The 121,072-nt window shown below is 43.0% G+C and overlaps 5 protein-coding genes and 2 long non-coding RNA genes across 12 annotated transcripts; 2 read left to right on the top strand and 5 right to left on the bottom strand.

The window, feature by feature from the left end:
• Window positions 1–13,544: 13,544 nt before the first annotated feature.
• On the top strand, window positions 13,545–21,008 carry LOC131591204 (shugoshin 2-like). 2 transcript variants are annotated; one of them, XM_058861681.1, is made up of 8 exons: window positions 13,545–13,852; window positions 15,028–15,203; window positions 15,459–15,521; window positions 16,124–16,218; window positions 16,768–17,057; window positions 17,658–18,392; window positions 19,545–19,671; window positions 20,729–21,008. In XM_058861681.1, the coding sequence occupies exons 1-8, from the start codon at window positions 13,705–13,707 to the stop codon at window positions 20,892–20,894; spliced, it is 1,800 nt and encodes a 599-aa protein (XP_058717664.1). In that variant the 5' UTR covers window positions 13,545–13,704; the 3' UTR covers window positions 20,895–21,008. The 2 variants fall into 2 exon arrangements, with proteins under 2 accessions (XP_058717664.1, XP_058717665.1); XM_058861682.1 differs by lacking the exon at window positions 17,658–18,392.
• A 3,701-nt stretch (window positions 21,009–24,709) lies between these two features.
• On the bottom strand, window positions 24,710–34,222 carry LOC131591205 (AFG3-like protein 2). Its single transcript, XM_058861683.1, has 8 exons — window positions 33,919–34,222; window positions 33,239–33,376; window positions 31,296–31,449; window positions 30,588–30,695; window positions 30,312–30,437; window positions 28,449–28,564; window positions 27,265–27,465; window positions 24,710–25,629 (listed from the first exon to the last, which is right to left on the bottom strand). The coding sequence occupies exons 1-8, from the start codon at window positions 34,090–34,092 to the stop codon at window positions 25,432–25,434; spliced, it is 1,215 nt and encodes a 404-aa protein (XP_058717666.1). The 5' UTR covers window positions 34,093–34,222; the 3' UTR covers window positions 24,710–25,431.
• A 1,769-nt stretch (window positions 34,223–35,991) lies between these two features.
• On the top strand, window positions 35,992–37,205 carry LOC131591209 (uncharacterized). The gene is made up of 3 exons (XR_009280294.1): window positions 35,992–36,023; window positions 36,561–36,647; window positions 36,980–37,205. It is a non-coding gene; the product is annotated as an uncharacterized LOC131591209 (long non-coding RNA).
• Window positions 37,206–59,020: 21,815 nt separating this feature from the next.
• Window positions 59,021–64,218, bottom strand: LOC131591186 (coronin-2A-like; the record flags this gene model as incomplete). The annotated part of the gene is made up of 2 exons (XM_058861657.1): window positions 59,021–59,100; window positions 62,106–64,218. A coding segment is annotated over one exon (747 nt), but the record flags the coding sequence as incomplete, so codon positions are not given.
• Window positions 64,219–64,417: 199 nt separating this feature from the next.
• Window positions 64,418–69,438, bottom strand: LOC131591207 (E3 ubiquitin-protein ligase FANCL-like). 2 transcript variants are annotated; one of them, XM_058861688.1, is made up of 5 exons: window positions 69,340–69,438; window positions 67,460–67,518; window positions 66,379–66,439; window positions 65,548–65,604; window positions 64,418–65,118 (listed from the first exon to the last, which is right to left on the bottom strand). In XM_058861688.1, the coding sequence occupies exons 1-5, from the start codon at window positions 69,436–69,438 to the stop codon at window positions 65,092–65,094; spliced, it is 303 nt and encodes a 100-aa protein (XP_058717671.1). In that variant the 3' UTR covers window positions 64,418–65,091. The 2 variants fall into 2 exon arrangements, with proteins under 2 accessions (XP_058717671.1, XP_058717670.1); XM_058861687.1 differs by having other exon boundaries at window positions 64,418–65,604.
• A 3,601-nt stretch (window positions 69,439–73,039) lies between these two features.
• Window positions 73,040–88,602, bottom strand: LOC131591202 (kinetochore protein NDC80 homolog). Of its 3 annotated transcripts, none has more exons than XM_058861678.1 (17): window positions 88,427–88,599; window positions 85,732–85,949; window positions 85,203–85,289; window positions 84,318–84,441; window positions 84,025–84,197; window positions 82,755–82,857; window positions 81,927–82,016; window positions 80,584–80,677; window positions 79,341–79,447; window positions 78,389–78,533; window positions 77,986–78,191; window positions 76,758–76,910; window positions 76,401–76,490; window positions 75,803–75,895; window positions 74,224–74,354; window positions 73,603–73,705; window positions 73,040–73,337 (listed from the first exon to the last, which is right to left on the bottom strand). In XM_058861678.1, the coding sequence occupies exons 2-17, from the start codon at window positions 85,830–85,832 to the stop codon at window positions 73,215–73,217; spliced, it is 1,923 nt and encodes a 640-aa protein (XP_058717661.1). In that variant the 5' UTR covers window positions 85,833–85,949; window positions 88,427–88,599; the 3' UTR covers window positions 73,040–73,214. The 3 variants fall into 3 exon arrangements, with proteins under 3 accessions (XP_058717661.1, XP_058717662.1, XP_058717663.1); XM_058861679.1 differs by lacking the exon at window positions 88,427–88,599 and adding an exon at window positions 87,007–87,121; XM_058861680.1 differs by lacking the exon at window positions 74,224–74,354 and having other exon boundaries at window positions 73,247–73,337; window positions 88,427–88,602.
• A 24,128-nt stretch (window positions 88,603–112,730) lies between these two features.
• LOC131591193 (uncharacterized) lies at window positions 112,731–115,178 on the bottom strand. 2 transcript variants are annotated; one of them, XR_009280289.1, is made up of 3 exons: window positions 114,712–115,178; window positions 113,612–113,906; window positions 112,731–112,796 (listed from the first exon to the last, which is right to left on the bottom strand). It is a non-coding gene; the product is annotated as an uncharacterized LOC131591193 (long non-coding RNA). The 2 variants fall into 2 exon arrangements; XR_009280288.1 differs by lacking the exon at window positions 112,731–112,796 and having other exon boundaries at window positions 113,425–113,906.
• Window positions 115,179–121,072: the final 5,894 nt, after the last annotated feature.

Here is a 121,072-nt window from a genome sequence, read left to right as displayed (position 1 = left end):
CGAGAAGATGGTTTACCCCGCCGTATGCTTATATACGGGCGAAGGGCAAGGCAGAGAGATGAAGTGGTGGGGAATCCTGATGTTCCTGAGCCTAGTCACGTGCTCGACCAAGGGGTTAGACCCCGAAGTGCCCCCGGGGATGAACCCCACGGGGAAGTGTGAGCAGTGTCAAACTGCCACAAGAACCGAGACACTAGCCGTTTGTCCTCCAGAACTGCACGGAGAAATATGCTGGCTAAATGACACCCGATTAAAATTGTACAAATTAGAAGAAAAAATTTAGTGTTCCAATCCGGGAGCAAGTATTACAGAAAATCAAATTCGGAACTGGGAGGAACAAAAAGTTAAATTTATCACCTCCGACCAAAAAGAGAACTAAAAGGGGTTCCCTCAATCTCAGTCTGCGGGCAGTGTAATAAGGCTGTCTAGATTGGGAGAAGGAGACAATCCATTTTTGTAGCATATCATCGAGTTAACCCTATTTGTTACAATAAAGCAACTGTAAAGCCGTGTTCCGTGAGAGAGAAAATGTACTGGGAGGGAAGAAACTTAAAACATGAAACTAAAGTGCCATTGAATAATAATCCTATAATCCTAATTTGAGACCAAGCACATGTTAACACAAGAAAATGAAGAAAGTACGGAGGAATACTAGTATTCCTCTCCAAATAATAATAAAACACGAATTTTTAATGAGATAAATTATCAAGTGGGGGACTGTAATAAATTATGTGTAAATAAAAATTCGTAAAGATATATAAATAAGATGTATATGTTAAAATAATAAAAACCAAAGATGTGTATGTAAAAAGAAAGAAACCTTCCTCCCAAACCTGGCTGGGAGCTCTTCTCGGAAAGAAAAAGGATTGTAGCCAACACCCAGATAAGAAACATTAACTCGGAAAATAGGCAGGATGGGAGCCATCAAAGACAACAAAAGGACTAGCTCGGGGGAGGAACCCAACTCCGGACCTGACCAACGTCTCTGCAGACCTCGGTTGTGAAACAATCAAAGTCGACAAAGACAAGCCTCAGAAAAAAAAAGTATCCGCTGCTAGTCCTGAATCACCCACCTGTCAGACCAGTGTTGGAGATACAATCACTGGAAACAAAGGGGGAGACTCCGCCGAGATTTCCATCGGCACCAACCCCGGATCACACCACTTCTGCCTTGATAACCCAAAATTAAAATACATACAGAGTCTCTTTACATATGAGGAGACTCTGTCCGGACACAAGTTAAGTCTATTCTTCCAATCCAGGAAATCTATTCACCAAACAATCAAGAACACTTGGTGAATAGAGCCTGCTTGGAATTTTAGCCTGAGGACTTAAAAATCCTATAAAACCCCAAGCCTGAGAGCGCTCAGACGTGGACTTGGGAAACCTACACCTTGGGTGTAGGTCCTGTCCACCCAGCGCTGCGCTGATCATTTTTATTGTGGTTTTTCTCTCTGTTTTTTTCTATGTTGTTTATTAATAAATTTCTCTTTGATTTTATCCCAAAATTGCCTTTGCATTTATAACAAGTCCACAAACGTTTCTTCTCAATTTCATAGTAGTTGAGGATTTTGCAAAGGTGTTTTTGAATTTCTCACCTGTCACTTGAGACGGACACACAACACACACTTGTGCAGAGACTACAATGGCTTCTTCTTCTTCATTACAAATTATTGTCAACTTTTATTCACTTAACAAAGCATTATCTTAAGTCATTAGTTACATCAAAACAGCTCATTATATTCATTGGGCAAAGCAATGGCTAAATGTATTTTATTGGTACAAAGGAACTAACATCAACAATAAATTGGCAAGAGTTTACAAGAGATTATTAAGGCACGTATGCTGCCTCTAAGGCAGCTATTAGTTAACGGCAAATACCCCTTATGTCCCTTTTTATTGGTTTCCATGCGAACAGCCTTGCTTTCTTCCTTGCTATGGATAAATTTTTATTTCCTCAATTTCTTCTTTTGCTACCTCAATTGTTTGGCCAGCAGCCCACTTGCTAAGCCCATCCACATTCACCTCTTAGTATTCAGAGGGAAACTGAGCACAGTGAGAATCTCCCAGTGTGCAAGAGGGTCCACGTGTGCCAGCTGCAGCTGGCGCCTCAGCCATCTCCTCTCTCCACAGGTTCCCCTCTGCAGCTTCACAAGTCCAGCCAAACACCTCCCTCAGGGACACCTGCACCACACATTTCACATCTCCATGCCCATACGTGATGCCCCTGTCACAGCTGCATTACCAGCTTGCTGCTGTGCAGATGCTGCCACCACCCAGAGCAAGGCCCTGTGTCCCTGAAGGGACCCGCCCTGCTCTGTGTCCTGGACTGAAGGTGGGTCCCTCCTGCAAGGGCTAACACACTAAAAATACTGTTTCCCATTAAACAGACAGAGGAGGCTTAGGTTTTTGGTTTATTTCTTGCCCAGCAGTTAGTACAATGCTAGAAAGAAAAAAAAACCCATTTGCTAGATAAACCCACTGTACTGGTCCCCAGTATGCAATACTGTGACTGAACACTACCAAGCAATCATCAAGATTCCCATGGAGTGTTAACACCTGCAATATGGATGTATAAAGTCTAGCATGGCTGTTCTTAGACAAGCTCCCAATTCACCACCTTCATCACTGCATCATGCTGAGGCAAAGCCGATAGCCAGTGAGGATCTGCCTTTCAGACAGACATGACCCTCTCTAAGAAAATTAAGTGAATAGAAACTGTAATAAATTATTTGTAAATAAAAAATCGTAAAGGTATAAATAAAATGTATATGTGTTGAAATAATATAAAATCCGAAAATGTACATAAACCCTTTCTCCAAGCCTGGCCGGGAGTTTCCTCCAAAGGCAACGGATTGCAGCCAACACCCAGATAACGAACATTAGCTCAGAAAATAGACAGGACGAGAGCCATCAGGAAAACAAAGGAACTAGCTCGGAGGAGAAACCCATCTCCGGACCTGACCAACGTCCCTGCAGGTCCCTGTTGGGAAACAATCAAGGTCGACAAAGACAAGCCTCAGAAAAAGTCTCCGTCGCTAGACCTGAACGCCCCACCTGTCAAACCAGTGTTGGAGATGCAATCACTGAAAACGAAAGGGAAGACTCTGCCAAGATATCCATCGGCACCAATCCCGGATCACACCACTTCTGCCTTGATAACCCAAATTGAAATACATACAGAGTCTCTTTACATATGAGGAGATTCTGTCCGGACACTGGTTAGGTCTATTTTTCCAAGCCAGGAAATCCATTCACCGGACAATCAAGAACACTTGGTGAATGGAGCCTGCTTGGAATTTTAGCCTGAGGACTTAAAATCCCTATAAAACCCCAAGCCTGAGAACACTCAGACGTGGATTTGCTGACCATTTTTATTGTGGTTTTTTTCTCTCGTTGTTGTTCTTTGCTGTTTATTAATAAATTTCTCTTCTTGATTTTATCCCAAAATTGCCTTTGCATTTATAACAGAAACTACAGCCAAAATTTACACTAGCTTGGGACAGATTCTTTCTAGCCTTTGATACACTAAATTGTCTGGAAATTACAAGAACCTCTTCTAGTCCCTAGGAAAACTGATTAAATGAATGACGAAAATGTTCTAATACACTCTCATTTTTCAGTCTGCCTATGCAAGAAGGTCACAAGAAATGTTTGAACCAATATAACATTTTTTTAGATCCATTAAGAAGCCAGGTAGTAGTAGTAGTCTTACAGCTAGCTCTCAGTTAAATGAAAACATTTTACATGAAACTGGCACTGAAGTCCTCCCAACTGAAAGTCATCAGCCCTGTGCCAGTGGAATATAGGCACATTTCAAGTGCCTAGGTTTCAAACCGACACTATTTATGTATTTATATAAAGGGTTTCTTTTTGATTTAGTAGTAACTTCCATCTCTACTAAGGCTTAAGGAAAAAAATTGGAAGGGCAAAGCTCAGTAGAATTGTATAGATATGTTCAGGAAGTATTAGTTGCTAAAAACAAAAGCTGGATCCACCTGAGGCTCTTTGCAGTGTCACATTCCATGCTCTAAAGGCAAAAATTCCCTGCAGGGCAGTTCAGAGTCCAACTATCAGACAAGCCTGACTTGTTTGACAAGCCAGTTGTCTGAAGTCATTAAATTTAACATGCAGCCATCAAACAGTCAGCCGGGTCTGACTCCTGTGCTAGCTCTCAGTCAACCTTCAAAGTGGATTGTGCTTAGAAGCACAACCATAAAATCTCACTGGCACTGGCATTATCATAACTAATCCCCTATCCCCAAGCATTTCATTTAAAATAAGAACAATCCTTGGGTGTCAAGGTTGAATCAGACTTACAAAATGTAACATTAGGAAACTAAACATGAAACACTGCCTTTAGATCACTGGTGAGTTTACTCATCTTTAAATTAATTTAAGTAGTCTGCATAATGCAGAATTTCAGAACATTTCTCAACAGCGTTTGAAATAAACTATTCATTTGGGAACTAGAAGATTTGTGTTAAGGGAGATCTTCCCTCTCCATGTTTTCAGATATAAAAGGCTGCATTTCCAGAATGAGAACTCCTAGCAGCCTTTACTCTGAAATATGACACAGTGCTTATGCTTTTTGTGAACCTTTCATATAAAATGCCAAAATAAAATATGAAAAGCTTTGTTATAGCAGCAACGTGGCAGTTAGAATTAGTAAAAGACTTCATGATAAACCATTCTAAACTCGTCTAACTGCCTTGATAAATTCAATCAATCAATTCTAATTGATTGGGGAATCACCTTTGGGCACAGCTTTCCATTATAATCAAAATACTGATTTTTTTTGAATCAGTGGATCCAAAAGAAGAAAAGCTCCTGGCAAGGAACAATAAATCTCCATTTTCAACATCCACACAAGCATTCTGTTCCATTTCCAGAATTAAAAGCAAAAAGGGATGGAGTGGTGATGATTTGTTTTATAAATGGAAGTTGCAGTGAATCATGATGGAAACAACTATTTTTGGGACAAGTTAAAAATTCTCCTTAGCATAGGGATCTATACCAAAAGAAGCCTATAGCTGTCAATCATGATAAAATTTAGCTCATGAACTTTAAAGTCAAGTTTAATATTTTTCTTCTCTTTTCAAAACAAACAAAAAAATATTTTTAATCTTCTAGTATTGCCTTAAGTTAAAGATAATCCAAACACTTCTATTCATTTTCCTTTTTACTTGAGATCGCCAACAAAACTGGAAAATCAAAATGAAAGAATTTTCTTACTAAAATAGAAATAAAGCCTCTACTTTTCTTTCTCTTGCCTTTTTTATCATTGCTGTTGTTTTTGAATGATGATACAATTACAGCCTTGTAGCTTAAAACTGGCATGCTGCTGATACCACCCATGGGATGAATCTAATTAATGGGAACTCAGATTTTAATGTCTTCACATTTGACAGAAAGTACCCTTAGGCAAGCCCCATGTACAAGTTGGTATACTCTGTTTCAGCCTTCTGGAGTCCACTGCATGGAGCACTTATCAGGAATTTACCATACTGTAATAAATTACATTCTATTAACATTCAATTTTCCCATCAAAGCTGGCACAGTGAGCCAACTGGAAGTTGTGTTTTAAGGGGAAGCCTCCAAAATAATTCAAAGGCAACTAAAATAACATGATGTCAAAAGGCTGCAGTGTCAAGATTAGCCTAAATTTGATGAAAATTCAAACTGTACCTTAGGAAAGCTTCAGATTTTAACTCTTAATTGCTTTAAAATCCCAAATTATGCCATTGTTTTACATGAGAAAAAGGCTAAATTTTAGCAGCAACACACACAAAGTCAGCTTTTGCCCCACTGAGTTTCTAACTTTCAGTGTAGTGCAAGAGACAGTACAAGTTTATCATAGACAGAAAGGAAGCAGGATGGTGCTACAACAGCAAAACATCAGCCTATTTCACCGTATCAACAGCTAAACATTGCCTAGCCATGTCTTTCAGTAGATCAAGGCTGAGAACTCGAGTACAGTTTAGCAAAATAAGTCTGTATTTGTTTCAAAGTGTCATGTGGTTACACCAAATTAAACTAAAAGTTCTGTATCTTTAGCTATGGATTTAACTATTTGGTTTTGCCTCCTCAGTCTTACCTGGCCTTATGTAATGTACTGAAGGTGTAATTAATGAATACACTGAAGGTGTATCATTAAAAAACCCCAAATCCACTTTTCAAAAGCACACTTTAAAAAAACCCTCAAAAACTAGGGCATAGCAGAATATGGCTTACTTGTCCAAATGCTGTTTGGCATCCATAGCACTTCTGCTGGTTCAGTTGTTAAATGATGAGCACAATTAACTAGAGACAGATTCCTGTAAATAACACATTTGTTTTCTATACCCTGCTTTACTCCCAAGAACTTTACCCACCCACTATATATTTAATATCATTTATTCCCATTGCTTACTAAAGGCAAATATAAACCTCAATCATAAATTAGATTATCAAAACTGCTTTAAATATCAGAGAATGCATCAACAAACACAAACATCTTACCAGCACAGAAAACTCACAGCTAATGTTTAGATTTGCAGACACTTGGAGAAGCCTGAGATACCAAACTTAAGACAGGATTTATGATGAGAATAATCAAATACAGTTTTCATTTCTTGGTGTTCCCTGTTGTATGTCACATTGTCCTCCACTGCAGCCTCCCATGTAGTCAAAGATAAACTGGAAAAGTTAGACTTGAAAAATCTGGTGTTTTTTTAAAGAAAAAAAGGCACTTATCTGTACTGTTGAGACGTGCATGTTTTGATGTTTGTTTCCCTATTCACATATAATTCTTTCAGCAAGAAAAGCTCAGTAATTAGAGCAGCTCTTCTCAGTTCTACAGCAGCTGTTTAACCTTTCTGAAGGCTGTAAATATTTTAACAGTATCTATTGACAACATTTGGATTCAGGTCTTAAGCTCCAATGCTGTTCAATGGACAGCTAGCAAGCCTTTCTCTCATTTCTCTAATCAGCACAAACATACTGCATATTTGAGTGGTTTTGGCAATACTCTTATCAGGACACACGTTATCCCCAGATCTGCCCAGCTTACCAAGTTCAAAGAGCCGTAACTCAGACACACACAACGATCCAGGGTTTGTTACATTCACTCTATATTAGAGCACCAACAACCTGAAGCCTGCGTTTGTAGTTTGTGATATATCATTACATTTAAGAGACACTCAGTTCTTTCATGTCAATAAAAGCTTGATCTGAATGATATTTGTTGGCCTGTTCAGAACTGGATGTTTCTCACTGACTCTGTAAAGTGCTGATCCACAAACCCATAGACATGTGGGAATTCTAACCTCATGCTGGACACCACTAAAGCCCTGAATCTTACATCAAAGAAATGGACAAACCTCAGACTCTACTGTATCCAGCAGTAGCAGCTACATATATGTACTGCCAAATATATTACAGAAGAAGCAACAATAATTTCTTCACAGCTTGTAAAATGTTACCTTTTTGTTACAAATTTGCCTGTTTAGATTTATCTGCTGCCTCACTGCAACATAAAGTCTGCCTTCTCTGTGTCAGTCTCTGAACAACTAGGAGCACAAGGTCACCCTGGCCCATAATTAAGGAAGGAAACAGCCACTCAAGAGACTGATGTCTCATATACTCATGTCAGTTATTTATATGAAAAGTTCTATATTTGTAAGTATCAGAATTATGTTCTTGGACTAGGAGACATCTCTTTAAATAGCAGTTAATTCAGAACTGAAGACCAACTGTTGTTTTCTATACCCATTCTTAGTTCAGCTTGAATAGAGACAAAGATATTTTTACCACAACATGGACACAAGTGACTTGTGACATGATCTTCTACAAGTAACACTCCCTAGGAATGCAGAGATTTACTTAAAACAGTCTACAGAAAAGATATCTTACACAGTAATTCCTTCTAAGACTTCACTCACTAGTTTCAGCAGAGGTATAAATTTACATGACAGTGAATTATAAAAACTACTTTTACTGAGCATTTGGTTTGCTCAAACATTCATCTAACTGTAAACTGAATACTTCTTTATCAAATCTAACAATGGCAATATGTAGCAGCGTGATGTGCATGACTGACAAGTCAGCAACTGCACAAGAAAGAAGACAAGGGCAAGCCAAGTCAGGATGAGATCACATTTGGGATGCAAAGGTCAGTTTCTCACATGGGGCTTACAATTCAACGTCGAAGATTTTTATATTCTTATTGAATTACATGCTTCTCACCACAACAAAGCATAATTTTGGCTAAACCCACATTTCTTTGGGAAACAATATTGCAATATTACATGAGAATACATGGATAATATACAGATATACCTTTCTGTGCCAGAGAGAAAACCACAACATCTTTATCCCAATACAATTAGATTTTGTAAAAACAAATGAGCACAAGGTAAGAAAGCACATTTGAGATAACAGCTTATGCACAGGTCTGCTACTCTTAACACAGCAAGGGAGGTGGAGTGTCTCAGCTCTCTGCATTAATAAAGACCAGATCATTATGATCAGCTAACACACAGTCCCGACTGCATCAATGACACTAACGTTGAATGTTCCCTCTAAAATGGGAAGAACAGGCTCTAAACTGCGTGAAGAACATTCACAGCTTTCCCTTCAAATCATTGTGTCCTCTCACAGGAAAAGGCAGTGTTTAAATAAAATCAAGGTTATATTGAAGACAAGAGTGTGAGAAGCAGCTCAGAACCATTGTAGTATTATGAAAACTGAAAATTTTCTGCTGTGCATATGGCAGTGAAGCACTTGCATTAATGCCTTTGAAACCCCTTATGAAGGCAACTAGGACTCCTTTTATTTTCATAGACTAGAAAAATCTCGATATAAAAGACTATCTGAACACTTTCTGAAAAAAATCTAAAATATCAGAAATCCTGGCATGCTTTATGTCTAACAGGCTGAAATACCTACCAGAACAACTGGAGATGAACTACATATAGTCAAAATCTTACAGATAAGGCAAAGGTTGAATCTCTAATTTGAATCTGCGACAAAAGTTACTTCAGAGGATTATGAAACAGAAACAAATTTTCTATACTGATATATAATTAATATCTAATGAAAGGTTAATCAGCCAATATTACAATAGCAATATTACCATAGTAACATTGCAGCCATGACAGTCTACCGTTACAAGAGAAAACTGATAGATCACCTCAGCCACATAAACCCAAAGTCACAAACACACACAAAAGCATGTCCTTTTCTTCTACCTAATAGAGCTCTTCTCCTGCTGTACACCTACATTAGTAAAGCATTTTCAGATAGCTGCTCTATATGCACTTACACAAGAAGTGTTCCACGCTCCTCTGTAGGTTATTGAAGGTTTTGAACTGGCAATCTAATGGAAAAAAAAATCTGTCATCTATTCTACACAATTCAATTATCTTATAACACTCACATTCCAACATTTGCATGAGAAGACAGCACTTTACATCCATATCAATATTGGAGTAAAGGCATTGTACATTAACAGTTCACTGAACAGAAAAAAATCCCCCAACCACTAAAACCACTTGAAACTGAAGAACATTCTTAACAAGGCACTCTTTGCAGAGTCAATCAATCAACAAACTGAAAAAAAGAAAGCAAAAAACCCAAAAAACCAATAGAAGACTCCAAACAAAAACACTTAGACTGTGAATAATACAACATGGTAACAACCCAGTGACTCTAAATTTTACTACATCTAATGAAGTTTTAAACTGCTCCCATACAACATCAGAAGCACTGTAATTCAAATGTGGCTATTACTTTCATCTGTAACAGCAGACTGTAATCTGCAGCTTTTAGAGAAACAGAAGAAGAAAAAGAAATCCCAAACCAAATCCCAGCCTTAGATTAGAAACTGCCAGATGAAAAACAACTGAGTATCAACTAAAACCAAACTCTTGCAGACACTCAAACATCATCTTAAAAAAAAATGGAAACAGAAAAATTAAACCACCTCATACATGGTGTGTTCCAAAGACTGCTCCTACAGAGGCCCTGATTGATGTTGCTGTCTGCTCAAATCTCCAATTCCTCAAGTGCTCAAGAGGCAACGAAAATGGAGAAAGGACTTCCTAACGTTACTTTGCACAAAACTAAGTGTTGCAACTGACACCTGATGCTGCCAGAGATGTCAAGAGATCAGAAAGAACAAGAGTCATGACCCAGAATAGGTGGTAAGATTGTAACGCAGCATTATGTAGCACTTGAAAGCTGTGAAAAGCCTTGCTGCTTTAGCATCGGGTGGTGTATTTAAAAGATTATCATGAAGGACCCGATTATCAAAAGACAAGACTATTAGCAACAATCTGAAGTATCACAAAGGAGTAGCTTGGATTTCTCTGCTTCTGTAGCTAACAAGGTGCCAAAGCTAAAGCCAAATATTTGGGATTTGTGGCACAATAAATTCCTTCTTTGCTAAACTGTAACTCTCCAGCCGTTTTTCTAGTTGGAAGAAATTGCCTAGCTTTCTTTCCCAGGATGTCATTCCGGGACCAAGTCATTGCAGTGCAACATACTACACTTCACTGGGCAGTCCCAGGTATAAACAACTTTTCTCTAAACCACTATATCCTGTCTCGCTGGTAATTACTGCTACACCTTGCCATTCTGTGCAATGCTCTGAGCAAAGCACAAGATGTTTCCAAGTGGACTGAACAAACTAATTTACATCAAGGCTTCCCACATTTCACATCCCAAGATGGAGATATAGCTTCTTGCTCTTAACTTCACCAAGCTTAATCCAAGACTCTAATTCTGGCTACCTGCCTCAAGCAGAATAAGATATCATATGAACCTGAACCAGTTGAGAGATAAGGAAAAAAATTGTTTTGTGCCTAACACTTCTTGAAAAAGTGAAGACTCCCTTTTTCTAAATCACTCCGGTTGCCCTCATACTTTGAAGACATTATTTTATTTTTTAAATATATGTTTTGTTACTTAGGAACAAGCCCTTCTCAACAAACAAATGCATTTAATCATGCCCTTCATATATGGGTCTGAAAGAAAAAAAGGCCAAAAAAAGTCATAGATAGCTAATGAGGAGACCGAAGAAATGAAAATATTTTTTTATTTTGTTTTAAATAGCCCATCCTCTACCACCTGAAATCTGAGTAGACTATGGACACATCATTCCCATAAAGAAACTGAACATCCCCTAAGTGATCTAAACTACAAATTTTTAATATCATTCCTTCATGCAAACTTCCTGCTATGTGAACAGCATGGAGGGGGATACCACACAATCTGAATGAAAGGTTCCAGCGAGAGGGGGAGTAGGTCCAAGACAGACAAAAGAATATTTTAAACAAGGGAAGAAAGAGCCAAAAAACAGCCGAGCAAAGAAATTCAGAACTTGGCTCATATCTTAGTGTCTCCCAAAGCTGAGTCAAGTCTGGATTCTTTGAGTGTATTCCAAATGCATTTGTTCCTCTCACACCGATGAACTCACAGGCAAAACATCCATCTTCTCCAGTGCTACTCCACTTCCTACTGCCCTGATCACTGGTTTAAAAGGCAAAGGCTCAACCCAGCAGATCACCCACACCGGGAACAGTAAGAACTAATACCACGCAGTTATGCTTGCACTAGTTTTAACAACATGTAGAGGACTAAGGCTGCACAAAAGTTAGGAAACGATACAATTAAAACAAGTACTTTGTACATACTTAAGACCTCACGTTCTATGCTCTTGAGATGAGCATTCTCTAGAAATGAGGTGGGAAGAACAAGGGGAGGACTGTTCTACCCTTAACATCCTACTGGATTGGAGACTTAAAGAAACTGAAATACAAACGAAGCGTGAGACTGCAAAAAGGCAAAGCAAAACCAGAGAATAAGGCCATCAGAAACTACCCTTGCCACAGAGCTCCTGCATGACAGTAGATCAGTCCTTTCCTCCACCTCTACAGCTATTTGTTATATTCTACTCATTTTACCTATGCAGATACTCTGCAATCCAATTTCTCTACATACTCAGCTCACCTGGCAGCAATTAGGACATGTTCTTTAAGCACATTAATTGCTTTACACTATAAAATGGGAATGAAGGCAGGACAGCATTTTTGTATTATTTCTGTCAGGTGAAGGAAAGTCATTACTAATGAAGTATGTAGATGTTATGGCAATAGCCAGCAAAGGCAGGCTCTGGAGTAACTTAATAAATCTGCTCTTTGGGAAGGGTTTTGCTAATAAAGATAAATAAAACTGAAGCTGTTCAGAAATCAGTAAGTACAAAGCTAAATACTAGGCAGCACTGAACTAAATCAATACAGTACAGTTTAATGTGCTACAAAACAAAGAATTATATAAACGTATGCATTCACATAGTTAAAATATATGGCCACGATGACTGCTTAAACTGACCCACGAACACTGCAATTCTCATCTCAAACATAAAAAAGACCAATCTGAAGAGCAAACCATGGGATGAGGCTGTAAATAGTCTAAGAAGTGCAATTACACCCTTACCGAAGCTAATCATGTCTATGCAATTGCCAAGAAAAAAGATACTACAATCGTAATACCTGACTACCAAACAAGAGAGGATAAAAGCAAACACACACAAATATTTACCTTATTGCAGTAAAACATCCAAAGCTCATACAGCCTCTCTCGGGATGCCATTCCTCCCCTTCCTTCTCCGGTCGATCCCAGCTACTTTTCTCTTTAAGATCCTACCATGCTCAGTTCCCAGGTGCTCTTTCCACAGTTTTGTTTTATTCTTAGTTATATCATAACCCGAGAAGAAGCCAACTAACAGGGTCTCAGTCTCTCCTTTTCGAGTAAACAACGAAGTGCAACACAAGCAACTGCAGACAAGTGTCAAGCATGTCAGTTCTTCGCCAGCGCCGCTTCGGATTTAATCTCTGAAAGCGAAAACATATCCTTCAGGCCTTTGGTGGAGGGAGGAAGAAACGAATCCGCACTCAAAGCCCACACACAACCTGGAGAATCGGGCGGCGGCAGGTCACACCTCGTTGCTCTCTGACACTATTCCCCAGTGACGGAGAGGTCTGGCCTGCAGCTTTCATGGCGCTTTCTCGCTTTCGCAGGGGACGAAGCCGCAGGGCTGCCGAGCGGGGCCGCCGGAGCCCCGGGTACCGCCGCTGCCGGCCCGGCAGCGACAGCCGCTGCCACCGCCCTTCTGCCCCGGACCCCGGGCTCCGCGGCCGCCCCGGACCCCGGCGGGCCCCGCAGGCCAGCGGCTGCCGGGCAGAGCCGCGGGGCGCGGGAGGAACCCCGCGCTGCGCCGCCGCCCGCTCCCGGCCGGGACCGACCGGCCGCCCCCCGCCGCCACCTACCGCGCCGCGGCCCCCCCCCGGCTCCCGCCGCGCTACCGCGGCCTCTTCCGCAGCCTACCCGGGCCGCGGCGAGTGGCGGCCGGGCAGGAGGGGCCGAGCCTCGCCACATCGCCCGCCCCGCCCGCGCTCCCGCACACGCCCCGGGCCGGCGCCGAGGGGCGGGGAAGCCGCGGGCGCCATGTTGGCTGCGGGCACGGGCAGGGGCAGGGGCAGGGCCCGCCCGGGGCGGGCGCGGCGGGGGCAGAGCCCAGGCGCCGCTTCTCGGGGCAGGTGCGAGCCTTGTCCAGTAACGGCCGCGGTGCCGCTTCTCGGGGCAAGGGCGAGCCTTGTCCGTTAACGGCTTGCCGAGGGGAAAAGCGAGTGCAGAGCCTGCTCGGTGTCGCTCTCTTCAGCGATGGCAGAGGGGGAGTCCGCCGAAATGTCCTCCTCCAGTCTGAGCGGCGTGAGAGAGCGGATGCAGGAGAAGAAAAAGGGTGCCTTGAGGACTGCGAGGCTGAACACCTCGCTTGCATCAAAAATTAAAACGAAGATCGTCAGCAAGTGTACGTATGGTACTGCTATGTCAGCTTCTCACTGGGCTCCATCGCTAGGGGGCAGCAGCCCTTCGTGTGCTGCTTCTCAACTGCTTCTCTGCCCGGGGGCTTTGAGTGAATTCATGTGTTTTTATGGGGGAAGTAATGCAAAGATGAAACGGGAGATAATTTGGACTGCCTTGAAAAACTCAGGTATTTCCATTACTTTTATTTAATTCTTTTGAAATTGGGAACCTGGGGTCCAAATCTACTCAAGAGCAATTATAGAGGAAAATAGGTATTTCTCCCATTTTTTGGATGTGATGAGGACTTACCTGTAGGCGACTTGTTCGAAGCAAGGAGAATATATTTTTAAGCTCAGCATTTGAACCATGATGTCATTCATTACAAATTGGAGCAGTAGCTTGCTGCCTGAGCATGACCCACTGAGGGTGGAGAGGGTATCTGAAGTGTTGCATGTTATTATAGAAGTTTTTTTCCTCCTGTTTTCTCTGGAGGCTAGGAAGGAAGGAAGGAAGGAAGGAGAATGTAACCCCATCCCTCCAAATTATTATAATTTTGAAATGAAGGGGCTCTCAGGCAAAGATATGGGAATAGGAATAACAGTTCTTTACTAGGAAAGTTAAAATACAAATGCAGTAGTAAAAAAAAACCCATTGACAGAGTCACAATACAACCTGATACCCTGTTGGTCAGGATGTTGGTTGCAGTCTGATTAAATGGTGGCTGACTGCAGTCCTCCTGGAGTGACTGCTGTGGTTCTGTTGAAGCAATGATCTTGTAGAAGGGTGTAGTTTTCCTCTGAAGGTCCAGTGGTGGTGTAGTTGGGTCTGGTCCTTTGGGAATCCAGTGGAGAAAGGCTGCCTGTGATGTTCCAAAGCTCAGATTATATCCAGGTAGGAATGCTTGGCTCCTCCCCCTGGGTGGAGCATTTCCCAATGGGATGATGGAATTTTATCAGTCCTGCAGTGAGATTCAATGGCCTACACTAACAGAAGATATCCCCCTGGAGTTACGAGGGATAGGACATGGAAGAGATAAAGAACACTGCCCCACCTGGTTTTAACAGAAGGTGATAGAATAGATATTTTGGTTACATCTTGCACTGTAACCTAAGACAAGGGGAGAGATATGCATGAGACCTTGGATGCTGATGGTATGTGATACTGCTCTGTCTCTCACAGACAACTCCTCCATTATGAAAGTCTCCCTAAAGCAGAACAATAAAGCATTGGCTCTGGCCCTCAATGCAGAAAAAGCCAATGTACAGCGGCTCACCCGGGAGAAGACCATCTTACAGAAGGAGGTGAAGCAGTGCCACTTCCAGAATGCTGTGCTGAGGCACAGGCTCTCCTTCCTGGTATGGCACTAACTGTGTGGCTGGCATGGGGAGGGGTGGTAGGCAAGGTGTGCTGCACTGGCATCTCAACCGTGGGGTGATTGAGCTGTTGTTGTTGAATGTCTGGATTTTTGACATATAGAAAAGGTCACCATTCATTTGCTTATTTTTGTTTCCAAGCTCCCCAGAACATGCCTCTGGCTACTAGCATCCTTGTTGGAATAGATGTTTTTATTTAATGACTGTGGCTTCTCTCTCTTTATTACCTCAACACAGAATAATACTTTGAAAAAAATGGACAATCTTATGGCTGCAGTTAGGATGGCTGAGCTGTCTGAGGTAAACCATGGGAAATGTGAGCACACTGCTCTGGGAAGGGGGCTGTCTTTTTCTCTGTCTTTTGCTTTGTGCTGCCTGCTCACTTTAGTGCTGGATGTTTCACCTGTTTTTCTTTGCTTGCATGAGTTGTGCTGGCTACATCCTTGTTTTCAGCTTGGTGTTAAGAAAGTCCAGGATAACACCTTCTGTAGGAAGAGCTACAGCTTTAAACTGTTTTTCTCTGGATTATTTGCTATATTGACCAGTAGGCTCTTCTGCTCTGATAGGTTGTGACTTCTTTTCAATTTCTTTTTTAAAGTATTGCCATGGCAACTTGGGATAGGGAATAGGACACTTCCCCTATGTCCTGTCTTATGGGTGGATGGGAAAATATTTCTGCTTCCTAGTTCAGATTATTTGAACTAGTTTGACCTTCACTCTTAGGTTGTGGAGACACACTCTGAATCTGCTGCAATTTATTCCATAACATGAGAGGGTTGCTGACTCTTTTAAAGTACTTTACAAACTTCCCAGAGAAACTGAGCTTCTGCTGTTTCTGTGCAGGAGGCTGCACAAGGGATTTCAAGAACTTTAAATCACTCTTCTATTTCTCTTCTTTCCAGTTCCATACAAATTCTGCATCCTTGTCCAGTGGCCAGAAGAGCAGCATGACTGAAGATAGCTGGGCTGATGATGTTGCAGATGGTCAGCTTCTGAGGTGGGCTTTAAAATGATACTACCAAGCTTGTCCTGAATTTCTCTATGCTGTACTTCTTGTGTTTTATATGTGTGCCCAGTTGTCAGTTTCACATGAGATAGCTTCTCTGAACCACCACTGCTTGATGCTTTCCTTTATTCCGTCCTTTTATTAACACTCCTTGTCTTGTTTGTCCTAATGCTGAGTCCGTGCAAAAACTGGTCTTTTTATCTCCTTTCTTTGAGACTGTATTATTTTTAGGCAGTTTTCTCTTTGTAGCTGGTGAGTACGGCAAGATCTGTTTGAGCTGGGTGAGTGGCATAGCTAGCTACTTTGATTTTGTTACATAAAAATGCTGAATAGTCACCTGCTTGTATGTTGTAAGCTTGCATTCTGATGGCCAGAGCAGGATCTCTTAAAGTACATTTGAAGTCCTGCTTCTCCTCTGTCTGGTCTCCCCTTTGAAGACAGGGCCTGTACTTTGTAGACGTGGCCTGTATTTAGTATGCGGGATTCTGGGGCATGTGTATCTTTGAAACATGATCTATTGCTGCTCTTCCTTCTCACCAGGATAGGCATGAGAGTGCCCATTTCCAAGCTACACGATGCAGAGCAGCAAGCTGGCAGCTCCACAGCAGTACAAACATCCTCAGGAGAACTTCAGACACCTGCTTCTGATGCAGGAGAACTTCAGAGACTTGCTTCTAATGAGCCCCTAAAAATTGTGCCTATTGCCTCCAAAGATACTCTGCTACCACAGCACGATGGGAAGCTTCAGTTCCACCAGGAAGAGAATAGCAATAAGGTGACTGATACATTGGCAACAGAGGAGGCTTTTCATGACTCACACATCTTTGGAGGTAAATTTGCATCTCTTGCTGTTCTTCTGGTATGACTTTGTATCTGTGCTCAGAAATGCATGAGTGCCATAGCTCTCAACCACAACTTCAGTAGCTCCTAATGACGGGTAGGAACTACATGCACCACGGGGGCTGTTATTGCTGGAGTTATGTATATCCCAGAATCAGAGTCTTCAGAGGGATATGTAGGACCTTTGCAGTAAATCAAGCTTGCAAATCAGGCTTTTTGAGTAATAGGCACTGAACTTGCATAAGATTTTTGGAGATGTCTGAAAGTGCAGGATCTGCCTAGGATCAGCACCACCATTACTTGTGGATTTTCCATATAAATAGTAACTCCTATACAGATCATAAGTGTTCTTAATATTAGAGCTAGTTAGGAGATCTTGCTTTGGGCTTCCCTTTTGTTCAGAGGGAAGCCAGCTAAGTAAATCTGGTGCACAGTAAATTTGGGGAGTCCTGATAGAGACAAAATCATGCTTTTTTCTATGCTCTGGATTTGTGGCAGTGTATGGAGCAAGGTTTTTAGTGGTATGGGGAAAGATGGCATTTGCCTGCTGCATTTCTCAGCCTTAGACATTACTTTTTTCTTTCCAACAGAGGTCTTGCACACCACTGAAGAAAATCCCAACAATTTGCCAGCACTTGCCTGTGAAAGTCATCCTCTTTCACATGAGGCTGATGAGATGGCAAAACATTTCTTTCATCTCTCACAAAGGCACATTACTCAGAGGCAAAAGCGTCCCACCTCAGTTGCTAGAAGCACACCATATTTTGCTCTGGAAATACTCGCATGTGTCAGTCCCACTCAGGCAGCTTGGGGTACTACTGCACAGGACAACAGCAGCTCCAGCAAGAACAACACAAAGCAACAGCTGAGATCTCCCAGCCCCCTGGCTTCACCTACTCAAACTGCTGTTATTTCTCAGAGAAACTCTGTGGGTAAAGAGACCTTTTGTGAGCAGCCACAGACAAAAGAAATGGGCAATCAAAAGAGCAATATAAAACAGATAGGGGGCCTTCAAGAAAAGGGGCAAGGTGAAGTTCATAACAACATGAATGCTTTGAAAAAAGAAGTCTCTTGCAAAAGAAGTCTCTTTTCACACAGTCTTGAGTCCTCCCATGTCAGCAGTTCTGGAGTTTTGCCTGTCAGCTCTAGACATACAGAAGTATCAGTTTCCAAGAGCTTAGGGACTGAGGGCAAGAGAATGTCAGCAAAATCCCCTGTTCACTTGAAAAACTCCCAGACAGTAAAAAAAAAGACTGCAGAGAAAATACCTGGGGCAAGGAACCAAGTCCAGTCAAGTTCTCGGAGCATACCTTCAAAGGAACCTGGTAGGTGGTAAGCTGGGGAAGGTACCTGTGTTTGGAGATGAAGGCAAAAAATCCATGCAGCAAGTGCTTATATTTTCCTTCCTCTCCTCTCTTTTTTCAGAGTTAAAGATCAGTGTCCAGTATACCATTTATGCTTGTGCTGGCCAGTCATTTCTGTGACTGCATTTGCTTCTAGTTTATCAGCATTTCTGCAAGAATGTCTGTCCACTTGTCCATGTGCAGATCTTGGGACAAGACTAGCAGCTGACTCTTGCTTTACCACTCTTGTTATCTACAGGGAATGTCTATTAATTTAGAAAATCAAGTACTCAAGCAGTTCAAAAGTCTAATTTGATGCTGACCCTGCCAACTAGGGTCAGTCAGTACATTTTGGGGCACAAAATATCAAGATCACAAATTTTTCGTCCAGAATGGTTAGTGCTGCAGGGTGTCAGACTTTATAACTCTAGGTGATGTCTTCACTGGAAATTAATCAGGAGCCAACCAAAATGATTTTGGTTGTGGGGTTTTTTTTGTTTGCTTTTTCAAAGGATTTGGAGGGTGTATCCCTGGGCTGGTAATACAATAGTTCAGCTGATACTTTTGGGGAGTTTGGTGATAATGGGTGCTCTGTAAAGAGAGTAGTTTTGTGGGGTTTTCCTTTCTGTAGCTTTTGACAAACAGGCCTGTTACAACTGGAGTGGGCTGTACTTTGTAGAGAGGAAGTTCTCCTGCTCTCCTCCTTTTGGCTGACACCGCTTGGAAAAGTGCAGTGACCACTGGTCCTGTGTCTTGCTGAAGTCAGTAGGTTGTCTGTGTGCCATGAGCTTGCTGCCTCCTCCAGGTGTAAGCTCCTGGGCATTACAGCTATCAAATAGAGGTTTTATATCATTTTTCTACTACACCAGGGCCCATGATACTATCAGTACTAGTGATCTATATTTTTTCACTGAGGGACCTATTTTGATTTATGAGCTGATTTTTGAGGAGCTGGTCTGATATTTTTGGATTAAAGTGGTCACCTGAGTTTAGAGGGAATATGATTGAATTCTGGATTGTGCATGTTCAGAGAAACCTGGTAATGCAGCTCTTTCTATTTGATAGCTGTTATTGCTAAGGATATCTGGAAATCATTTGGAATCACTTTGATCACGTGAATGTACCCCTTTGCAGATATCAGGCCACTACAGGACTTGAAAAATGCCCGGGCTCTGTCTCGCTCTGGCTTGGAGGAATCATCAGGACGTCCATCAGGGCAGAAATGGAAGCCAACCTGCTACAAAGGGCCACTGATCAATAGGTTGGGCTTTAAACTATTCCTTCCAAAGACTGTTCCCATGCTGCAGCCCCTACTCTGTCCTTATCCTCTCCAGGGATCCTCTGTTGCTTTGTTTAAACTTCTTCTTACCCTTTATGTTCTGTGACCCCTCTTTTCTACCACTTTGTGGTTATGCCAAAATTCTGCATCAGCACACATAGATGTTTAGGCTTCTGGTAACAAGCTACCAAAGATGTTATTTTACTTGTTGGAATGAGCACATCTCTTGGCAGACTGCATCTGTGGTACTCCAGTGCTAATGAGGCAATAGCATGGGGATAAAATACAGGCTAAAGACAGCTCAGCAAAAGCCCTGATTTCTTTTACATTCTGTGATGACTACAATTTTACACACTTGAATAATACTTTCCTCCTGAGAGCAGGTTGTATCTATATTCACTAGCAGATACGAGATCTAAACAAATAGCTGCATCTTTTCCCTAGGAAACTGTAGATTCAGTACATCCTGTTGCTGTTGGACACGAAATTATTCACACAGACACAGTTTAATGTGTGATAGGAAGAAGAGTATGATTTATTCTGTGGTTTCAGTATTTACAGATTCTCAACAATGACCCAGGGATTGGATAGTTAGGTTACTACTTTCCCAACCACACTGGTCGTGAGAAACATCTATCAAAAGACATTTCTTTAACTGCATGATATATATATATAAACACCTATGTTTATAGGTACTTTCCTGGGAAAATTGCTAGAAACTATGAAAACAAGATCAAAAAGCTTAATTCTCAAGGTAGCAACATCCAATGGCTATTGCACAGTTACGTACTCCTAAAATTTGTTGTTATGTAAAATTACTGGGTGTGTTTTTCCCTGCAAAGTGTCCCAGTTTGAACTTTCCATGAATGGCTGGTTACATTGCACCAGAAAGTACTCTGTACTGGACAAGAAACAGACTGTACCACTTAATCATCTTATGGGGAAGAACTGCACTGAAATCAGAAACTTTAGGGACTAAAATCATACATGTAATTCAAGGAATACTTGATGTTTCAATGTAACCCTTTTGGTTCTGCAGGAAACTGAGACAGGGTGACCCATTTACAGACCGGAGTTCCTCCACTCTCCTATCTACAAAAGAAAATAAAAAGCCTGTCAAAGCCAAGGCAATGACCAAGAAGATGAAAGAGAACCAAGAAGGAACACCTGAAGAATGTCTCGGTGCCAAGGCAATGAACGCATAACAACAGAAAGGATAGTGGTTGAAAGGCAGAAAAAAATTTTAGATATTCTGTACTGTAATTGTTAACAGTGATATTTGATTCCCTAAAAAATAAATAATAAATAAAATAAAATAAAAATTAATAGTATCCTCTCAAGCAAAAGTGTTCTGGGCAGTCAATGCTACATAAATACCCAGTGAGCTGCAGGGTAGAGGCTGGATTGATGTGATATGACTTCATCACTTGCTGCTGCTGAATAATCACAGATGATATGTATGAAATCTCTCCATTTGTGATGTGTTCATCCTGAATCCCTGGAGTTTAAAGTGGCACCCTAATATCTGACTGGTCTTCCTGGCTATCACCAGCTGCTGATGCTATTCCTAACTCTCTTTCACCTAGCCCCTGTAGCTGAAATCCAGATATTCCATAGATCACGGTGGGACAGGGGACATAGGCTATGTGCCAACAGATCTTTCTACCCGGGTTTGTAAATTCACCACACCTACAGATGTTGTGCATGTCTTGCTACCAAGATAGGTGAAAACAACTGAACAGGTAAAGGTTAAAGTACAAGAGCATTTATACTCAAAACAGCTGGCAAAATGAAAGATGAACAGCAGGTTTATCTGCCCCCTCTAAAGCAAAGGGAAAGGTCTCTGCCTAAGCCAGCTGACAAAGTGACTTCTGGGCATTTGCTCTATGTGCATGCTTTATGTTTCTGCTCCTATCAATGACACAGCCCTTCTCCATTAGAGAGCTTCTACCAGAGAACACTCTGTCTACTTGGAGTCTCTTATTTAGGCCAGTTCCTAGGCAACAAAGCAAGCAAACAAAGGAGAAAACCTCTGGAAATCCCAACTTTGAATGTTTCAAGAACTCTTGCTTTTTCTTGTTGCTTTCAGAAGCACTTTCCAAGCAAAAGTGTTGCTCAATATTTAAAAAGGCACTTTACAAACATAGTGAAATTTCCAAAGGTCTGCTGCCCCTGACAAGATGATGCTTTGCTAGTTTGGGATTCAAGGGAACAGGACAGTACTTCAGGAAGTACATAAACCAGGCAACTATTAATCACATAACCTGAAGCTGTCTGCCCAATCCTACTCTACACAGAAATGGAACTAAATTAGTTTTAATCAAGTACAAGTATTTTGCAGAAAGTGACTTCAGAGGTTGAGACACTTGCTGGAACATGCCAGCTAGACTGGCTTTGGCACAGAGGCAGAGCTTGGACGGGCCTGGCTGATTGTCTTTAGAAGGATCACAGAGGAGTCAGCAAATTCACAGAGGCCACATTCTTTCCTATGTGTTGGGGTCAAAGCAAGGCTGGTACCCTGGCTGGAACCAGCACGGGCGGCTGTCCTCAGCCGCGCGGTCCATATCCCACTGCATCAATGTGATGGATGGCAAATATGGCGATTTATTGCAGGGAAACTTAACATTTTATAGTCTGGGGTCACTGTGTTACTCCCATCTGCTTACATCACAGTTAGGTGCTATTGGCTAATTGCAGGGGGGCCCTGCTATCCTAACAGAGAGGGGTGGGTTTCTAGCTTTCCCGTTCCATCCCGAGTTCTTCCGCAGCGCAAGGCCTTAACTACAACACCTATGTCTAGTGATCCCTAAAGGATTTATGAATAGCCGTAGAGTACCCCTGAATACACATTTTATAAGTGTGAGATGTGGCTGCGTATTAATTACAGCATTAGATAAAGTTATAACACAATATACATTGAAGAGAAATTACTGTGCAGGACCATACAAAGCACAATCCATTGGGAGTAAAGCCATTAAACTTCAAAGTGAAGTTGATTCTTTGTAAATGGTTAACTATTTTCTTTGAAGGGGAGGAGGATGTCTTACAGGCTCAGAGCCTGCCATCACACGCCGCTGTGGCACAGGCTTTCCAGTTAAAGCACTAGCATAGTTTCTGCTGAATGAAATAGAATCAACCATCTAATTGTGTGTGAAACTGCATTTTGTTGTAGCACAGACTTCGTAACTAGGTCCAAGTCATAAATTCTGGTATTACTGTGAAAAAGAGGAAAAAAAAAACCAAGTTAATATTTTAAAAATGCCTTGCACTTGTATTCCTTAGGAAAATGTGGTCACCCCTTGGGAACAGTCAGACTGGGAGAGGGTCTAGACCTGCTCCTTCTCCCTGCCTTGGGAGGAGCAGGGAACTCCACAGCTCTCTTAGTGCTGCTCAAGCCCCTGGTAGCTGAAGCAGCGCTGCTCAGTGTGCTTGCAACAAAAATTAATCTGGCATTATTGGCAGCCATGGCACAGTCACCACTTGATTTTCTTGATTTATGTTCAACCACCTGACATCCTAAATCTGGGAGCTGAAGGAGGCTAGCAATCCTCTTCAAAGAAGCAGATTAGGTAAGTAGCTTTTTTTTGGTTGCTTTTCCATATTTTGATTCCAAAATCCATCAAATTCTGCCATTTTTGGCACAAAATATTAAGGCCTGGTAACATAAGGCTAAGAAAGCAAGTTAATTTCCTCTAAAACAGAGGCAAAAGTAAAGGAGAGGTAAGGCCATTTTCATATACTTACTAATTGCATGCTGCAACTGAACAAGAATGGAAGTTATTAGTAAACACAAACAGGGAGTAAGAGAAATCATCTGGAGATGATTCTTTCAGAGTCTGGTAGTGCCATTGTGAAGAGTCAGGTTGAGGATTTTGGGGGTTGGGTGGTTGATTCCTGAGTTTTCTGCTGGTTTTATTTAGCAAGGAATGAAGAAATGCAGAACTCTGATCTTTATAAGCACAGCTAGTCCTCAGCTCTGGCTACAAACTGAATACCTTGGACAAGAAGTGTTCAGCTAAATTGGAGGATGAGAAAAGAACAAACAAGGCATTAATGCAGAATACATGTAAGATATAACACTAGAGCATAAGCACAGATATCAGTCGCTGCTTTATCATGTGTGCACCATTTGAGTTTTATAGAAGAATTTTGTTATTGCAATTCTAAACTTTGCATTCTAAACTTCGACTCACAGTAATTAAGGAAATGAAATATATTTTTTTCAAGCTGCTTTCCTGTTTTTATCATTCATTCTTCACAAACACAATAGGGATAAAATAGAAGTGCTTAACAACTAAAAAGGCCCAGTAAATACACCCAAAATAGCTGTATTTGCTCTATTTCCCTTATTCCTCTTCACTGTAAAGCCAGGTAAGGTCACAGATGGATAAAGTTCTACCATGAAGAACAATAAAATTCAAAAGAATCATTTCCATAAATAATGTAACTCAAATACCTTTAAGAACCACGGGTCTAAACATTCAGATTAACTTTTCCCTTTTTGTCATCCTATTGGTTTTCCAGTATGTTGCAATATACAGATGGAATCAGTCACTAGTTATCCTTTTAACCTGCCCTCTGACTCATCACCCGTAAAGGATTTTTGGTCCAGCAGAGAAGATTGGTTCATTTTCCTTCCCCCCCATAACCACCACTCCACCCTCCAAACCAAGCTTCCCTTTTCTCTGTTGGGATGAGGAGACAGGCCATTAATTTTTGAACAGCTGAATTCTCCAACTAATGAATCCTTAGCATGTAGCAAACAACGAGAAGCAGATTACTAAGACAACTGTATTCAACTAAGCAGGGGAAAAGCCCCATAGCTTTAGGTTAAGCAAATGAGTAAGAAACTCTGACAAATCTGATTTATCACCTTTGGTTCTGGTTGCTGCTTTTTGTATTTGTGAGCACAACCCTGTTACCCTATTTTAACAGACAGTTTTGTATTGTTCTGAATTCCATACCCAGAAACCAGCAATTAAAAAAAAAAAAAAAAAGAAAATTTCAGGCAAGCTTTGTTCAGAAAAGTACTGTTTTTATTGACTCAAACTGCATTTACACGACACATTCATATGTTCAATATTTTACAGAACTCTGTAAAAAACTGACTGGTAGAACTGCAAGAGCCAGACAGTTTCAGACTTAATTTAAGACACTGAACCATGAGTATATTTTAAGATATTTAAGCAAGTGTCCAGTTTCACTGTCAACTTACATGGCAGTTCTCTGTAGACAAACTCTAAAATGAAAATGAGGTGAAGGGGAAAGGGCCAGATGAAAGAGTTGATCGTTTTGCAAAGCTAGTACTTTGTACAACCAGACTTTCACATTTGACAATGCATTTTGTATGATTCTTCTTCTTTTTGGAAACAGGTCACATACAGGCATAGTTTAGATAAATAATCGAAAAACCCTTTGATTTTTGTAAGCTTACAGACATTTGGAAAAAAGGAAAATGTGGCAGCGGCCTCAGGGAGACAAAGAGTTAACATTGTTCCACCCCAAACCCCTTGTGAAGGGCGGCCCAGGAGTTCTGATTGGGTTTGAGTCCCTGGGGGGTTCTCCCTTGGTGTGTTTCTAATGGTCCCTGACCCTGAACTCCACCCTCAAAGGTGTAAACCCTCGGTTGGGTCCCTCAAAAACCCCTGCTGTGCCTCTGTTCGGGGCTCTCTGTTCTGGACCTGACTTTGTTCCCATGCTGAATAAATGGTTTCATGAACGGGAGCCCGTCTCGTTGGTGTTTCATGCTGGTCCCTGGAACCCTGCAGCTTCCCTGGACGAAATCCTGAGGTTGCAGACTGCAACAATTAGCGACCGCACTTCTTCGTCTATCAACCTGGCAGTGGCCTCACTGTAAGGTTTCTCTAAGACCATGTCTCCTTGACGAGGGAGATCAAAGGAGATCTGCCCCACTTTTTCATTCATACCAAACTGAACAATCTGAAGAAAGAAAAAAAAAAATCAAATAAACAAAGGAGGAGCAGCGAGATTTTAGGGTATGTTGATGTAAAATATGGCCAACAAAAAGGAAAGGAAGAAATAATTTTGCTGTAATCTAATATTTTCCTGTAACATGAACTCTTCCCTGAAAACTCAAAGTCTACTGAACTTAGCACACGTGTATTGACTTTCACTTCTTCCTTTTTTACTGATTAAAGTGAAGGACACAAATAACACCATTTTAAAGTGGTCACTAATGGTACGCATAGTGCTTTGCTGTTTAAATTTTAAGATACTACACAAAAAACACTTCAGCCTTCCTTAAACAGTAAAACCCTTCCTCCTTTACCAGAAATAGAAGTATTCTGCCAATTCAAAATATTTCTAAAGTTTAATGTATTCTACTCACCCCAAAAGATAAGCTGACTTAAGTACTAAAGTAGAGGGTCTTGAAGTTTTTTTTCTACCAAGTCCAAAAATCATATGCTATTCCTGATCCCAAGACACTCCTCTGCAAATGTGAAAACAATTCTTATCCTGCTGGACTCAGTACTGACTACTGACTTGTCCGGTTGCCAAATGTGGACGTTTTAAGTTGCATTTTGCTCCAGCAGAGGCAGAAGCAAGTTCAAACAGCTATTTATTTATTCACTCCATGCCTACTATCAATTTGATGGTTACTAAAGCAGCACTTCTCAGTCTAGCAAGATCCACAAAGGTATGACAATGAGTGTTCAGAATTCAAAGAGATCTCACGATTAGAACCAAGCATCTTAATCTGTTTTCTTAAGAAAAGTTTGATGCTTTTTTTTTTTTGGTTAAGTCAATAAGTAAATTTATTTTTTAAATTTAAAGCTCAACAAGAGTCACCGAAGATTTCCTAGAATTAACAGAATATTATTACGCATTTACTTCCAGAACTGAGGCAACAAGAAGCATGCCCGAGACCAGGAAGTAGGTGGGGTTTGGGGATAAGTTGCAGGGGAAGGTAAGTGTACTCCAAAATGTCTCTTGCTCCTTGTGAGCACCTTATGAGATGGCACGTTTTGTGCTGATGCAGGAAATATAGTAACACACCCGTATGTAGTCCACAGTCACACTTAGGTGAGTCACTGCATTGATAAGATTTTAAATTACTCATCTACATTAGTTAATATGATACAAACACAAACGGATGCCTTCATTCCCACAGCCTTAACGGACATCAAAGAGTGCTCTCATAAAAGGTTGTCTGGATTTCAAGTGTCAATCCAGATTGAATCTTGACACTGGGCAATTGCAAATGTAGGATGATATGATCAAATCTGAGGACTAAATTCCATTTTAAAATAAGTATAACAATTTCCACATGTAATTGAATCCAACTGGATCAAACCGCAACGTGTATGCCCAGCTGTGGGCAGACGCAGGGCAGTAATCGAAGCCTAATGCACAGAGAGCTGTTGTGAGACTGAAATAAAATATCTGAGTCACCAGCATCTCTAAACTACATCACGATGTTTATTCGTGCAGTGTTATCTGAAACAAGGCTTTTGAGGGACACATCTGATGAAACTGCATGATATCAAAATATTAGTTAGGTCAGAGATATAGAAAAGAGTAAAGTAAACAAAGAAGTGTCGCTGAAGCCCATACCTGAGCATATGCACTCTGAGTAACGTTCTTCAAGTCATCTTGGGCACCAGTTGTAATTCTTCCAAAGAATATTTGTTCAGACACACGTCCTCCCAGAGTCATGCACATTCTGTCCAGTAGCTGCTCTTTGGTATAAAGATACTGTTCTTTGGGCAAATACTGAGCGTAACCCAGTCCTTTACCACGTGGAATAATAGATACCTACAAACAAAATTAACAGTGCTACAACTAAACAGTATTAAAAACCATAAAGAATTCTTCAGGTTGACCTACTTTTTAATACCACAATCTACACCATACTCACCCTTGAGGTTTATTTCCGTTTACAGTTTTGCCCCCATTGTGTTTTATCCTTAAAAGCCCTGGCTAGCTCTAAACTGGGATAACAACTACTAGAATATCGGGAAAAGAAAGGTAAGACCACTGTCATATCTTCTCTAAAAACTGTATGATATTTTAAAAATACCATTTTAATTAAAATCCACAATTCCTTGAATGTGATGTATTGGGCATTATGTACTCTGTAACAGACATAGCATTTTTCCATCTTTAGCATTCTGAACAATTTAAGGAATCTCCACATTCACTAATGACCTTTCTTCCAGCAGTAAACTGTACATTATTTTTAAGCCTGAGATGCGATTAAAAACACAGCTATGTAAAAGTACGAATGTTAAAGCAACTTGGGGAGATTGGGGTGCTTTTTCCACTGTGTTCAACTTGTCACACTGTGAACCGAACAGAAAGCAAACAAACTAAAATGTAGCCTTACATATTCCTGAAGTATACCTGTGTAACCTGGTAAGAGTAACTTAAACCACTGATGAATACCGAAAGCCTCAGAGAAAAAGCAGCCATCAAGGCAGGAAGACTCATGGGAAGAGAAGGTCTCTCACTTTCAAAGGACATTTATACTACAAACAATGTAATAGCTAAGTCAGGAAACAGTAAGAAAGTTACAAGAAATAAACCAAAATATACTCTAAAATTGACACATGCTCCTTTTTAAACTATACTATAGACATTATACATATTTTTATATATATTAGATATATTTATATATATATCTTATATATATATCTATATATCTATATCTATCTATATCTTCTTAACATTAAGGGGAAAAACACCAGAAAGAAAAAGATGTCCATGCTACCGTTACAAATTCAAATTAGCCTTCTTACCTTTAACAGTGGGTCAGCATGTTCCAAAAACCATCCTGCAACTGCATGCCCTGCCTCGTGATATGCTACTGTCTTTTTCTCCTCTGGCTGGAGTACTTGAGTTTTCTTCTCCAAACCTGTGTAAAATAAATTTAATTAGTAGTTTCAGACATCTTTCTCCTCTGAAATCCTTTATCTCATTTGGTAAGATGATGAGAAATACTTCGAGGCCATGCATATGGTCTACTGAAAAAGTTTAAACACCCTCCATAACCTGCAAGTTTTAGAAATTTGCATCTTCTAGGTTTCACTGTAACCTTGCTCATCCTTAGACTTTCTAGTTTCAAAGTTCGTGAGAATATTTCATTGTTTAAATAAAACATTTGCACTTTAAAAATATTTTCTAGACTATTTCAGGCTAGCAGCAGTTAAAAGCATCTCTAAATCCAAACAGTTTTTCATTTTGCCATTTTGAAGAAATTAGAGAAGTGTCCTGATGAAATTTCTCTTTGTACCCCTTCCTCTATTACAGAAATTAGCAACACAGAAAAGATACTTCCTTTCTAAATCTCAGGTGTGTTTAGGAGAGGAAAAAAACCCAAAACCTTGAAGAGCAGGACAAAGATTCAAAAGCATGGCTTCCTACACAAATAAAAAAGGAAGTTGCCTATTACAATTTTTGAGAAACAATTGATGCAATTCACCTACCTCCAATAACTCTTTCATTTGTTTGCTCAAAATGCTTTTGGTTTATAGCATCTGAGAGATGCCTCGCAGCAATGAAAGCAGCTTCATTACAAACATTAGCAATATCAGCACCTAAAAGCAGAGAAGGCAAGAATTACAGATCCTTTTCAACATTTTTCTGAGTTTAGCATAAAGATAACCTTATCTATAACTAGTTTGCTATAAACTCTCACTGAGCTTGAAAATTAAAGGTAATGTGCTCCAAAATAGCTTAATTATTTAAGATATATTTAAATACATGTACTACAGTTATAGGCTTTGGGATTTTTCTTATTATAGGTAGACAGCCACAAAATAAAGTTTATTACCACTGAAGTACTTGTTTGATACATCTCGCCTTCCTTTTCTGTCTTTGACAGATTATACTTAAACTAGTATATATTTAGCTGCACACATTTCCTACATGTGAATTCTGTATAGCTCAAATAGCTTTAAAAGGTAACATTTCACGTTACTGATTTCGAGTCATCCATGTTTTGTTAAAACTATTTGCAGTAGTGCTATTGAGATAACTTAGTTTAAACATCATCACTGTAGCTGCCAGAAACATTGACAGTCAAATCTCAGAATACCAGTTCTAGATAGACAAAAAAACAGTGAAGAATTCACAAGCGTTGAATTAGGAATAGATGTGAGAATTCTCACCACTGGCTTATAATCAAATTAATTTAAAATCTGTATCGACCGGTAGTTGAATTCTGCACTGGTTTTTGGTTTTGACATCCAGAAACAAATTCCCCTACAGAATATGTACACAAACTCCACAAAACCCAGGTCTTCTCCAAAAATGTTCAAGAATGCAACAAACAAAGGAAAGCACAAACAAAGGAAGAACACACACACACACACACACACACACGAGTGATAACAATCAAAACCCTTTTAATTGCTTGTACTGAAGACAGAAGAAATTCCCTTTTCATGTCACCCTGACTGAAGCAGACAAAACTTGAAACCCTCAGAAATCTCCTACTTGTTCAAACAGGCATAGAGAATTTCAGGCTGTGCCAGTAAATACAATTAAATCAAATGCCATCCAGAAGATCAGGTGCAAGAAAACCAGAATTAGTAGGGAAATCAAATATCTACAGCTTAAATAGTAAATGGTTAATAACAGTGGTATTAGGAGTCACTTACCAGAAAACCCAGGTGTTAGCGATGCAAGCTTTCTTGCTAGGTTATCTTTATTTAAGACAGTGTCTAATTTCAGAGGTCTAAGGTGAACTTTGAAAATGGATGCTCTTCCTTTTACATCTGGGGGTCCTTTAAAACAGAAGACACATGGTTTTAGTTTTCTCACACATGTATATTCAAATTGAGTGTGAGCAAGGAAGCCACACGTATAAATAGTTGCAGGGACTTTCAGCAGCGTTCTACAAACACAGAATGATTCAGGCACCAGATAAAACTTACCAATGTAAATCTGCCTGTCAAAGCGTCCTGGTCTCATCAGAGCAGGGTCTAAAATATCTGGCCTGTTAGTACCTGCCAAAATGACTACATTTGTGGTTGTATTAAATCCTGTTAAAGAAGAATGATAAAGAGAAAATCTATGTAAATATAGTTTTCCGTGGAAAAAAAACCACCAAAAAACAGAAATAAAAAGACTGTCCACTTTACAGGATCATGTAAGAACTGACAGTTTAAACAAACGATCTTAAAACTGAAAATATTTCTATTTATTGCTGCATTGTCCAGCTTTTCACAACAAGTAGGAAAATGGCCTTGGGCTCTGCTTTGTGAAGTACTTTATCAAATCCTGCTTTATCTTCAAAATACAAGAACAGATTAACTGCTCAGAAAATTGCAGAACCAGCATGGCTACCTGTATTTTTTTACAGAGAGACAGGTCTCATTGTGAAGAATTTTTCTGCCTATTCAACTATGACAAAGAGTTAGGAGATACAGAATAAGGGTTCTTTTCCTCTGAATGAATGAATTTTAGTAAAATATCAGGCTGCAGCAAAGTGAGTCACCATGCTTTATTTTAGGAAACAAGGAAATGGAGACAATTTGAATTTAAGCTAAAATCCAAATCTTGGTTAGCAGGTCTGCACAAGCATATTAGTTCTTTCCAACATCCTTGTTATTGTAACATAATATTAGACATTAAATACTCACCATCCATTTCTACTAAGAGCTGATTGAGTGTGTTCTCTTGCTCACTTTGTCCTCCAAAGTTGCCCCTTCCTCTCTTCCTCCCTACTGCATCTATTTCATCAATGAAGAGAATCCACGGGGCATTTTTACGAGCCAGAGCAAAGAAGTCTCTAACCTTAACAAAAGAAAAGACAACGTATCAGACTCGTTTGTTACTCTTTTGAGTTGGGGGGGTGGAGAGGGAGGAAGAAGAGGCACATCAGAAACAGTATCACTATAACTGGGTATGGCTCTGAAAAAGCATTCCAAAGCATTCAGGCAGCCCTCAAGGCAATGATAAGTTACTCAACTCCCCTCCAAATATTCATTTGGAAGTTAAATTAACTTCAAGAAGTCTGGAAAAAACATGCAGGACATGAGTAGATAGACGAAATTTTTTTTAGACTTTCATATTTTAAGCAAGATACTAACTATTACAGTAGTTGCAGCACAATCTGACTTGAATTTTAGATGCAACATTGCAATGTTGCTCTGCTTCCAAGCATATCAGAAGGACCTCATTAAAACCAGTTCAGTGAGTTAACATATCTACATCTGAGGAATTGAACTGGAGCAAACAGGAAATGAAAAATTAATGGAAGAATTTCGACCTGAGTGAGAATTAGATGCAGCTCAGAGCTTTACTATTCTATACATTACTGATGTAATTACAGAAGGCTTCTCTGATGACAAAAATTGTACAGCAGACATGAATAGATGCAAATTTTGGACAGTAGGCTGCACTCCAGAAAGTCACACAGATTTTTTGAAAAAAGTACAATGAAAGAACAAGATAAACAAGTGTCAGATGCTTAAAGTGAACTGTCTTGTCACTGGAATAAGCAGAAACCCAGAATCATACAACTATTTTTACTGTATATACATTATGGAAACTAAAAGTTTCCATATGCATATACACTAAAAAATCACCAAGGAAACCAAGGCTGTGTAAGCAGTTTTGTTCTAGCACATTCCTATTTACAAATGATAAATTTAGCATCACTAACAACTGCCTTATTTAATAAATTAACAGGAACTGAAAGTAAAATACTCTTTCATGTTGTTTTCTATAGGCATCAGAGATTATCAACTGTGTTGAAACCTTGATTCCCAGCCAAAGTTGTGTCGACAGATTTCACTGGATAGTAAAAGCACTTTCATTGTCCAGTACAGAAAAGTTAAGTCACTTTGCTTTGGGGCATTTCAGGTACCTATTGACAACAGAAGTCTGAGTATCACTATTATTTTAGGATACCTAATATTTTCCCAAATTTTAATTACCATAACAATTAATTACCATCAGTAACTTGTTTATACCACTTCACATGTTTTTAATAAGATTTCTTGATACAGTTAAGGCAGAAAAGCACCAAAAAAAAAAAAAATTAGACATGTGTCTGGTTATTTAAGACACCTGATCTCCAGAAATAAGTCATTTGAGTAATATTTCAGTCAGAAGCTTATCTGTGTGTTCTAGAGAACTCTTTACAGCTAAGAGTTTAAAACTACAAAGAGAAGAAAGTTCTTCAAAGAAACAGGATTTAGAGAAGGAGGAGGCATTCCCATAGCAGTAGTCAAATGAGCTACAGATTTTTGATCCAGCTAGTAAATTTACTTCAGATCAGAGCTTAAACAGTGCTGTTCTGTGTTCTCAAGCACCTGAAAAGAGGCACATCCTTAATGGCCTGAAAGCAGATAGTGAACTGCCTTTTATTGCTTTTATTATTAGTATATATTATATATAGTTATTTTTATTATTAAGATACACTGATGATTTTTGCGTTTAGATGTGCATCTGGCATCACTTGTGAGAAATCTGCACAGAAGAAAGAACTTCAGCTGTCATCAAACTGTTTGTCTCCCAAACCTGACAATGTCCTTTCAACAGCCAATAAGGAAAGAAAAGAGCAAGGCCAAACACTTACTCGTGCTGGACCCACACCAACAAACATCTCTAAGAGCTCTGAGCCATTGACGGTGATAAACGGCACATTGGCTTCTCCAGCTGTAGCTTTAGCCAAAAGCGTTTTCCCAGTACCTGGAGGACCTGTCAGAATTGCCCCCTGCAAGAGAAACAGGTGTATTTTCCTCATGAAGAAAACATAATATTAAACCTATTAAGTAATGTTATGATATTGAGTCTGCTGTTTTTTCTTTCACCACAGTCAGAATCATGCAAGGAAATAACTGAGGATCAATCCCTCCTTTAAATGAGCAAAAAGGAAAATCAAAATAGATACAATACTACCATGCTGTCCTAGAGTTACAGGAAGGAATAGTATTTTCTTTGACTAACATACTAAACAAGAAAGATATGTCATTAGTGGACTCCCCTGCCAGCACAGCCGAAAGGCAATTCTGTAATAACTATTAGCAAGATTGATGCTGTATGTGTATCATTTCTGGTCCATGTGCACAGATAACCTATTCCACAAGGCAAGTCTTCTGGCACCACAATTACAATGCTGCCACTTAATGCTTACTTATTTTTTTTCTGATTGGAGGAAGAGAGAAGCTGGAAATCATTGCATATGTAAACAACCTAGCACAGTTTAGAATACTGAGGACTATTAAAAGAATGAAGTCTAAGTCATCATTCCCTTACCTTTGGAATTTTTGCTCCCAGATCCTCATATTGTTTGGGATTTTTCAGGAAGTTAACAAACTCCATTATCTCTAATTTGGCCTCCTCACAGCCGGCTACATCTTTGAATTTAACATCTATTTCATCCTTAAGGACTTTGGCTGTAGTTTCACCCACACTGAAAAGTCCACCCATTCCACGCCCTGCCCGACCCAAGCCTGCAGGACCTCTTCTTAATGTGTACAGCAATGACCCAATAATCAGAATTGTTGGCAGCAAACTGAGGAGAAATGATCTATGGAGAAAAACAAATAAAAAAAAGAGAAACATATCACAAAAATGCATTACTGCAAATAACACATATAAGATATTGGTTCCATCATCAGCTAATTCAGGACTAATACTCTGTAATTTGTTATGTTTGTATTTCTGCAGGTTGTTCACACTGAGAAACCATCAAAATAAATTCAATAACAAATTGTTATTCTGATACTTGCTTGTTTTTAAATCAAGCAACATTGTTGAGTTTTACAGAGGAAAAATTGCATTACCTAATAAACACAAGTAGCTTGTTTTTTCCAAAGTATCTATGTTATGTAAATGCTTGTATTCTCAAAGTAAATTGTATTACATAGCATATAGACAGTGTATCCTACTACTTCAAGCAGAAATTTCTCTCCAACATATACGCTCTTCTTCCCTTAGGTCTTTCAGCTTCTTACATTTTTTTTCTTCTTTCAATGTTTCCATTGACATTTTCAAGGCTACAGACTTACAGGGGAGAGGGGGTGGTTTCTTGCAGTGGGGTCTTTTGTTTCTGTTTTGTGGGGTTTTTTTTAAATTTATTATTCATTGTCCATTGTCCTCCAGCTTTCTAGCTTTCTGGTTTGGTTTTTTTTTGGCTCTGTAAAAGCCAAAAACCCTAACACAGTCCTCTTTATCATAATATCTGAGCACTGTACAGATTTTCCTGTGAAAAGGAACGGCGTCAACAAACAACTCATATGACATTCTATCCACACTCGGCAAAAACAAAAATGCAGAAAAGAAGCACAATCATAATTGATCACAGGATTTCCAAGCTTTACAGATAACCCACACTCCCGGGATAAAGAGGAAAAGAAGGATTTTTCCCTCTGCTGTAGTATTCAGCAGATTCTGTTCCAACAGAACAGCAGTGCTTTGATTATATATAGCTGCTGCTCTCTCCTGTTTACTGTGGCATTCCTGGGGAAGAGCAATATACATAAATATCTATATGAGGAACAGACACTGAGAAGGAAAGGACCAGAGCCGTGGTCCAAAAGAGGGTTCGGGAAGTAAAGGTCTGCACAAGGCTGAAGAAGGCATAGGAACTGACCCACTTTGCCCAGTCTGTTGTGAGAAGCCTCAGGCTGACATGCAGTCTTTTTGCACAAGTGCTGCATTGCTCTGACCATCACTTTTCCCCAGGTTTGTTTTAACAAAGGCTCAACAGGTTTATTTACGGATCATCCTTAAGAGCATGCTCCATTATAAAGAAACAGAGAAATGAGGGCAGCAGTATGTAGAACAGGGAAATAAAAACCTCTGTCTGAAGCTGCACAATTGCCCAGAGTTAAGGCCACCATTTTTCCTGTTGCCACCAAGACCAACCCGTGGCAGCAGCTTGGTAAAACACTGCAGAAAAACCAAGACATTCCCCTCCATTGCCCCAAATCAAAACAAATACCCCCAAGTACCAAGAATGTAAACACAAGAGAGCTAGTCAATGAGCCATTTTTGTTAGTCATAGGAGCTACCACACCCAAAGTTCAAATTCCTGATGATACAAGACCTATTTAGACATCAGCAGGAGTAATTTTTAAACTGTTCACTTAGAACCAAAAAGAAACAAGATTACATTTGTATTCTAAGCCATTTGGAAAAATACATCAGAGAAGCACATTTATTGTCTTCTAAATAAGGTCAATAAAATTCAACTACATAAGGCTAACACAAAGAACACAAACTTACTATCAGAGCCATTATTCCCTAATTGGAAGCAACAATGCTGTAAATCTAACATCAGTACTATTTTTCTTAACAACTAAGAGCACGATGCATCTTCCAGTTTCGTCCTCACCCTGCCCCTCGGCAGGGGAGAGGTAATTGCTCAGGCAGGGCTGGAGGCGTGCACAGGCACCTCTTGGTGCCTCACCAGCTTCAGTTCATCCACTCTTGTCTCTTTAGCTGTGCCACTGCGGTTTATCAGGGGGTTGATTGACCTTAAAATGAACCTTAAGAGACTCTTAGCCAGAAGTGAGACCTGCTCAAGCTGGTTGAAACAGAACAGGAGGATGTTTCACTATGTATTCACTTTAAAACACTTAAAGCAGCAGGAGTGCTAGTGTAGTGGGTTTGATGCTGGCCAAACACCAGTGCACCCACAAAAAAAAGTCATTCACTCACTGGATTTTCCCCCCTCACCAAAAATCAAGCTATTTAAAACCACCACAGCCAGTAATGCATTAATGCACTGTAGAAAATGTGGGAGATGAGCTTCTGTTCCAGCTGAATGTAGTTCTCTGCCTGTCTATACTTAGATCTTAATCTCTTTTATTTTTCAATTTAACTTTTTTTACTGCCTTCAGCTGCTGCAGCTGACCAGACAGAAAACCTGAGATTTGAGTTTGTTTCCACAGAGCATACGTTTGACAGCAAAGGATTTGACCAAGAAGAATTTTCTTCAGCTGAACCCCAAGGCCCGAGGGCTCACGAAGAAGCTGTCAGTAAGTCTGGGTGTTTTTCTCAGCCATGACCTGAAGCTGTAAGGTAGTGCTGTCCCTCTGGCATCAGTCAGGGGACTATTGAGCTGCAATAGAAACTCCTTATTTCCCCCTGGCTCCTTGTCTTGAATTTTGGCTGATGTCAGAGGTAAAAAAGCAGCACAAAGCAGGGAAGGAGAAGCAGGAGCTTTACATCACATCTGGCTGAATACACAGTGGGGAGAAGAGCTATTGTCACTGCTCTGAAAAACGAAGTTGTCCTTTAGGCTGGAGCTGCAGGTGGATTGGGCTGCACCAGTGTCTCTGAGTACTGATTAATTTCTCTTTCCTTTCAGGTTTGTCTCGCACAAGCTTGCAACTAGGCAAAAATACCTCCAGATGGAAGTCAGTGAGCAATGACATCCCTCTACAAATACATTTTACATTTAGGACTGCTACCTTCATTTAGTTCTTGCTCTAATTTGTATCTTCCTTTCATTGATCTACAGAATGGATGCTAAGAAGTAGTTATTCTACCTATAATATGTAATGGGATCAAAATAAATGGAACTTTTTTTTTAATTCAGGGAGAAAAAACATTCCTTATTTTTTATTTCCTTTAAGGTTTAAACCATGAAACTGTTCTCTTGGGCTTGCAGATTAACAAGTGGGCAGGAAGCCTGATGACTGGCATGTTAAGAGTTATGTTCAGAGTAAAGAACTCTCCTTCTCTAACTTGGTTTAGAATTTTCTTTTCCTAGAAATAAGCCTGTTTCTTTGTTAGCTGGTACACTGTAGTTTCCAAAAATACCTCTTTGTCCTTGGTTTAAGCCTCTTTATGAGGCTATAAACAAGGATGTTGAGACTTTGAAACCTTTTCTATATTTGAAAAGTTCTACTTTGGGCAAAACCAGGCCTGCAGCATGGTTAAAAGGGAGACAAACTGCAATCAGAGCTCTTTGGTGCAGGGTGTGGCATGGGAGGAAGTTTGTAGAACAGCATTCATATATGAATTTCCTTTGGAGAGCAAACATTTTACTATATGGAGACCTCATGTATACACCATGGATCTGGAAAGCTCTTTGAGAGGTTTTGGTAGGTTCTAAGTCCTAACTGCAGGTGGCAATAACATATCCCATTCAGCTACACATACACCTGCCTTGCTATTCTGTGCACATGAGTTAAAAGCATCAATTAGTTGAGCTGTAAATTAAAAAATGTATATGTTTATGGATATGTAAGTTGAGATTCTGCTTTAAATACATCTTCACCAGGAAAACTAAATTAACTAGAATTTTTAGCCTAGAGAATTCTTTTAAATCAACGCTGATTTCAAAGCTCTAGTTACAATCTTTAACATCAGAGCTCCTGCCCTGAACCAAAGCTCTTCCAAAAGAAGTTTCCCTTAGGAGAGAGGAGGCTGCAGAGGAAGAGCTGCCAGCAACACAGGGAAGAAGCATGTGGCTGTTTCACCAGGGTAACTGCAAGCCTGGCAGGGGAAAAGCATTCCTGCTTCCCCTGGCTGGTTTGCACTTTAGCCAGGGCTTCCTGTGGGAAGCTGAGCTGTGGTGTGAGAACTCAAAACTTCTGCCCAGATTCATCATGGAAATGTGAAACTATTGATCTGGGGAAATAATGAGCCAAGCAGGGAGCCAGGGCTGGGTTCTGAGCTCCTGACCAGCAGCTCTCAGCAGCCTGGCAGAGATGCGCTGCCAAGTTTGTCATCCTCAGCATCTTCCAGGTGCCCATTGATTCAATGGCAGTGTAAGACATAAATAAATAACAATTCCCTGCTTGCTGATGGAAGGGATGATGGGTTGAAACAAATTAGAGCTGTCTCCAGGCAATTTTTTTTCATGCAGCAGTTCTTGATTTGAAGGTGCAGGACTGCACATGCAGCTCTCCCCCTGACCTGTACAATTCCACCAAAAATACGTACTTCCTCAGTCAGCTTGAAAGCATAAGGAGGGACAATATTCCCTAGCATCACTGAATTCATGAGACTTCTCCCTTGTCTAAATCGGTGTTGGGGGAGCTGTACCTCCAAAGGTGAAACAAAATGCATCTCTGGAAGGTGCATCCACACTTCCCAGTGTCCGTCAAGGATTTCCTTGTGTCCAGGTGCTAGGCTGGGTCTTGGCTTTCACAGCCTTACAACTGAGAGTCTGAGCCTCTCAGGAGACCAAAATCACTGTATTCAATTTATTGATAGATGGGGAGCTTGCTAAAGGCAGGTTTTCTCTCTCAGCTGGGCTGCACCTCCAATCCATGTTGGCTGTGAACGTCATTTGCAGTGAGATAATACGGATACTGTTGTGGCTGGGCCTGGCTGTGGAACTGAGGGGGGAGGGGGCACTGCTTGGCTGTCACCAGAGCTGGAGAAAGCAGAAATGTCCTTTTAAAATCCAGCAGGAGAAAGCAGAGCCTACAGGGTGTAGCTTCAGAGCAATTTCAGCCTTGTGTCTGATGAGAATAGGAAATAAATTGTTCATCTCAGGAAATTACTGCCCACAAGCCACCGAGCTTTACACTCACCGAGAAGTGTTATTACACTGAAGAGCAGGATTAGACAGAATTGCTAATTTTCACATTGCACACAGACACCAAAATCCCAGGCATCCTTCCCTTTTCCAGGGGAAATTCTGCAGCTGTCAGGGCTCCTGTGCTCTGCTGTGGCTGCTCCGTCAGGGTCACACAGCCACCAGTCCAGAGCAGCTTTCCAGGGAAAGGTCAATAGTTATGGCTCAATAAATAAAGTACAAACCCTGCTGATGGTGCAGAGCTCAGGGCTGTGCTGAGCAGGGCAGCCAATGGGCTTCATACACAATTTGAATTGAATTCCTTTGCTGTGGGGAAAGTAACTGGAAATGTCAATAAGGTCTCAGTTTGCTGCTGCTGAGTCCTGAGCAGGACTGGGACCTGATTACAGCCCCAAACTGAACAGTGCCCTGGGGAAAAGCTCTGCATCTGATGCTGTCAGATGTTCCTGTGTATTTCGCTCTTTCCCGAAATACAAAATTTGTGAATTTTCTTCCCACTTGTCCCTGAAATAGTCTGAGAGCCCTGAGGCGGGAGGGAGAGGTCAGTGACCAATGGCAGCTTGCAGATGCAGGTTTCTCCCTGTGCACCCTGCAGCAGGACTGGGGCTGTGGTGAGAGCAGGGGTAGGAGCAGGGCTCTGCTTCAGCTGCAAAGCTGATTTCCCACAGAGGGTGACCTTGTGGCCTGTGAGCCCAGGAAGCTGGATCCTGATGGCACTTGATTGATGGGATCTGAGGAGCTGTTCTGTCTCAATGTCAGTCAGCCTCCTCTGCTGACTGCAAATGAAGGCACAAGAACCCGGGCAGTAATCAATGCCAAATGGAAGGTGCAGCTGGAAATACCTCTGTCTGGAGCGTGGGCAGAGGGGCACAGCTCAGGCCCACTCAGACACTCCTGCTTTGTCTTTCTGTTCCTTCATTAGTGCTCTGAAAGGTGACAGGACGCAGCTGGACAAAGAAACCCTGCCAAGAGCTGCCAGCACTGAGTTCTGTCTGGCCAAGCAGCTCCTGCAGATCAAAATGTGCCAGAGCAGGACAGAGATCCAGAGCACGGTGGCTTCAGAGTAACAGCCCAGGGTACAGAGACAAGAGCATGTGGAAGCACAGTGAGGAGCAGAGCACAGCTGCCAGGTCTCAGGGAATCCTGACCAGGACCTTCTGTGCCTTTCTGTGCCTTGTTTTGTCTTGGCACAATGGGAACCTCCAGGCTGGTTCCCCAGGCCAGCACATTCAGCCCTTGGCAGCATGAGGGGAGGTTGGGAGAGCGGAGCATTGATCAGGGGCTGCAGCTCAGCCCTGAGCACTGGATTAATTTGTGCATGAGTGCCCAATTCCCTTGTACCTGAATCCCCAGGCTGGGTGTGAGCACCCAAACAGGGTCCAGGGGAGGGCCTGATAGCAGTGTCTAGCAAAATGGGAATTTGCTGGAGATGTTTTTCTAAAGGAGCTGCTGTCCTGGGGACCCTGACTGAGCTGGGGGCCCAGAGAGGCATCATTGGTCCTGTCCCCATCCCCTCTGGTCTCACCAGGGCTCAGGGTTGGGAGGATGTGCCAGCACAGTGCCAGCACATTGCCTCAGCCTTGCTGTGTCCAGCGAGCAAAGAGATCCTGGACACAGAAGGGGTTTTTGCTTCTACTCTTCCACCTGCCGCCTTCTGGAGGTTCCCAGGGTGGAGGAGAGTGAAGCATCCTTTACACCTGCCGTGCTTGAGCAGGACTATTCCATCCTGTCCCATGGCTCAAGGGGCAACAGTGGCTCTGCAAGGTGGGACCAGAGCTGCCTGCAGGGACCCAAGTGACAAATCACCAGAGACATTGTTGAGGGGAGCAGGCACACACAGTGATGGGGTTGTAGTGAATTAAGTGGTGTTCAAATTGCTGCAGGACTGCTGTAAAGAATGTGCGTGTGTTGTGAGGAGTAGGACACAGGTGTGATGAATATTGTCCATCAGCTGTGATAAAAAGCCTATCATCCCAATACATATTTTCAAAAGCTAATTTAAGGCTGAAAGAGATTATTAAAAATGAGGAGAGGAAATTGTCTGGGATATATTTAGAGTCCCTTGCTAGGTAAAATGAATTCCAGAAGTCAAAATACTGCCTGTGGGGTGACAGGGATCGATGCCGATATTGTGGTGGCTCATGATAAGAAGACAAGGCTGAGGAATTCTCCTGCCAGGGGAAGGAGAGCCCTTGCCTGAGACTGGTGTGCTGGGCTCCAGGAGGGACACAGTGCAGGGACTGTCCTGGAGCTGCCAGCCCTCCCCCAGAGGGAGCAACAGGACTCTGTCCCCAGCCTGGGGTCTGGCTGGTCCCTTCCCACTGGGTTTCCTTCCTGAGCCTGTGGCCACTTTGCAGCTGGGTGATAGGCCTGTTCTACTTAGCCTTCAGAGACAAAGGGTAAGAGGCAGGGGATGCTGCTCCAGAGCCTGGCACAGCCCCAGAGACAGGGGGTGCTGCTCTAGAGCCTGCCCCTGCCCCACAGCCCACCTCAGAAATGAACCACCCAGAGTGGGTGGAGGTTCTGGTGAAGGAGATGCGTGAGATGCTAAAGGAGTGCATTTCCTCAGCTGCTGAGAAACCCTCCCCCTGCCCCAAAGAGGGAGAGTGTGATGATGCAGCAGTGGAACCCACAGACGTTACAACCGTCCAGGTTCCAGCTGAACCACAAGGGCAGTCACAGCCAGCAGCTGTTGCCCCTGTGGAAAGGAGGAAGTCTAAGATGAAATCACAGCACCCTGCTGATAAGGATAAGAAAGGAGGGCCCTCACAACCCACAGGGGAGCCAGAAGTTGAAATCATCACTGAGTCTCTGACATATGACAGTCTCCGTAACTTGCAAAAAGAAATTGTGAGGCGGGGGCTTGAGCCTTATACAACCTGGTTACTTTGGGTCTGGGACCTTATGGGTACAGGCGTGCAGCTGGATGGTGGTGAGGCAAGGAATGTGGGACCCTTGACCCAGGACTCAGGTGTGAATCAGGTATTCGTCAGGGAGCCAGGGCCCCTTTCCCTCTGGGAGCGGCTTTTGATGAGTGTAAGAGAGAGGTTTGTCCACAGAGAGAGAATGGAAGAGCACTATCGTAGAAGGGACTGGAAAACCATTGAGGAAGGGATCCAACAGCTGAGAGAAGTGGCGATATTAGAGGTCCTTTTTGGAAGGGGTGGACAGCATGATAATGACCCCGACAAAGTCAGGTGCACTGGGCAGATGTTGTGGAGTCTGGCAAATCGAGGGCCACGTGAATACACCACCTTCATTGCGATGATTAATGCTGACAACAGTGGAGAGACGGTGGGTTCTGTCGCCACCAGGCTTAGAAATTACGACAGTATGGTCCATGGCCCACAGCAGGCTAAGATTTCCGCTGTGATTAAGGAACTCAAAGAGGAGATGAGGGAAATGAGGGAAGAGATGAGGAAGAGCAGTTCCCATATGGCACCAGTGCGGGTCACAAGCCCAAAACTCCAAGCCCAGCGTCCCCCAGCTAGAGAGAGAGAGGGTACACCTCACGAACTGAGCTGTAGTTCTTTCTGCGTGACCATGGGGAAGACATGGGAAAGTGGGATGAGAAAACCACTTCTGCCCTGGCAGCACGAGTGCGTCAACTCAGGGAGGGAACCAGTAACCAGAAAGGTTCCACTAAAGTGAAGGTAGCCTCAACCTCCCGTGACCAAACTGCCAGACATTACAGAAAAGAGAATGATCCCCTTGAAGGAACCTCTAGCACCTATGCCCAGGGAGGAGAGGATGACCAGTGCTAGAGGGGCCCTGCCTCTAGCCAGGAAGAGGCACGGGAAAACCGGGTCTTTTGGACGGTGTGGATCCGATGGCCTGGCACATCAGAGCCACAAAAATACGAAGCTTTAGTTGATACTGGTGCACAGTGTACCCTAATGCCATCAGGACATGTGGGGGCAGAACCTGTTTCCATTGCTGGGGTGATGGGGGGATCGCAGCAGTTGACTCTGTTGGAAGCCGGGGTGAGCCTGACTGGGAAGGAGTGGCAGAAACATCCCATTGTGACTGGCCCAGAGGCCCCGTGTATTCTGGGCATAGACTTCCTTCGAAATGGCTATTACAAAGACCCAAAGGGACACAGGTGGGCTTTTGGAATAGCTGCTGTGGAGGCAGAGGACATTAAGCAATTGAATACCTTGCCTGGACTATCAGAGAACCCATCTGCAGTAGGGCTCCTGAAAGTGGAAGAACAGCGAGTGCCAATTGCCACCTCGACGGTGCACCGCCAACAGTATAGGACAAATCGAGATGCTGTGATCCCCATCCACAAGATGATCCGAGAGCTGGAGAGCCAAGGGGTGGTCAGCAAAACCCACTCACCCTTCAACAGCCCCATCTGGCCTGTGCGCAAGTCTGACAGAGAATGGAGATTGACTGTGGACTATCATGCATTGAATGAAGTGACTCCACCTCTGAGCGCTGCCGTGCCGGACATGCTGGAGCTCCAGTACGAGCTGGAGTCCAAGGCAGTGAAGTGGTACGCCACTATTGACATTGCCAATGCATTTTTCTCCATTCCCCTGGCAGCAGAATGCAGACCTCAGTTTGCCTTCACCTGGAGGGGAGTGCAGTACACCTGGAACCGACTGCCCCAGGGGTGGAAGCACAGCCCCACCATCTGCCATGGACTGATCCAGGCTGCCCTGGAAAAGGGTGAGGCTCCAGAACATCTACAGTACATTGATGACATCATTGTGTGGGGGAACACGGCAATGGAATTATTTGAGAAAGGAGAAAAGATCATCCAGATTCTGCTAGAAGCCGGCTTTGCCATCAAGAACAAAGTCAAAGGACCTGCTCGAGAGACCCAGTTCCTGGGAGTAAAGTGGAAAGATGGACGGCATCAGATTCCCACTGAGGTCGTCAATAAGATCATTGCAATGTCTCCACCCACCAGCAAGAAGGAAACGCAAGCTTTCCCAGGTGCCATAGGGTTTTGGAGGATGCACATTCCTGAGTACAGCCAGATCGTGAGCCCTCTCTACCTGGTTACCCGAAAAAAGAATGATTTCCACTGGGGCCCTGAACAGCAGCAAGCCTTTGCTCAGATCAAACAGGAGATTGCTCATGTGGTAGCCCTTGGCCCAGTCAGAACAGGACCAGATGTGAAGAACGTGCTCTACTCTGCAGCTGGGAACAATGGCTTGTCCTGGAGCCTTTGGCAGAAAGTGCCTGGGGAGACTCGAGGCCGACCACTGGGATTCTGGAGCCGAAGCTACAGAGGGTCCGAAGCCAACTACACTCCCACAGAGAAGGAAATCTTAGCTGCCTATGAAGGAGTTCAAGCCACCTCAGAAGTGATTGGCACAGAAGCACAACTCCTCCTGGCACCCCGACTGCCAGTGCTGGGGTGGATGTTCAAAGCAAAGGTTCCCTCTACCCACCACGCCACCGACGCTACATAGAGCAAGTGGATCGCCCTCATCACGCAGCGCGCCCGTATTGGAAACCCAAATCCCCCTGGGATTTTAGAGATTTATTTAGAGATAATTACAAACTGGCCAGAAGGTGAAAACTTTGGTCTCACTGATGAAGAGGAGCAGGAACAAGTGACACGAGCTGAAGAAGCTGCAATGTACAACCAACTGCCAGCAGAAGAAACACCCTACGCTCTGTTCACTGATGGTTCCTGTTGCATCGTAGGGATGAACTGGAAGTGGAAAGCAGCCGTATGGAGCCCCACACGACAGGTCTCAGAAGCTGCTGAAGGAGAAGGTGGATCAAGCCAACTTGTTGAACTCAAAGCTGTTCAACTGGCCCTCGACATTGCTGAAAGAGAGAAGTGGCCAAAGCTCTACCTCTACACTGATTCATGGATGGTAGCCAATGCTCTGTGGGGATGGCTGGAAAGGTGGAAAAGGGCCAATTGGCAGCGTAAGGGAAAACCAATCTGGGCTGCTGATGAGTGGGAAGACATCGCCACCAGGGTAGAGAAACTGTCTGTGAGGGTCCGTCATGTAGATGCCCATGTCCCCAAGAGTAGGGCTAATGAAGAGCACCGAAACAATGAACAGGTGGATCAGGCTGCAAAGATAGAGGTGTCAAAGACAGACTTAGATTGGCAACACAAGGGAGAGTTGTTCCTAGCTCGATGGGCTCATGATGCCTCAGGTCATCAGGGGAGAGATGCCACTTATAAGTGGGCACGAGACCGAGGGGTGGATCTAACCATGGACAGTATTTCTCAGGTCATCCACGACTGTGAGACATGTGCCACGATCAAGCAGGCCAAGCTGCTGAAGCCACTATGGTACGGTGGGTGTTGGTCCAAATATAGGTATGGGGAAGCCTGGCAGATGGACTACATCACACTGCCCCAAACCCGCCAAGGAAAGCGCTACGTGCTCACGATGGTAGAAGCCACCACTGGATGGTTGGAAACCTACCCTGCGCCTCATGCCGCTGCCCGTAACACCATCCTGGGACTTGAAAAGCAGGTCCTTTGGAGGCATGGCACCCCTGAGAGGATTGAATCAGACAATGGGATTCATTTCAAGAACAGCCTTATAAACAGCTGGGCTAGGGAACATGGCATTGAGTGGGTGTACCATATCCCCTACCATGCACCAGCAGCTGGGAAAGTGGACAGGACTGTTAAAAACCACCTTAAAGGCACTGGGTGGAGGATCTTTTAAAAACTGGGAGCAACATCTAGCAAAGGCCACCTGGTTAGTCAACACCAGAGGTTCCACCAACCGAGCAGGTCCTGCCCGGTCTGAGTCTTTGCATGTAGTAGACGGAGACAAAGTCCCAGTGGTCCATGTCAGAGGTCTGCTAGGGAAGACAGTTTGGGTCAATTCTACCTCGAGCACAGACAAACCCATTTGTGGGGCTGACTTTGCTCAAGGACCAGGTTGCACATGGTGGATAATGCAGAGAGATGGAACACAATGTGTACCTCAGGGAGACCTGATCATTGGGTAAAAGGTTACTGCAGTTGTCTGTACATTAAACCACGCAGACATGAAATAGAAGGAAATGTGTAAGTTGAAGGTATGAGCAGGTGAAAGATGGTGCTTTGAGTGAGTAAAATGAGAGAGTGGGGAATCCTGCAGCTCTGCAGTGTGGGGGTCTGGATTCAGTAGTTTGGTGTGGGACATGACAGGGGCATGATGGATATATTGCTTGCATATTTTTTGGGTGGAACGGAGGGGAAGCTTTTATGCATGTATATATGTGCAGAGTTAGAATGTTAGTTTTGGCAGTAAGTTGACGATATGGGGATAAGGAGTGGAATGTCCTGGGGTGGGTGTGATGTTCAATTGTATCCCCATTTGTCCACCTAGCCCAGAAATAGGTTTTGTATCCTTAAAACTTCATCTAAGAGTGAAAGTGAGTGGAGAAGAAGCACCGAGTCTGTTCTCAGAGGCTGTACTTGCTCCCCCCGCATCCCAGGACAGGGTTTTGACTACAGCACAGACAGACAGACAACAAGGGACAGATCGCCTTGGCTTTCCAACTAGCCAAAGCAGAGACATCTTCCTGGACTGTTTTCTTTCCCTTTTCCTTGAAACGGATCGAACCTGTTCTGGACTGGGGACTCAGGGGAGCACCGGGAGCTTGCACCCGTGGACTACCGGGAGCCCAGCCTGGGCAGCGGCATTTTCCAGCGCCAGAGGGACTGATAACAGAGCAAACACCCACAGGAAAGAGACCCTCTGAAGTTTTGTCATCTCTTCTGAAGGGCGAGAGGTTTTGTAATTTGATATTGTTCATTGTTGTGCTGGGTGGTGCTGTGCCTGTGAAATAAACAGGCTTTTTCCACTTCTCTCAGAGAAATCTCTTGCCGAACCGGTTGCGGGGTGGGAGAAAGGGGCCACGTGGGTTTGCTTCCCGGGGCGGGGGCCCATTGGACGTTTTCTCCCAAATTTGCCCTAAACCAGGACAAGTAGTTACCTGTGGCATCCAGGAAACAGCAAATGGAACAGGAAAATCCACAAGGCAATCTGGTGGTTCTGTAGGATACTGAGGGAGGGAAAGAAAATACTGTTTGGAATATTATTTTTCTTAGCAATTTAAAGTCAGAGATACTCAGCTTCCAAATTTGATAACAAAATACGAGCATTTAAAGGGTTTTTCAGAACTTGCCTCTGAGAGGAAACAGTTTGTAAAACATTTTCAGGAATACTTTTGAATGTTAATTATCATTTAAAGAAGAAAGCTACATGCAAATGTTCTATATATCATGACTCAAACCTCCCGAGAGTGGCCCGGCTAGCTCAGTGAGGAGGTTTCTCCTCACTCCGGTTTTGAGCCAGCATATGTCTGTGGGGTTCACTGATTTTCTTCAGGAATCCGAGTCGCTAAAGCGAGAAAAGAAATCAGGGGTGGACTCTCTCCCTGGTTTACATTCCACAGTTTATTTCTGTGAAGGGGAATCCAAAGGGCGAAAGACAAAAGATTTGGGGTTGGGGGGTCTCTTTTAACAGGGATTCTCGGAGGGAGGGAACATCAGAGAGAGAAGCAATTATTTTTCTCAGTAAGTACATCTTACAAACTTTCTACAAATCAAGGTTACCCACACCAAGATACGAAATAACAGACACCAACTTCTTCAAATGCCCACAAAGGTGGCATCCCAAAGGGTGGAGTATCTTCCACAGAGGGGCAGAGGGGGAGAGAGTGGGGGGTGGCTTGTTTCCTGGCAACTCAGGGGGGGAAAGAAATGGAAGGTAAGCACACCTTCCCAGCTTCCATAGCTCAGAGGCCTTGCCATAGCTCAGAGGTAAAACTCCCGTGTTGGAAAGAAAGTTCTCTCTGTTACCAGCCCTGCACTTTCCCAGGCTACCGAAACTTCAAGCAGCTGGAAATGCCAGCAGGGTCCTCTCTTTACTCCATCCGGCCTCTGGCAGTGGAGCTGAGGAGAAAAACTTCAGTAACCATGGTAACCTGACTTCAGGTAAACAACAGGAGAATGAGAAGCGGAGGGGGGAGGGGGGGCAGGGGGGAATCACAACTGAAAGAGGGGAAAAGACATATTTTAAGCTATCAACTGCTAACAAAAACTATCTTAACAACATTCTAACAACTTTACCACAACAATATCAGTATTTAGTAAAGGCAGCAGACTCACAGTTTTCCATGTTCAGTGGTCACAAAGGCACATTAAAGAAACCTTAAGACAAAGCGTGAAATATTTTTACAAATTTCTCCTCAATTACCCATACTGGATAGCAAAGTTTAAAAATCAAACAGTCAATTAATCAGTAACTAATTTTTATTTAAGCTAAACTATTTGTTCTGATTGGCAATGTTTTGTTTTTTAAAACTGAAAGTAATCTAGACTACTTAACTATTTAGAAAGAGACGAGTGAACATAGAACCAAAATTAAAACAAATCCTTAAGCCAAATTAAGAGAGAACAATGTGAAAATTTTTTAAAAGGCTGTATTTAAAAAAAAAAAAACAGCCATAAAATGTTTGATAACACCTTAGCTTATTACAGTTACAATCAAATGTGTGTGTCAGAAATCATCCTATCATTCTTTAGGACAATTTAAACAATTATTGAATACAATATTTATATTGGTTTTCTGAGCATGCAGCTAACTTTATCTAGAGAAAGCATTTTCATACCCTTTGCCAGATCATTCAGATAATTACCAAAGTGTCTTAATTATTACACAACAGGCAAATCCTTGCAGTGGCCTATTTGAAGCCTTGGGGTCTGAAATGTTCCTACACTGATCTTAATCAAAGAAAGAGCATAACAAAGATAAACACACTTTTATTAAAGTATGTTATCGAAAGAAATGCCTTCCCAAAAAATACTTCAGCCAAGTCTTCTCAAATGTAGTGTCTGTGCGTACAAAGGCAAATCAAATCCCCACGCCACCAAAACAATGTTTCACACACAAATTTTGTCTGGCAAGTTTAAATGCCAGACATGGTTTCAAAAGGACAGGTAATTGAGCCTTCATCATTGAAAACACTTGAAAACAAAATGAAAAAAAAGAAGCAAAAAGAGAAAAAAGACGATTACTTATTAAAACAGACAAGTCTGATCATCTAATCTTTTTATTACATACATCTTTAGTTGTTAGATGGTGCTTTCTTCTGCTAAGAAGAATATTCAGCTATTTTATTACGATCAAAAAAACCCCACAAGTTTGTACAAGGACAGAAAATGAGAACCTCCATTCTCTCAGGACAGTGCTAAGTTAAGGCTGAACAGAACCAGCCAATGCACAAGTGTCAGTGTTTGACCGTGACAGCTGCTTGGGAAAAAAGAATATTGCACTGTGAGTTTTTCTGCATTTTTATACTTTCAAACAGGAAAAATACTTTACTTCTGTTGTCCTAAGAGCAAGAAAGCCTTAGGGCAACAGGCTGCACGTAATTTCTAGTGTCACATGAAGCGTTGTATTTATCCCTTATAAACAACACAACCTGCTTCCTCTCCTTGCACATTAAATAGACCATAATTGTACTTCCTGATGGATTTCTTCCATCAGTGTATTTAATAATGGACTGACTAGCAAATTAATTATGCACTCATTACTCTCTGCATGTAGAACAGTTTTACTCTTTTTAAAAATCCACTTGAGCAACACTCATTCCCTAACGGTATATTTTCCCCTCCTTTTCCCCTTTCAAAGGGGAAGCTTGTTCATGTTATGCAAGACTGAAAAACTCCTGGTTTCTAGAAGAAGAGGATGCCTGTGAAGGTGGGATTTTATTCTACAATACTGTGCCCCCTCCTCATGCTTTCAATATTATAACTCAAGATGATGGGCCACAGATAGTCCCAAACAACAACACCCAGACACTTTTAGATCCCTTTTTCCCCTGGACTGATTTTCTGAAGACAACAGTTATTGACAAGCAATTGTCACCACACAGCCTGGATATTCACAGTCTCTGATGAGAGATTTATGCCTTGAAATGAGACAGTCTATGAAGAAACATTGTAACTTGAGTTCAGTGATAAGTACCAGGAAGAATTAAAATTGTTCTCTTTCTGCAAATGCCAGTGGTTTGATTTGCAAATACTGTCAAAATGAGACATTTATTTAGACTAAAAAGAAATAATTTTTCTGTCTGACTTTAGTTTTTCATAAATCTTTACATCTCTGACTTAAACAGCAAGACTTGTTAATAACCAACCCAACATCTTCTAATTCTTGTTCTACGCACAGTCTCTGGATGGAGTGATAATGAAGGAAAGTCTCCCAGGTGGCTTTGTCTGCAATCCAGTAAAATTAGTGCAATATCAAAGTTTTTTTCATGTGATGCACTATTGCATCTTACAGATAACCATAATCCAATATTAATTTTAAATATAGTCAGTCTGAAAACCCTCAAATAAGGAAAATATAACTGACCTATCACCTTGCAGAACAGACACACTAGCAAACAAACCAATCCTCTAAAATCCTAATGAATTAAGAAAAATGGATTTATTTCAAGGCAGCCTCAAGGTATTTTGTCCCACATCAATTTACCTTTGCATTTATCTTGAGAGTGATGAGATGCTGTCAACCGCAAGTCTTCAGCTTTTAACTTGACTGTGGTCAGCCCAGTGTCCACATAGGCCACTCTGGAATAGAGAAGAAAACTCTCAGAGCCCTGCAAGAAGCGCAGATTGAAAGGTCTGCAATACTCTGATTAGTCTGTTACAAATATTAATCAGAGGGAATCCTATATGCCAAGCATTTCTACTGCTGCAGATTTACTGCTGTTAATACACCAGCCTCGTGCCTAATGCAGTCATAGATCTCTGGGTTATTTACAGTGTGTGTCAGGGCTCGTGCTGTGGTCAGTGAGCACCGTGTTTCAGTTTTCCATCACCGGAACCTTTGACACACACACAGCACGTTCCTGCCAGCCTCTACTTATGTACACGTTAAGCATCCTCTCAAATCTTTGATCCATTTCGGCGGTTTCATACTCCATGAGACTTTCATGCTCTTGATTTGCTTTTCTCTTCAATGAAGTTCTCTTTTATTATCAATGCTATTATTGTGGGAAATTCAGTGCATATTGGTTCATATTCTGAAATCAATTTTCTGCAGAAAAGAGTACCCAAGCAGGTACAAAATGAGTTATTTATGATGATTTGCCTTCATTTCATGTCAGTTTTACACTGTATTCATGCACCCTAACAAGCAGAAAGTACGTACTAAATGTGAGTGAGTTTTAAAACTTCTGAATCTTTGCTTTAGATGTGACTGGTTTGTGCCTCCCACCACACTGAAGATGGATACAATTGTAAAATATATTGTTCTCTAAAGGTGGATTCTGCTTAGTAGCTTCAACAACTGCCAAAAAGGTTCAAACCTCTCCATGTATTTACCAGTAAACTGAGCATGTGGATATTTCGGCATTTTTACTATCTCATTCCTGTGTAAAGATAAAAAGCAGTTCAAGATAATTGCACAACTTATCACCCAGGCTGATGAAAAGGTGTAACAGAGTTCAGAGAGATCATCTTAGGCTTGCCGGCCTAAGCAACATTTACTTTTTTAAACCGCTACATAGTAGAAAAAGGCACACGGTTCTCTCAAGTGAAACTGGCAATGGAGTTGTAGAGGTTTGGGGAAGAAAAAGTAGATGTACACTAAAGGGTTGCACATCCCTAGGAAGGAAGTGAAAAGAAGAAAATTATCTGCATAAATAGGCTCAATAGGAGGCAACTTAAAAATACAGATGGAAAAAGCAGTAGTGGTAGTAAGAAGGGAGAGAGAGATCATTTCATGTTTAATGCTGATTAATGCAATATTAAAGAGACCTGCAGATTTCTGGGACTATTTCTCCACAAGAGCTGAAAGAAAGACAAGTCTTGATAAAAGTGTCATTCAGCTGGAACCAGGTGAACTTGATATACTTAGAAAGAATTAGAGGATTCTTTCTCTGACTGGGGGAGAAGAATCATTAATCCTGCTTCGTTCCAACTTTACCTCGAAAGTGTACCAGTTTTATAAAGATGAGAAACTACCTCTATACCACCCTTCCATCTACTGCCTCCTGAACCAGCAGCTAAGGCCCAGCACAGATGCTGCAGTGAAAAATGCAGCAGTGTCCACACCAAAGCACAACTGGAGCCTGCAGCACTCTGCTCCAAAGATCCACAGCAAAGGAAAACAGAAAAATTCAAAGGCTGCTGCTGAGGTGTCAGGGATTTTACCTGTTCTGACATTCATCTTGTTTGGACCACTTCAATCTTGATTTATAAGAAAAGGCTGGATTCTTTCAGCTTAAAGTCACACTTTTTGTATAAACACATACGGAATTGTGTACATTTCACTTAAACAGACTTTTATACCTCTCTAGGCTCCATCACTTTATCAGAGGGAAAAAAAAAGAAAAATACAAAAAAAGGAATAAAAGGAATCAGCATAAAGATGGAAAGCCTCAGGTAAATCTCTGAAGTCCAGCATGACAGACGAATGACTGAGAGCATAGGACCAGGCAGGATTCCCTGGAAATGGAGAAAGCAAGAGGAGAAGATATTTCATATGAAATTAATGGCAATGTATCAAGCAAAAGAGCTTTGAGATTTGAGACAACATGGACTTAAGAGATATTGGCAACCTTTATGAATCCCCATGAGGGTGATAAGAGTCCTAAAGGTGTTTTATAGTTGGTAATTTGCCTTCCCAGGCAAATTGTCACTGACTCAACCAGTTTCATTAAGGGGAAGTATTAGAAGAGCCAATAACTTCCAATTTTTCAGGTGGGTTTGGGTGCAGTCAGCTTTCAGCATGACCCAAAACTTGCTAGGAATGAGTAAATCTGGGGTACAGAACAAGCAAGGGTTTGTCCTAAAAAAAAAAATCCTTAACTAAAGCTCAAGGTGTGAGCAGTGATTGCTCCTCACTACCAGCACCAAACACAGGCAGTTCTGCTGAAAGATCATTGCAGGATGTTCTGTAACTGCCAAGCAAATAAAGCATCACTTACAACTCACAATCAGTCTCTGTTAAGAGGGTCTCTTAGAGAGTCACTTTAGTGTTAAAAGCACTCCGAAATCAAAGGTGTGACTTGCTAATGGACTTCACATTGCCTGTCCAGGTCATCCTGCTTCCACGTCGGAGTAAACCCGATGTGATTCCCCACGCGTAGCATAGTCCTTTGATTAATCACTGACTTCTCCAACCTTCCTTCAAGATTTTGGTGTTTTGGGTTTGAGTTTTTTTGTTTGTTTGTTTGTTTTTTGGTTGGTGTTTTTGTTTTTCATCCATTTTGGGAGAACAAACATAACTGAAAATTTATTGCCCGTGTGTTTAAGAAATTTTACCTGATATTCTTCGATTTGAGTCTGTGAAATTTAAATAGAATACGGCACAATTACATATTAACAATGGCAATCGCCGACACAATCTTCAGCTGATTTCACAAGGGTGTTTTACATCTTTAAATAAAAGTGGGCCCTCAAAACAAATTCCCACTTAATGTTAGTCACATCTTGTTTATCTATATAGAAATCAGATGGGAAAACTCAAAACTGTTCTTACAACTAAGGCTTCTTTATTTCATTTAGCACAGTATACACTTGCTAAAGTTTTGGGTTGAGTTTTTCATATTCTCCCCTCCACTCATGAATTTTTTTGGTGGATTTACCTTTCTGTGGAATAAATAATAAATTCCTCTAAGAAGATCCTTGTGTTCTTAAAAGCAGGTTCTTAAAAAGTTATTATTCTAATTCTAAAAAACATATGAAATGTTTTTATTCAAACATAAAGGTACATGACGGTCAACCATAATCTATAGCAATAGTCACAACTAGCTGTACAAAATAGGGAAAAAGAGAACTACTAATATTGACATTAAATATGTTTAATATACCAGTAGTTTATAGGTCAAAGAAGAAGTGATTTCTTAGTAGAGTATCACCTTTCAGCTTAGTTATTTGAGACAGAAAATATCCCTTCAGTTGATACAGGTTTGTTGGGGGTCTTTAATTTAAAAACAAAGCAAAGTCAGTTTCTGAATAGAGTAAATGAACAGAACAAGCACACCTGATACGTTCAACTCACAAATACGAAAGAGGAATAGATTTCTAAAGATGATGTTTGTTAAGAACTAAAATAATCATACCTATTCCAGCCCAGTATTTCTACATCTCTGACAAGACAGGAGTAGTGTTCTGGAGGCCGTGAGATGTGCAGGTCTTGTGTGTTTTTTAAAGCAATTTCCTGTTTAAAAGAACATTAAAAACATCGTTAAGGGCAATTTCAATATTTTTGCATCTATTTAGTTGTTTTTGCAATTAATTCGGAAACATTAAGCTTATGTAAAATTAACTGTACACTGCGTTTGTTTAGTTATAGCCTCCAGCTAAAGCAGATAAAGAAGCTGTTCGATAAATTACTTCAGATACTGGTAATGAAAACATCTGCAACTTAAAAAAAAACCCACAGATGTTGACAACAGATGCAAATATCAAATGTGCCTCTTTTTCAGCTAATAAATTTGAAGTCAAGCATCTTGGCTGAAAGAACACTTCAGAATAAGGTTCTATTAAGCCCACAGCTGTCTCCTTGGCTCTGCTGCCACAAAGGACAACACATCTATGATATTTCCCATATTTTATATCTATATAAACTTCATATAGCAATGAAAAACCAAAATCAGTTTCCCAGTTTCAACATCACAGGATCCCTTAGAGTAAGTTTTGTTACAGACACTCGTCAAGAATGTAGTGATGTCTCAAAAAGAAGTTTTTATTGAAAAGTTAACATTACTGCGAAAAATAAGCCCTAACCATGTGTTTCAGTTGTGTTGTGCTACTTGTTCTCTAAAAGTGCATTTAAGTTAAAATTATGTTTACAGAACACACACATTTATGACATTTAGAATAAAATTATTAACAATTTAAAATAAAATAAATTTAAATGAAAGTATAATTTCTAAGACAAGTTTAACAATCATTTCTGCCCAGTTCTCCCACACCATCATCAGTGTTTTCATTCTCTGCAGTAACTGAGGATCACTATTTTGCCATTTTGAATGGATTATACTTTCACTGCATTCTCATTTTCTGAGTGCTTGTGTAAGTAAGCAAATAGATTGGAATAACTATTGTAAAATATTCCAAAATAGACATTCTTATTCAGATTTACAGCAGTCACAATGAGGCGAAGCTCAAGTATTGCTGGAAGCAGCAGCCAACAATCTATGATGGCACTGAGAGTGGAGGACAGCAACAAGATGGGTCTTCAAACACCTCAGATGTAAGTCTTGCCTGTCAGATTGCTAAAAATAATTATATAGAACTAATTCTATATAGAAGAATTCTATGATAATAGAAATTATAATAGAAATTCTATGAAGAGATTTATCATAGTGTGTGGGAGTAGCAACTGAGAAAAAAAAAAACTGAGAAAAAAAAAACTGAAACGGTGAGAAGTCTCCTTACAGCCAAGGGTGTTTGCACAAGTGCTCCAGTTTTGCAACACTACTTGCTTTAACCTTTTTGTATACCTGTGTCATGTTTCAAATGGTAACCCTTTGTTACGTGTTGCTTAGGAGATGGCTGGGTGCATGAGCTGACCTTTCTAAGATGTTGCTGTGATGAAGGTGTTGAGGAATATATGAGTGCATGTATAGTTCTTGTAAAAGCAAGAGATGAATTGGTAGAAACAGTCACTTGAATCCTTCTCTCTATTCCTAAGGAAGGACAGAGGCACCCTTGGGAAGCGGACCATGAGCAAAGCTACATCTGGAGCTTCAGAAGGAAAAGCCAGCTGTTCTGGGAACACGTATGTACAGGTTTTGTTCTCTGCACTGTATATTAAAACAAAAATGGTCCTATATAATTTTGGAATTTTTCTTTCTTGACCGGTTTTTGTTATAGGGAATAATGGATCCGAGGCAAGCAGACCTTCAGTTCTGCCTTCCTCCAGTCCTTGATCAATAAACAATAATGCTGTGGAGCAGGAATTGCTTTGGGAGCTTTTTTTTTTTCTTTTGGGAATGACGTGCACTGCAGACCTTAAGAGTATCCCATTACATTTTTTTGTTTAAGGAAGAATGACATCTAAAGTATACTCTGCATTAATTTCTTCTCTCTGAGGTACCAACCTTCCGAAAATCTAAAATCTTTCTGCTTAGCTCATGACTTTCTGTGTTGTGGGTATCTTCTTTCATAGGACCCCCAATGCTGCAGGAGTCTATTCCTTTTAAATAGTCCTTAAATATTTTGGTCTTTATTCACAGTCACCAACATGATTTCTTCATCTTTGGGTTTGTTTTCTGCTCTCTAAGAGTTTATTTCTTTCAGTAAAACGATGACATTATTCATCTAGGATGCAGTAATCCCTTTGTTGCACACGTGGCATTGTGGCTTCCACGTCGATGATGTTTATCCAATCACCTTAAATGAAGAGAAAACTTCAAGTATCACTTTGTATAACAAATGCAAAGAAAATATCAACATAGCATTCGTGCTGTGACTTAAACATGAAGAGTGTTCTCCTTTCTATGTATTGTCACAAGACCTGTGTTTGCTGTCTGTCCTTAGAGCGAGTGGGGCTGGAGGGTCCCGCAGCAGCCAGCACGGTGTGTTTGGGACAGAAAAGATAAAGGATCCCAGGCCCCTTCATGACAAAACATTCATCCAACAATGTATCAAGAAGCTTTATGAGGTAACTGTGGGTTTTCCAAGCAAGGCTAACACCCTAGTCCAGGAGCCAGCCCGTGGCCTCTCTCCCGGGCCACCCTGGCCAATCTACCCACAAGACATCAATATGATGGATGGCGAAGCAATGGCGTTTATTGCAGGGGAATTTGACAATTTATAACCTAGGGTCATTGTGTTACTCCCATCTACATACGTCACACCTAAGTGCTATTGGCTAATTGCAGGTTTTGCTGTCCTAACAGAGAGGGGGTCTAGCAGCTTCCCGTTACATCCCGAATTCTTCCGCAGCGCAATGCCCTAGACTACAACACCACCCTCCCTTGAAGGACCAAAGGTCATTCCACCAGTCTGAGTTCACCAGAGGAGTCCATTCCTGGGCGCCCACATAAGCTACCTTTCGTATTTCTTTTGAGATGTTTTTAATTACCTCACTCTTATCATCTATCTCCAGGCAACATTCGGAGGAATTAAACTTCCCACAAATGCCTCCCTCATCTGCCAATAGGTAGTCTACTGCCAGCCGAATCTGGTAGACTACCGCCCTGGTTTGTGCCAATTGGGTGCTAATGTGGTCTAAAGCAAGGGCAGTTCTGTTTGACACCACTTCCAATACTGCCTGGAGACGGATGATTCGATTTAACATATAGACTGGGGTACGATACCCCCAGGATCCATCCTGGGCCCACGTGGCCGGTCCATATGTCTTAATTATTTCTTCAGGGGTCCAGATCTTCCCCTTCCATTTTTGATTACTTCCTAGGTCTATTACATGCCTCCTCTTTCGGCTGCCTTTTTTTAAGTTATCATACAAGGGGACTCCCAAGTATGACCCTGATTCCTTGGGTAGGAGGAAAAAAGCAGGCTTTATTATCCCAATTGTGCAGCTTCCCACCCAATCCCCTGGGTATAGGCAGTGCTCCCACAAATCCAAAATAAATACTCAGGGGCCTTCCAAAAAGTGTCCTGTGTGTCGGTAGGATGTTCCCAATATTTTGAGAGTTCTCTTAACCCCCAAAAAGGGTTTATTCCCTTTTCTGCGCACTCATGCAGTTTGTACCCCTCATGATAAATACACCCCCTTTCCTTTCTCCCAGTGGCCCAATACCTGTTTGGTTCTTGGGGGATCCACCTGCTACCTGAGTCTTTCACAGTTAGGTATCTTTTGCAGGCCATTTTTCCCACAGGGGTTTTGTATCTTTTTCCTGTCCTTTTAATGCATTCTTCCCCGATCACCCTTGTTTTCAGATCCCATTGTTCTCGTCCCCTGTTCCCCATCTGGGATTTCTGCTCAGTTAATTTCCACCTTAAAATGTCTAAAGGTGCCAAGCTGATCCCTTCCCAGGGCCAAATATCTGACATCTGGGTGTTCCCACATACCCAACAATTGGTTAAGTTTAACTCTCTGCTGATTCTCTCCATCAGGTCAATGAATAGGTTCTTACCCAGTGTTTCATCCAGATTACCCTTCTTTATCCTCAGTTGTTTTTCCTTTATTACATCATTCAGTCCTTCTTCTTCAAAGCAGAGCCAGGATTCTCCTACAGGGCATTCTCCAAGCAGGCGTTGCCTAAATGAGGCAGTATTTCTAGTAATCCAATATGTCTTTCCCTCCTCCTGGCAGGTTTCCAGTTGGGTATGATCAAAACAGGTGGGATTGATGTTTGTGTGGACTCTCATCAGTGATCCTAGATCCTCTCCATCATATAGGGGATAGTAGCACTTTGTACATGCTTCTCCACCGCCCCCTATCCCAAGGCTCACCAGCTGGACCAATATCAGTCCACCTAAGAGTCCGGTATGAGCTAGTTTCATTTTAGGGAGCTTCATGGCTCACCTCCTTTTTAGCCTCACCCGGTCTTGCCTCTTAGGTTTGGGGATCGGGAGAGATGGGGATCAGGAGAGATGGTATGGTCCTTCTCTTCCCACCTTTTCTTTAATGTAGTTGCCTTTTTGGAGAATGTTCTGTGGGAGAAGTTAATGGGGGGGTTTCCTATTAAACCAACTTTACTAACATCAAAATACTTAACAGCAATAACCACAACAACAACTTAAAGAACACTCCCGGCTTAAACCAACACACTCAGCAGAGTTCTGCAGTCTTTGTTTCAATTCTTTTTCTCTCAGTCTATTTCTGGCTGCCTCTTAAGAGTCACTTTTAGACTGGTAGGGTCTGTAATGGCAGTCCACTTGGGAGAATTCGTGGAGGATTTTTCTGTGCCTTGTCCACAGTCAGGAGGAGGTGATACTGGTCCTTTTACACGGGAGACGTGAGTCCACCCCTTTTCTTGGGTCCGAATAGCAGCGTGGGTCACCAGCAGGACCTGGAAGGGACCTTCAAATTTTGGGGTTAAGGGGGTGTCTTTCCAGGATTTAATCAATACCCAATCCCCCGGATTGATCTGGTGGATGTTTGTGTCAAGTGGGAAGGTTTGGGGGAGATATCCTCTCTTTCTTAAGTTGTTTAGGGTCCTTCCAATTGTCTCTAGGTACTTTTTAGCCATTTCTTCCCCTTCTATATGATCTCCAGTGCTATAAGGGGTCATTAGAAAGGGGAGCCCAAACATCATTTCGTATGGGGAGGCCCCAAGGTCAGATTGTGGCCTGGTTCTGATTCTCAAGAGGGCAAGAGGCAAACACCTTAACCAGTTCATCTGGGTCTCAGCTGTTAGTTTTGTTAACACATTTTTCAATGTCTTGTTCATACGTTCCACCCGACCCGAACTCTGGGGGTGCCATGGAGTGTGCAGTCTCCATTTTATTCCTAGAGCCTTTACAATGGCCTGTAAGGCTTGGGAGGTGAAATGGGATCCCCTATCCGAATCAATGGTATTCACTAACCCATATCTTGGGAGTCCCGATCTATTCTCCCTTTCCCAGATCCGTATCCCTGCAGTACGGATCATGGCGACCTCTTCAGGGTTAAATAAGATATTTAAAATAGAGTTTAACTCCCCCCAGGTGTAAGTGTTTGGACCCAGAAACTGGTCTACCTGGTTGGCTATCCCTACTGGGTCTTCAACTAGGTTCCCTAGCTCTTTCTTAAATCCCCAAACTTCTGAAGCTGTCAATGGGGCATTGACAAACCCTACCCCTCCAGCTACTCCTCCCATAGGGACTTCTCTTAGGGGAAGGAGCTTAGTTGTCTTAGATCGTGTGTGACAGTAGGGTCCATCTCCAAGATCCTGTTCCTGACTAGAGGTGGGAGTCATAAGGACCTGCTGGTTGTTAGGAGGAGGATTAACCTTGGGGGTACTCAGCTCCCAGTTGGGAGGGGGCAAAGGGACAGTGCTAGGCGAGGGAGAAGAAACTTGGTCTGATATAGGCGTTTCTGGAGGTAAGGGAGAGGTAACAAGTAGATTAGAAGGGACTGGGGCCCCCAATGGTGGTGGTGTTAAGGAAAAGGGTATCGGGATGGTAGAGGAGGCTGAAGATGTAGAGGGGGATTGGTTCGGGTGGAGAGGGTTTGAATTGGAAATACAAGGGTCTTGTGGGGATGATGCAGAAGAGGAAAAAGTCAGGGAATTAGGAGAAGAAGTCTGGGGTGCTCTTGGGTATGCAGGAGGAGGGGGTAGATGATCTAGGGGGTCCCATCTACTACCTGTTTCACTAGCCTCCTTTTCTTGCTTCCTACTTTCTTTCCCTTCTCCCTTCTGTTCCTTTAACTTGCATACCTTCACCATCTCTGTGTCCACTCTTTCTTTCAGCCACATGGCTTCATAACTGATCTCTTCTGGACTCGAGCCTCTTCTGGTTTTCAGATGCTGGTACACTTGGGAGCACATCCAAGGATCTTTAGTACCATACCAAGGCCATTGTCCTTGCATCTCTAGTTTGGGCCAGACCTCTATACAGTAATGGATCATCTTGATCCGGTCTAGGCCCTTGGTGGCCTCTTGTGCATCCCAGCAATTTAACATTTGCCCTAGTGGGCTATCAGGGGGAATGGTTCTGGTGGCCTCTTCATTCTCCTTGGGACCTACACTCTTACTTAGACACTGTCCCATTGCTCTTTCTGTCTATGGGCCTTAACTTAAAACTTATGGTGCCTCTACCCGAACGAAACTAGAACTGACAGGCAACACAACCTCTAAACAACTTAAAACTGGCCCTTACTTAAACTATACTTTATAAAGGTGCCCCTACTCAAACTGAAAATCTGTAATGATGGGCAACTGACCTTTCAAACTTCAACAAAAAAACCACTTACACTCCAGGAACTCACTCTCTCCTTTCACACTAGGGAATACACTCAATCTCACACAGGAATCTGCACCCTTTCTTACACTCGGCCGGCCTTCCACTCACACTTCGAACTTTCTGGGGCTTGCAGGCTCCGCTTGCCCCTCCCTACACCCCAATCACGTTCCCCTCGCGCCTCGCCTCCCTGACCCCCTTGCCAGCGAAGACTATGAGCACTCCTGGGTCGACGTCGAGGGGACCCTAGCACTAGACACTCCTGGGACCTTCCCCCGTCCCTGTCTCAGTGCCGTCCACAAGGTTTGGTCAGCAGGGCTCACCCCGGAACCCCCTGCCCCTCCGCTCCCTGACTATCCCCCTTCCCCAGTGAGAATAGCTTCTGCGCGAGGGCTGAGTGTAAGTGAGTGGTGGGAAAATTCCCCCTTGCCTCCTAGCCACTCCGCCCACCAGGGAATGGCTTCGGCTAAGGGATGCGTGAGTGTATTACTCTAGCTGCCTTACCCGCCCGCGCAGACTACCTGCCCCTGTGCTCTCTGGCAGCAGGTTGACAACCTCCCTTCCCAGGAACCCCCTGAGCCGAGACTGAGCCGCGACAACTAGAGCCTTTCAGCACGTCCTGTGTCACAGACCCTGGGAAGCGAGGGCCCTTCGCTGACCGCCTGGTGCCGGTAGGGCCTGGGGACCCCCAATTCCAATTCCCCGGTCAGGTCGTCTTCAGTACCCAAGCGGGGGGGGGTGTGTTCACTCACACCTAACCTAGGCACCCCCACACACCACCCCGGGAGTTACCTAGATTGCCTGCGTGTGACCCTCACTTGCCTAGGCCTTCCACATGCCCAGAGCAGCCTAGGCCGCTTAGCCCTTTTCAGTAGAGGGGCCTACCCCTATGTGTGCCACTCATCCACTTAGGTACCCTCTGCACACTCAGAGGGGGGCTTTTATCCCCAGGAGACGCCTCACTCGTTTCTCTGGGCCCAATTGGGCCTCTTTCGCTTCCTGCCGTTCCCGGCCGGCCCCCTCGCGGGAGTCCGGAACCGCGGTACTGGGCAGTCCACACTCGCCCCAGGGGTCCGAGCTGCCAGCCCCCGTCTCACTCACACCACACTCGTTCGCCTCCTACTCCCGCCACCGGTGGCTTACCCAATCCGGCGCTCTTCTGCGCTGCTGATCCCAGGCTGTCCTTCGGGTCCAATATAGCCAGCTGTCCCCCGGAGGCCCGATAGGGCGGGCGGCCGTCCCGTCCCTGGTCCTCTTCAGGGCGTGGCTATCCTGGACGAGCCTCCAAGCTGTGATGAACGGGCCAGGAGACCAGCTCCTTTTAAAAAGGCCTTTATTAAACAGGACAGCTCTGGGGTGGGGGCCTGAGGGGTTTCGCACACCGCCACTGCTCCCACTTGGACACCGCAGAAGAGGAGGATCCGTGCAGCTTTGTCACTAGGGCAGAGCTGGGCCTTCCTTCCTCACGGGAGTCCCTGGGAAGTCTCGTTCTCTTGGCCTCGTAGCCTAGGGTGTCATCCCAGTCGAGTCCCCTCGTGGTTATGTCGGCCTCTGGAAGGAAGTCAGGGGACTCCTCTGGGTCTTCCTTGTTCGATGGTACTGTTTTTATTCCTTCCCTTTTGTGTGGCTCGTTGTCTCGGGGTTTTTTCCAGTCTGGGTGCGTCCCGTGAGTCTCTGGTCTCTTTCGTTTACATAGAAGTCCTTATGTCATCCTCCTCCTCAGGGCCCAACTGAACAATGTACAGCAACTTGGGGCAGGGGTACAGTGTTGCCATGTGGGAGTCTAGGAGCAGTGGGAGCAGGGCCTGGCTGAACAAGGAGCAAGAAATACGGGGTACAGCAATTTGGGACAGGGGTACAAGGTAAGTAAGGGGTTTACAAACAGTAACATGGTAACAGTCTTCTAATTATTCTTAACACCCTCGCGCCCGTCAGTGCGGCCCACGCGCGCGCGGACCGTGCTACAGGCGCCGGGCCGAGTTCTGCCAGCCTTGTGCTGCCAGGTTCTTCTCCTGCGAACCCGAGCCGCCCCGCGAGACGGTGCCGGGGCTCGAGCAGTGCCCCGGCCAGCACGCGTTCCCCCCCGCCTTGCAGGGGGTGAACCGCACCAAAGTCCTGCAATCCCTGCGAGTCCCAAATTTGCTCACTTTGTACCACTTTAGTGTTCTTTTAAACTACTATATTGACAAGTTAGACTGTCAGTTTGAGCAGACTAACAATGTTTTGTATTAGTTCAATGAGTTAAGGATATTTGACTCAACCGTCAAATCCTTGCAAGGAAAACAATCTTTAAACATCATCATAAACCAAAATTCCAAATTAATATCCATTCCAATATCTAGGAAAATAAACCACTTGTGCCGTGTTTGTTCTCCCTCCTGCAGGGCCCAGCAGGATGTTACAAACACTGTACATTTTTTATTTTTTTCCTAAACCAAAAGGGTGAATTGTGGAGGCTAGCTTTAGAGCAAGCTGCAGGCCCCATGGCCTGCCAGACCTGCCTGAGAAGCTAGCCTGGGAATTTCATGGGAGGATTCAAAACAATCCTCAAAGACAGAAAACAGCCTGCAGGTGCTGTTTGTCTGTTCCCGTGTTTTCCTTGCAGGAGAAAGTCAGGGGGTGGTGAACCCCACTGACCAATGATGGTAATGTAGCACTTTAGTAACCAATAAGAGTTTCCTTTCTGTAGGACTGTTCCAGCACGAGGGTCTATCACACGTATCTTTCTGTCCCTGCAGGCAGTGGCAAGGAGACTGCCATCTGTGTTGAATGACATGGAGAGGACCACATCTTTGTGAGCATCAAGAATCTTCACTGGCTTTCGAAGAATAGCATCCTTGACTTCAAGGTTCCAGATAATGATCTTGTAGTCATAGCCAGAGCTGAAGAGGATGTTTTCAGCTGTGGGATGCCATTCAATCAGACCGACTCTTCGAGTATGCCCAAGAAGTTCTTTCTTCGGAGTGGTAATGTTTCTTTTTAGCAAGTGATTTGGGATGTCCCAGATTTTAACTGTGGCATCTTCTGAACATGAGGCTATTACAAAGTCGTTGAATGGGTTCCACTTGATGTCCAGAACATTTCCTTTGTGCCCACACACTTTGAGATAATGTGGATCAAGCTTGCCTGTCTGCTTGATAGGAATGACAAGGAAGGCGCCACCGCCCGCGCACTCGGTCACCACCGCAATGAAGTTGGGGTTCACGGCACAGAAGTTGTTGTCGTGGACATTGAGGGTGATGGTGTCGTGGTTTTGAACCAGTAATTAACAAAAAGGGGAAAAAAGAATTACTTATTTCTTGCTGTGAGATATGGATTAAAACAAGAGCGAACCAGGCATAAAACTTAAAAGGAATAAAGAAAGTTTATTGACAAACTACAAGAATAAGAACACCAGAATAAACTTTTAGAAAAAAAACCTTTTCATTTCTCACTGCCCATCATTCTTTTGTTCACATGACAACAGAGACAAAAACTTTAGAATTTTGATGGTTTAAACAATCTTAATTCTTTCTATAGTCTTTTCCTCAGTTTCTGTAGAGAAACAGAAGTTCCTTTCTGTTAATTTATGGAGTTTCTCACAAGAAAACTATTTTTGTTATAGTTTTCCGTTTCTCTGATATCAGCTGCCCAGAGCTGCTGTTATCAAAGCCCACCTGTCCTGGGTTAATTATGATGTTAAATTGTATCCCCATTCGTCCACCTAACCCAGAGACAGGTTTTATATTCTTAAAATTCCATCTGAGACTAAAAGTGAGTGGAGAAGAAGCACCGAGTCTGTTCTCAGAGGCTGTACTTGCTCCCCCCGCATCGGGAGTTTTGACTACAGCACAGACAGACAGACAGACAGACAGACACAGATTGCCTTGGCTTTCCAACTAGCCGGAGCAGAGAGGTCTTCCTGGACTGTTTTCTTTCCCTTTTTCTGAAACAAATCGAACCTGCTTTGGACTGGGGACTCGGGGGAGCACCGGGAGCTTGCACCCGTGGACTACCGGGAGCCCAGCCTGGGCAGTGGCATTTTCCAGCGCCAAAGGGACTGATAACAGAGCAAACACCCACAGGAAAGAGACCCTCTGAAGTTTGTCATCTCTTCTGAAGGGCGAGAGGTTTTGTAACTTGATATCATTCATTTTTGTGCTGGGTGGTGCTGTGCCTGTGAAATAAACAGGTTTTTTCCGCTTCTCTCAGAGAAATCTCTTCCTGAACCAGTTGGGGGAAAAGGGCCACGTGGGTTTGCTTCCCGGGGCGGGGGAAGCCCCACTGGAGGTTTTCTCCTAAATTTGCCCTAAACCAGACAATAACAGGAATTCCAAGAAAATCACTGTAAAGAGGATCTCTATACTGAGATCCCTCGCTGGGATTCTAAATTTTCTATAATACTCCAAATTCCAAAGAATACAGTCACTTAAATAAGATATTTATACAACTGTTACATGAACAGCATATATACAAAATCACTTCTTTTTATTAAAAAAAAAAAAAAAAAGCTATAAATCTATGGAACAGTAACCTGTAAAAACTGCAAGTGAAACCCAAAGCTCTAAGAGCCTCCCATGTCCCACACATATATTCTGCCACTCACCAAAACAGTCTTCAGTTCCACCACAAATCTGACAAGATCTGGGCAGCTCTGCAGCCTCTGGAGGAAAGAGAGGATTAGTTAATTTTCTGCAACTCGTAACTTCTGGTGGTTCAGCCCAACTCTTTTTCTGGTATTGTTAAACTAAACACAAAAAACCCCAAGTGTACACCACATGTTTACATTTTTCAGCTACAGAAGAGAACTTCCAGGAAACTTTCTGGAGAAGGAAACATCCCCTGGCATCACTCATTTATGTATTTATGAACCCACATCCATGAGATACAGTGTCTCAACCAACACCATGGCGAAGGTTCCTCCTTGGAATCAAAGCATTCCTTAGGACTCAAAGGCTGCTGTATCCTCACTCCAAAGCTTCCTTTGGGTACTCAGGTGTAATTTAGATCCCAAGAATGAACTGAGTCTATTAAAAATTAATGTGAATTCTCCCCTGTGCATTATGAACAACTTGTAAAGAAGTAAATACGTTAAAAAAAGAAGACAAAATCTGTTTCTAATTGAGAGAGTAAAGAAAAATTCCAGTAAAAATGTCATCAGTCATTTATTAAAAATTGTTCTAGCCTGATGTCAAAAAAATAAAAGACAAAAGTTTAATAAAAGTAAATATTCACTGAATTCCATCCATTTCTAATTATATTTACTTGCAAATCCGCATCCATTTGAAAAAAAACCATCCTGGCTCTACAATGAAAGGGAGGCTCTTTAGCCCTTTTAGAATAGGTGCACGAGCACAAGCTTTTCAGAATCCTTATAAACAAAGATTTAAGACTGTTTAATAATCATATTTAAATAAGTGGTTTTAAACTGGCATACCTGCTTTAAAATGTGCCGACATCCACGCAGGATCTTCTTCAGACGCCAGCTGCACTCTATCCTAGGCAAACAAGAGTTTTGTAGAGATTTTAAATTCACAGTACATGATTTTTAGAAGACAGCAGAAAGCCTTCTACACACAACAGCTTTTCTTGGAAAAAAACCAAAGGAACGAAACAATACTTCAGAACTGCTTTGAGTTTTGTGTTCAAAGTTACTTAAAACTTCCAAATGTCACTATGTCAAAGCCCATTAAAAATTAAGCATCCACCTGCAAAAGCCCTTTCTGTGCCAAAAACAACAACATAATTCTTGCAAGCAAGTGTGACTTCATAAAATCCACTAATATTTAAAAGTGATAAGCTGAAAATGTCAAAGTTACCTTTGTAATGCAGTTTTAATCACCCAACCTAGAATGTAATAAAGCTGTGGAATACCACATCTGCTCCCAGTTTGGAGCTGGCTGGCCCAGGCAGAACCATGGAATACAAACTTAAAGGCTCACCCATGTAGGTGCAGTGGCCCCTTTCATCCCACTTGCCACTGACTGCTGGGATAAACGGAAATAAGAACAAAGCTTTCAAGGAAAAGTTGGGTCATACCAATTAATACACAGAAACAGCAAACAGAAAATGAAGTTTAAAAGCTCTGTTATCCATCATTGCTTAAATTGCTCACCTAATTGCTTAAATTTACAGCTTTGCACTGAATTTTCTGTTTCTGAAATGGTCACATCTAAATGATCTATAAATATAAAGTGTATATAAAAATATAATTTTTTCCCCAGTACATTGCTTCATGTATGTAAATACAACCAATTAATTACAACATGTTTCAAAGTTAATTAACAACAAAATATTTTGATATAGGCGATGCTTATCGTCAGCATTCATTAACACTGGTGCTGTGCAATTTTATTGCAAGGTTAAGATGAAACCAGTGCAAATTAACCAGTGCAAATTACTTAATAACACTGATATTGGGAAAAAAAGGATAACTCATTTTCATATCCATTATTGCTTTTATCAAAATTAACTTTGTAACATCACACTTAGAAAGTGCTGTCATAAAAGTCTCTTACCTGGCACTTTTCAGTTGCAAATCCACCGGCAGCAGTAGCCTGATGTGGAAGTCTCCACCCTTGAAAAGAAGTATTTAGTTAACAGGAAGGTCAGAAAAGAAAAATATTAGACACTTGTGGGAACGATTCCCCATCAGATCAGCTACTAAGGAAAAACCTCTGTCTTTTCTCTCTTTCATGAATACTAATCAGAATCTCTTGCCTTAGGGATAAAAAGCAGCATGAGTGACAAGTACAAATAATGTTGATTTTAATTCTGAAGTTGAAATACTCTTGACCTTTAATTTACAATATTCAGCAAAAACTCTTCAGTACATCACATTTCATAAAGCAAACATAACACTTTTCAGGAGAAAAATAAACATTATCCAAATCTGGACAAGACCGAAACACATAATGTAATCCAAGTCATTCTGCTGTACATGGAAGTTTATCTTCAGCTCAAGTCAAAGTCAAAACAGATGCTTATCTAAGAAGTAACTACACTAAAAAGAACCTTGGGCACTGCTCCACAGCACATTGCATCAGCATTTTACAAACTGAAAACAAAAACAGCCCCAGGTACATAAATTTAACTTCTTTTCTTGTCAGTGCAATCTACATGCAGCGGCTTCTAAATCCCCCCTACTTGTATTTGCAGTCCTTACTGAGGCCCTCCTCCTACTTTCTTACGGGTTGATCAAATTAAAACTGAAATACAGAAAGTTGGTGAAGCCCCAAAGCATAGGGGACAGATAACTTACCTTAAAACTTTTATTCCAGACCCTATCCCAGCTCTGCACACCTTGAAGCTGGGAGTACTGGGTCTCCAGCACAAGCAAGGCATGGACACGCTGGAGTTAATCCAGGGAGGAGCTCTGAAGGTGGCCAAGAGCTCAAAGCATCTCCCATGCCAGGAAAGCCTGAGGGAGCTTGGACTGTTTAGCCTGGAGAAAAGAGGGACTGGGGAAGGACTAAAAAACGTACAGCCAGACCTGAGCGACACAAACCGACAGGCTAAGGTGACAGAAAGACAGGAAATGTCACCTGAATGGAATGAAAAATAACCCTAATTTATAGATAAGGGGGGGATCAGAGACTGGAACAGGCCATCTAAGAGGTTGCACAATCTCAACGCTTGCAGATGTTCACAACCCGACTGAAAATGGCCTAAAGCAACCTGCTGAAGGCAGAGGACCTCCAGAGGTTCCTTTCAGTCGCAATGTCAGCTACGTTTTTGACAATGCTAGGGGGCACAGCCCAGGTCTTTTGCCATCTCCTTAGAGGAGTAAAGCCCCGCGCTATTTCTAAATTAAAATACACCGTTCAGAGCTGTGTCTGTGTGATATTTTAAGGAGCCACAGCGGCACAGTGTCAGTGATGGCAAAGCTGGGTTGGGAGCATCCTCCTCACCCTGCCTCAGGCGCTGTTCTGCCCCCCCGCCCCGCGCTTTCCGCACCCCGAGGGACGATGCACCGCCTCAGCTGAAGTAAGTAAAGGAAATAAACCGCCTCACAAGTAAAGAAAAAGCAAACACCCGCCATCAGTCATTTACGTCCACTTTTACCACAGGCCACGAACGCGGGCACATTCAGCCTTGCCCCAAAACCACTTTCGTCAGCACAACTAACCCAGCCCAGAAGGCAGCAGGAAGCCATTCCCTGGGCAAACCCGCGGGACGGCGGCGGGATCCCTCAGGGCAGGGAAACGGCATTGCCCGACTCACATTCCCCGTGGCTCAGCCAGCAACTCCGGCAGAGCGGGGAGCGCTTCCCCCTCAGACCAGGCGCGACACGGCGGGAAGCGCTTCCCCCTCCCCAGACCCGGCAGGGCGGGAAGCAACCCCCCCCCTCCGCCTCGGAGTAAAGTCCGCCGGCCGAGGGGCGCCCGGGCTGCGGTACCTGGGCAGTGACAAAGCCCTCGTAGGCGGCGCCGCGGCGGTCCTGCGGCAGCAGCAGCGGCGGCGGGCAATGCCGGAGCAGAGCCCGCGCTCCCGCCATGTTCCCGCCCGCCGCCGCCGCCGCCGCCGCCGCCGCCGCCGCCGTTCGAAAGCGAGGCCCCGCCCCCGCCGGCGGGCGGCGCGCGCGCCCGAGGGCAAGGGAAGGGCGGGCTCTTGAGGGGCGGCGCGCGAGGCTGAGGCGGGCGCGCGCCTGAGGTGACGAGCGTGTCGCTGAGGGGAGGAGCGCGCCTGAGGAGGGGGTACGCCTGAGAGGAGGGTTGTGTCGCTTCGAGGAGCATCGCTGAGGCGGGGGGAGTGCGTGTCACTGAGGGCAGCGCACCCGAGGAAAAGAGCACTCCTGGGGGACCACACCTGAGGGGAGGGTTGTGTCGCTGAAGGGAGTACACCTGAGGAGGGGGAAGCGCACCTGAGGGGAGGAACGCCCTCGAGGGGTGAGGTGCGTGCCACTGAGGGGAGCGCACCTATGGAGAGGCGAAGGCCTGAGGGGAGAAGCGCGCTGCGCTGGGGGATGCGCACCCTCAGGGGAGGCGCGCGCGTCGCGAAGGCGGGAAACCCCGAGGGAGAGCCCCCGCGGCTTCCAGAGCTCCTGAGGGGCAGCTTCCATAGAACCCCGAGGAGCGGCGTCCAGAATCCCGAGGAGCGGCGTCCAGAATCCCGAGGAGCGGCGTCCAGAATCCCGAGGAGCGGCGTCCAGAATCCCGAGGAGCAGCCCTGTCTTCTCTCACAGCAAGGAGGGGCTCCCCTTACTCTGAGGAGCGTCTTTTCCAGAGCGCTGGAGGAGCACGGCTTCCCTAGAGCAGAGCCGGGGTTTCCTCGCTGTTTAGCACATCCTGAGGGGATGGACTGGATTTAAGGTAAGGACTTAGCTGTTACGTGCGGATAACTATTAAGTAAGGCTCCTAGTAGTCATCTGACTGTGTCATGCAGATTTTCGTGCCACCCAGGGCAAGGGGTTACTTGATTTATCCATTCTTTTCTAGGAGTCAGGGTTTCTTTTCTAGGAGTCAATGTTTCGTACCATAAGGGTTTCATACTTTGAGGGTTGTAATAGTTCCTCTGCCCGCTCACACAGGTGTTGGGATAAAAACCTTCCTTTCTTTTCTGGGTGGGTTGCTGCCAGGTCCTGGTAGCCAAAATCTGTGGGAAAGCCTGAGGAGAGAAACTTAAAACTTTGGGGTTTTTTGTGTTTGTTTTGGAAGGTATTACAACTTTTCACGTCACCATGATTTGCGGAATAAAAGGAACCCTATAACTCACAGAGTAGTTATAAGAGCAGGTATGAATTTATTCAGCGCTGAGGTGCATGGGGGATATCTCCTCCAAAAAGCATGCACACCTTTTTGATTGGGTTTTTCCTTTTTATCCTTTACAGAGCAGGTTTACACGATACGCCTAATACATATTCATTTCCTAACCCCGCCTATCTCCACTTTATATTATAATTAGCCCTGTGCCCCTTTTAGTCGTTTGTCTTTGCTTCTTGTTTGTGTATTCTAGCTCCTTATCTTATCTTGCAATCTGACTCTTTTCCTGTTCTTGTGGATTAGGTGTCAGGGTCTGGTTTTTGTCAGACCCCCCTTTCAAGCATTTTTCCTTAATCTTGATTTCTTTGTTTCAACCAAGACTGAGCAACATGCAAAACTAAATTTCTGCCCAAATAGTGTTTTCTTTAAGAAAGAAAACACTGTTTTTTCCCAATTAGATATATTTGAGCAAGACAACACAGTTTTTTGAAGATAGAAGTGACTTACCGCAGTCACCTAAGAGGTGTGTGGCACAAGCAACTGTACCTGTGGGACAGGAGATGGGTTGAAAGAGAAATGAAGAAAACCATACAAATGTTCACACCTGCAGTTAAATCCTATTCCCTTAGCTTGGGAGGCCCATTCAGGGATTGCATGGAATTAGAAGAGTCAAAAGCAGCGAAACCCTTTGCAGCTGTATGTTGTTGTAGAGGCGATTGGAAATATAATATAGAATGCACAAGGAGGCAATAGAGAGGTGAAAGAGTCCCAAGATTTGACATGTAAACTCATCACAGTAAGATTTTCAGGTATATGTGACACTACATATATATTCTCACCACTGTTTACCTTTTTCATATACCTTGGAAGTATCGTGATTTCCACACATCCAGGAAACTATCAGTGTATCTGAAAAAGAAAGATTCAGTTCTGTGCAAGAATGTTGCTTTACTCACCAGTTTATGCTCCAGAAAAGCTTGGACAATGCCAGATTGTTACCAATGCAAGAAACATTTTCTAAATACATGCACCATCAAGTTCAGCCCCTTTGTAGTTTGCTCCCCTGAAGCCGTTCCTGTGCCTTTCACTACCCAGCATATCTCACCATGAGCAGTTCATCCAATGTTTCATAGCAATTTGTATCCCTTGTGTTATCTATTAATTTAATTTTGACCAAAACATTTCTCCTCTTGAGCTGTTTTCGCTCAGTATGCATTGCACTAGAAATTACCTTATTTAATTGTGAAGTAGCTCTGGACTTTACCAGGTCCACTGATTATTTCTTAGTTGCATCAAGTGCAAAATTGGAGGCAGGAGTTTTTTATTTCTTTTTTTGGCCATGATTATCTGAGCCTCTGGCATTAAAAAAATGTCAAGTCCCTTTAGCCAAGTGCATTTATAGATGCATCTAAATAAAAATACAATAAGATCAGAGGCATTAAATATTTATCCTGGGGTGACTTTATGATACTGGTGTCCCCAAATGGCCTGGTTTATGTTGTATATTAAGTTCAGCACCTTTCAGGCTGGCTTTGAGAGCTAGGGAAGTTGACACTGCTGGAGGCTGATGGGAGTTTTTTCTCCTGGCCAATAACTGGCCATTTCTGAGAATTGACACTGGTTTTAACCATTGAAAAGTGAGATCAACCTGTGAACACCTACCTTAAGATGTAAACCCAGGAATTTCTGTCTCTCTTTGGTTTCCGGCTTCTGAAGAGGTGACAGGCTCCGGCTCAGCCTCCCAGAGGAGGTTTGAGTTACTCCCAGAGGTCTTTGAGTTAGTGATGTTAAACTCTTGCACCCCATTGGTGTTCTCCCCTGCCACTCCACCCTGCTACAGGTATCCCAGCTTCCCCCTCCCCTCTCCTTCCCTATAAATACCCCACTTTTTCCCCTGTTCGGGGAGCTGCTGTCACTGGCTCCCTTCACGGAGGGCCCTGCTATAATAAAGGCTGTTTCTCGGTGGCATGCCATACAGCTCTCTAGTCACCCTCTCTGCAGTCGCCTGCACGCTGCCGCTGAGCTGAGATCACTCGCCGGGCAGAGGACGTGCCTGTGCCCCTGGGCAGTCCTTTTCAGGACGGCTTCTTCAGGGTAGTCGCGGCACCCCTGCCATCGGCAGTGCCGCGGCACTGTTTCTTTTTCTAGACTATTTACAAGACTACTAGATAAGGAACAATCATCTTCTCCAAAGAGGTTTTGATTTTTTATTCATGTAAGAGGTGTCTCTGTGCACTTTCATAGGGAACTGAACAAGCAGGAGACAGACATTTTACATTTGGTCTTGTTAGTAAAACGAAGCTTGGAGAAGGATGTGAACTCTGTCATGCACGTGCCCATCATGTATACATGTGCTATTGCAAGTACAAAGTCTGAGCAAAGCATTTCTTCAGAAAATGCAAATATGGTTTTTATTTCTTTCATGTATTTGTGTCAACAAAAAAACATTCCTAACTACTTCCTTCCACTTCAAACCAGTTTCAGAGCTAAATACAGGTAGTATCCATCCTTTTAGAAGGCACCATACAAGAGCTTCAGAAATGCAACATCTTTATCTCCATCCTTCTAGTGATTAGAGACTTTCAGCCTTCTTTTTATAGCTGTCTAGGATGCTGGTCAGGTTCGACAATAGATCTTCAGACATGAATTCTTCATAGTCTCTGTGAATTTTCACATTCTGTTCATCAAGGTATTTCTAGAAAAGAGGTATAGAAAACTTTATTAGCTCTATCATGTATTGTCATGTATTTATCAGCTCTATCAGTATTGTACTGATTCTGCTAAAGCATTTTAAGCAGTCATGGCAGAGGTTACCTGATTTCAGTTAAACACTTCCCATGGACTCAGTGCAGCAGCTAAATAACTGATAGTTCCTTAGAAAGAGTAAGTTCTAATTTCCAAGTGTTTAACTGCAAATGTCTCTAGAGAGATTTAATTCTGGATATCAAATTTTAGCTTACCACTATAGATGCTATATGAGTAGCAACTGTTTCTATAAGATGATTCAAGTTAGCACCAATTTTTCTCTTCTCTTCTGTTGTTGTTAGCAGAACAACTTGATATCTAAAAGGGAAAGATACTCAGAAGGTCGTGTCCTAAATGCAAGACATCCTAACATTTAAAACAAACACTTCAAGTCTGATTTATCATCATATTTAGCCATACTTTTTTCTATTAGTGTTAATTTGAACCAAGTTAGAATATATTAATACTCAATTAAAAAAAAAAAAAAAAAAGCCTGTATTTTGCTAACTGATAAGAAACAATGTACCTTAAAGTCCAAATACTCTTTCCAGACTTTGAGGTATAAAATGTAAGTTTGGGAACTAATTTCTTTGCTACAACCAATTGTATATATATATATATATATAAAAAATTACATGGAAAACAGGAGTTTTGATACAGCAGACAAATATTCTAGCAAAATAGTGTTGAGGAGAAACACCTTTCAGTTGTTAACTTGTGAAATTGATACACTGAGATGGATACATGCTGAAACAACTTTATGTTACATTCAAGAGAATATCTTTATCCTTAAAAAACAAAATAAACAAGGCAAACACCGAAGTTACGAGTCTTACTGTCGCTGGAGATCATGCAATTCATTTGTGGCTTCACTGAGACCGTCATAGACACCACTCTCAAGTAACTGTTTATGCTTTTCTATTGATTCCTGTATATTTGCACGTTTTTGCTCTTCCTCTTCTATCTCCTATAGTCATAAGAGGAGAAAAAAATGGCATTGCTCGGGAATAATTTTAATTTTTTTTTCTTGTTTTTATTACCTGATTACATTCTAATGCTTGAATTCAAAATTCACACAAGTAACTCGAATTTCAGAACTGAAAAGAAGAAAACCCAAGGATATCCCTCCCAAACATAAAGTTTCAGCTATTTTCTGTATCATCCCCATCCCATAACAAGCCCAACCATCTCTTTATTCCTTTGACCATATTTAAAGGTCTGTGTTGCAGCTCGTTTCCCCTCACAGTTAAACTCCAAAGGTGTTGCTTAGATAGTCTATATAGCTTAGAAACGGCACATCATGAGCAACTCTCTCTAGGTTAAAAAAATACAACCACATTTGAGTGCGAAAACAGGCTTTTCCTTTTTGTCTGAGAGTGCAATTCCAAGCAATCGTCTCTTCAAGGAGAATGACACTGTTGATGCTACACACAAAACCAAACAAAATTCTGTCATCAACTCGACATGCAATTCTGGGAGATTACTGAAGCATCATCCTGAAAAAATAACTTTAATACTTAAGACTTACAAACAGCATTTTAAAAATCACAAGAGGAATTACATGACTGTCTTATAATAAACATCCAATGGCAACTGTATGTTTGACGAGTTTAACTTTAGAGAAAAGTATATGCAAGAGCACAGAGCAAAAGCTAAATTTCATGTGGTTTTGAAAAATAGAAACTAAATTAATTGTCCTTAGCCAACTCAGCAGGTATTAGCAGTGAAACAACCCTGTTTCACGGCTATAGCAAAAGGAGTTAGGATTTACAAGAGCATATCTGGTAAACACTGGCTTAGTTCAAAGAACATTTTTCTGCAGAGCACCTCAGCCCCAGCAAAACAGTGCTGTCAGAGAAGTTGGGAGGTACCAAAATAGCCACTCTGTTGTTAACAGAGGGCTGTGTTTTGTTGCTGAACTGCAAGTGGGGAAAAGGATAGGGACTGCTCCTGTGCTGGGAAAGGAACCTAAAGCAAGCAGCAGTTTGAGATCATTAAAACAATTTAACGTACTTTTGGCTAGCCAAAAGATTTCCTTATTTTCTACAGAGGCTGATTAAACGTGTTTACTAAAAAATATAAATGTATTTATTATATACAAATTAATTAGACATGGCAGATTCTGGTCAGATGATTGCTGCTGCTTTTATTAATGGATGCAGTAATTTAAGATTTCCAGGATCTGCTACAGTATCATGCCAGATTCTCTTACAAGGGAGTGAAAACTGATTCCGTTAAGGTAGCAGTCAAATAACTTTTCTGAAAAGAATGAAAAAATCCTGTAAGAGGAAGGGAAGAAGGCAAAGGCAGAAGCCCAAACAAAAATGCAACCCCCAAAACTTCTCTATAAACACGAAGGTTAAGGATAAGGGTATGATTAAGGATGACTTGTCATCAAGCTGTAAGAAGTTCTACCTTAAGCTTCTGCTGGTAAAGATCATCTAGCTTTTCAGCTTCTTCTGCCAGCATTTTCACACTGCGTTTCTTGTCCGCTAGCTCTATATTCACCTAGGATGAAAACGTAACCGAGGAAATATGGTTCAGAAAGAATTCCAACGTACAAATAGATGCCATCACAAACTATACCTGCTAGCTCCCAAAAAACAAAATAGGCTAGGCTGGGATACCAGCAAACCAAGGATTGCTAAAAATCGTCCTGATGACAATTTGTCAGTGATGGTAAGCCACACAATCGACTGGAATGGGCAACTTATTAAAAACAAATATTTCCAATATTTACGGTCAAATATACGTAACCTTGATAAACTTTAATTCAGGGAATAGACAATATTGCAACCAATGAAGTCCCCAATTCCTAGAAAAACTTTTAGGTTCCATCACAATTAAAGTTTTCTCACAGCTTCTCCCCCTCTACTTGTCCTCAGAAAAACCCCAATCAATTCAAAAATCCAACCCACCGCACCACACTTCACCCATGTAAAAGGTTGAATGAAAGCAGCAGATAAGGTTTTAGGGCTGGTGTTTTAGTCCTAATCTTCATTAGCCAACACACCTTTTCCAAAGCATCTTCCAAAGTAATTTTCCGTTGAGTAGCTTTAATGATTTCTTCCTCAGTCTCGTTGATGATCTCCATGAGGGGAACCTGTAATACACATACAAGAAGATCTGACAAATGCAATTTGCTTATTTGAACCAAGATGCACCCCAGTACAACTTTTCTTTCTATATTTTTTAGGCTACTGCATTCTCCAAACCCAAACATCTTTCATATACAACATCATTATAGTGACTCATCACACAAACTTCTCAACGACATTTCATTGTGAGACAGAGACCTTTCCAGCATTTTCAAAGAAACACATCCTTTTTGTGAGTGGTAACTAAAGCCTCCAGTGTTGACTCTGCTTACCTTGATCAGAGTTCCGTATTTGAGTAGGCAATTTGGTCCTTCGTCAGGATTAAACTGAATCTCGAAGTCGTGGCCTTTGGAATTCTTAGCAGTTACTGGAATTAATTTCAACTTTCGAGCCAGTTTATGATACTCTTCCAGTTGCTTATCAATCTGCTCAGAGGAGACAAGGGCAGAAATCATAGAAGAGATACAAGTGGAAAGCTTTGCAAGAAGCATTCATACAGTACTTTAAGAAGCATACATATAATACAGCCAGGTTTCTCAGGGTATGTGGCTGACACTGAACAGCTTCACCTGTGGTTTTCCAGATTCATCTGCCATAATTTTTCCTGCCTCAAGTTTTTGAGAATTAGCTGACAGGGAACTAAAAACATGCTGGAAAATAACACTAAACCAATGATCAGTCATCAGGTCAATATGCCTTCTCTCATTCATCTTGACAGGAAATGCCACACAGCCACACATCCTTATAACTAACTTGAGCATACCTCTAAACTAAGCTTATTAAATGCTCTAACTTCTAATTAATGAGTGCTATTTATATGCAAACAAAGTACTCAGGGGTTTTTTTTCCAGTTTTATGTGCTTCATACTTGTACAGAAGGATTTAAGTTAATACAAGTGCTTGATAAAGGGTAACCTTACCAAATATATTTGAAACTTTTTTCTTTAGTTCTCCAACTGGCAAAACAGAAGCTTTTAAATCCTATCACCTATAGGACTATATATTTTCATTCTGTTTGAAGGGATTGAACTTTGCCCTTAAAAGAAGTTACAACTTCTACACAAAGAACTAATCAAGCCCTAAATGCATGCAAAGCTATTGATTCAAATAATAGTTTTGCCTTGCTTCCTTGCTATGAAATATTAACATTAGTCTGAAATTTCTTGTGTTATCAAAGCAATGGCATGCTAATGTTATCAAAGCTCTTATCACTGCTATAGCAGTGAGAGCTGACAGTGATTCATATTCTAGCCACATCTCTTCTGGAGAAAAAAAAAAGAATACGCTTCCATTAAGTGCAAAACAGAAAAAAGGGGGGACAAAAAGAGAAACATCTTTCAGCGATAATGTAAACAGAGGCCATTCTTGTCAGTTTTATCTGGTTAGATACACATATGGTGGTGTTAGATTATATAGGAAATAAACTATCAAGACTCCAATTTGAAGCTTATATGATGACAACTGACAGCCACCTCTGAGTGTAGTGTGGTTTTCACATACCGCCTCTTTATTCCTAGCATATTTTATCTCTTCATTCCACAGCAGATGCTCTTCTGCTTCTAGTTCCTTGGTCAGCTTGTTAATGGTTTGCTGCAGCTCATTTCTCTCGTGATTTACTCTCTCAATGTCCACAGCTGAGTACTTTTGGTTATCTAAGACATGCTGGAGCCGGGCATTCTCCTGCTTCATTGCTTCTACTTCCATTTCTAAGCTCACAAAACATTTGTGAAATGGACATGAAAGAACTATTAGACAAAAAGTATCTTTATTAGCAATCCATACTGGAAAGCTTATTTGTAGCATCATCCTACTCCAAGGATCAACCTCTGTCCTCAAGCTAAGAGCTACAACCTGAAGACTGTTTCTAGCTACACTGTCCTGACTGTGATCAAGGCCTCCTTACCTGCTGTCTCAACTTCACTGTTAACACTTTCCAGCTTTTGATCAAGGACAGCTACATGAGATTCCAGGCTAGCCAAATAAGCCTGGTATTTCTGGACGTCTCCTTCAAGAGATGATTTCACTTTTCGTAGTGTTACTCTACGATCCTAGGAAATGGATGAGAAGAACAACCACTCTTAGATGAATATAAAATAATGGCTTCACGTTCCAGACAAGACAGTAGAATAATTGGTCAATATCAATAGCACAAATATAAAACTAAAGAACTTTAACAATTTTTTTAGCCCTGTGAGAGCTGAGTCAAGTCAAGCACCTTTAAAATAACAGCTAAGAAGCCTGAAAAGATTCTTGCATTGCAGCATTACGTCTGTCATTTGCATCAGACACTGCACTTAGAAAATTCTTACTACAGTAGTTCACAACTAAACTCTAATAATATATGGAAGGCAGATAAAACTAGGGCATGGAAAGCCAGGAATAAACCCAGCACATTTTGCACAGCAAGAGTTTTAATTTGCCACCTGCACAGGCACTAACCCATTTTTAAGCTCGTGATGCATTAAAAGCAGAATCCAGCTTTTAAAGCAAAATATTTTCCATAAAATATATTGTTACCACTGAATCCCACGCCTCATACCAACACATTTGGAAAAAATAATCTTGAAAGTTATATTAAAAAAAAGAGGTTCAAGTATTTTATTAATATTTCAGTCAATACAAGACCTTATTATCTGGAAACATCTGCACATTATCAAACAAATAGTCACTGAACACTCCACAGAAAAAGCCTTGTTCTACAATGGTATAAAGTCTGTAAAAACCTGGCCTAATTAAAAACTTAAAGCACTGAAAATAATTTTCCATTTGTTATGTATTGTAAGTATCTTCATTCAGAAACGGTCAATAATATAAAGTTCAACTCCACCATAAAAACAGAGACACAATTTACTAACTGGCTCGCTTTCCTTCTCTTTTTCTAGTCTTGCAATCTCTTCTTGAAGTCTTCTGTTCTCAGCTTCTAAACTTTCCATCCGGGCTTGATCTACATTAAATAAATCCTCTGTAGGAGAGAGAAGAAAGTGGGGTTACAAATTAATCTCACTAATATCACCACCTATTTTGAGTATCTGAACTTAAGCTTCAGCACAGTAAGCACCCATGATCCGCACAATTATTTTACACTGAAGAAGTAACTGCAACACCCCAAGAACTTATCAGAAAAACCCTTCCTTCAAATGCAACTAGGCAAAAACCCCAAAACAAACAAGAAGAGAAATGGGTTTCTCAGTCTTCATGACAAAAAGATTTCAAAGTCACTCCCAAGGGGTAAGAGTTTCCAAACTCTCGTACAGCCCAAACCACAAGAGAGTATACAAGGCAGACTACCTTGTGAAGTTAGAACAGATCAAACTTATTTAACAACCTCTTTCTTATCCATACACTTCCTTGCTTCTTGAGACATCTTTTCCCTTACTTCACTTGGCTTTGCCAAAGAATGGGATGATTATTTCTTCCTAATATCCAGTGACAGCGTGGTAGCTTGTTTCCTCTCCAACTGATGGCTCCAGTTTGCAAACAAAGGGCCCTTAGTCTGGCTTTTCATAGGAAATCAAAGAAAGTAAGCAACACTTTTCTTCCTTGTTCTCACATTCTGTTTGTATTTTTGTAGGTGGTGAGTGAGTAAAAAAAACCTAATAATTTTCCACCACCTGAAGACAAACACAGGTACAGCTGAATCATACACAAGAACCCTCACAACAGAGTTTGAAACTTGCAGACTGTTTCCAGAGCTTTCAAAAGATGAACTTTCTTAGTGATCAGGTGTGCATCCTCTGATAATCCTCCTTTTTCTTGATTTTTAATTGTTAGCTTTGCCATAAACAAGACATAAATGTGACATGAACAAGAGTCATCTGCATAGATGGGAGTTTGCATCTGAAGAATTGTACACTGGTTTTCTGTGACAAACCATTAAAAAAACAGGTGACACAGCTACAGCTGATAGTAGATCATGACCTATCCATCTGTACTGGTAAAAAATATATAAAAAAGAGAGCATTAAAAGTTGAAGTAACCAAAACGTACTTAGGAATTCGAGATTCCCTTAGATCACTTCCACTTGTAAACCAAACAAACTGATGTTAGGAGAAAAACCAGTAACACAATTGAATACTTAATTAAAACTCAAAAACTTACTTAGTTTTGACTGCACTTCAGCATCCAACTCTTCAAAGGTATCTCTCCCTTGCATGAAAAGATCATAGCACTTCACACAGTAGTCCATGAAAAGCTGAAAACAATTTAAAAATCTGTCATTTCAACAATTCCAAGGCCTGTAAAATATCTGGGTAGTCTAAAGCTACTCAGTCACTGGAATTAAGCAGACACCAAAATATCTTTCAATGCTTTGATTGTACTTTTGTAAAATTAAACATTTTTCTTTCCTTTGAGCAAAGAATGTCAACAGATTATATTCAGACAGAAGGAGGCACCTATAATTCACCGTATGAAAGGTCTAGAAATTCTGTATATTTCTGTAATATTTAACAAGGATTGAAGGTACCATATTTAAGACTTTTTCATCCTGACGGATATGATTCTCTCAGGCTAGTTTATGGAAACCGGAGATCTGTTTAACAGATCTCTTGAGTAAATATGACCGTTAAAATTCAGATCTGCAGATGTCAAAGAACTAGTCTAGAATTAACGAAAGCTTACCCAAAAAGAATCTGCTAGACACTGTTACAGATGTTTCAGAAGCAATTACACCAATATTGTGAATTCTGTATCAACGTATATGCATAAGTGTCAGTGTTGAAGAACATTTTGAATTTAAAAACATTTTTACTTGCCAACCATCAGGTTGTAGCCTTAGTCCAAAATTATGATTTAACTTGCTTTTTGCAATTTTCTAATTAAATGTTTAGCTTATAATGTGACCCCTTCCAAACACCTGTTGTGTGTTAACACCGAGTTCAATCTGAGTAGTACTAAAAATCAATGATACATTGAAAAGAAACCAAGCTGCTGGATTTTTAAGACCCTGAATTACATTGCCACCCTATTTTGTGGCTCAGAAATAAAACTTTATAATCCATTTTTACGTAGTTAACTGACTAGATACTGGCAGGAGCCACTATATTTAGAATTAAGTCACTGTCTTTACACTGCACTGCTGTGAACTTCAGAAGTCTCGAGTGCTACAGCAAAACATACCAGAAACTCTATTAAAACAATAAGCAGCATGATTCCCTTTCTCCACAAAGGAGAACTGAAACAGTAGGTGCTTGGAGAATAAGGCATTTCTGTTTAATACCCAGTCTTCACCAACAGACTGGCCATGATGCCTGCTCAGGAAACAGATGATCAGGCTTTTTATATAATGCTACTCTACTTCCTAGAAAGTGTTGTGAATAAAAAAGGGAACAGAATCTCTAAGTACATGACACAGCAACCTAAACTGTATTTAAATTGTGTTGCTACAGCACATGGCAAAATTTAGTTGAGCAATTCTGATTCTAATTCCCTTGTTATGGTACCTTACGATGTACAATTCCATCATCCGTCTCTCCTCCCCAGGCCTGTTCATCATCATACGATGGTGGGTTTTCCCTGAACGCGTGGTACAGCTGAAAAGCAGAGGTGCACACTCAAAGAGCGAACGTGGAGACATCCATTCGTTTTCATATTGGTTTCATAAGAAGCAAAGTAACACCGGATTAGGATTTCAGCAAGCAGGTTGGAATGAGCCTGTGTTGAGTTGACTAAACACGCAGGCAAAGAGGCATGAACTGGACAGTCAACACTGGCAAATTGTCTCGTGTCTTTTCAGCAAAAAAGGACAAGGATGTTCATGGGTGCTTAGGTCAGCAGTGGTGAACTTCTGTCACAGATTCCAAATTTTGCTCAGACTTGAGCTGGCAGCAGCAACAATTACCACAACGAAAAAACTCAAATAAAACCAAAATTAAATCAAAACACCCCACCCAAACACAAAACTTGCCACTCTGTATAAGAATTACAGGACATTTGAATAATTTCAGTTGAAAATTACATCCTTGGATTTCAGATTTAGGAGAGAATGGTAGATGTCACAACATTTGCACTGAAGATAGATGTTCTATTCAATGATTGTACCCATTAACTTTCCATGTTTAATGTATGCATAAGTCAGTGTTTCCCCACCTTTCTTTTATACTTTAGTTTATCCAGTGCATACATTTAAAGAAAAAAATATCACAATATAACATGAAAAGCTCACTTTAAAAGTTACTAAAACGTAAGGCTGAGGGTCAGCTCCCAGATTACAGCTAAGAACACCCAACTTTTTCTTTACCTATATGTTAAAGAGATTTGTTTAACGTTACCTTGATACAATCAATTAACCAAACCAAAGCTGCCACAACCTGAGGCCAGGTGTGTGGTGCACCCACGGTACGCATGGAGCTTTTTGACAGAGCAAAGGGGTACCTATAAGGCCAAAGAAGATAGATTTTTAATAGCTGTGGCACACAGTGACCAAAACAAACCAGCATATTTGGAAAATAAAGCAGCACGTTTTTATATGTGGATGAAAGCACAGAAGGAAGAGCAAACTCAATTGCACTTTATACTGTACTTCAAAGGAAATTAAGTTCTTACAGCACTATTTTATTAAATTTTTGTGGGTTTCTCATTTTGTGATTCGTAGAATATCTTGATTTGAAAAAGATCGCTCAGGATCAACAAACTCAACTCCCTGCTCCTCGTCAGACTGCCTACAACTAAACCATATGATCAAGAGCGTCATCCAGATGCTCCCAAAAGACAACCTCAAGTGAGTTGTCAGAATTAGTAATTTTATCCAAAATGACACTCTTGGTGCAGCAGTGTAATCCTTTTCAACGCTAGGTCAGCAGTATCAAATGTTACAGATCAAAGCAAAATTTTATTAAAATGCCGAGAAGTGAAAAAAACCAGATTTACACCTACGTTTAAGGAGCCCTGGCACTTTCACACCATCACGGATTCAAATCTACAGGAGTAAAATAGACTTTTTTTTTTTTTAATGAGATTGAAAATTCACAATTAACAATAGGCAGAGGGTTTTCTTTCTGGGAAAGTGTTGGGGCATTAATAATTTCAAACACTGAACAAATTCAGCAATAAACCACTCAGCTACTTAGCGTTTTATCACCTCAACAGTCATTTTTGTTATTTCCACATTCTGCTTTCAAAGCAGAATAAGTGTAATTGCAGGAAAACATACTTTAAACTAAATTGACTTGATCCAAAAATTCTGGAAATTTTAGTTGTTAGACTCTAACAGAATGAACAGAAAGGTTTGTCAAGAAGAATTCTGTCCTACCTTTCAAATTTTTATACAAATAATCAATTAAATTTAATGTTACAAAGCAAGATTCCAAGAGCTTATAGTTCTGCAGGTTTAAATATAAAGTGTACAGTAGACTCTGAAAATCAGCAAGTAAACCTAGAGCTGAACAAAAGTGAAACAAAACTATCACAACATTGTACTTTTAGAGTCTCATCTGAATTAAAAAACCTACCCATTCTCCCCAACTATCAATGCGGAATTCTTAGCTTTTAAATTTCTAGCCATATCTATTCAGCCCAGGAGAATAACAATAATAATCTTACCCAAGGTCTTTAAAAACTTTGGGAATTTCCTCCTCAAATTTTGAGTCAGGCAGCTCATAAGAAGGGCAGAGGAATCTATAGAGAAAGGTGAAGATCTTTAAAAAGTCCTTAACTGACGGAGATTGTAGAGATTTCATGGAAACATTGTGGCCATAAGCATTCTCAAGGAGGAACTGTGCAAAAGAAACACAGAATACCAGTCACTAAATAAAGCTTAAGAGTTGAAACCAAGAGAAAGTTATGAATATATTTTACACCTCATAACATAAGTGCAGAAGGAGTTAATATGTTACCTCATAAAGCTTCTTGATACATTGTTGGATGAATGTTTTGTCATGAAGGGGCCTGGGATCCTTTATCTTTTCTGTCCCAAACACACCGTGCTGGCTGCTGTGGGACCCTCCAGCCCCACTCGCTCTAAGGACAGACAGCAAACACAGGTCTTGTGACAATACATAGAAAGGAGAACACTCTTCATGTTTAAGTCACAGCACGAATGCTATGTTGATATTTTCTTTGCATTTGTTATACAAAGTGATACTTGAAGTTTTCTCTTCATTTAAGGTGATTGGATAAACATCATCGACGTGGAAGCCACAATGCCACGTGTGCAACAAAGGGATTACTGCATCCTAGATGAATAATGTCATCGTTTTACTGAAAGAAATAAACTCTTAGAGAGCAGAAAACAAACCCAAAGATGAAGAAATCATGTTGGTGACTGTGAATAAAGACCAAAATATTTAAGGACTATTTAAAAGGAATAGACTCCTGCAGCATTGGGGGTCCTATGAAAGAAGATACCCACAACACAGAAAGTCATGAGCTAAGCAGAAAGATTTTAGATTTTCGGAAGGTTGGTACCTCAGAGAGAAGAAATTAATGCAGAGTATACTTTAGATGTCATTCTTCCTTAAACAAAAAAATGTAATGGGATACTCTTAAGGTCTGCAGTGCACGTCATTCCCAAAAGAAAAAAAAAAAGCTCCCAAAGCAATTCCTGCTCCACAGCATTATTGTTTATTGATCAAGGACTGGAGGAAGGCAGAACTGAAGGTCTGCTTGCCTCGGATCCATTATTCCCTATAACAAAAACCGGTCAAGAAAGAAAAATTCCAAAATTATATAGGACCATTTTTGTTTTAATATACAGTGCAGAGAACAAAACCTGTACATACGTGTTCCCAGAACAGCTGGCTTTTCCTTCTGAAGCTCCAGATGTAGCTTTGCTCATGGTCCGCTTCCCAAGGGTGCCTCTGTCCTTCCTTAGGAATAGAGAGAAGGATTCAAGTGACTGTTTCTACCAATTCATCTCTTGCTTTTACAAGAACTATACATGCACTCATATATTCCTCAACACCTTCATCACAGCAACATCTTAGAAAGGTCAGCTCATGCACCCAGCCATCTCCTAAGCAACACGTAACAAAGGGTTACCATTTGAAACATGACACAGGTATACAAAAAGGTTAAAGCAAGTAGTGTTGCAAAACTGGAGCACTTGTGCAAACACCCTTGGCTGTAAGGAGACTTCTCACCGTTTCAGTTTTTTTTTTTCTCAGTTTTTTTTTTTCTCAGTTGCTACTCCCACACACTATGATAAATCTCTTCATAGAATTTCTATTATAATTTCTATTATCATAGAATTCTTCTATATAGAATTAGTTCTATATAATTATTTTTAGCAATCTGACAGGCAAGACTTACATCTGAGGTGTTTGAAGACCCATCTTGTTGCTGTCCTCCACTCTCAGTGCCATCATAGATTGTTGGCTGCTGCTTCCAGCAATACTTGAGCTTCGCCTCATTGTGACTGCTGTAAATCCCTCAGTGTTCCAGCAGTGTCAGAAAATACAGGGTCTAAGGGTATTTTGTGTTCTAAATGCCACAATGATTTCCCAAAAGCTCAGAATAAAGAAGTAGACCTGTACATTGGATCAAAAAAAAGATTGATTATGTTAGACCCCAGAAATATGTAAGAGCAGCCACAGTCTTTTAAATCAACTGGTTTATTGATGAAAGAGTCAGTGGTTACTCCAAACCTACTGTTTTGCCTTTCTTTCTGTTTGGTCACTTCCAACCCCCAGGTTCCAAAAGCAAAAGAGCTTGAGAAATTTTTCAGTTCAGTCCACTGGGAAAAAGGCCACACTACCACGAGTACACAAGTACTGCTTACAGCACTTCAGCCATACATCAGCTCCTGAGCTGCTCAGTCTGAGCCTACCAATTCATTTGCAACTGATCCCCCAGCATCACAGCACAATCACTGGAAAACCTGTTCTGAGGTAATATTATGGCTGTCTTCAGACTATGCATGCAGATATAAATCAAAGTGGAATATTAGTCCCCACAGTGGCATTAAGGTGGAATTTGAAGTAAACAGAATTAATTCAGGAAAACAGTGCCAGCTTTCTGTTGGAGTCTGGGATACAAAGTGTGTACCCTTGTTTCCGATACTTAGTTCGAAGATCCAGAAAAACACTGAATTTCATGTAACATGAAATTCATGAGCATGTTTTCATGGTGATACATGAAAACAGCTGTTAAAATTAGATAGAAAAAGCTAAAAGTGTAAGTGTGTAGATTAGAAAGTTTTCTTAAATCACTGGGTGAAAAAGTTAGTTTAGAGAGCAGAAGGCAAGATGGAGGATTTAGGGTGTTGTCTCTTGTCCTTTCTTCTTCATGTTCTTCTCCTAGAGGTTTTTGGGTAATAGTAAGTGATTGGACAGAAAATGCCGCAGTGTAGCACAAAGGTGAAGGGTCATTGGGTCATTAAGAGAAATAATATACGTGTCTATTATTAATTGAGTAAAAATAGGTATAAAGAGAAAAGAACCGTGTAGTTCAGGGCCATTTTGTGCTGTCAGGCACGGGATGAGCCACAAGGCCTTGTTGTACCAGCAGAAGAAAGAAATGTACCAGATTGCAAAGATATAACCTTGTGCAGTCAGTCTGGAGAGACCTGCCAAGTTTTGTGCTGACCTTCCAATAAACACGAGAAACAAGATTCTGACGAGCTGGGGAGTTTTCATCAAATCACAAGAGCTGAGATAAGCAGAGCTCCCCATAAGGGAGGATCCCAAAAGAATTCAGTCCAAAGGAGGCTGAGAAATCCAGGAAGAGAGAGGAAAATACAGAAGAGATGCAGCAGAATCAGAGAAACAGAAAAAGGATTTTTTAGAGAAAAGTTAGAACCTCTGTAGAGGGCAGAAAGTGTATCTCATTTGTGGGATAGGCTTAAATGACTGAATTATAACTAAGAAAAGCCCCCTCCACTACAAACATTACCAAAACACATTATTAGTATAAACTGTTGCTTCATTTTACTTCCAGTTACACTGCTCACAAACCACAACAGAAGTCTAGCTCTCGAGCTCAACTCACAGGGCAGCATATTCATGAGTTCACTGTGGCTGGGGAAGAAGCTGCATTAGTCCATTATTTTAACTGGGACCAACCACAAAAAGATTGAATTTTCACAAACATAGCAAGTGATTAGCTTCTAGTATAACAGAATCAATGAGGCTGGAAAAGACCTGTGAGATCCTCTAGTCCCACTTATGAGCAATCACCACCTTGTAAGCTAGACCACAGCTCTAAGTGCTACATCCAGCCTTTCCTTAAACACCTCCAGGGACACTGACTCCACCAACATGCCGGGCAGGTGCGGTGATTGCTGAAGCAAGCTCACAGCAGACCATTCCAGTGTACAATCGCCTTTTCTGTGGAGCAATTCCTCCAGCTGTCCCACCAAAGCCTGGCACAGTTTGAGCCCGTGTCCTGTCGCTCGTTGCCTGGGAGAAGAGGCCGACCCCCATCTGGCTACAGCCTCCTCTCAGGTGTTTCCAGAATGATGAGGTTGCCCAGAGCCTCCTTTTCACCAGGAGGTGAAACAACCCCAGCTCCCTCAGCCACTTCTCATGGGACTTGTGCTCCAGAGCCTTCCCCAGCTCCGCTGCCCTTCTCTGGACACGCTCCAGCCCCTCCGTGTCCTTCTTGAACTGAGGGGCCCAGAACTGGACACAGCACTGAGGCGCGGCCTCACCAGCGCCGCGTACCAGGATTGTCACTGCCCTGCTCCTGCTGGCCACGCTGCTGCTGCCATTAGCCAGCCCGCTGTAAGAGCAGAGCTGCAGCAGAGATGGAAGAGCAGTTTGCCAGAGCCAGCACGCCAGCAGGATAAAAAAGAGAAGAGCGCAGGAGCGCGGCCGAGCCGGGGGCAGCTCCGCCCTCTCGCCCTGAGAGCGCGTCTAAACCGTACCGAGGGCGACCGGGGCACTCAGCAGCGAGGCCAGCCCGGGACTCCCCACCACTACCACCGCCGCCGCACGGACATTTGTCCCGGTGCTTGAGGATGTTGGTGTTGCTGCCGCTCCCCTCCCGCTCCTCGCCCTGCCCTTACCGCCAGCGCCGCCGCCCGCTCGCCATTTCAAATCCGCCCGCCCGGACGTCCCTCAGAGCGTCCCACGGAACTGCCTCATGGAGGGGCCGCGGGCGGAGCAGCGCCCAGAGGAGGGAACGGAGGGGACGAGGGAACGGAGGGGACGACGAGGGAACGGAGGGGAGGACGAGGGAACGGAGGAGAGGAGGAGCGAACGGAGGAGAGGAGGAGTGAACGGAGGAGAGGAGGAGCTGAAGCCCCGGAAGTGCTCAGGGACGGGCCATGGCCGTACAGCGACATGGCGGCGCCCGCGGTGAGTGTTTGCCAGGCGCTGCCGGGCCACGGCGAACCCCGGGCTTTTCTCCAGCCGCCGAGAGTTTTCCTGGAGAAAACCCAGCCCCGAGCTCTCGGTCCCTGTGTGCCCTCGGGGATGGGAGTCGGCGCCTGGCCTCAGCCGCGCTGGGGCTGCGGCTGCCCCTGCCCTTGTGCCTATATTGCTGCTCCCGGGTGCCGTCATAGTGATCCATGTCTCTAGGTATATGTGTGTGTGTAGATACAGTGTGTGCATGTGTACATAGTGAGTATGTATGCACACGTGTGTGTTTATATGTGAATATGTATAGCGTATGTGTATATATAGTGTGTGCATATATGTAGTTTATAGTCTATAGTGTGCAGATGTATGTAGTCTATGTAGCATGTGTGTAACATATGTAGTAAAGATATGTAGTGTAAATGCATATATATGTGGTGTATATACAGTGTATAGATATACACAGGTATCATATAGTCTTAGACGTAATTGGAGTGTCATAGGGCTGTTTTCTGACTCATTAAAAAGAGCCAGAGTAAGCACATGCCGTATAAAAGTATGGAAAGTCATATAAAATTTGGTTGCTACAAAAAATGTAGTGATATGGGGATCAACATAATGGGGAAACCAGCTGAAGTCAGCAGTGTGGCCTGTGTGAGCATGGAAATGTCTGTCAGAAGGGATGTGCTAGTTTGTTAAATAGTGATAATTCTGTAAAGTGAATTCTTATAAAAATTCCCACAGGAGGAGGAGGAGGTTGCTCCAGGAAGTGCAGATGGTTGGTGAAGGCTGTGGTTTCAGGGAGCTGATCTTTCGTCCTGAAAAGGGGACTTAGGATGTCCGTGGTACATGGTCTGACAGTGGGATGGCTTGTGGATCATCTCTCTTTCATCAACCAGTGTGGCTATGAGATCTGTGACTCCTTTGCACACCCTGGTGGTGTCACTCACAGCACTTCTGTCACATCTACTGAAGACTGTTACAGTATTTCTACTTTTGCTGCCACGCCCTCATCAAGCGATGGTCCTCCTTTTGATCCCGGAGATGCCGTAGAAGCAGAAGGTAGAAGAGCAAAAATGAGATCCGTGTTTTGGGAGGAGTTCTTGGATATTTCTAAGCCCTATATAGCTGCGGCTTGTGAGGAGCAGCTGTGTCCTGCCCTCAGGTGAGTCTGGCAGAAGTAAAGGCCAACAGCAACAGACAGGAATACCAAGAAGGAGCAGAGAGTGACACTGGAGATTCTCTTGCCACTGCTAGGAAGGTATGTTCTCTGTAACATAGTAAATTGCAGTAATCCCTTGATAAATAGTATTCTGCTAATATTGTTTTGCATACCTGAGTCTTTTGAGGTAGTGTAGAAGAGCGGGCACTTTTGAGGATATTCTTGTGCCCCTCATGTGAGTAATGTGCATTCTGTCTCATAAGCAGTGGATTGCTGCCGAGATCTCCTGGCACTGGTTGTGGTCAGGTACACAGCCTGAAACTGTGGTAGCTGTTGAGATTGCGCAGATTAGCGAGTTGGGAAGGAGAGTATGAATTTACTTTGAGTGTTGTTCAGTACTGTTCCATATGGACATGAGAAAATAAGAGTCACTTGCCTAAACCAATAAATGTAATCATAGAGAAATAGGTAATTTTTTTCTTTTATTGGTAAGCTGCACTTGGCAGCTGAAACTTTTAGTATGGGCCCAAAGGAGGCATGAGCACAAACTGTGCACTAGGTAGCTTCAGATCCTAGTACCATGAATAATTTAGAGCAGCTTTAAGCCTATGTACCTTGTGAATGCCTGCAGTAGTTTAGTTATTTTCAGATCTTTTTGCTTATTTGACTTGTACTCATGATAGTAAAAAGAGATGGAAAATTTTGTCTGCTTTTAAAGAGGTAAGTTGTAATTCAGGTATCTTTGATTTTTTTTTCCCTTTTATTTCATTGTGGAATTATATGATTTTTTGTTGTTGTTTCTTGCTAATTCTGCAGAAAGGTGAAAGGAAATGTCTGTTCAACCAAGGTGAACTGGATGCTTTGGAATACCATTCAAATGTAAGTTGGAAAAAATGTCTATTTTGCAAGTAAAAGCTACTTGACTTTGGGCATGTGCAAAGTGGAGGGCACGGTTGCAAACAAATTCTGTTTTTGTAGCTTGTTCCACTGGTGCAAAGAAGGAAAGGGAAAGGAAGTTCAATCTCTCCAATCCTTACATGAATTCATGTTTACAAAGTAGATCTTCTATGTACATACATGTGAAATTGCATCTGAGACATTACAGAGAGCTGGAAGCTGCATTCACAAAGTAACTTGTACTGCTATAGATAACTGAACATTATGTTGTGATGAGTTGAATATTAGGAAGTGATCGATTTGATATTGGCAGCATAACCCATTCTGAAGATCAGCTCCTCAGCATTTCAGGACACTGTGCTGAGTTACTCAAAGCTTTTGGGACCTTTGAAGAAAATGTGCTTCAAAGTATCTTATTTTGCAATTGAAAAAATAAACAAAAAACCTTTCTCTAATATTTTATATTGTCCTACTAAAGGATCATGCATTAATTGGAATTCAAATCTATGTGCTTATGTCAGTGATGTGCTGGTGAAGATACAGCTGATTAACACTGAAGCATAATAGTGAATCGTAGAAATACAATCTGTAGGTAATGTTTGATGTATTTTACTGCTTTCCCAAATAGTGATGTGAGCCTGAACTGGGAGCTACACTTGCTTTCTTTCCTTTGGCAAAGATGTTAGTCATACTGGGCTTTATTCTTAAATCTGTTCTGCTTGAACTACATTTAGATGATTATGCTTTTTTCCTTTTACATGGCAGCCATCTTGTAGTAAACATTTGCAGCTTGCTGATACAGTGTAGAGGTCCTGTGATTATTTTTGTGAGTAAGCTGTGCATGTGCAAAATCACCATAAAGGAAAAAAACTTTGAAGTTCAGCATGAAGTTCCACATGAGTATGAAAACTTCAGGGCAAAAATAAAATCATTCAACAGTAGAAATAAGGAAAGAAATGAAGTCTTGAAGGCTTGTTTAACTTCAAGTGATATTTGGTAAATATGTGGAAAAGACAGAGTTTGGAAAAATCTGTGACCCCAGTTAGCCTCTTCTATCGTTGACAGATTAGAAAGTAGTATTGGGTTTTTACTATATTTGTGTTGTTGAAGGTTATAGCCCTGCAAGTCAACCCAGATTATTTTGGCACGTATTTGTATCTGTAGAGTCATTGTCAAGAACCCCAAAGAACCCCAATTTTGTTTCTGCAAGTGAATCTATGAATTTTAGCTATTGAATCCGTTTATGAATTTCAGTCAGTGGCAACAGTACAAAATATGCTAAATTCCTTCAGCAGCCATTTGTTAAAACTCCCGCTTCAATAGCTTGATAGTCAGGAGACTTTGTCCACTTTGTCCACCTGTGAGTTAACGCGTGCATGTAAGAGGGTGTCATTTCTAAAGATATATTCATTAATTCTGTTGAAACAGTATGAACTCCTCTTATCACAAACCCAGGTACTAAAAATTTATGACTCTGTACTCTCTGATATCTAGAGGTGGCACTATTAAATTATTAAAAAAAAAATAAATTCTTCCCCTGTCACTAATCTGGGAATTGTAATAAAGCATATTTTGTAAAACCCTCTTGTAGTCTGGAAGATTCTGTAATCAGAAGCATTTGAAACCTTGCATAAAGCCACTCTAACTGACCATGGACGAACGGATAAACACACCTCACTGACAATCAAAAGACATAAAGGCTCCGTGATTTGGGTATAGAACGGTGTGGGGAGCAAAGATTTGGTGTTGGATAAGCAGTGTTAAAGTGAGAGGTGTGTCTTTAGAGGGCAGGAAAAGTCAATTGCACCCTCTGCCTCAGGAGATGTGCCCTGTGAGCCCGGGACGAGTTGCCCCACCTGCAGACCCCTGGTGGGGTGGCAGCCCAGGGTGTTGTGATGTGTTTTGTGCCCCTGGGTTTCTCCTTTGCTCTGTCCCTATTAGACCCTGACCTTAAACTCCAGGCTGGCTCTGTTCCGTAAAACCCCCACCCTGCCTCTGCTCTGTATTCTCTGTCTCTGGATTTAAGATGAATTTGTTCCTGTGTTGAATAAATGGTTTCCTGACATTAACCAAGCAGAGACCCGTCTCGTTGAGTCCCATGTTGGTCACCAGAACCCATAACCTCCCTGGACTTGATCCTGCAGCTGCGCAACGCAGCAAAACAGGTCTCTAAATTTTGTGAAGGTGCTGAAGTGAATAACAGTGTATATAGGTCCAGGAATGGTGTCATCCTGGACTGACTAACAGGCTTTTTGAGAGGTTTGCCACTTTGAAAAGTTACAAAAATCAAATTCTGATACTTTGATTTACTGATTGTACTTCTGTAATACTGTAAAATGCATAAACTGTTGTTTTATGAAGTGAATTCAAATGTGGAAAATGACTTATTTTTAGATCCCAGTATACAGTTCAATTAAAAGTATGTTCATGGGCACAGTGACTTGAAATTAAATTAGAATTTTAAATTAAACTTCAGATAGTTGCTTTGAAATTTGAAATTCAAATGTTTGGTTGAAACAATGATATTCCACGTCTGTTGTCTGAAATGTTGTATTCAGTAGTTTCACATTCTTTCTTTCTCCAGCCTTCCAATTATTGTAACTTTACCAAAAAATGAAAGCCAACAACAGAAGTTAGCGTGGTGTCCTGGTATTGGATTTGATCTATGACTGATTTTCTCCCAAATTTGCCCTCAACCAGGACACTGCTACTTCCATCTGTCAATTATATCACCCTCAAAAATATTAAAATGCAGAGTGTTTCAGAGATTATGTAAACCAGTGTTAAGATAACACATTTCCTATTAGTCATCTATCATCAAAATATAAAAATGAATCTCAACTCTCCACATTTGTAAGAAGAGAAATTAGCATTCTCCTTAATGAAAAGCAAAATTTCTTGCTCTTGTCTGTGTTTTCAGAATAGTCCAAAGTCATCTTCACCCGCATCAAAGCCAGTATTTTAGAGAGAGTTATAGACTTCCTTGCTTATTTTATGAAGTGGTTCCTCAATAATCTACTAGCAGTAATTAACTGTCAGTAAGGTCATCAAATCAAGTTCTCTTTCACAAGACTTGGAAATAAAATTGTAGGCATTGCAATGTATCAATGCAGCTTCATCCAAATTTGTTTCTAAATGAAAAGAAAATTGCAAATTTAAAAGGCAATATGTAAAATGTCCCAAGCTCCCATGAAAATTGACCTTAATTTCATCCTGCATCTTCAAATATCTAGATTAAAATCTACCTGAAGAGAGTTTCATTAAGGAGCTAATACTGGTAACAAATTAAGAGTACCTCCGAACCAGCAATAATGCTAAGGAAAGCAGCAAAATATGGAGAAATCACTAGAGAGTAATGAACTTCAGAAATAACAGTAACTATTTGGTGATCTACACTTGAGCATTTAGAACATGCACCACAAACCTGACAGTGTCTTAAATTAATGAGAAAATATATCTATAAAATAACGTATTGCCATTTATTCTTAATAGAAGAGGTTAATATTTTACAGGAAAAGATTAGCAGACTTGACCTGCATTTTTGTTGCTAATCACACGAGGTTTAGACCATCTCTAGTATAATCACAGAGCAAGCAAAACTTCTTTTTTGCCTAAAAAAATACTTTTTAAGGGCCCTTGCGTGCTATTACAAAGCACGGCTTCCCATAGCCAAAACCTTCACTTCAAATTGTTATTTCGGTGGGTGGTCCCTAAGCCCACTAAGCATTACGCTGTAGAATAAAAATCACCAAAGCAATTTCAGTCATATAAAAATGAGCTTACGTATCAAAAAAACCCAAACCCTAACTGCATTTTTGCTCAGTATCTTCTCAGATATTTGATCAATTAAATCTTTGAGACAGGGTAGGTTTGCTTTTTTGTATAAAAAAGTACTGTGTATGGCTCCAGGCAAGAACTGCATCCAGACTTATGAAGGAAATTTCCAGCTGTAAAGCCAGTTCTGTTTACCATTTTCTCACTCCATTACTAACAATTTCACTAACCTTAAAGCCTGTTTAGGCATAACAAAATTAACTTTTTGATTTTAGAGACTTAAAGGACATTTCTTTGAATAACATTTCTTAAAAAAGAAATGGCTTTGCTCAAGCAAAGCACAATTAATGTCAGCTACTTTTTAGTATTTTTTACAAAACTGGCATGCTGCTAAATAACAAGTTGGAAGAAGTAAACCATTTAAAAGGCAAATCTGATTTACATGTAGGAGACTGTTTCTTGTTCACTCATCATCAGAATTACTTAAACGGCAAGTCTCTGTTTTTGTGTGAAATGCTACTGAGGAACAAATAACAAAATGAAGGTTGATTCAAAACTATCCCAATTCTTTTTGTTTGCTTTTTACAAATGAAAAGAATGTCAAGCACCCCCAGAATATCGTTAATGAAAACAGACTCCCACTTTCTGTGCATGAATTTCTGGAGAGGATGTCATTTTCCAAAATCTACTCTTTCCACTACTGTCTTCTGCCGGAGACTTTTGGTCAATCATTTTTTATGGAATGAGGCAAGAACAGTACAGTAACCTCACTTGAGTGTCACAGGTAGTAGTTCAAATTTGAAGAACATTTTATCTGTTCATTTCTGCTTTTGACAGTTGTCTGTTCAACAAACTCAATCAGCTGAGGACAATACGAGCTGTTTGTACACGGATCTAGCAAGACAAGATAAAAGAAGAATATCTTCTGCAAGTTATATTCATTTCTAAAATGAAAGGGGAGAACACCCAGCTGTAATCTTAATCCTTGAGAGAGGTGAGTGAGACAATAGCTGAGTTTTGCAAGACACAAAAAATAGAAGTAAACTTGACGATTTCTAACAGTTCCACAGTAGACAGTGAGCTCAACACAAAGGAGGGTGTGATTGAAACTGCCTAATCACCTTGATTTGTTCATCAGCGTTTCTTATCATTAGAAGCACCTTTGACTTCTATTGCTTTTGTTTCTCCAAGAAACAGTTTTGCCAGCTGAGTTGAAGCAGGGGCTGTGGCTGTGGAGCTGAGGTCCTCACACGAAGCACCGATGAAAGCGTTGCTGGTCAGCATCACTGCAGGATGCTGGGCTGCTTCCCTGCGCTGACAGGACACTGCTGGCTCCAGATGTGAGCTGGGTCTTGTTATAGATACATATTATATTGTTGGCTTTTTGCAAATATGAAAATGAATGCTATGTGCATAAGATTGGAAACTTTTGTTGTATTAATATAGTTTCCTTTATTTCTGTTATGGATGAAACTTAGAAATAGTGGTATAATACATATATGTTGGGCTATGGCATAGTATTAAAACAAAAACTACTTTTGTTTGTATAACCCAAAGACTGAGAAAAAATAGCTAGAGAAGCCCTGCATTCGTAAACTCTCTTATCCAGATGAAGACAGCAGTGACCAGAACTCTGGGGGAGGAATTGATTGCATTTCTGTTATCAGGGAATGTAAATCTCGATGGCGCCAAGAAGATTGATCTATTGGGAAGGGGGCAAGAGAAAACTAAACAAAAGAACACCAAAGATCCTAAGAAGAATGTCTGAATATGCATGAGAATTTATGGATACGAAGTAGGGTTCTGTTTTTAAGGGACAGTCCTTTGTTAGTAAGGGGTGCTCTCTTGGCTGAATGCAGAGACACCGGGCCGTATCTGTGTACTTTGTTTTTATCTCCCAATTGTCTTTTTATTAAACTTTTAAATTCTATAAGAAAAATATGTGAACCTCATTTTTCACAGTGCTCAGCTACTGTTAGTGGTGTTACAGTGTTACTTCTCTGTCAAGGAGCATTTCTGTGGATACTGTACAGAGGTGTAAGAGATAGGGGCAGACAATCAAGACACTTTAAATTTTATGTTGTTACAGTTTTTCAAACCCTTAAGTGGTTCCTACAGCCATGTTTTACTTCTCTGTAAGCTGCTTGGAACGTGCTGGAAGTGGCAGGCTCCAAGCAGGGCCACCGGGTTAGAGGCTTGTTCACAGCACATTCAGCAGTTACTGGGTTGGTTCTTTCCTTTATAAAGGTGCCAGATTCGGGGGCCCAAATGAGGTATTTAACTACAGGGTGTGAGTATGAAACCTTTTTCTGGCATGCCAGATTTCATGGTATTGGCTGTGTGATGGAATACAGTCAACCTATGGTGCTTGGAAAGATTTGTCTCGTGGTTGACAGTGCCTCTCAGAAAGAGAATATGCATTAATAAGACTTGTTAGTCTTTCTAAAACTGTACCTTTCACCAATGCTGGCTATTGTATTTACCCATTTATGTCTCACTGTAAATCAATTTGGAATTATTCAGATACATTAAAGCAAACCCAGACCTCTCTAGTTTGTCTATGACAGAAATGGAGACTGGCGAGTCAGTAAGGGAAATCAGCTCATTTTCTTCATGTAATATATTTTAGCAGAACCACATTACATCATGCTGATTTGTGATGAGTGATTTCTAAGTCTGAAGTAGACCATGAGGAGTATTAAATCCTTCATGGTTACAATTTTGTTCTGCACTGATATTCAGTAAAGCTTAATATTCTTTACAGTTCCTCCCTGAAAAGGATGCAAGTTGTGTTGCTGGTTTAGCACCGTTTTTCAGCTGAAGTTTTAGGCAGAAGGGTGAGAATGTCTGTGCATGCAACGAAATTGATGCTGTGTCGCAGAACTTGTTCTGGCAACATCAAATAAGGGTGAATTTCTATCTGCTTTAATTCTCCTAAGTTAAAGGAGAGAAGACAGAAAGAGTTAAACATTAAGGTAGTGTTTATTTCATACTTATAAACCAGTAGAAAAGCTTTTTCAGATTGATACTTGAAAAAGAAATTGCTTTAGTAGAAAAGTTCTATATTGAGTAAATACCAAAAAAATAATCTGTTTGCTGAGAAAATAAATTATACGACAGAAATGAAATCAGTTCCTAGTATTTCTCTTCTGTCTGAGGGATGTCTGACAGGACCTATATTCTTTCTTGCCCATGACTAAGGCACAAAAGGAAATATTTTCTTGTCTTTCATGGCAAATATGTAGTCTTGGATTCTTGTTATTTTATTCCCTTATCTGAGCTGTGCTGGCTTTGCTGCCTTTTCCCTGCAGCCCCCATCTTTGCACAGCTCAGCTGAGCTGTTTTGGCTGAGCCAGGAAGGAAAAGGAAGCAGAGACTCTTAACCTTTTTCTCATACAACTACGACGGGGAGTGTCCTTGCTATCCCACTTAGGTCTCTGTCTTGGCTGGAAAGGATGGGTACAGATCCTCAAACAGCATTGCCACGCTTCAATCAAATTCAAAGTGGGTTCTCCTCAGAGATGGCAAGTATCTGAGGTCTAAATTCATAGGAACGTGGTAGTCTCTATTATGTCTTATATTTACCTAGGAGCATGGAAGAGTTGCGTAACATAAAAAAAATTAAAAAAAAAAAATTTGGTTCATCTATTCTTGTTTACATTGTGGGGCTAGCTGGTAACACTGTAATTATCTCATGCATAAAAAGCCTGCTTTCAGATCATTACACTTTTTCAGCCCTGGTATAATGCACAAGACCTATCACGATTAAATTATGGGACTAGATTAAATGTGAAATGCAAACTTGTAAAGGAATTGGCTGGCTCTATACAGGGGCATTATTTTATTAATCTGAAAGCATAATAAACCTTTAACTTCTACAGTACAAATGCATCTGCATAATTGCTTACTGCTGTTGGGTATTTTTCTTCAACAAAGCCAATAATTCTAGAATGCTTAAATAATGGAGCTTTTCCATGGTTAAAAGGAAGGTTAGAGTAAGGTTTGTCATGGTCTTAGTCCTATTTTGAACTCAGCGTCTAAAATGTACTGTTTCTCATAGGAATAATGGGAAAATTTTTAATATACTTCAAGGACTGTATTATTTATATATTCTTTGCTTGATTCTTTCCCTTATTTTCTAATCAAAACAAAGGCCAGATTTTTTTTCAGTTCTGTACTGTTTTTTCTCTTAGAACTGCCATTTTTAATTAAATCTAGGTATCCTTTCCATTGGGCTCACAGACGTGCTAGGGTTTAACAACACAAATATGTATGATTTCTCTTTCAGTTGGTTGCTATTAGTCACATGAGTATTTAGCAACTAATTATCGGTGTAATAGTAGCAGGTTTTTTTCTCGTGGAGTTTCCTACTAGGAACGCATAATGCAGGGAATAATGGGGGTAAAACCAACAGCTTTATCTTGGACTCCATAATTTTTTGGCTTCACTTAGGTTTGCCTGTTGTACTTTCCAGTTATTTAATAGAGATAATTATTGTAGTGCTCTTGAATGACGAGAGCCATAATATATAATTTAGTACTTAACTTCAAAGCGGCTTTTGTGTTGCCAAAGTGCCGTAAGGGAAAGCAAATCCACTGTAGGAATGAGGAACACGGAGGCTGATGTTACAAGAGATTACATGGCTGTTCCCATTCTCAGCAAACAAAGAAAATCCTGTTCAAATGACTGAGTTTTCAAATTAAGGAGACCTGAGTCTTCTGTTTTATAACTAAATGCACCACAGTGTTATGACTGGAACACTGGAAAGAGAAGAGCAACTGACAGTAGACAAAGATGTGTGTCATGAATCCACTGGGTTAAGAATAGCCTGAGTGAATTTATTCTTTTTCTTGGAACAATGTGAAATAAACAGGGAGCTGCTTAATAAAAATCCATCATAGATAGCACACTGCAGAAAAGAGCCATTATTAATCTGCATAATGAAACAAGTCAGGTTCTGTTGAACAAGTTTGTATTCCTACTGAAATTGAGCATTCATCTACAACTGTTTCTAGTTATTCCTCACATCAGAGAATGGTAAAGCGCCAGTAAAAATTGAGTGATCTGCAATGAAAAAGACTCATTACAATATGGTACTTTCTTCATTTCCCTGGTTTTGCAGGGCTGTTTGTGCCATGATTTCCCTGGATATATTTATTTCCTCCTTGCTCTTCTTGCCAGTCACAGATCTTTGAAGCTGTTGTTTGTTGATGAGTCAAACAACCTTATTGTGCCAAGGTTGTAGTAAGGAGACACAGTTACAGAGGTGTCTTTTACTTGGTTGAAGTGCCTCAGAAGATTTATTTTTTTATCAAATAGAAGAATGTATTTTTTGCTCCAGGAGCAAAAAATACATGGAGATGTGTCCTCCTTTAAAAGAAGGGATATGTCATTTAGAATCAGGAGGGGGCTCCAGGCAGGGGATGAAGGCTGGATGTTTTGAGGCTCTCATGAAAGATTTGTATCTGAGAGTAGAATTCTTCTGATTTGAAATCTGTCTCAATTTCAGCTCAGTGATCCCATTCTTGAGTAATACAGTAATTTCCTGAAATAAATATGATATTGCTCTTCAGGTGCTCTCTTTGTTGCTGTGCCACTGAAAGAAGCTGACAGTCCCTACATGCCACAGATATGGGGTAAAGGAACTCCTGCGTGATCTTCCAGTTCCTTTTGATCTTGTAGGAAGAAGGTGGCATGTTTAAACTGTACTGCTGCTCTGGTGGCCCTTGGCTTTCGGGGTCTGCTTCAGCAGCTTGGAGTGGTTCAGTGCTGCCCACCTCAGCCTAAACCAAAGATGTGTGTCTACGTATGGGCAATACTAACTTTAAGAAATTTCTTGCTGTGGTAAAATACTGAGACTGAGTATAGCACTCTTTGAATGCAGTCTGTGCAAGAACAATTTAAAATAAATTGTTCTTTCTGTCGTCAAAGAAAATTGTACAAAAACTGGCACATGTCACAATATTTTCATAAGTTACCGGCTCCTGTGAAAACTTTTGAATCAGTACTAACAACTGACTTTTAGAAGACACGATGAAATCCTACTAGGATCCTGGTGGGGGAGGGATCTTACAAGAAAGCATTTCATAGTTAAAAATATAAAGTGTGTAGTAAAATTAGCTCGTCCTGCAGCAATCTCCATTACAATTAGGTGTCATTAATAATGCAGTGTTGAAAAAGTTTGCATAAGAAATCCAGAGCATTAATCTTTTATTGTCACTAATACGCTTTGATTTCAGTTCACGTTTTCTGACTCGAGCAAGGGAAAAGCAGTTGTTAACAGTGTTTTTTCCATATGAGTAGAGAAGTATTAATCACTTTCTCAGGAAAACCCCCAGGGGAACTAGCACACGGGTAAGGCTTACTTTCAGGCTTCTTTCTCATTCAGGTTTGTTCTGATTAGCCTTATGTGGGCCTTTTCCTTAAAAGTCAGCGCGTGAAATCTTGTCCTGCCAAAGCCCGAGGCACAAATTCCTCGGTTGTATTTGGAATGAAATTCTGACCCTATTAATAATCAAAGGTTTGACAAATGCCAACGTGCTGAATGAGCTCTGAACACAAAAGCTCATTCCTTATAACCAGTTTCTAACAGCTAATCACTGGAGTCCTTTGCAGTAGCTGGAGGCCACCCAGCCCCAGAAAATGTTCACCTGTGTAACTTGATCAAAAGTAGTCACGTGGACTTTGGTGATGACTCACAGTGGCTGCTGGAGTTTGATACAGAAGAGGAATCTGTCAAATAAAAATCAGAGCAGAAGGTAATATTTTTGTGTTTGAGTAGAGCTAAGGCAGGAAGATTTGTGTGCTCTGCTGTTGGATGTGCATAAGCTGGAGCCTGTCTATGGAAAGCACCAGCAGAAACCAGAATCTTTGTGAAACTGTAGAAACTGAGTAATAGGTGTGATCCCCACAAAACCTTGACTTAAAAAACCGACACAAGACTTGTTGGAGGTCAGTAGGTGTGAGCTGGTGGCAGAAGTAGTTTGATAGTATTGTTGTTTTATGATTCTTCATGGATACTTCAAGTGTTTCTTTTTGCTGTGAATCTTGCATTAAGATGACTTTGAAATAATCTATCTCTGTAACTACCTCTTCTGATCACCAATGAAGGCATTAGTCTTATGTCCTATAGTAATTTCAATGAAGTTAGGATTCCGTAGCTATTTAACTGGAAAAGGAGTTAGTAATGCATTGTTTATGGAATTCTACTGCACCCATAAAAAAGGCTATTTCTTTGAAAGATAAAAATTCTATTGCTTTGAGTGGCCATTGAAACGAGAATCTCTTTTCACTGCAGTGGTAACTACAATTTATAGTCATTAAGTCTCCAAAGAATCTTTTATTACCTCCTCTCTTTATTTTTTTAAGCTGACATTCTGTAGAAATCAGTAACATTCTGAGGTTTTGTGGGAGTGTAAAGCTATTCTAGCAAGTATTTGATTAAGGTAACGTAGTAATAATTTGTCAATTTTTTGCCTTAACAGTATTATCGGGTCAATATCTTTATTGTCTAAATAGAACAAGAAGCACATACTTGGGGAAAAGTGTTTGTGACTAGACTTCAGGTTTCGATTGTCAGACCTCCAACTGCCCTCCTTATAATTGTTTCAGATATCACAGCAAATAGAATCAAACACATGTTAAGCTCACTAGTAGTAGCTAAGCAAGGTGTTCCTTCCATATTTACCAAAAAGATTTGGAAAGCTATAAAGCAGTGGGGAAAGAGCAGGTTTTTTAACTCCTTATTTTTAAACTGCCCCCAAAATAATTCTACAAGCAGGACGCACGCTGTTCGTGACTATCAGTGGAAATGGGAACACCAAAACAAAACTTGAACCCTTTGTAATAGGTCCTGATCCAGATCTAACAGAACAGATGTAAAATATGTTTGCAGGTAGAAAGCTCATGTGAGAGCTTAGAAATGCAAATACTATCAGCAGAAGAAGGGAGAGTGTGTGGCAAATTAAATGATAGATAAAAGGTGGTGAAACAAATGACAAAAGCAATAAGAAAGTTAACTCATGTACCAGTCCAAACATGGAAAGAATGAGAATAAGACGTGTTTTCATGGTTACCTAGTAAACTATGGGTTTAACAAATGCTTTTCTTGTGCTGTAGCAACTCTAATCTTTTTAGCATGAATGATCCCTTGCTTAGTACAAGTTATTCAACATGTGATGAAAAGGATGCCGGTAGTAGCCATCCCTACTAATCCAGGAATAGCTACAAAAGGACAGAAATTGCTGTCACTGGAAATAACTGCAAAACAAAAAAAACCAAAAACCCAGAAACAGTAAATTAAGTCAATGAGTCAATAATAACTACAGCTTATAAAGACAATTATTAAAAAAATAAAAAAGATTGAGAGGAATGACGGATTTGTCTTCACAAACAAGCTGTGTGTCTGCTGGTTGATAAAACTAGCACTGAGAGATAAAAGAAACAATGGGAAAGATTCCAGTGATTGATGAATGGAAAAAAGATATTTGCCTTTACAAACAAACTGTAGGTTTGCTGATAAATGAAATTGGATATTGAAAGATGAAAGAAACAATGGGGAAATACCATCAATCTCTAAGAATTGGAAATTAAGAGGGTTATACATTAGAGGGGAATTTCGGTATCAGGCACTCTGGAAAGCTTGTGCCTGTCAAGTACCTCAGCCACTGGGGAAAGAGAGAGGGAGATGTGGCTGGGAAATTCGGATAAACAGGAGGCTGCGCCCTCCAAAAATTGGAGAGACCCCAGGGGAATGCCCCATGGCCTCTCCCTTTATTGGAATAAAGTAAAATGACTCCTCTGTCTCCTTTTTGGACATAAACCTCTGATGTTTGTGGATTAATTTTCCTGGCACCATCAAGTCCCGGCAAGCAGGGGATGGCTCTGGGCAGGGTTCCTTTCCAGGAGAGAGCCCTTAAGCGCCTCTGCCTTTCAAGGGCAATCTCGTCTCTGCTCTTTCCCCTGCCCACCTTGCTTTGCCTCTGCCCGCTGCTCCTGGGGCTGCTCTTGGCCAGCAGCTTCAGTGAGAGCCAGCACTGGCTGCAGCCCCAGCGGGCTCCCCAGGACAAGACCCAGCAATTAAGAGGCCAATGAAAGGCCTGGGCAGCAGCAGAACTCTCGGCAGGGTTATTTGGACAACCAAGGACTATCCACAGGTGCATAGCAGCCTCACTGGAAATGTCTCCTGACTATGACCAACCTTTCAAGAAGCTGTTTGAGGCAAAACACTCACCGTTTTCTCTTCCAGCAATACCAAATTCCAGCATAGCACTCTTCTCATGCTTTCCCAGATATTGTGAGCATGTCTTGTGGTGCCAGCTGCATCTGTGGGAGCAATGGGCAGCGTGAGCCCGTGCTGTGCTCCACTGCTGAGCTGGCAGCACGCTGGATATGGCCAGGGCATTCTCTGTTTCCCCCAGAGCAGGGGCCTGCAGGCACCTTGCCACACCTTGGCACAGGGTGTGACACCCAATAAAACCCAGAAGGCCGGGAGCAGAGCCCAGGGGCAGCGCAGCTGCTTGGGCAGTGGCTCCTTCCAGGGACACGGGCCAAAGCCATCCCTGAGCAGCCACTGCCACCCCTGACCCTCCCTGCCCCATGACAGCTCCCCCAGCCCAAGGAGAAAAAAAACCTGTCAAAAAGTCTACAGCCAGGGAACAGATTGTCCCAGGAATTGTGTGCTGCTGGTTTTTTTCTGCTATTGCTCCCAGAAATATCCGTCAGTCTGCTCTAAATGCCCAAACATGGTCTGACAAGCCTATTTGCTTTTCAGTTAGAAATTTTCAGAAATTTTGCAATCAATCCAGCAATAAGTTCCAGGTTACCTCTGTGAATTGCACACTACAGTTTCCTTTGTTTATTCCCACTACCTGGAGGGTCCTGTATATGATCTTGAGGATCTGATTGTTTTCAATGATTTTTTTTTTTTATTGCGATAGATGAAAGAGCTTTATTGTTTTTTTGCTTTTGTAGGTCTGTTTTTTCTCTTAGTATGTTTGTTTTCTTATAAATCCACATGTAAACTTATGTTTATTTAGGTTTTTTCATTCCCCAAGCAATTATTTTGACAATCACTTGTTCACTTCTTAGTTAATTTTCCAGATATAAAAAGAAATTGACTGTTTTCATAAGAATAAAAAGATCTCAGAAAGCTGTATTTTTAATTTTGTTGACATGCTCTCTCCCCGCTCCCAGCTTTTACTATGATACTTTTGGAAACATCCCTGAGGATAAGCAGAGTTATTTGCGAAATGCTCGGCTTAACCTGGGAAATGGATTCTTATTTTTGGTGCTCTAAACCTACATTGCTTCAAGCTTCACAGCAACAGTCCTGATTTGTTGCTCACTGCATGGATGCCTGTGTGAATTGAAACTATGTTTGTGAGGCAGCTGAAGAGCTCAGACTTCAGGGATTAAAATTCCTGGGAGGAAGAGGATGAAGAAAGGAGAAAATCCTGTTTCAAAGGCTGTTTTTTCATTTCTAGTATGCCAGAAGTAGGGTAGGCTACACCTGTCTTCAAATGTCATTGAATTAGAGAAAAACTCTCGCCAGGGCGAATTACGCAACACTTTGCCTCACAATCCATCAGCCTTAATTAAAGTGAGAGGCAAGTCTTAATTACAATCCCATTAGAGCAAATCAACATTGTGTGAATGGCAAGAAGAATTTGCTTGTCAACAGATGAATATGTCCCACTCAAGAATGAACAAAATCTGCCTTTGCTGGGAAGAAAGTAGACATGGAGCAATGCAGTATTTGGGTTTTAGCCAGTGATGAATGGGGCAAGAAGCTGTAACAACTCACCTGTTTAGCAGAACACAAGTACTGATTGAGCCAATAGTGCACCCACATTGAAGGGATTTTCAGGACATTCCTTTATTTCTTTACAAGGAATGGGCAGCAAAATGCTGGCATTTATCTGAACTGGAAGCCATGTTCCTCTCCTGTTTCTCCTTGAGCACACTGTTCTTGCAGACTTCACTGTTCAGCCCATCAATCCTCTCTTGACCAACAGCTAAATGGTACAACTACCAAAACACAGGTGCCAGCATCATCACCCCAGCATTATTCCAGCACTGCTTTGATGGTGCACAGGAGCACAGAATGGCTTGGCTTGGAAGGGACATTTAAAGGCCATCTAGTCCAGTGCCCTGCAGTGAGCAGGGACACCTTTAGATCAGGTTGCTCAGAGCAGGAGCTTGAATGTCAGCAGGGATGGATGCCCACCTCTCTGGGCAACCTGTGCCAGGGTTTCAAAACCCACAGTGTAAAAAATGTCTTTCTTATGTCTAGTCTGAATCTGCCATCTTCTGGATTGAAAACATTCCCCTTCAGTCTTGTCACAACAGGCCCTACTAAAAATTCTGTCTTGTCTTTTTTACAAGCCCCCTTAAAGTACTGAAAGGTAGCAATCGGGTCTCCGTGAAGCCTTCTCCCTTCTGGGCTGAACACCCCCAGCTATCCCAGCCTGTCTCCAAAGCAGAGGGGCTCTGAGCAGCCCTCAGAGCATTTTGTCCCTCCTCTGGACCAGCTCCAACAGGACCACGTCCTTCCTGTGCTGGGCACCCAGAGGTGGATGCAGTACTCCAGGTGGGCTCGCAGCAGAGCAGAGGGGTGGTGGAATCACCTCCTTCAAGCTGCTGGGCACCCTCCTTTGGAGGCACATGGCTGGCTCATGTCCAGCCTCTCACCTTGCAGCAGCCACAAGTCCTTCTCGGCAGGGCTGCTCTCCATCCCTTCGTCCCCCAGCCTGTGAGATCAGCTGGTCTGGGACCCTGTCATAGCCCTTGGACAGAGCTGCTGGGCAGGATGAGCTCCCTAGTGAAGAAGGCAGATCCCACTCCCCACACAATTCCACCCTGGCCATGAGGTCACAGCAGCCTGTGGGGTGACAGCAGGCTGAGGTGACAGCAGGCTCTGAGGTCACAGAGGTCCCAGAGCCCCGTGGTTGCACAGCCCCACGAGGACCGAGCAGTCAGTCCTTGACCACGGCTGTTGCGGCAGCAGCGGCGGCGGCAGCAGCGGTGCTGACATTGGGACAGCGGTGTCAGGACAGTGGTGGCAGCAAGAGCTGCAGGACTGGCAGTGGGCAAGGCACCATGGCCTTTGCTCTGCGCCTCCTCCTCCTGCTCCTCCTGGCAGTGGCCCTGCCTGACAGGGCTGCCCAGGCTGCTCCGTGGCGAGCAGGGCGAGCAGGTGAGCCAGCGGCCTCGGTCCCCATTCCCGGGACAGCGCTCCCTTCTCCCTGGGAAGCACTGGGGATGGTTTTCCCCAGGGCTTTAGGAAGGGTTTCCTCTATGGGAGGGAGAGTGGTCTCAGGGGCCCTGGGCTGGTCCTGCTGCCCCTCCATGATTGCACAGATGTTGCACAGGGCCTGCAAAGAGGGTGGAGAGTGACCAGAGCCAGCCCAGAGCTCTCCAGGCCACTCTGCAGCTTTGGCCATCTCCATTGACATCTGGCTCCCACAGCCTTAACCAAACCCCTTGCAGTGCCCAGTTCCATAAGGCAGAAGGAGGTCCCAGCACACCATGGAATGGTTCTGATCTGTGCTCCCTTCCAGATGAGGGTGGTAGGAAGGCTTCTCCAGCAGCTTGGCTTCATGAAGATATTCAGCCTCTGGAGCCCCATGCAGGTATGTTCTCACTTTCCCAACAAGGAATAATCATTGACAACATGGCAGGAACCAAGTGACAGAAGCTTCTGTGGCTGTTGAGTTACAGGTGTGTCTGCAGCGAGGATGATTCAAGTTCCTTTTCTGGTTCCTGCAGGCAAGCCCAGCTCCCATCACAGGGGTGAGTGGTGTGTCCCTGCTGATCCCACAGGCTGAGCCCTGGTTCTGTGGGATCCATTCATCTGAAATGGAAATACTTTCTGTTAAGGTCCTCCTAGAGAGAGGAAGAAACCTACAGAGGATAGTAAGTCCCTGGAGACATCCAAACACATGGATAAGATGTTGAGTGAACTGGAGAGACGCCGTAGTGAGTTCATGTCCCTCAGCCTTTTCCTAAGACTCAGCAGCCAGGGGCTTTCTCTGCACATCTGGACACGCCGTGCCCAACACAGCAGGAAGGGATCCATGTCAGCCTCGCTGCCCCACTGCTGCTTTCATGGCCTGCAGGGCTGTTTCCCAGCCTGGCCTGGCTGCAGCTTCTCCCCAGCCTCTGCAGGAAGGCATTTGGCATCAGCTGACAGGGAGCCCAAACGGCACCATGGGCCATGCACACCCAGAGCTCCATTGCAATTTCCCAGTCCTGGGCTAGCTCAGGTGTAGGGGCTGTTTGGAGGAGGGAGGGCCCTGGCCAGCCCCAATAACCTGGCCTTTCTCCTGATCCTTATCATGACTTTGACAAGTATCACCTCTTGAACATGCCATCTCCCCAGTGGGGAATTGTTTCATCTGATCCTCCTGTCTCTTTTCCTTTCTCCAGAGATGAACCCAAAGGCAGTGTTGAAGGCGGCGTTTCCCAGAGGAAGCAGTGGCTCATGGACAGCCTCTGCTGCAGGAAGGGAGGCCATGCCAGGCACAGTCCCAGTCCCAGGAGGTAATTGCTGTGCCTCTGGGCCTGAGCCCTGCTGAGGCTTGAGCTGCCATCTCTGCTGCTTGGCAGTGCCTGCCCTTCAGGGATGTTGCACAGAGCATGGAAAGGGTTTTGAGAGTGACCAGAGCCAGCCCAGAGCTCTCCAGGCCCCTCTGCAGCTTTGGCCATGTCCGTTGACATCTGGCTCCCCCAGCCTTACCTGACCCCCTTGCAGCGCCCAGTTCCCTAAAACAGAAGGGGGTCCCAGCGCATCATGGACACGGTTCTGATCTGTACTTTGTTCCAGACTGGGATCGTAACTTGCATTATCTGGATGCCCTCTTAGACAACGGCTCGAAACGCTTGGAGAATGCTGGAGGCAAGTTCTCAATGTGCCTTTCCTGAGAGAATAATCGGTGTCAGAGTGGCAAGAGCTCCCTCGTGTACCATATCTCTTAACATAATCTCAGGCTTGATGGATTCTGGAAAAGTTGCCCTGCTCTCTTCTGGAGCCCTGAGTGATCCCACAGCATCGCTGTCAGTGGGAGGAAGGAGCATTTAGCTGTCAATCCTCTTCCTGTGTGCAATGCCAGTGTCTCCTTCCGTGTGCTCTGTGCAGCCATGGAGAAGAACAGAGAGGGAAGGGGCAGGGCCCAAGGCTGTGCCCCGGGGCTGTGCCTTGCGTGGTTCCTTTGCCAGCCCCAGGGAGCCTGAGCTGCTCCTGCTGCCACTGCCAAGCCCTTGCCCTGCCTGGGGCTCAGTTCAGAGCTGATGGCAGTTCCAGGGTGTCCTTTCTCCCCTGACTGCCATTCAAGAAGCTTCTTCTATCCCGGTGTGGGGCAACTACAGGCACATGGTCTCCCTGCTCCTGGGTGGAAAGCAGAGATGAGGAAGTGCCTTGGAGGGCAGCAATCAGCCAGGTGCCCTCACTGTCACTCCAGCCTGAAAGAGAATCTTGAGCACTGTCCAGGACCTGTTCTGTCCTGCCTTTCCTTGCAGCTGAACCTATTGATGAAGGTGATCCAGCTTCCCAACCCATGTCCAGGACTCAGCCCTTTGGAGATCGTGAGGGTAGGTCAAGGCCTTTCCCCCTGGGAAAGCTGCCAGCTCAGAACCTTAAAGCTTTTCCAGCTGGCAGAGATGACAGAAGCTTCTGTGGCTGTTGAGTTACAGGTGTGTCTGCAGGGAGGACTTTCCCAGCTCCTGGGTAGGTAACTGCACACAAGCCCAGCTCCCATCACAGGGGTGAGTGGTGTGTCCCTGCTGACCCCACAGGCTGAGCATTGCTTTTCTGGGATCCATTCCTGGGAAATGGATCTACTTGCTGTCATGGTCCTCTGAGGAGGAGGAACAAAGCTACAGGAGTTATGAAACCCCATGAGCCATCCAAACTCATGAGTCAAATTCTGAAGGAAAAGTTGCAGGGAGCACAAAGTGGGTCCATGTCCCTCAGCCTTCTCCCGAGACTCAGCAGCTGGAGACTTTCTCTGCACATCTGGACACGCCGTGCCCACCACAGCGGGAAGGGATCCATGGCAGCCTCACTGCCCTGCTGCTGCTTTCACACACTGCAGGGCTGTTTCCCAGCCTGGCCTGGCTGCAGCTTCTCCCCAGCCTCTGCAGGAAGGCATTTGGCATCAGCTGACAGGGTTCCCAAACTGCACCACTGGCCATGCCCACCCTGAGATCTTCTGCACTTTCCCAGTCTCAGGGTGGGCCAGAAATGCTGTTTGTTTGGAGAAAAGAGGGCTTTGGCCAATGCCAAATGTTTATATGATTTCCTTTGATAAGCATTGCCTCCTGAAGACGCCACCTCCCCAATGGGGAAAGGTTCCATCTGATTTAGGTGTACAATTTCTTTTTTTTCAGAGAAGGACCAAAGAGCTGTGCTGAAGGTGGCATTTCCCAGAGGAAGCAGTGGCTCATGGGCAGCCTCTGCTGCAGGAAGGGAGGCCATGCCAGGCACAGTCCCAGTCCCAGGAGGTAATTGCTGTGCCTCTGGGCCTGAGCCCTGCTGAGGCTTGAGCTGCCATCTCTGCTGCTTGGCAGTGTGGACACAGCCCAGACAAGACCGGCACAGCCCTGGGGAGTTATCCTCAGCAGGCTCAGGGTACTCACCTACTGAGCAGTCCTGCTGGGGTGCCTCCATGGGAGACAGGTCCCAAATCCTGGCAGCAGCTGCAAAGGGGTGCCCATGGTGGGAAATAGGCAGTGAGGGAGGGCAAGGCTCCACTGTGAGCTGAAAGAGCCTGGCTCTGTCCCTGTGGGATGGGAGAGCTGTCCCAGCAGAACGTGGGCAGGAGGGAGGGAGGGCCTGAGGGACAGTTGTGGCACTGCCTGCTGTAGCTCTTCCCCATTGCTTTTACAATTCTTTCAGCTGTGGCAGAGAGAGGGCCCCAGTGGGGCCTGGGCTGCTCCAGCAGCCTCTCCCAGGGATGTTGCTCAGGGCCTGCAAAGAGGGTGGAGAGTGACCAGGAGCCAGCCCAGAGCCCCCAGGCCCCTGTGCAGCTGTGGCCATGTCCACTGACATCTGGCACCCACAGCCTTAGCGCGACTCCCTTGCACTGCCCCGTTCCCTAAGGTAGAAGGGGATCTCAGCACACCATGGAAACAGTTCTGATCTGTGCTGCCTTCTAGATTTGGAACACAAACTTAATTATTTGGAAGTGCTACTGAATGATACTTTGAATATCTTGGAGAATGCTGGAGGCAAGTTCTTCTATTCCCTTTACTGACAGAACAAGCAATGACAAGGTGGCAAGAGCTCACTCATGTGCCATATCTCTTAACATAATCTCAGGCTTGATGGGTTCTGGAAACCTTGCCCTGCTCCCTTCTAGAGCCCTGAGGGATCCCACAGGTCACTGCCAGTGGGAGGAAGGAGCATTTAGCTGTCAGTCTCTTCCCATGTGCAATATCAGTGTCTCCTTCCCTGTGTGCTCTGTGCAGCCACAGAGAAGGTCAGAGATGGAAGGGGCCAGGCCCAGGGTGTCTTATTACTGGACTTTTTAGATTTGGGTTCTTTTTCCCTTTGAACTGAAGATTGATGAGAGGGAGGCTGGTTTTTTCTCTCGTTCGGTCTCAGTTGTTTATTTTTTCTTATCAGCATTACAAGGTACAAGGAGCTATGTGCACTATGATAGAAAAGAGGTAAAATGGCTAACAAAGATCTTCTTCAAGGTCTTTTATATGTCCATTTACCCAATTAACAGATGCCAACTAAATTATTTTTCTTAGTGACCCAATGACCCAACACCTGTGTGCTGCACTCTGACATTTTCTACCCAATCACCTACTACTACTCAAACACCCCTAGGAGAAGAACATGAAGAAGAAAGAAGAAGGACAAGAGACGACACACTAAATCCTCCATCTTGTCTCCTGTTCTCTAAACTACTTTTTCACCCAGTGATTTAAGAAACTTTCTAATCTACACATTTACACTTTTCCTATCTAACTTTAACATTTGTTTTCATGTGTCACCATGAAAACATGCACATGAATTTCATATTATATGAAATTCAGTGTTTCCTTGAATCCTAGAACTAAATATTAAAAACAAGGGCACACAGTCTGTATCTCAGACTCCAACATGACGGTGAGAGCATCTCATAGGGTCTGGGGGAGCACCAGGATGCACTTGGACCTGGAGCATTGCTCAGAGGAGGTGGTGATGGACAAAGCTTTTTGCCAGGAAACAGCACCTGAACAGGTGAGCCAGTGTGGATTTGCAGGGCTGATCTTTCTCCTTTTCCCTTTTGATTCCATCTTGGCAGTCCCTCCCCGGTGCCCTCAATCTGTCACAAGAATTCCAAAAAAAAAAAAAGGCTGAGCAAACAGTGAAAATAAGGGGTACAGGTACGGTAGAATACAGTTGTACCCCACCCCCAACCCTAAACAGCAGCCCTAACAGCGCTCCCATTTCCCTGAGGCAGCTGCAGGCAGGAATCCTAAAGCAGCAGAGTGCCAGAACCCCGAGAGGTGCAGGCAGTACACCGCGTTCTAGGGCCAGTTGAGAAGAGATAGTGGCCACGTAGGTCCCACTTGTGTGGGATAACCAGGGGTTTCCAGCCCCGGCCCACCCCGGGCTCCCCGTTCATCCGCAACTGGGGAGGCTCCCAAACCTCATCAAGGCGGCGGTTCGTTCGGATCCACAGCAATACCGCTTGAAGAGTTTCGCTCCGCAAGCCTCAGCATCCCAGCGGGGCTGAAGCATGCAGGCGAAGGACCCAGCCATTGTCAGGAGACCGCGAGTGTTGGGTTTTCACAGATGTGCTGCTAAGATCTCGCACTGATATTTGGTTTTCTTTATTGTACCTGTCCAAGAGATAACAGCCTGCCAGAAACGTGCCAGACGGTGAGGCGGCCTTCCTTTGTGCCCCACGTGGCTTCTCGTCCCCAGGCATATGAGAGCTAAGTTGAAGTCCAAGACCTACAGAGGGGCATGAAAGCGGTGTGCTAAGTCAGCACTCGTGGCCAAGGATTTTTGAGTCAGCTTTGGAGATGTGGAGGTCCAAGCTGTGTCCCCTTAGGCCACCTCAAGGGAAAGCCTCACTTTGGCTCACAGTGCTGAGGTGTGCAGGACAGAGCAATCCCGGGGTGTGTCGCGTCACTTTTCTACCGTGCCTTCTGTGCCTTTCGTACCTCTCGTGTCGTACCTGCCTCGCCTTATCCCTTCCAGGGGTTTATCAGAAACCCCGGTGTCTCTCTTAACATCTCTGATCTCTCTGAGAAGAACATGAAGAAGAAAGAAAAAGGGACACGAGACAACACCCTAAGTCCTCCATCTTGTCTCCTGTTCTCTAAACTTTTTCACACAGTGATTTAAAAACCTTTCTAATCTATACCCTTACACTTTTAGCTTTTTCTAACTTTAACATTTGTTTTCATTTATCACCATGAAAACATGCTCATGAATTTCATATTATATGAAATTCAATGTTTTTCTGGATCTTATAACTAAGTATCAGAAACAAGGGTACGCACTCTGTATTCCAGACTCCAACATTTGCCCCACTCCTTAAAAAAAGAAAAAAAAAAAAAATCAACCCAAAGCTTTTCTTGGATTAATTTTCACTCAGGGTTATTTTTCCTTCTCTCAAGCCCTATGCCCCAACAAGAGAACTGCTGCTCTGTTCTACAGAGCGCTCTGCCTCCAGTTTTGAACATCAGTTAACTAACCACTCAAAGCTAGAGAAATAGATCTAGGTTGCTAACTTAACCGGTAGCTTAATTTGTCTAATTGCTTTAAAGTTTCTGCTGAAACTACTTGAATTGAAAGCTGAGTTGTTATAAATATCTATCTGAAATTTCATGAGTCAAACTCTTCACAATCAAGTGTGACTAAGATTGATATAAGGTTACACTAAGATGTTGCCTCTTTATATAGAACATGCTAAATAAAAAGAAAAATTGAATATTATACAAAAATCTATTTTCACTGAGATAAGGTACACTTTCTTTTGAGTTAACTAAAAGAAGCGATGCAGGTGAAATTGCATCACAAAGCGATCAACAAAATGATACAGCTCAAGGGTGATACCTGATTCACCTTCATCTTCAAGGACTTTATCTCTCATGCAGGATTCTGAATCTTGACACAGTTCACACCACGCTTTAACAAATGAGGCTTTACAATATCGATTTTCCTACTCTTTCACACGAAACCCAAAGTTCATCGCTCTCGCGCGCGGGATCAAAGGCGTTCGGCCGTCAACTGCGGTCTCGATACGGTTCACATCGGTGTGCTCGCTCTTCTGCTCTTTGGGCCGTCTGCTCGTCTCTGCAGCTGATGAGTTTCCATGGTTCTTCGCTAGGAAGTTACTTCTGCTTTGAACCTGTGAATACACAAAGATACACTTTACTCCAAATTACTAATTGAAATTAATTTTTAATCTTCTCGCTTCTGAACCTTTGACAGGAACCAAAGAATTCTCTCTCAACTTTGCTTGAGTACTGTTAGAAGAATACCTGATAATTGATGGAACTGGCTTTGTGAAAGACTCGTTTAAAAAGGACCGTTCAAGAATTATTCGCAATAGATATACAATCTTGGCATTTTTTCCAAAATCTAAAATACATACATAGTGTTTCCATGCTTCTGAACTGCAGCCTGTTTCCTCCCCCTCTCTTGTAAACAAAGGTCAAATATCCACTGTCTTGTTCTGACAGTGAAAAACCATCAAAGTAAAACACATGCATATGTATACATATAGGAAATAATACTTTTACAGCAATCAAAAACTGATTAAGACGGTGCATAATTAATATTATGCGATATTAAACTTATCTATATAATATGTAATATGAATTACTGAATGTACTAAATATATACTCTCATCCCAGAGTCTGCCACTGCTGATAAATCAACGGAAGATTGGAAAATCATGTCCGGATAACAATTTTCCAAGCCCACGGTAAAAATCCAGCTGCTATATTAATTCACTAATTGCCAAGTCAAATTGACCCGAGTATTGTTTTGATCCAGAAAACTTCTGGCTTTGTCAATTCTCTATCCAGGTAAAGTCAAGGCCTGGCCCAGCGCGTCAGGTGCAGACAACGAGGCGTTCAGGGAACTAGCGGCGAGCCCTTTCCGCCCCTACCCTCTCACCCAGGGGCAACAGCACCGGGTATCGGACAAACCTCTGTCAAGCAGCAGCAGCCGAGCAGATGAACCGGTGCATGGATTTGCAGGGGGGAACTGGATTTGCAGGGGGGATCTTTCTCCTTTTTTCCTTTTGATTTCATCCTCCTAGTCCCTCCAAAGCGTACCTAGAAAAAATGGGGATGATGAGGACGAAAGTAGTTGAAACTGAGGGAAGCAACTCTGTTGGGGAGGGTGAAACAGGGAAACCTTATGAATGTGATTGTTTGTCAGAAGATTCTGAAAATATGAAGGCTAGAATCAAAGTAGAAATGAAAGCCTGCTCTGAGTCCTAGGATACTGAGTGCCGGTTAACCAAAGAACAATAGCCTAGCCAGTTGAACGAGAATCCCTGCTGACAAAACAATGTCCTTCTGCTGATCGAGAAGTCCAAAGGTAAAGAAGCAAGGAAAGAACTTGTAAAGCTTTGTAGAGTCTAAAGCGCAGCACTGTATGTTAATATAGGGAAGCGCATAGGCTGTATGTAAACTCTTTAGTGGCCTTGTCTCATGGTGATCGGTTACTAAGAATTAGAATATTCACGATAGAAAAAGATATATTGGATTGTAACAAGAACTTCGCTCTCAACTCTTACCCCTCTCTCAGCTCCCCTCTCCCCCGCTCTTACCTCAGAACCCCGCTCCCTCACCTCCTTCCCATCTAGCCCTCTCCCCCACTCTTAACTCTCAGCCCCCTCTCCCTGGTCCTACCCCACTAGTCTTCCCTGCTCTCTACCTCTGGTTTTTCCCTCTTTCCCTCTATTGCTCTCTTATTCCCTCCCTCCCCTTTCCCAACCTCTCCTCCCCTGCTCTACCCGTTCTCTCTCCCCTTCCCCGGACCACGCGGACGCCGAGGCCGGTGGCGGACACGGATCTCCCCTCTTTTTACCCTTATAATAAATTGCTTATACTTGAACAGCTTGACCCCGGAGAAGTCTCTCACCGCGAGTGAGCGTTTTTACACACCAATACCTGGCGCCCGCACGTTTACGAGCCATCCCACGACTCCTCCATCGGTGAGACACTGCTCCATCATCACTGGCAACTACGAAGACAGGTTTTTTCACCCTTTAAGGCCGTCTAGAGCGCAGTTTATGCGGCTGATCACCATAACACCGTAACTCTCTTTCCACTGTTCCGCGGCACCCTCGGGCACTGGCCGGCCGTCGCTCAGCAGCGTCGGCTCCGGAGCTCTAGAGATATCCGCCGCGTGGCTTTTTCGGGGCGCACGTTCCGAACGGCGTCCGCACCCCTGGTTTCCGCAGGGCCCCGTGGCACTGAGAAGGGTGGCAAAGCCACGCCTCTTCTGTGCTACACGGGACATCCCCTGCGTGGTTTCTTCGGGGTGAAGGTTGCCAAGCAGCGTCTGAACCCCTGGTTTCCGTGGAGCCCCCGAGCTCAGGGGGGCGTTGCGAGGCGACGTCTCACCTGGGCTAGGTGGGCAAAGCCTCTACGTGGTCGAGCGAAGGGCAGATGCTGTCACAGCATCTACACCCCGAACTCTCTAAAAGTTTTTCCGCTGCAGCGTCCGCACTGTAGTTTTTAGACGACTCTGCAGCGTGGTTATGTGCGAGTATTACTAAGTGACACCCGAGAACGGACGGGAGGTGCCCGGCCAGCACCCATCACCCGAGCTCTGAGAGACGAGCCGACATCATTAAAATAAGAGGTGAGTCACAAACCAGTCTATGACGGGTCAAATCTATTCAACCCCAGAAAAAAAGCTGTATAAGCAACTAAAATTCTCACTAAAAGCCGGCCAAAGTAAATTGCCTAAACGAGAACTAAAAACCCTCCTAACCTGGACTCTAGTTAATTTCCCAAACGCAAAACACTCAGAATTTTTTACTAGAGATTTTTGGGACACAGTTGGTAATAAGCTTTTTAATAACATCTCTCGCCGAACTGTGGCGGCCGCTAAGCTCCTCCCAGCCTGCAGAGCACTCGTAGAAATGCGTGCTGCCAATACACAACGCGTGACGAGCCCCCCGTACCCCCGCAACCCCCGTATCTCCTACCCCTCCCCCCGACCACGCGGCCCCCGCATCCTCTGTCCCCGCCGGCCCCCCTCCTTTCCTGCCCACTGAGACCGGCGCGCCCCCGACCACGCGGCCCCCGTTCCCCCTACCCCAGTTCCAGCACGCTCCGTTCCCACCCCTCCCACCGCCCGCCCGCTTTTGCCTCCCTCCTGCCGTCCCAGCTACCCCCGATGTTGCGGTCCTGCCCCGTTCCGCCGTCCCCGCGGTTATGGGCCCCGCCGCCGCCGTCCCCGCGGCCCCGCCTTCCCCTGCCGACACCGTGGTTCCCGGCTCCGCCACCCCGCCCACCCTCGGCATCGCCGTTCCCGCAGCTCAGCTCCCTTACACCCCCTCCGTGCCGCCCGCGCCGCCTTGCCGCCCCACAGGCTCTGCTTTCCCGGCACCCGTGGAGCCGCCGGCCCCGCCGCCGCCGCGGCCGTCCAGCGACACCGATCCGAGCGGTGCGGCCCGGGCCGATCCGAAACTCCCGCTGCCGTACACCACTCCCCCATGCTGCCCTGCGGCGCTGACGCCATCCACGCATGCGCAATCACAGCTTTTATCGCCGAGGCTCCTGCCGCCGTCCCCGCGCTCCCCGCGTCTCCCCCTCCGTGCCAGCCTGTCAAACCGCGGAAGGGGAGAGAAATGCCCACTTCTAAAACACCAGAACAAGTCCAAAAATACCAGCGTCACGCAGTTTCAAATCACCGAGTTGAAAATTTCCAAAGGAATCCAATTGCAAAATACCCGAATACGGGGTTCCAAAATTCCAAAATGATTCCGTTTCAAAATAGTAAACTAGTGAGTTCCAAAATATGAAAAGCACCCAATTTCAAAATATCAAATTGCAAAATACCAGTTCGCAGATGTCTTACTCCGGCAGGATTCCCAAACCCAAATGAACGCAATTATTGTCAAAACGGGATCTGCGCTACCAAAACGGCTATTTTCTTCCCTGAAAAGCTTTCCCTGGTGATCATCAATACACGTCGTTATTTTGATCATTTAGCCGGGCGTAATAGAAATTTTACTTTAAAACCCAACATTTGTAGCGGTCCTCAGCTCGCGTCCGTGACCCGCAGCATCCGGGCGGGACCGCCGGGGCCGGGATCGAAGCGCAGAGCGAGCCCGGTCCCCGCGGCTGCGCGGGGAAAGACCGAGCGGCGAGCAAAGGGAGCATTTATAAACTATATCGATATTTCACTGAAATTCAGGGCAGAGCAGCGACGGGGGCGCTCGGGGTCAGCCAGGATTAGCCCTAAACGAGCCGGGCAAACCCGCCACCGCTCAAGGGAAGCGGAAGTCAGTAACCGGTAATCGCCTAGGACCCCGTGAGGAATTTCCTCCGTAATCACAAACCCAGCACGCAGGGGATTTATGCGGCAGAATCCCAATTTCGGCCACGGCACCCGGAGGAGGAGACCGGTTCTCTATTGCGGAAATGAAAGCCCAGCACCCCGGCGTTTCGGGGACGGACCGCGGGACACGTAAGGGAGGGAACGATCGGCAGCACGTTTCTGCGCCTCACCCCCAACCCCCCCCCCCCCCACTCCAAGGTGCAGCAGCCTCAGGCGTGACCGGTGAGGACGAGAAGGGAGAAGCTCCTTGCAGAGGCAGTTTTGAGAGGGTTACCCGGGCAAGGCTCGCGCAGGGAGCCGCCGGAGGGGCCAGCGGGGGCATCCCGGGAGTTCCTCCGGGAACGAGGGTCACGGCACCCAGCAGGGACCGGGGGATCAGGCGGTTTCACCCGGGCGGGGAGCGTCACTTTAAGATAAAGCCGAGAGAAAAGCCCGTCCTGCCGAGCAGGGTCACCCGAGCGGGCGGGGCAGCACGCACATTCCCGGCGGGGAGGGGGGGGGGGCGGCAGTTTTCAGCTTTCCTCTTCTACCTCGCTACTCCATCTCCACAGCCTCAAAGAAGGGATGGGTTATCAGGAAAAAAGGCGTTTAAGCTGAGGGAAAAAGCTTTCTTTTCCCCAATCGCCTGTGTTTGAATTGAAGAGAAATCCACTTCCCCTGCAATTTTGATAGTCTCAATTGGAGGTAACTCTGCCTTTTCTGTGCTGTTAGAGATATTAATTGATAGAGAATGCCCATTTTCTATTTTTTTCCACTTTAAGTGGAAAGGGAAAGCAGGGATGATGCTTTTTTATGGATCTGAATTAACCGAAAAATGCCCCCTTTTCAATCACCAGAGAGATTTAAAGTGAGGAAAACCACTCTTTTTCCCAATATTTGACGGGTTTAAATTAAAGGGGAGAAGCCATTTATTTACCACTGTATCCGTTTAAGTGGAGGTAGCTGCCCCATTTGCTCATTTTTAGCGTTGCCTTTTCCAGCATGTCCTGGGGTGACTTTATGATACCGGTATCCCCAATCGTCTGGTTTATGTTAAATATTAGTTTCTGCACCTTTAAGACTGGCTCCGAAAGCGAGAGCGGGGGGAAGAAGAAGCACGCCGTTTGCATTAAGGAACAAACATCACTCCCACACATCCCGCTCCTGGACCGTGGTGTCTGCAGCACGGACAGACAGCGGGACAGAGCTTCTCTCTGGCTTTTAGTTGGTTTTAGCTAGCTGAGGCAGAGGAGTTCCCTGGACCTTTGTTTTTTTTTTTCCTTTTTTTGTTTCCTTGGGTCTGTGCAAACCTGCTCCGGACCGAACACCCGGCCAAACCCCGGGAGCTCACGCCTTTGGCCCACCGGGGCCCGGGCCTCGGCACTTTTCAGCGCCGGAAGGACCGATAAGAACCCGAGCGAGGCGAGCTACACCACATGAAAAGGACTTTTCTTCCTAGACTTGCCATCCCATCGAACAGTGAGAGGTTTTATTATTTCATATTATTCAATTTCTGTTAAATAAACAGCTTTTTCCACTTCTTTCCAAGGAATTTTTTTTTTCCTTTCCTGGACCAGTTGGTAGGGAGGGGTCATTTCCCTGGGGAAACCCCCATTTGGAGTTTTCCTCCCTAATTTGCCCTAAACTAGGACACAGCATTTCAAGGGTTTAAAGCTGCATTTCAGGGTACCTCTACCCACACCCCAGCACCAAATATTTCCAACAGGAGCGAGTCCAGCAGGTATATAACGGTAATGCCAACTGGGAGTCTATTCTTTTTCTTATTTTCATTTATAATGTAGAGAGCCCTAATTAGAGGTCCCTATGAGACACCATTCATATCTATACTATTCTTCTCCACCCTAATTAATCACAGGGGGAGTGCTACTTAGTAATCACTACTAAATAATTATGCAAGTCCATAAATTATCCAACTTAGCCGGCAACACTGCTGAAACACAAAGTTTTGCTTCTTACCTTTTTTTTTTTTCCTTTGCTCCATTGCTCTGAGTAATTGCAGTAAAAAAAAGAAAACACTGTCTTTTCCCAAAAAGTTTTCTTCTATGCAGAGCTCCTTACCTCAATTTTAACTCAGAGGAGCCAAACAGCTACGGTCCCTCTGAGGGCTTTTATACCCGTTGGGATTTGCCGCCTCCCTTTTCCCAGGCAGCGTGGGAAAAAGAGGCGGGCTCAATTAGGGGTATATTAACCCCAGGCTGTGCTAAGGGGCATTATTCCCTCCAAGGGAATCAGCTGGGCTAAAGAGCTTGTCTCTCATTTCAGCGAAGAGGCTCTTTCAATTTACTCCAGCCTGCTTTTAGCAGGTCTCTTTTGGGCATTTGAAGCAGCAGAGGTTTTGAAAACACCTTGAAGAAAACATTACGGAACACAGAGAGTATTTAAGTTCATGATTTTGGGTTGGGAGTTCAGGGGTGATAAGATGCTTTTATAATGATTCTTCTGTTTGGGTTTTTTTTAGGAGGATTGCAGTTTCCTGAAGTTCTAGGTCACGTCAAGTGCGATACTTCAGATTCTCTCAGCAGATTCATCGTGACACAAAAGGGAACCGCTGCGGCAGCTTTCCTTAGCAGCAGATCGGTCTCTCCGATGGATTCGCTTCGGAGAGATAAGTCGAGGGCTGTGGTCACAGAGGGGATCGAAGCAGGGCAGTGGGTTAGGATTCACACCGGTTAAGGTTTTGAGTCAGCTATGGGGAGGGGGAGGTTTGAGAACTGGCCTCTGGGGCCACCGTGAGGGAAAGGCTCACTTTGGCTAACAATACTGAGGCGAGCAGGGCAGAGCAGTCCCAAGGTATGTCGTCACTTGTCTGTCGTGCGTTCCGTGTCTTCCGTTCATCTCGTGTAACGTGTCTCTTGCCTTAGTCCTCCCAGGAGCTTATGAGAAACCCCAGGTCCTTCCGGTCCTCGTGAGGACTTTCTCGTCTCAGAGTTTTCTCTCCCTGTTGTGTCCCCTCGTCTCACGTGTCACGGGTGTCTGGGGGTATTC

This window comes from Poecile atricapillus, chromosome 38 (genome assembly GCF_030490865.1).
Source record: "Poecile atricapillus isolate bPoeAtr1 chromosome 38, bPoeAtr1.hap1, whole genome shotgun sequence".
NCBI classification, from domain to species: domain Eukaryota; kingdom Metazoa; phylum Chordata; class Aves; order Passeriformes; family Paridae; genus Poecile; species Poecile atricapillus.
This window is presented reverse-complemented; position numbering and strand designations above follow the sequence as displayed.

Coding starts and splice junctions, on each gene's coding strand:
- LOC131591202 (XM_058861678.1), bottom strand. CDS start 85,832: ATGAGGCGAAGCTCAAGTATTGCTGGAAGCAGCAGCCAACAATCTATG. Junction 82,017..82,754: donor GGTTAATTGATTGTATCAAG/GTAACGTTAAAC, acceptor TCTGCTTTTCAG/CTGTACCACGCGTTCAGGGA. Junction 80,678..81,926: donor ATGGAATTGTACATCGTAAG/GTACCATAACAA, acceptor AATTGTTTTCAG/CTTTTCATGGACTACTGTGT.
- LOC131591205 (XM_058861683.1), bottom strand. CDS start 34,092: ATGGGTGGACTTTTCAGTGTGGGTGAAACTACAGCCAAAGTCCTTAAG. Junction 33,377..33,918: donor TGGGAGCAAAAATTCCAAAG/GTAAGGGAATGA, acceptor TTTCTCTTGCAG/GGGGCAATTCTGACAGGTCC. Junction 30,696..31,295: donor GCTCTTAGTAGAAATGGATG/GTGAGTATTTAA, acceptor CTTCTTTAACAG/GATTTAATACAACCACAAAT.
- LOC131591207 (XM_058861687.1), bottom strand. CDS start 69,438: ATGGCGGGAGCGCGGGCTCTGCTCCGGCATTGCCCGCCGCCGCTGCTG. Junction 67,519..69,339: donor AGGGCTTTGTCACTGCCCAG/GTACCGCAGCCC, acceptor CTTCTTTTCAAG/GGTGGAGACTTCCACATCAG. Junction 65,605..66,378: donor GTCGGCACATTTTAAAGCAG/GTATGCCAGTTT, acceptor TCTTTCCTCCAG/AGGCTGCAGAGCTGCCCAGA.
- LOC131591204 (XM_058861681.1), top strand. CDS start 13,705: ATGGCAGAGGGGGAGTCCGCCGAAATGTCCTCCTCCAGTCTGAGCGGC. Junction 15,522..16,123: donor GGATGGCTGAGCTGTCTGAG/GTAAACCATGGG, acceptor TCTTCTTTCCAG/TTCCATACAAATTCTGCATC. Junction 19,672..20,728: donor AAAGGGCCACTGATCAATAG/GTTGGGCTTTAA, acceptor TTGGTTCTGCAG/GAAACTGAGACAGGGTGACC.